At 34.6% G+C, this 129,592-nt stretch overlaps 3 protein-coding genes across 3 annotated transcripts in view; 2 read left to right on the top strand and 1 right to left on the bottom strand.

Moving 5' to 3' along the window:
• Positions 1-33,319: 33,319 nt before the first annotated feature.
• Positions 33,320-49,967, top strand: LOC142354244 (uncharacterized). The gene is made up of 7 exons (XM_075406499.1): positions 33,320-33,486; positions 38,026-38,152; positions 38,817-38,923; positions 47,126-47,446; positions 48,238-48,591; positions 48,943-49,036; positions 49,694-49,967. The coding sequence occupies exons 1-7, from the start codon at positions 33,411-33,413 to the stop codon at positions 49,917-49,919; spliced, it is 1,305 nt and encodes a 434-aa protein (XP_075262614.1). The 5' UTR covers positions 33,320-33,410; the 3' UTR covers positions 49,920-49,967.
• Positions 49,968-63,063: 13,096 nt separating this feature from the next.
• LOC142354758 (peptidylglycine alpha-amidating monooxygenase-like) lies at positions 63,064-103,490 on the top strand. Its single transcript, XM_075407140.1, has 4 exons — positions 63,064-63,192; positions 69,690-69,925; positions 93,162-93,363; positions 102,762-103,490. Exons 1-4 carry the CDS (start codon positions 63,103-63,105, stop codon positions 103,365-103,367), a joined length of 1,134 nt encoding a protein of 377 aa, XP_075263255.1. The 5' UTR covers positions 63,064-63,102; the 3' UTR covers positions 103,368-103,490.
• A 15,006-nt stretch (positions 103,491-118,496) lies between these two features.
• Positions 118,497-129,592, bottom strand: part of LOC142354026 (uncharacterized) — a 15,066-nt gene continuing 3,970 nt past the window's right edge. The window contains exon 3 of the mRNA XM_075406290.1: positions 118,497-118,865. Coding sequence (XP_075262405.1) covers positions 118,508-118,865 — 358 coding nt within the window. The 3' untranslated portion in view covers positions 118,497-118,507. The remainder of the gene's footprint in view (positions 118,866-129,592) is intronic.

Genomic DNA, 129,592 nt, shown 5'->3' with positions numbered 1-129,592 from the left:
AACCACGAGTAATGATTCCCGAAGGCAAAAAAGATTCATTGGCTCTCATCTGATTGTAAGTGGAGCCTGTCGCTAATGGCACCTTGATAGGATTATTGACTTGTTTTTGAGAACGAGAAAAACGAAAAACGAGAAAAACGAAAAAGAAAATGTTAAAAGAGTTGAAAGAAACCATTCGCCAATAGGATTCGATTTCTTTAGATTGCTAACATCATCCAAATGAGAACAGAATTAGCCCTTTTATTGCTATTTTTCCTTTAAGAAAATCAAATTGACCCATTTTTTATTCTAAAAAAAATTGAGTAAACTTTTTGGAAAAAAAAGGTTTCATATTCGAGCAGAAATGAAGCTAAAAGTGGTCAAAATAACATCCAAATATAAAATATTCAAAGATTTTAAACCTCATTTAATCCCGAAAAAAACGAACTTTTAAAACCTTTCAAATTTAATTTCCAAGCTTGAAGAGCTTTTCAGTTTGACCACTCTCAACTCTATACGATGAATATATCAATCGGTAAAAAATGCCTGAACAAAAAAATCGTTTAAGTTTGTAGTTCCTCCCCCATTAAGTGGGGTCGGAACAAGGATTTTATTCAGAATCAGGTTTAAAGTGAATTTCTGGAAAAAACAATTATTGAAAAAGTGATTCACCTACATAAAAATTGTTGGAACAGTTTGGATTGTTTATGATATTTATGCTGCCCATTCGTCATCCAAAAATAACTAGACATAGAATTCGATTACCATGCTGCTTCTGGTTTGGTTTGCCTATTCTTTCTCAGCAGTTTTATTTGTCTTAACAGAAGATAATGGTAATTGCGGCAGCTGATCACAGCTTTTAGGTCCAAATGAGGTAAGTTGCTCTGGAAAAATTGACGTTTCCAACTCTTTACAACCATCTATTTAGTAACACTCTAAAAACTTCACGTGTAAAATCACATGATTCTTTCTCGTGTGATCGAACTTTAAACGATTGTTTCGTGTGAAAAATACGTCTCGTGTGATATAACACGAGGATATTCTCCTCGTGAAATGGTGAATAAAAAATCACACGATTTCTCGTATGAATGAGCGTATAATGGAATTTAGCATTTTTAAAGAAACGTTTATTCACAGGCTATTTTTCTAGTTGTTATTGCATCAAAAAGTCTTAAAATGAACACAAAAGTATCATTTTTATGAACGCTTATTTAGGTTTAACTGTTGAAAACTAGATAAAATCATCCTAGTTTAGACTTGACTGGTTTCCTGAATTTTATCTTTTGTTAACTAGCCTTTGAGGATAGACACCAGTTTTTTTCATTTGGAAGTTTATGGCTTGGCCGATATTCACTCAAAAGGGGATCAATTGAAAGCGGTTTTAAAATTGTACTGTTAATGTGGGCGCAAATTGCTTTGTCAATATTTCAATCTCTATTGGTTTTCTTCTCGATCCAATTTGTTTTAGAAGCTAAGACTGTTCTGCCAATGGCAATTTTTTTGCTATATTGGGCCTTTTTCAGCGATTAAAAATTGTCATACGATAAATACTGTTTAAAACATGAGAAATCATGTGAGTTTTTTGCGAATTATTGCGTGTTTTCACGTGAGAATTTTGTGTAAATTTGCGCGAAAAATCGTATTTTTCACACGAAAAATTGACTTGTTTTCACACCGTTTTTGGTGTAAACCACAGGAAAAACCATGAGGTTGAGATCGAGAGAATTATGTTAAAATACACGATTTATCATGATACTGTGAAACTTCTCGAGTGTCACTTTTTTCCCAAAAAATTATGCGACAAAAAACAACTTTTTTGTTTTGATTCACACGAGAAAAAAATCTTGTCTGAACTTGAAAGTTTTTATCGCTCTTATATATATTAATGATCAAAATGAAGATCAAATAGTTCATTTCAATCCAACAGAAATTGAGTTATTTATAGAACAGTTATAGCGAATATCCCGCTACCGTTTTGGCCGGCAACAGGCTCAAGTTTCATAAAATATGTGCTATCTAACCTAAATTTGTGCATCATCAAGATGCTTCAGAGCAAATAACATTTAAATTTAGAAATGAAACAAGGATGCTCGTTAATTTGCGTTCGCAAATGACGTTCCGACCAGAGCTTTTGACGTAATTGTCAACCACATGAAGACATAATAAAAAAAGATGTTTGAGTTTAAAAAACGTATAAAAACCTAACTAATTACTGAATTACACAATGTCATGCCTAATTACAGCGCTGACGAGATCTTTCTTTGAAAAAACTACGAAAAAAAACAAACAACAAAAGAAGCAAAAACAAAAAATTCACGGCAGAAACTAAGTATCTAAATTTGAATGCACCTAATAACAACGCTAAAATGCAATCGTATACAACCTTAATTGCACAAATTTACTTTGTCCATACTATAATGCAGATGGCAATTTTCCGTAATGAGACAAGGTAACAAAAGGAAATAAAAAGGCGAAATTGGAAAATCAGTCAACTTTTTTTAAACCAAAAAATTTCTTAAGTGTTAAAAATCATTAGCTTTTAACAAAATAATTCTTAATAAACTTACTGAACATTCATCATGAAAACAATAGGACCTGTCGTTGGTTAGATTAAGCCATGGTAACGGACTACACAAGGAGAAAAAATAAAAAAAAAACAATTTGCGAAAACAGAAATTATTGAAGCCATTAAAATCATTAGCTATTATCTGAAAACTATGTAAAACTGTGTATGTAAAGTCTATGTAAAATCTAAAAAAAACTATGTAAACTCTGAAAATGGTTGGGATCTGTTATCATCAGAATGTGCTAAAGAAAAGAAAAAGAAACACAGTACACCTCTAAAACTTTTATTTAAACGCATATTGTCCACAAGAAAACATCAGATACGACATGATATCACTGGACATTTAAATTTTTTGAATACAAAAAGTTGAATTAGACCTCTCAAAGAGGACAAAAAGCTACAAGTTGACAAAAAAAACAACAAATCTGAAAAGGTTTAAAAATCATTTAATATATATAATTTCATAAACTTTGAGACTAATCGTTATCGAATGCCTGCCTCGGGTATCATCAATCCTTCAAAACTCAATTACAAGCTTTTGAGACCGATCAAAATTTTGCGGCGACCTAAAGATATAAAAAAAAACCCACTAATTCAAAAAATAAGTTGAGCGAGAAAAGTGTCGAAGCCATTAAAACATAACGTTTCGGTAATGGTTTCTATCATCCAGAATTTTTTTTTAAAAACATGGGATTTTTTTCAATATGACTTCAAAATATCCGTAAATGCGAGCAAATACATTAAAACCACGAAAATTCTGAGAAAACCGGTAGTATCAAGGTCACTAAACTCAATTGCTTTCAGCGAAAGGCAATTAAAGCGCTGGATGGGAGCATAAGAGTTATGCCTCCTTGAGACGAGAAGAACATTCGTCATTGACAAGTCGCCGATACGATTAGACAATACAGTAAATCATTGACTGAGAAAACAACAACAAATACAGGCAAAAACCAAAAAATCAACAGAAAAGTGCGAGAAGAAAGTGTCGAAGCCATTTAAACCATAAGCTTTTCTTTGAAAACTTTATCTATGATCTTCAAACCATAAGCTTTATTTCTGAAAACTTTATCTATGATCCACTGAATGTCTTCACTAAACCAACATGAGCTTTCCAATTTAGAATAAAATAATAAATTTTCAAAAGGATTACAAAATACAAAATTATCCAAAAATTTTAAAGTTGTTTTTGAAATCTTGTGGCACCGAAATCATATAACCAATAGTTAGAAGATAAAACAGCTAAGCAGATTAGTTTTGGTTAAAGTAGAAAGGAAGGGGATCCTGTCAGTAATGAGACTGACTTACAGTTTACAAAAACAAGTTTAAGATTGGTTAACGTTTAAAAAAAAATTCGAAAAATTTTACATCAAGTCTTAACAGTCATTTGCTGTCCAATCAAAGCACTGAATAGCTTCACTAATGCTCATTACGTAATTCATTGCACTTTTAGTCAACGATTATATGCCAAAATTCAGTAAATCCTCAAAAAGAAACTCAATCGAGTCGAAGCCATAAAAAAAATGTGCGATTCCTTGAAAACGTGTTTTTTGTTCAATAGGCGTCACTTTACTGTAAATCATTTCATTATTGACTAAAATTCGTTATGAAAAGTGACCAGTCTCTAGTTGACCTAAAAATTTTGAAGTTTTCTGAACATAACTGCTATCGAATAGAATTCGATTTTTTTATGGTAAACTTCCCTGTGAGACCAGAACTAGTCTTTTTATCACCTTTTGTGTATCAGGAATACGAAAGAAAATATCATAAGTAGTGGATAAAACAAGGGATTCAACCACCAACAAAATTTGTCCCTTTCTCCAAACGCTAATCGCGCATGTCGAATCAGGCCAAATTTTACTGTTTGTTGAATCCCTTGTTTTATCCACTACTATATTCACCACTATAAATACATACTACACGCACAATTTTGTGTACAAAAATGTACTTAGCTAGTATAATTTATGCAAATCATACACTAATATCCAAAAGTTCTCAAACTAGATTTAAGCCTAATTTCATATCTAATATGCCAAACTATACTGAAATAAATCAGGTTAATCATCTCACAAAGTTTTTTTCAATTGAATTGGATGGACTGAAAACAACTCAAAATTGCTTAGAACTGGATAATAAGAAACAAGTTTCTTTAAAATTTTGACTTTAACCGGGAGACGATTGATCTATGATGTTTAACTGAGTGATTCTATGTACCTGGTTCCATTTTTGAGCCGAGTCTTGGGAGGTCTTGTTAAAAAGTTGGCTCGCCTTTACCACGCTACGGCAGTACTGCTCGACCTTTCTTAATGGCAACTGTGGGGGAGGGTGCAACTACAGAATGCTTGAACACTTTTAATTTTAATTATTAGGCTGACTGAAGTCTAATATTAAGATGACTGAACAATATTATTGTATCATTTGTAAGGATATCAATATTAATATTAATATTAAAAATATTTCTGAATAATCAATCACTCATTTATCATTTATGAAAATTGTAATTCTGTCATGCACCTAGATTGTAGCTGGCTATCCTTATGAACTTCTGCCAAAAACATAATAACGAACTTGTTCCATTCTGAGTAGTAGTCTGTTGAGACTAGGATCCTGGGATAGCTTTCACACGCTTGAGAGAAGTTGATATAACTCTGGATAGTAGAGTAGTAATATCCTTTATCGTTCAGTAGTTTTTTCCAGAGGATATCCTTATTGTTTTCTTGATGGTCTTGTTTCACTTTCCCCCAAATGTATCCTCTGTCAGAAATTGTCAGTAGTATAAACGATTCAGCTTTCCCTCCATGTTATTGACTGTGGTGAGATAAGACTCAAATTCACCAATATTGAATGAACTCCTGAGTTTATTGTGGAAAGATAAATATTCCGGCACATTCACTTCAAACTTTTCCATTGTTTCCTGATGCTCGTAACTTAGTAAGTCCTTCTTGAACTTGGAGAGGAACAACTGGAAGAGTTCTGTTTTAGTTCGTTTTCCAGTCTCACTTTCATGTTCGGCGGTGTTGTCGGGTATGCATTTGTTCTCCTTACAAAATGTAATCATTTGATTTGTTAAATTAGTCAGATCGTTTATATTCTCTTCAGACAAAGAAGTGGATGATAAAGCTCCAGTTATTAAAATCTCGTCAAATGACGAAAATTGTTTAAAATTTTTCGCTAGTTTTTGTAATGAAGTGAAACTCGTGATGAATAGCCAAAAAATTCCGTGGAGAATAAAGGTCCCCACGTGGAGAATTATTCTAGAACATTTTTTTTTCTAGAATATTCTCAAATGATTTTTAACTTAAAATTAGTTATCATTTCCCAAGTAATTACATGTTTTAAAGTAAAATAATAATTAAATCCTTCTATTAAATTGAATGATTTGTATAATCTATTAAAAATTAAATAAAGATTTTAATAAATACTGACTTTACTAGCTAATTTTTAAGGGTATCTTATATTCGAAATTTTCACTTGTTTTCATTCTGTTAGTGGTGGCGGCTTTCTTTGTCAATGGCGGCGCCCATTTTAGCATGACATGCACTTTTCATTCGATCTGCTAAGCAGTGTAATGGGATGTTAAACCAAGCTTGTTGACTTCTTATACTATTAGCGGTTGCTAAATATGAAAGAAAGCGAACAATAATAGCACAGTCAAAAACACTGAGATCGGTGTGTGATTAATGCTTTTCTATGTCTTCTTGAATATTATACTTATAAACATGCTCTCTGAATTGATTTCTAGTGTGACCATATCTATATCTATGATGATAAATAAATAGTCTACATTTCCTATTTCTAAATCTATATAATAATATATGTTTATAAACATTACACATACTACACGTTAGATATTGATCGGGATCAGAATAATGATATCTCAAAAGTTCTATATAATCTTTATATTAACCATATTTTTACATACATAACAAGAATATTCTAATTCTTTACATTTATTACAACATTCTTTCCAAGGTTTATTTATACACTTATCGCATTTCATTTTCATTTTTCGAAAAATTAATTTTTGATTATTTCCCTAAAAAAATACATCATGTCTCAATCAACTAATGCTAGTGTCATAAACTTCTGCGATGTCTGTAATCTATCCTTTGAATCAAAGAAGGCTTTATACAGGTATCAATCATACGATCTCAAACATAAGGAACCATTGGAGAAAATGTTTGAGTCTGAAGAAGAGGAAATCTCGGAGAGGGTGTATAATTTGGATGAAGATGATTATATTATTAAAAATAGGCCTAAAACTAAAACAGAAACTAAATCAGAAACTGAAACTGAAAACAATATCTATTCTAAAATTAGGTTTATATGTAAAGAGTGTCATGAAGAATTTAGAAGTAAAGTAGCTCTAACTACTCATTCATATAGTCACAATCGCATGTATCTAGAAAACACAGAAGACTTCGATATAAACTCAAGTCAGAACATGAGAGAATTTTATATTACTGATAAAGGTGGGAATTACATTGAAGATATAGATTAAGCCACTAATTACTCTTTAGAGGAAATTAAAAACTGTTACCAGTTTCGTAAAGTTAAGAGTTTTAAATATAAGATCACGGCTGAATGTGATTATAAGAAGAGAACCAAAGAAGAAGTTAAAACTACTAAAATATTTTTCAATACTGATTATGTTAATAATAATGCAATCTGCGAAGCGGTTTCACCGCTATATGAATATGGTGACTTCAATCGGTGGCTAGATTTCGAAAAGGAAATATATGAAGGTTATGGTTATGATTTCGAGTTTCTTGGAAAAAGAAGTATTCAGTTAAACATTGAACCAACTAAAGCATCTATTGGTAGTTATATAGATTTACCTCCTGATCTCAAAAACTCTAAATCGATATTAAATATACGTAGTTATAAATACAATTGCTTACAACTAACTATAACTGCTTGGCTATATCCCGCCCCACACCATGCAACTCGAGAAAATAAATATGTAGATAAACTAATTGAACCAAGACAACAACATGAAGATGATTTTGCTTATATAATAAGAATACAGAAATATTTGGGTATACACACCTTGTGGTAAAGGTAAAATAGAATTGTTTAAACAAGTGGATGATTTTAATAAAGATAGAAAAGATTTAAGAATACTAGTTTGGAGTAATGGTCAAATAGAACACCGTGCCCTAATGAAAAATATAGAAACCCTGTTAGAACGACCAAATAAAAATAACATAAAATATTTTTATTGTGATAGGTGTAACTATTGGTTTAACTCGCAAATTAAATATGATAAACACGAAGGCAACAACTCATTCAAACCAGAGATTGTTTGTCCTAAGAAAAAACATATTACTTTCATAAATGAACACAAACGTCAGAATATAAAAAATATTATAACTGCCGATATAGAATGTTGCATTGTTGAAGTCTCAACTAATGATTTAAAATATGTAATAGCTGAACATATTCCAATAGCTGTGGGTTACACCTGGAAGGTAACCAGGCAAACACTACTTTGGTCTAGGCTGCATCAAAAGATTTGCTAGAGATCTGTTAGAAATAGAAACTGAGAATAATTTCAAACATAATGAAAAGATGATATTCACAGAAGAAGATAAATTATATCATGAAACTAATAACACTTGTCATATCTGCAGCAAAACATGTATTAATAAAGTAAGAGATCATTGTCATGAAACTGGTAAATATAGAGGACCAGCATGTAAAATATGTAATCTAAGATACAAACAACAAAACTTCATTCCAGTAATATTCCATGGCTCTGGCTATGACTTCAACCTACTATACAGTGAACTCTTCAAACAGAATAATGATAAAAGAAAAGTAGATAACATACCACTAGCTGCTAATAAATCTAAGATGTTTAGCATTGGTTGTCTCAAATTCTTATATAGTTATAACTTCTTAGCTATGCCCCTAGATCAAATGGCAAAGATATATGGATGTAAAACTAAAACATTATATCCATATGAATACTTTGGTTTTGACTCCTTGGGAACCACGACAAAGTCGTATAATAATCTTATAGGTAATCTAAAAACAGAAGACTTCAAATCTTCTCTACATTATAAATTACCAACACAAGAAGAAGTAGATAACTTTAATAATGAAAACAGTCGTAAAACTGGAAAAGATCTAACTATAAAGTATTTACAGAATGATGTGGAAATATTAGACTATTGCTTGAATGAATATGTTAAACTAAGTATGAAAGAATTCAAGCTCAATCCACTACACTACGTTAGTCTCCCGGGTTATAGTTTTGATTGTTGGTTAATGTCAAGTGGTGTAACATTAGATACATTGCAAGATAAACAAATGCTAGATGATTTTGTTCAAGCAAAGAGAGGTGGTATATGTGGAATAATGGGAGATAGATATATAGATAACAGTGATAGTAAGACCATATGGTACATAGACGCAAACAACCTATATGGTTATGCAATGATGCAAAAGTTACCTTATAAGGATTTTGAGTTTATTACTACTACTACTCTAGATCCGCAAAGCGGGTTCCTCGATGTAATATTGAATACTCCAGATGATAGTGATCATGGTTACTATATAGTTTGTGATATTGATTCTACTAATGAATGTAAAGAGAAAACAGAACAGTGAGCACTAATGCCTAATAAGAGAAAGATAAATGATAATGAATTGGGATACCGACAAAGAGAGAAAAGTAAAGCAAGATCCGAGAAATTAACCTTAGAACAAAACAACCAAACAGAATATATGGTTCATTATAGGATGTTAAAAATCTATGTTAAGATGGGAGTAAAAGTAACAAAAATACATAGAGTATTTAAATTTAAACAAGACTACATATGTAGAGATTATATAGAAAACAATACAAATAAAAGAGCAACAGCTAAAACTGAAGCAGAAAAGGATGTAAGGAAATTAATGAATAACTCATTATATGGAAGAATGTGCATGAATCCTCTACACTTCTTTCAAAGTAAGTTCTTGCATGATGAAGAAAAGATAATGAAAAGTGTAAGTAAACCAACATTCAAGAATATAACTAGATATAGAGATTATAGCCAAATAGAATATATAAAGAAAAAATAGAATATGATTCTCCAGTATATGTAGGTGTTACTATCTTAGAATTAAGTAAATTACACATGTATGATGTATTCTTTAATATTCTACAGCCATCCCTCAAAGATCTGACACTTCACTATATGGTGCGGACAGTTTCGTATTAAGTTATAGTGAAGATAAAGTTAGTGATAAGCATATGGACTTAAGTAATCTAGACATACCTATAAAAACTAATAATAAAGTTCCCGGCAAGTTTAAGCACGAGCTGGGAAGTAGGATTATTGAGGAATTTATAGTATTGTCCCCCAAAACATTTAGCTTCAAAAATTATCCTAAAAACACTAAAGAAAAAGGAATAAAGAAGCATAATAAGGCTAGGCACATAGATTATTATGATGCATTAATGAATAATACACAGCGAACAGTAGATGAATGTAGAATACAAAAAGTTGGTGATAACATGACAACAACAAAAACAAGTAAGATTAGTCTAAACACATTTGATGGTAAAAGATTTTATTTAAATAATATTAAAAGCTATCCTCATAATGAGAATCTATATCTATTCAAAAGAGATTTAGTAAAAATGATCCACCAAGCATCAGTGAACGAGCAAAGCTCGTGGTTTACCAAACTGCTTCGCAGATCATTAGATGGAGACAAAGACCTACTGGTTAATAATATTCTAGAACTAACCATTAATGATGATAGAAAGTTAATTGAAGTTGCTATTATATTATATAATGAGCTTTGCTAATTTTTATAACGAATAATTATAGACCTAATTCATTCATTACATCCATAGGGTTGGTAGTTAGTATATTATAAATCATTATCTGAGCCATATATTTTTCCATAGTGTCTCCCATGATTGTATTCTTATGTAGTGCAGCTCCAGCTATTATATTTTTATTATATTCTAGAAACTTTATTATCTTCCCAGCCCCATCTTCATATTTAGAATAAGTTGAAATTATTAAATCATCATGATTTGGTTCCTTAATATGACCAATAAACTCATCTATAGTATTACAACGTCTTTTACAAGCTAAACATCTTTTTAGATTAAGAGAGAAGCTGTTTTCATTATCCATTTTTTACTCTTATTATAATTTTTTAATACATATAAAATGACTAAACTAGATAAACTTATAGAATTAAACAATCTAGAAAAACAAAACAGAAGAAAAATATTAGAAGATAAATTAAAACAACAAGAATATTATGGTGAAATAGAAGAGTTTAACTCTTGATTCTTTAACTTTGATTCTTTAACTAAATCTATCAGTGAAACTGCTTCGCAGATAAATGCAAACAATGAACGCAATCTAGCATTAAGTGAACAAACATTAAGAGCAATAGATTGGCAAAATCAAGAGTTAGATAAACAAACTAAGATGATAGAGCAAACTAGAAACGGGGCATTAATGAAGCCCAATTTGTCCAATGAAGCCGTGGAGGAAACTCAAGATATGGCACCAGTTTATGTTGATACAAAAACAGCCAAACTTCTTCATGACATGGGGGCTCAAACTAATCCACAATTAAAATTAGAACTCGTAGATTTACCTAGTAGGAGATATAAAATGAATGGTGTTGATATAACTCTAGAGCAGGGTGCATTTTTAGTTAGGGATAATGTATATGAGTTTTCAGAAGGATTTTCTGATTTTCTTACTAAATCAAATGTAACATATGATGATAAGATTGAGGAATATGAAAACAAAATTAAAAGGTTTTTAAAGAATATTAGATATGATTTAGGAAAAGGGGATAAGAAAAGCGCTAGATATAGAACAATAAAACGTATAATGGAGGTAAGAGATGATATATTTGGCAGGGGATTAAATGACAACCCAAATAATTTAATCTACGAATCAGGTTCCCTGATTGAAAGACTAGAATTATTAATAATAGAAACAAAAGCTGGTCATGATGGATTATATGATGAAATGCTAGATATATCTAAGCAACTATTATCTATGAATATTATTAATCAAGACCAACTAGATAATTTTGTTTTTAACTATGGTAAATAAATAATGATAGAAAAACAACAACAACTAGCTAAAGAAGTATTCAGTCCTCAAATAACAAAGTTTAGAAGACAAAGAATAATATCATTATATAAAGATGAAACATGGTCAGCTGATTTAATTGATAAGTCATCTCTAGGTAAATACAATAATAATTATAAGTTTATATTAACAGTTATAGATATATTCACAAAATTTGCATGGGCTATTCCTTTAAAGAATAAACCTGGTTTATCTATAACGAATGGCTTTGAAATAGTATTAGGTGAACATCCACAGGGTGGCTCTGAAAGTAGAAAACCAGAAAAATTATGGGTAGATAGAGGTAGTGAGTTTTGTAAAAAACATTTAACTCTTTACTTAAAGAATATGGAACCGGCAAAGCCGCTTCAGGGATAGAGCTATATTCTACTTATAGTTATTTAAAGGTTGTGTTTATAGAGAGATTCAATAGAACATTATTACACATAATAAATAAACCAATGTTCATCAATGGCGATGGTAATTGGGTAAATATATTAAATGATGCTGCTGTAACATATAACAATAACATTCACTCAACAATTAATATGACACCAGTTGACGCTTCTAATAATCCTGATAAAGTTAAATACACTTTTAGTTTTAAGAATATTAAACCTAAACTTAACGTTGGTGATTATGTTAGAAATGTAGATAAACGTAATATCTTCTCTAAAGGTTACACTTCTAATTGGAATAGAGAATTGTTTAAAGTTAATGAAGTTCTAAAAACACAACCACCAGCTTATAAAATAGGAGTTATTAATGGTGAGATAATAGAAGGTAAATATTACGAACAGGAATTATTAAAATCTGAGTTTGATTTTGAATCTAATAATAAAGTTTTAGAATCATTAAATATATTTCATAAAATAAATAATAACAAGAAATAGATTCAATCAAGCTAAACATATATCAACATTAACATCAACAAACAACTTAACACTAAGTAAGGCTCGTGGGTTATTCCTAGAAGATAATGAAAATATTGATATGAAGGATACCTATAAAATTACAAATGTTCATCCTCCAATAGATGAAAAAGATGTTGTTAATAAAGAGTATTGTGACAATAACTTATTATCCTCTTCTAATAAAATAGACATTTTAAGTAAAAACATAACTGAACTAAGAAAAGATGACTTTCATAAAGTTACAACTAAAACATTACAACTAAATGAAACACAAGTTAATGAAGAACTAATTAATGAGTTTATTGAATCAACAAATGAAGTCAGAAATACTGTTAAATTTTGTAATAAAGTTGCTGCAGATACTATCTCTAAATATAATCAATTAAAACAAAAATTTGATAACAATAAGTTTAATCAGAATATCACTAACATACAACTAGATGAAATGTTTACTAACGGTCTGAGAGAAATGAAAGAATACAATAAATCTCTTAGAGGTGTTATAGTACAATATATAATTGCTATACTTTTACAAAGTAAGTTACTTGATAATAAAGAGAAAGACAGACTTGAGATGCATTATAGTTTTAATCAAGAAGATATAATGAAAGAAATAGAAAGAATTTTTACTAATGAAAATAAACAAAGCAATGACCAATCCAACAGCACCGAGTGAGAGATTAATATATCCAGATTTATCATCAGTATCAGAAAAATTGATAAACGAAAAGATTCAGGCTAATAATAAATTTAACAACAATATTAATATTATAAAAGATATTAGAAATTATTATGAAACTGAAACTAATAACTATAATAAGAAATTAAGTAGATATAAGAATCATATTAACATAGCTGAGATAACAGAAATAGTATTATCATCAATAGCAACAACTGCAACAACAAAATCAGTTTCATTAACAGGTATAGGATTAGCTTATTCTATACCAACAGCTTTTGCTACAGCAACTGTTTGTGGTTCATTATCAAAAACAATTAATACTAAAATTAGAAATAAAATCATAAAGTATTCACAAATGTATATTTTAAGTAAACAGTTTAGTGATAAGTTTAATAAACTATATACTAAATCAATGAATGATAATAAAATAGATAATGATGAGTATAATGAATTTGTTAAGTTATATGAGGATTATAAGAAGAACAAGAAGAACAAGTTCAGTATTTTTTTAGATTAAAGATATTAGCGCTTAGTAATAACAATGTTTTTAGTAATAATAATATTGGTATTAATATTTATCAATAATCATAATTATACACATAATTATAATATAATCATAATCATAAATATAATCATAAATATAATATAATCATAATCATAATCATAATCATAAACATAATATAATCATAATTATAATCAAATAATTATCTTTTCTTTGTACCTAAGTATAACCCTCTTCCTTTTTGTACTACTTTTATACCTTCACCAGTAGTTGCAAATTTAATTAAATCAGGTGTAGCCGCTAGAGCTGCTTTAGGGTTTCTAGATGCAGCTGCACTTCCTATTTTACTTGCTATTTCTAATGCTCTTACTGGATTATTAGCAACTTTCTTTCCAAAGTTAACTGTAGCTCTACCAACCCTTTTAAAGAAATCTTTAAGTCCTTCTGCTTCTATTGTTGCATCAGATACTGTCATTGATTTATTCCTTCTACATAAAACACAATTACCTTTTAACATTTTAGTACCTTTTGAAGTATTAGCTCCTCTTATATTAACAGTACCACTATAATGTCTACCTCCGACACAATATGAATTAGTTTTGAACTTATTTAAAAGACTCATTTCTATATATAAAAAATAATGGAAGTTAAAAAGTATAATCCTTTTGTTGTTATTAAACCCAAGCCCAAGCCCAAGCCCAAGCCCAAGGTTAAGCTTGAAGCTAGATGCTTGGCTCTAGAGAATAAAAAGAAATTAGACATTATTTATGCTAAAGGTTTTTTTAATACTAATAAGAAACAGTTGGGTGTTAACAAGAGTAACAAGAGTAACAAGAGTAACAATTAGAGCTGACTAGCTATAAATATAAGTATAAGTATATGGTTATGTATAAGTATAAGTATATAATTATAACAATAACTATATTATACTATAATTATAAATTATCGCTAGATTTATATCTAAAATTATAATTATCTCTAGAGTTATATCTATGACTTAAATTATATCTATGACTTAAATTATATCTATGATATTATGTCTACCATCTTTTTACCATCACTATTCACACTAATAACCTTTCTAGTTAATACTAATGCATGACATATAACACCTGCAACTGCAGCACTAAATTTAAAATTAAGTTGTATTGGTTGTGGACCTGTATGATCCCTTTGATATCTAGTATCGAATACATATATTCTATAATTACTTTTTTATGTTCTATGATTTATATATGGTTCTATATTATGTGGTAGCCCATTATAATCTTTATTAAAGCTAACAATCTCTTTAAAAGCTTCATTATAATTATTGGTTCCATAATTAATATTCATTCTATCCTCGGGATAAAACTCACTACCAATCTTACAATAACATTCAGTAACATTCATTACATCAAATGTACTTGCATCATGAGTTTGCTCATTAACATTATTATTTTCAAAACCAACTATAATGTATTGTGGTCTTTCCATACCACTTTCCATACCTAGATCAAACAAGAAGTTAGTAGCATTGGGTACATTCTTATAAAATGTCTTTCTTTCATAATAACTAAAGTCTACATTATTCTTTTTACTTAAACCCTTTTGCACAATATTTCAATTATCATTACTAGGATCAATACTAGGTACACACCATGATATATCTCTAATTTCTATATTACCATCATTAGCAACTGCACCAGGATTAGCATTAACTCTATATAGAGCTCTATCATTATTATTCCTTTTTAATAATAAATTAAATCCTAAACCATATATAATCTTTTCTAAATCAATTACGAAACCAAATAGATCACTCATCTTAATCATCATATACATATGACCTCGTTGTGCAGCAATATGGTCACCTTTAAGTTGACTATCTCTATTGCCCTGATTTCTAAAAAAACCACTCTCATATTCATCACCAGTACTAGTTAATAATTTATACATTAATAGATTAGGATGACAATGATCTATATATTCAATAGTCCTACCACCACTAGTTTCAAGCTTAATTGAACTGAACAAAGCCATCATACCATAATTAACTAATCTGATATTAGCATCAGTAGCAAATACACCACCAGCATCATCTGATAGAACAAACTCTATCTCTAGATATGAATCACGCAAATTTAAGTGATTCTCTTCTCTATTGAGTTTGATGTTAATATTGGTATTAACCGTATTCATTGTTGCCAGATTATTTGGTTTATATTTTATAATCTTACTTTTATGTATATCATTATTATAACCATAAGTTGTATCCAAATTAAAATCCATTTTTATTAGATAAAAATTGACAGACAACTTGATATTATATGAACTACAAAATATACACGAAGCTTTAACTAAAACTAAGGAAGAGCATACACTTAACTTTAGAATGATAAAACCAACAGAAAAGTTTAACTTTAGTGAAGCTATACTTAATACAACAAAATTAGGTTTAATTAGATTATCTGTTTAAAATTTGGTGTTTAATGTGAATAGGAGAAATAATCAATTCTTATTTGCTAGTACTGTTATAGAAGATGATGAAGCTTTACCTCAGGCTCTTAGCTCTGACCCTAACCTTAACCCTATCTCTACCTCAAGCCCAAACATTTCATCTATACTTAATCATAATTATAAAGGAATCCCGTTGCTATATTCAACTATTACACCGGGAGCATATGAGTTAACTGATATAGCAGAATTAATATAAGAAGAAACTGATGGTAATGTTATAATAGAACCTGATAAGAATACGATGAAATGTTTAATGGAAATAAAACAAGGAGCACTCAGCTTTGATATAGAAAACTCACTAGCCTCATTACTAGGATCTAGAAAAATAATTTATAAAAAGGTAGATATAAATCTCAGAAAATTATTGATATTATGGGTTTTAGTACTATTAACATTCATTGCAAAATTATATCTGGAGCTAAAGATAATGGTATAGATACAGACATACTGTATACTTTTAATCTAACTGAACCACCAGGTTACTTGATAAATATTATACCAACTAATATCTTGTATCAAAATGTAACTAAAGATAGAATAGAATATATAGAATTTCATATTAAAGATGAGCATGGAAGACCTATAGATTTTATTGGTAATGTATTAAGTTCTACGTTACACCTGTGTTAACACAGCAACTTCGTTGATCTAATTTAGTCTTTATCTTTATGACTTAACTTAAACTAAACTACAAAATTTTCCTATCCCAATTAATTCTTAGTTTACCATTAATATTTTTATTTTTAGATATATCAATGACAATATAATTATAAGGCTCTTTCCATACCTTATTACATATATTGGCAAAATCATTATAACTAAGTTCAACATTATTAAAGAAATCTTGATATATAGATATTAGGACTTTACCTCTCTGTTCAAATAAAATTAATAGATTACAGTTCCCTCTAACACTCTGCCTATCCAGAGAGAACAGGTTTTGATTAAGATATATCATATTACAGTTATTATGTCTACCTCTACAAAAGTATTCATTAATAACTGGTTCTTTGGCACTAACATCATCGAATATCATTAGTTTCTTTAAGTCTTTGGGTAGTTTATCAGGAGATGGTAAATCTTTTATATCTTTAATAAATTCAACATCTGCTTTTGGGTTTATTCTTTCTATACCATGGTACTGATCACCAGTAGGTCCAATGATGTATAGCTTATCAAAGTATATACTAGCTAGAATTAGTTTTTTCAATAAGAATGTCTTACCACATTCTTTAAGACCAGCTATTATACATCTAAAGTTATCTGGGAATGCGGCTTCAGTAATTATATCATCATCATTTAACCATGAATATAGATTAACTAATCTGATATTAGCATCAGTAGCAAATACACCAACAGCATCATCTGATAGAACAAACTCTATCTCTAGATATGAATCACGCAAATTTAAGTGATTCTCTTCTCTATTGAGTTTGATGTTAATATTGGTATTAACCGTATTCATTGTTGCCAGATTATTTGGTTTATATTTTATAATCTTACTTTTATGTATATCATTATTATAACCATAAGTTGTATCCAAATTAAAATCCATTTTTATTAGATAAAAATTGACAGACAACTTGATATTATATGAACTACAAAATATACACGAAGCTTTAACTAAAACTAAGGAAGAGCATACACTTAACTTTAGAATGATAAAACCAACAGAAAAGTTTAACTTTAGTGAAGCTATGCTTAATACAACAAAATTAGGTTTAATTAGATTATCTGTTTAAAATTTGGTGTTTAATGTGAATAGGAGAAATAATCAATTCTTATTTGCTAGTACTGTTATAGAAGATGATGAAGCTTTACCTCAGGCTCTTAGCTCTGACCCTAACCTTAACCCTATCTCTACCTCAAGCCCAAACATTTCATCTATACTTAATCATAATTATAAAGGAATCCCGTTGCTATATTCAACTATTACACCGGGAGCATATGAGTTAACTGATATAGCAGAATTAATATAAGAAGAAACTGATGGTAATGTTATAATAGAACCTGATAAGAATACGATGAAATGTTTAATGGAAATAAAACAAGGAGCACTCAGCTTTGATATAGAAAACTCACTAGCCTCATTACTAGGATCTAGAAAAATAATTTATAAAAAGGTAGATATAAATCTCAGAAAATTATTGATATTATGGGTTTTAGTACTATTAACATTCATTGCAAAATTATATCTGGAGCTAAAGATAATGGTATAGATACAGACATACTGTATACTTTTAATCTAACTGAACCACCAGGTTACTTGATAAATATTATACCAACTAATATCTTGTATCAAAATGTAACTAAAGATAGAATAGAATATATAGAATTTCATATTAAAGATGAGCATGGAAGACCTATAGATTTTATTGGTAATGTATTAAGTTCTACGTTACACCTGTGTTAACACAGCAACTTCGTTGATCTAATTTAGTCTTTATCTTTATGACTTAACTTAAACTAAACTACAAAATTTTCCTATCCCAATTAATTCTTAGTTTACCATTAATATTTTTATTTTTAGATATATCAATGACAATATAATTATAAGGCTCTTTCCATACCTTATTACATATATTGGCAAAATCATTATAACTAAGTTCAACATTATTAAAGAAATCTTGATATATAGATATTAGGACTTTACCTCTCTGTTCAAATAAAATTAATAGATTACAGTTCCCTCTAACACTCTGCCTATCCAGAGAGAACAGGTTTTGATTAAGATATATCATATTACAGTTATTATGTCTACCTCTACAAAAGTATTCATTAATAACTGGTTCTTTGGCACTAACATCATCGAATATCATTAGTTTCTTTAAGTCTTTGGGTAGTTTATCAGGAGATGGTAAATCTTTTATATCTTTAATAAATTCAACATCTGCTTTTGGGTTTATTCTTTCTATACCATGGTACTGATCACCAGTAGGTCCAATGATGTATAGCTTATCAAAGTATATACTAGCTAGAATTAGTTTTTTCAATTAGAATGTCTTACCACATTCTTTAAGACCAGCTATTATACATCTAAAGTTATCTGGGAATGCGGCTTCAGTAATTATATCATCATCATTTAACCATGAATATAGATCATCATTTATGTTTACAGATATCGGTGAATTTGCAAAACAACTCTGTTGAACCGCTTCACGGATATTATTAGTGGGACTATGGGACTTCGTCCATGTTTCACCATTACTAATGCTATTACTATTGCTAATCCTATTAGATTTACTCTTTTGATATTTTTCATCAAATAGATATATAAAATTATCTCTATCATTATCATTATCATTATCATTATCATTATAATTATCATTATCATCATCATTATCATTATCATTATCATTATCATTATCATTATCATTATCATTATCATTATCATTATCATTATCATTATCATTATCATTATCATTATCATTATCATTATCATTATCATTATCATTATTAGCAAAGCTACTTCGTAGATCTCTATCAATGACAATATCACTATCATTATCATTATCATTATCATTATCATTATCATTATCATTATCATTAACATTATCATTAACATTATTAGCAGAGCTACTTCGTAGATCATTATCATTATCATTAACATTAACATTATCGTTAACATCACCTCTACTACAACTTAAACAAAAACACTCATTATATATTCCTGGATATTTACATTGATTAACTAGAATATTCAAAGCACTTTTAATTCTAAATCCTCTATCAATAAGATAGATTATATATAAACAATAAGCCCCACAATAGGATTCATCATATTGTTGTATTCTCTCATTAGAGCCTAGATCAACATATTCTTCTAAAAATAAAGGTGGAGTTTCTACACCAAAACTATCAAAGTAATACACAGGACCATCGGTGGAAGGACCTTCGGTCTTGGTTGCCCAACCGCTTCGCGTATCTTCTCTTCTTATAACTAAAACTCAATGTGTACCTTCAGTTGGATGTAGATTTACAATAATGTTGAAGTTAGGATCCCTGATACTATCTGGAGTTTGATCTCTCATTACAATCTCAATTGGTGTTAGACTTATATCTTTACCTATATCTTTTATTCTGATATCAATCATAGCATTATTATCAATATTAAATTTATTATTGAATTCCTCAAAAGTTAGGATGAGCATTTTTATATAATATATTTATTAAATCTAAGTCTAATTATCAGGGAACCTGCTTCATAGATAAGTCTAAATCTAAATCTAAATCAAATCTATATTTATTATATAAAAATAGCAACAGGTAGTGCAGTTTTTTTTTATTATTATAATTGGAATTTCTTATATAATATATGATTCACGACCAAGTAAATATACAAAACTAGAAGAAAACTTTGGTGGGTTTATGAATAGGAGTCTAGTTAGATTTGAATATGAAAAGTCACCATTACATACTATTGTTTATGGTGGAACTGCTACAGGCAAAACATATTTTATTAGACAATATTTAAAATATAACTCAGTCCAAAATCAAGATCAAGATCAAGATCAAAACCAAAACCAAGATCGAGATCAAATTCAAGATCAAGCTAAAATTATAGTTATATTTTGTAAAGATGACAGAGACTGGATAGATCCTGAGTCTAATAAGTTTTATACTGGGTTTAATAAATGTGATATAAATATGATCACAAAAAATAATATGCATAAATTTCAAAATTGTGTAATAGTACTTGATGATATGGGTGATAGGTTAAATAAGGATATAGGTTATTATTTTACTGAAGGTAGACATTATAATATTCAAATGATTGTAATGTGTCATAAACCAGCTCAAATAATTAATACAGCAAGAATGAGTTGTGATACTATTTATTTAACAACTTATAATGGACCTGATCTATTTAAAAACTTTAATGAGATATATTAATGTGAACATGACTTCAATAAAATAATTAGTGAATTAAATAGTAACTATTATAATTATACAGATGGAATGTCAGATGAACTTCTTTATGGTATAATTAAATATAATAAAAAGGAAAATAATTTTATTATTAGTAGTAGTAATAGAACAATGATATATGATTCAAGAGTTGGTTTCCTTGATTTAAAAGCTCTTAGTTTAAAAGATGATTTAGAAAGAAAAGATATAAATAAATTTATAGCATATATGAAACCACTAATGATTAATGCAACAGATAGAAATGTTACTAATCATGATAATTAGCAGTTTTATTTTAATAAACTTCTTACTTTAAATAATATTAAATTTCATTATGGGAAAGGGTACGAAAATTTTATCAAATTTTGGTGGGATTATAGGTACAGGTTTAATTATATTTAGTTATATTTATCCTGATCCAATATCAAGAAATGCTGGGAGTGTAGCAATGGGAGCAAGCACAATGTTGAGTAGAGTAAATGCATTAGTTAATGTTGGATATGGAGAAGAGCTGGATAATGATTCTTCACGAAATACAATCTGTGAAGCAGGTTCCATGATCCAAGAGGAAAATATAAACAAGTGTAACTGTGACTTTGTCAATGAAGAGATGGGAATTTTGAATAGAAAGGGAGGAAGGTTTTTAAACAAACCATATATAAATAACGAAGAATTTAGAGAAGAGATTATAAATTTAGTTAAAGATGAGAAAGAATTAGACCTTAATTTGATCTTAGATAAGAGATGTAAAACTAATACACTCAATACTTCAGGAAATGAATATTTAACAGAGTGTATCACATCTAAAGATAATACTAAATATTTAATTGAAATTATGGCTAAATATTATCAGAGACATTAAAGTTTACCTATTATAAATGCTTTTACAATGTTTTAGAGTGTAACTATAAATGTGGAAACATTGATGTCTTAAAATATCACTATGAATCATTTCATAAAGATAAAATTGATAAATGTATGTGTGGTAATATAATATGAAGTGGCATTTGTGCTAATGATTTTTCCCCATGGGGTTGTTCTTTAAAAAATGAATCTAATTCTAGTTCTAATTCTAATTCTAATTCTAATTCTAATTCTAATTCTAATTCTAATTCTAATTCTAATTCTAATTCTAATTCTAATTCTAATTCTAATTCTAATTCAAATTCTAATTCTAATTCTAATTCTTATTCTATTTCGAGTTCTAACTCTAGTTCTAATTCTAGTTCTAAGCCTAGTTCTAGTTCTGGTTCTGGATCTATCTATGACTATAACTCTAACTCAGATCTTAACCTTATCCCTAACCCTAACCCTAGCTCAGAAGTATTAACCAGATGTTGTAATAAGTGTAATTATATAAAACCACTAAATAATTTTGATGAGGGTAAGTATACACGTAGAAGTTGTACTTCAGCTAAAGTTAATTGTCCATATTGTACTTCTGTTGTGAGATATGATGGGATACGGGCTCTTGTAAAGAAACAACATCCAGATATAGAATTGGCTAGAGGATTTAGTAGAAATCTGCAAAGCAGGTTCCCTGATATAACTGATCGGTGTAACCGCTTCGCGGATAAAACAATTAATCCTAGTTGGCAAAGTCCTAGAGCTGTAAATCCTTTAGTTATTAACCAAACAGATGATCTGCGAATTTGCAAAACAACTCCGTTGAGCAGTGTCATTGATAGTTGTTCATGTAAATACTATAATTTTGTATCATTTCTTATTAATAATGGAATAAATATAGAAAAAATAAAAGAAAATATAAATTTATTGAAAAGTATAGATAATTTGAAATAAAAAGTATAAAAAAATAAAAAAATATCAAAAAAGAGGGATGCACTCTTTAAGAGCGAAAAAGAGCGATCTTTTCTACTGGGGATCACTCCGAATAAGAGTGAATCACTCTTAAAGAGTGAAATGTAAATTTTGCTTTGATTTTTTGATTTTTTATTTTTTTTTTATTTTAATTAATTTTTTTATGAATTTAGAGCTAATATATAGTAGTGGATAAAACAAGGGATTCAACAAACAGTAAAATTTGGCCTGATTCGACATGCGCGATTAGCGTTAGGAGAAAGGGACAAATTTTGCTGGTGGTTGAATCCCTTGTTTTATCCACTACTATCATAATTTGAAGAAAAATTACACTAAAAGTGAACAAAATCATACCAAATATGACGTAATCACACAAAACGTCAATCCTCGATAACTCCTCGAAAAATACAAAATTCAAAAAAAAATCTTTTTAATTTCAAATTCTAGGCTCGACGAGCTTTTCAATGATACCACTGACATTCCTCTACGATGAATATATCGATCGGCAAAAATTGACTGAACAAAAAAAACCCTTTCCCCCACAAGTGGGGTCGGAACAAATAGCTCTAATTTAGCTCTATATTTCTGTTTCGAGAAACCAGGATGCAATTTATTCTATTTTGCCCCTCTCCCCATTTCTGGGAATATTCAACTTTTAATTTGTGAATGGGTCTCAAACACTTGGGGGCGAAACAGAAAAACCCAAAAGATGATCAAAGGCGCTTCGAGACAGTCATAACTTATGAGAGACAGTTAACATGTCAAACGCACACACTATAGGCTGGCCATTTAAATCCCGAAAAACATGTACATCGGCCTCAACTCACTTCGTCGTATCAACGATGCCTCTCAAAGGCCATATCCCGGTGGGCGTCATAACCCAGTATCACCGGGAGGAGTGACGTTTATAGATTTCAGATAAGGTTTTTGCTCTGTTGCATTTGCCGCTCTTCATCAGCAAGGATAATTTCTCGTCAAAAAACCGCCACAGGTGCGAATCATTACGTTTTGAAATTTTTCCATTATTTATCTGGAAGACTTGGATGTTGCTGTCTTGGATCATGCGAAGACTGCTGGATTGATCTTTAGTATTTTTTTGTAAAAAAAATAAGCTGATCAAAATTAGTTGGGTTTTCTTTTCTGGTTCTCGTATGTATGTGTGCCAATGTTTGAATATGTTTAGCGTTTTTCGTCTCGGCTTTCATTCTGTTGGAGACATCTGAAGGTAGCTAACTGGACCACAAATTGAATATTCAATTTTAATTGGTAATTGTCAAAAATATTTTTTATAGGAATAAAATTACACTGACCTTAATTATGAAGAATTATTAGGCAATTCAAATCAATTACTGATTGGATTTTTTTAGTAAATTTTAATCTATTACAATCAATGAAAATTTTAAGCAATTAAACTTAATAGATTTTGCACACGTTTTAACCAATTTCATTCTCCCATACCAATTTTGTCGTCTAATTTCCCCAGTCTTCGGAATGAACCGAGATGGTTAACAGTCAGGTCATCCTTAAGCCGAACTTCACGCCATAAAAGAACCGAAGCCTTTTAACCTCATGTCGTCCTTGATCCATACCCGTCGAAAATCAGGCCATCTTTGAGCTGAGCCCGCTGAACTTTACGCCATATTAGAGCCGAACCCGTTGAAACTCAAGCAGTCACAGAGCCCAGCCCGTTGAATTGCACGCCCTCCAGGAGTTGAACCAGTTCAGCATCACATCATCTAAATAAAACCTAAACCCTTCCGATGGTTTCTGCATCTAAAACAATCTGATATATTAAAAAATGTAACGTTTTAAAAGCGCTTTTGAGATTCATTTGGGAAGTTAGCTTTATAAAAACTGCTGCAAAAAAATGGAAATACAACTCTTAAACTATTCTAGATAGACTATAGATAATTCCTCTGTAAATTTCATTGTAGAGCATTTTTTTTGAAAGTTTAAGTTTAATTACATGATGTTTTTATCAAATTTTATACGTTTTCGATGTGAAGAGGATACGTTTATACGTTCCTCTTCACATCGTAGAGCCAAATAGAATGCTTTTATTTAAGGATGTTTAAGTTTAATATCAAAAACAACTTAATTTGGGTGGAGGTTATCGTTCGAATGTGCTGTTAAAAAATAAATTTGTTTGTTATTTTGATTTAGATTAAATATATTAGTTTCCTTTGATTGCGAGTGTTTTGTATGATTGTATTTTGTGTTCTGAGGCTCTTGTCGAAAGTCACTTCCGTTCGTTTTCGACAAAAGAAGTCATGTCAGCGACATCTTCGGCCCCAATTGTAGGATTGCGAACTGTCCTGTATAATATCGGGGTAAAATCAGCAAGATAAGAACAAAAGATAAGATAATCAATCGCAAATATAATAATCGGAAAAGGAAGTTTGGGAGGAACCAAAAGTAGGGAGGACTGAAAAGGGGACAAACGAAAATGACCAAAAGAATGTCCCAAATAAATTGGCGCGCAAAAGCGACGGCAAATAATGTAACGGTGCTTGACTATTGATCGCAGAACTTAGACATTTGATGTGAAGTTTTGCAAAAATGTGACTGCTGGCATCAACTTTTAGAGGCGACTTGACTTATGATTCTATACTTTTTCCTATTGAAAACTAGCGTATGCATCTGCACGTGAGAATGAGAACACTTATATAAGTCATTTGTTTATTAAAAATTTGCTTAGCTTGATGACTGGTCTTACTTTCTCACCATGTGGAGTTCTCAGTTTCACGGAGAGTACTACACCACCTGAACCGAGACAAATTTCTATAATTTTGGCAAGAGGCCAGAGACCTCGCGGCGTTGAGTCTTCATGTAGCCAAACCAAATCATTTACCTTCACGCTTTCAGAAGTTTTGTTCCACTTCGACATAGTCTGTTGATTAGGGATGTATTCGACAAGAAATATATTCCAAAAGTGCGAAGCTAGTTTTAGAGCAGTTTTCCAAGACCTGGACACGATTACCTTATGCGTTTCGAAAAGACGAGGAGGGTAGTTAATTGACGCTCTTCCTAGTAGAAAATGATTAGGCGTGAGAGGCAGAGGATCGTTAATTTCACTCAGAGCATTTGTTAGAGCTCTAGAATTCAAATTGGATTCATTCTCACGTACCAGTGCCATTAAAAACTTATCTGAAAGTGTTCCAGACCCAATTACTTAGTACAGAGATAACTTAAATATCTGCACTAAGCGTTCGCAACTTCCACCGAAGTGTGGCGCCGCAGGACGGTTAAACACCCACTCAATTTCAACCTGCATCAGATGCAAATTACTTGCAAAATGATGGCAATTTCTAAGACTTGCAATACTGGATTGCAAAGAGTTATTTGATTCAACAAAAGGTTTTCCACAACCAAAAAATTTTTTTTGGTTTTCCTCTACGGCTTATAAAGCGACAGATGCAATTTATTGTTGAATCTGTTGTCAAGTCGATGGCAACTTCTAGATGGACAGCTTGTAATACTAAGCATGTAAAGAAGTGTATATATCTTGGCCTGTTTCTTCCAATTTTTGTAACTGGAAAGGGTCCTACGAAGCCTAAGCATGTGGTTTGAAAAACGTTATGATTTCCTTTTGGTAATCTGAACTTTGGGTGGTCAGCCATTTGGGGGGCAGTTATTTCTTGGATCATACGTCTGCATGGAATACATGGTCTAACTGTTTGCTTGACTACCTTCCTGCACCTAAGAATCCAATAGAGTTCAATTAAAAAACTTCTAGTTTGTACTGGAGCACAATGCATGTTTGTTTGATGGATATGTTTTATCATTAGTCTAACACTTTGTTTGTTTCCGTCTAGAATTAACAGGAAACGCGGAGTTTCTAGTCTCACTGCTTTGGAAACTCGTCCTTGAGCACGCAACTGCTGATTATGATCAACGAATGGTGATAAAGAGACAATTCTACCGGTTGATGATTCTCCAATACTTTTCTTAAGTTCAAAGTTTCCGAATTAAAATCTTTAGGTTGGGCACTTTTTATCAAGTAATTGTAAGCCTTTGTATAATGTGCTAGTAACAACTTGGATTTCTTTTTTTCTGCATTTATCTTCAAACAAGAACCAAAGCGCTGCAACTCTAGTTAAACGATTCCAGTTGCTGATACGCGATAATTCAATTTAGGATTTCAGTTCTTTTTATTGGACCTGCCATTATATTTTTTACATGTTAAGCAGAAATTAAATTTTGTTTGGTCACGTGTTTTTATTTTGGCACAAAAAGGACGGGCCTAATAGCCAACGTGAGTTGATATTCATATGGTGAACGTTGCAGCCTCGGGTACCATCATCAGCGGGTTTTCTGGCAGACGAAATGTAGAACCAATCTTGGGCAGAGGAAACGTCTCAAATTTAAGCTAGTCTGATCGCAATGAAGATCTGATGACGAATCTCTGGTGTCTGTAGCCTGTAAAAAACGGTCGTACTATCACACCAAAAACATTGTTTAAGGATTTCAATATCCATCTCATCTTTGACAAATTGAGGTAGCTGATCACCGTATACCGCATCCTGTATTTCAAAATTAGGGATCGTCATCCGTTTTATTGGCGCAACTCTTGCCTTAACAATCACAAATGCGACTGAGAGGGATTCGTCAAGGTGTTCAATTCGTAGAAGACTGCTGATAATGCTAACTCAAATTCATCTGTGAGCGTTTGTAATTCAATCGATCAAATCGGTATCTCGTTTAACATTTTGCGAGAAAAATGTTCATCCTGAAATGACAAAAATTCTTTTTTCAGGTTCCTGAAATCAGAATTCTCATCGAGCTGTAATGGCCTGTCCCATTTTGGACCGTGACTCCGTGCTGCTTGGAGAACCTTGCGGTATCCTATTGTAAAGGATGCAATAATTCCTAAGCGATCACAGATGGAAGCAACAAAGTGAAGAACTAGTTTACGCTGACTCATTTTTTCGTCGAAATTGATCTTATGGAGCAGTTTTTGCTCTATAGCAAATGTATTTGTTTCTGGAAGCCAGGGTAGACCAAGAAACTTTTGAATTTAGGGTGTGAATATTTCTGGATTAAATCGGATATCCGGAGAGTCAAGAACTTGCTGACTGTTTGAATTCCACTTCGTCAGTATGAAACCACCAGTAGCAAGACTCTTGCAAGTCTCATCGACAGTTTTTGTCGCTTAATTTGAACTCGATACGGCAACATACAAATAATCCATATAAATAATCCGCTCTCTGATATTTTGAACACCTGGATAAGTTTTTGCATTGTCCTGAGCAGATCTTTTGAGCGCGTAGGATGCTATTCAGTTTAAATCTGTCGCACCAAAAGTATGACTGCTGTATTCATAAGTTTCTATGTGCCCATTGTTCTTCCAGAGGAAGCGTAAGCAGGGTCAGTCTTCAGGGTAAACTTGCACTTGCATGAACATTTGTTCTATGTCTGCGCACAGCGCAATTTGATTCTCACGAAACCTCATTGTGACACCAGTTAAGTTGCTGAGCAGATCTGGCCCTTTCAGTAAATTAGAGTTGAGGGGACTGACCCTGGAAAATCCTGGAAGCGTATGCAACTCTTCGAACCCTACCAGGTTTATTGTCATTGGTTAATGGGTGATGGGGCAAAAAGGCTACATTATCTGTTTTAGAGTTGGCATCGAGAACTTTAACAACGTATCTTTTTCCAAATCTGCGTCCTGAGCGGCCTGGTACTTTTCCCTTAGAAGCTGATTTTTTGAAAATTTTTGGTCTGATTGATCAAGTTGTTTTAATGCTAACCATCTGTTGTTGGGACGAAATGCACCTTGCTTCCAGAGGAGACCTATCTGATAATGACCGTCAATGATCTTTGTTGTGGATTCTAAAACTTCAATCGCTCTTTTTATCATTTTCGGACAAAGATTTTTGGGGCGACGCAATGCACAAGTTTTCAACTTTTATACAATCTTGGACCAATTTGAAAAAGTCATCCATATTAGAGCAGTTTTGCATTTTAGTATAATAAAAAGTTGTAGACTCATTCAAAACTAAATTCATTTTAACGACGCACGTCCAGCGTAATGGAGTTTAACCGCCCCATGTGGTTTTTTTTGGTCCTTCACTAATTTGTTTATAGTGAATCAACTCTAAGTTGTCAATGCCTATTATAATTGAGACATGGTTCCGCTCAGTTCAAGAAAATTTATATGACTGAGATGATCATAATCTTTGCTCAAAGCGTTTGGTTGAGAATCTAGTACTGTCATAACATCCTTGACAGGTTCAACCGCCATAACGTCTGACAGGTTCAACTGAGCTATCTATTGGCTTTATGTCAAAGCAAATTCTGGAGCAATCAATTTCCTTAGTCGTTTGATAACCATTTATAGGCATTCTACCTGTTTTATCGAGGTTAAGACCAAGTTCTTTAGCTGTTGATTTCAGAAGAAGACTTTTACAGCTTTCGTTGTCTAGATATGCGTATGTCTTCACAGACTTATTTCCCCTTACCAGTTGAACTGCCACAAAAGTTACCTGGCCTGTTCCGACAAATTGCACTGGTTTAACGTTTCAGTTGCTTTTTTCACAAAACTATTGAGAAGGAGTGTATTGTGTCTTTTGCCGCAGCCTTTTGAGCGGCAGACATTTTTTGAATTGCATTGGTCTACATGATGATGACCGAAACAATTGAAACAAAGCTTTTGCTTCATTACATGATCTCTTTTTTGATATTAAAACAATATTGAACGGGGTTAGAACATTGACAGTTAGAGTTGTCCGGCGGACAGTTAGGTCTTTTGGGGGCACCAACCTTGAGACTGGAGACCTTTTTAGTATTTATTTTTGACTTTCCTTTGACGTATTTTTTGAAATTATCGATACATCTTTAACTTCTATCTTAAGGCGAATATAAGTCGCGAGAACAGCTGCTCGGTTCTGATGGATAAATCAGAATGATTAGTTGTGACACTACGGCTTCAAGTTTTTGGTGCTTATCTTTTATCTCTTCGACTGTTTTTTGTTGTTTGTCAACATCTTCTTATCCATCTATCGAGGAGTTTAGGTAGTCAAGGTGAAAATGTCTATCATCCGTTATCATCATTTTGGAGGATTCAAACATCTTATGTTCTTGAAATGTTTCTGGCTTTTCTTCTGAGGGGCTCTCTGTTGGAGCGCTGGAACACTGGTGAAAATTTTACAAGATAGTTTTCTCCCTCTGGTTGGTCTCAGAGTTGGCGGTTGACCGAGTGTCTACCATGACTATAATGTAAACTGTCTTCTTTACCTTGCTGGAGAGTAGTTTTCTGGTTTTTGGCTTATCTAACTCCCACCAGTTAAGGAACGCCTAATTTAACGCAATAACTGCAATTATCTGGTAAAAACATTTCTAAGGGGTACTTACAAGCGCTATCTAGATGTTTCTACAAATAATAGTTACCTACTTGTTAGATGCCTACCTGTTACCTGCTACCTATCTGCTAAAACTTTGACGATGTATATCTATTTACAGGTTTTGTTAATAATCCAACTATCTAACACTTGCTAACTAAATCCAAAATTATACCAGACATAACTACCTACAAGCTCCCAAATTTCACCTACATTATACCTTCTACCTACCTGTAGCAACTTTTACCTACTTATACCTACTTATACCTACGTTGTATTTAACGGTTACTCTGCTGCCCGGTACCGGCAATCTACCTGGAACAGCTTTTACTAATAGGTCGAAATCTATAAGTGAAATGCAGAAAGGTTGAGATAGTAATCAAGCTTGAGAATTTGCGGTGTTTAAGGTACCAAAAAGAAACGAAAGGCAAAGATAGCGTGAGTGGTTTGGAAGGCAACCAATCGGGGAGTTTTGGGAGATTAAACCCCAAAATGAAAAGCAAGGAAAAAGCGGGGAGTTGGAAAGGCAACCAACCTGGGAGATTTGGGGCGGGTAAAACCCCAAAAACCGAAAGCAAAGAAAACGCGGGGGTTTAGGAGGGCAACCAACCTGGGTAAATTTGAGGCAGGTAAAACCCCAAAAACCAAAAGCAAAGAAAGCGCGGGGGGTTGGGAAGGCAACCAGCCGGGGGGAATTTGGGGCGGGTAAAACCCAAAAACCAAAAGCAAAGAAAAGGCGGGGGATTGGGAGGGCAAACAACCGGGGAAATTTGGGGCGGGTAAGACCCCAAAAACCGAAAGCCAAGAAAGCGGGGGGTTTGAGGGCAACCAACCGGGGGAATTTGGGGCGGGTAAAACCACAAAAACCGAAACGAAAAAAAAACGCAGGGGATTGTGAGGGCAACCGACCGCGGAGAATTTGGGGCGGGTAAAACCCCAAAAACCGAAAGCGAAGAAGGAGCGGGGGGTTGGGAGGGCAACCAACCGGGGGAATTTGGGGCGCTAAAACCGCAAAAACCGAAAGCAAAAAAAAACGCATGAGGTTGGGAGGGCAACCAACCGGGGGGAATTTGGGGCGGGTAAAACCGCAAAAACCGAAAGCAAAGCGCGTGTGTAAATAATAAGATAAATTTTTAAAGACTTTCTTTTGATCTTTTGATTCTGTTTTCAATCTTTTTTGATAATTTGCGAAACCTCTTGCTGTTGCATTTGAACTATTTTTGCAAAATTTCTAGTCTTTGGATCGTGAAACAACAAAAAAACTCATGGTGCAGATCAATTGTTTTCTATTTTAATCAATTTTTAGAGCAATACTTGGCGTTGTCAGGGGCTGAATTCGTTGTCTCACGTGGTTGGGCGTCAAAATGTCTTATCAAAAACAACTTAATTTGGGTGGGGATAATCGTTTGAATGTGCTATTAAAAATGTTGTTTGTTATTTTGATTTAGATCAAATATATCAGTTTCCTTTGATTGTGAGTGTTTTGTATGATTGTGTTTTGTGTTCTGAGGCTCTTGTCGAAGGTCACTTCCGTTCGTTTTTGACAAAAGAAGTCATGTCAGTGCCAAAGTTAATAGTACATATTAGCTTGTACCTTGTATCCAAAACGTTCGAGATGCTCCAGTCAAATCAGAACCAATGTGACAGAAATTTTCTTCGTGGGAATGGAATAACGCTCTGATTGGCTCAGGTGAAGGTAATCTGTTTCGGCTGACTAGCACAGTGGCGAATGCTGCAAATGACTCAGGTCCAAGTTGAAATAAAACTGAATAGGCTGATAAGACAAATAGATTGAGACTGAATTATCGTGAATTCCAATTCAAGTCTTTTTCTAGACGAAACTGTATAGGAAATGAGAGATATGCTTTATGCTGAGATATGCTTTATGCTTGATAGTGGAGTTGAGTAGTTGTTATCGCTTTAATGATCTCTAAATATTCATAATCGTTAATATTTCTTGTCAGATAATGGAATCTTCTGGAAAACCATGACAATTAGAGAAGCTCAAAACCATGTCAAGAAATAAGAAAAGTTGAATATAATTAACCAGGCTCGACGTTTGGCGGTGAATTTTCGGAAGAAATGCGGTAATTTTGAACGCGTATTTCTTACATCTTTTTCCGTTGAATGCGCTGATTTGCGGTGAATTATTTATTTTCACCGCGTTATCAGTATTCTTACAAAAAAGAACCTCCCTACACGAGCTCGAACCTCCTGCAATCCTTCAAGTGCTTATTCCACTGCGCCAACTAACACTTCCTACTTTGATATTTTTTTGAATTTATATCAGATTGAGTATACATTGAAAAGCAAATGGTGCGAATTTTTGTAAGAAATGCGGTGAATTTTGCGGTGAACTTTTGAAGGAAATTCGGTGAATGCGGTGAAATATTGATTTTCAACGCAATCAACGCATTTCTTACAAAACTTCACCGCATTCACCGCATTTCTTACAAAAATTTACCCAAAAACCTCGACCCGGGAAATGATTAACATCGAACTCAAGTACGGGTTTCTGCTACCCCTATCCTATCAGTATCAAAGTTATTGTTTGTATTTCCCCCATTAAACTTCTTCTTATTTTTTTAACTTCAAAAGGCTGTTTTCCCTCAGTCTTATTTAGTGGAGAATCACTGTTTTATACAATAATGAAAGTCAATTTCCATTTTTGGTAGCTTCTTTTTCGTACAAAACTGGCTGCCGGCCGTTTTGAATTGACGCGTCATCAACAGCTTTTAGTGTTAACGTAAAGCGCATGCTTGGTTTTGTTTGCCATTCTTTTAACACTATTATTGCTTTTTGCCTTTTTTCGCGAATAATTGGTATTTTACTTATTACCGCGAAAACGATACGCGTACCTCTGTGCCTGTGTAATTTTAAGTATATGTTGGCAAAAAAACAAATTTTGGCGAATTATAATTAATGACAAATTTCATCATTGCCAATTACGCATTCATTTAGCCTCATTTTGTCACCCCAAACAAGGATATTCCATGTTTTGTAGTTTTGCGTTGGAAGATGACATATTGGGTGAGAGCAGAGTTGAGGATCCGCTGACTTTATTGGAAGAATTGAATGAAAAGTACAAGCGACAGAAGAATATGTACAGAGATACGAGGGATTTCTACTTCAGACTGAATCTCTTCGTGTTCTACCTTCCTTTACTCATTGTACAAGGTAATATCTCTTATAATAAGATTAGTACATTCTAATAAGGGGTTGGTTTAAAAATACACGACATATGCCTTCCCGGGTCGAATTTCAATGGTTAACTTGCCAGAACTTGTAAGTTTCTTGCAAGTTCCTATAAAGTGATGCATAGCCTTGAAAGTTCTTCTTCCAAAAACTTGCCAGATCGTACAAAGTGATGCATCGCTTCGAAAGTTTTTCTTCCAATAACTTTGAAGTTCTTACAAGATAACCTTTCGACTTACAAGTTCTATCAAGATAACCATCCGACCTACATGTTTCTTGAAAGCTAACCATCGAACTCACAGGGTTGTTACAGGTTAAAAATTCGACTTGAAACATCTGTTTTTACATAAGTTCTTAATCTCTGTTGATATTGTAGCCAAAACATCGCAAAAAATGAAACAGATCTTTGAAATAGTAAAAATAAAATCTGGAACTGTGTCTGAGGTACACATGTACCAATGTACCTTCCATTCGTTGCTATTTGTACCCTTCATTTTTGTTGCTAACTACAATTTATCATTAATTTCCTTTTTTGGTTAGAGTTCTTCAGCTCCATTTCCTCCATCTTGGTGGTGGTTCTGATGACGGTTTCTCCCAGAAAGGGTTGATTGCCAGTGGCGTCTTTCTCGATCCTGCTGACTGCGCCATGTCGTACTGACTGACAGTACGTGTGAAAAATTATTTGTATTCGCGCTTATTTTCAGGCTTATTTAGAAAAGCGAGCGTTCGATTTAATTTGGCAGTGCTGATTCGCAGAGCAAATCAGGCTTTTTTAATCATCTGCAGTGTGCTAATCGCTGGGCGATTAGGCTATGGCGTTAGAGAATTGAATTCGTTTGGCGCATCACAACATATTCTCTAAGATTGAATTACAACCGGTTGGAACTAGAGAGTTTTGAGAACTGAATAGCTTAGCAGCAGATAATAGTAAGTGAACAAATATATATGTTTATAACGCAGCAAGAACAGAATTATGGACAGACTTTAAAAGGAAGTTACAGCAGCTGAACAAGTATCTAAACGGGAACGTCGCAGACGTGAGCAAATCCAAAATTGTGTCCTCATCTCTGAACAGCTTCCAAATAATTTCCAAATGATATCCGGGATATTTTATACAGTTCAGATACTTATTAAAACGAACATTCTTGCACAAGTAATCAAAATTTGATAGAAAATATTTTTAGGCTATGACTTTTTGAACAAAATAACAATAAAAACTTTTGTTACGCCACCTTCAAGAAGTGTGGTTTGGTTATCTGTTTTGTAAAAGAAACCAACAAAATCTTGCATTGTATCAAGTATAATGATGAGATTACGCGACTGTTTTCATATTCGTTCGAATAATAACCAAAACAAATCATAGATTAACCACTAAAAATTTTTTTGTGGATTTTTGGCAAATGAGACCACAAGAAAAAAATGGAAAAAATGGCTTCTATGTATGGTTTTCCATGAACTAACTTGATGATCTTGTTGTTTGTGTCAAAAAGCTATGCCTTCCAAAAAACGAAAGAGAAAAAATGTAATGCAACTGTGTGCAGCAATAGTATTGCAAAGTTTCTCTATGTGGGATGCCAATTGTTTTTGTACCCTTGGGGTACATTTCTAGAGCTATAACTGTAGGTGATGTAAAAGTCTCTTAAATTTCATATTTTCCAGTGATGCCAAGAAAAAATTGTCATGTTAAAGCTTTGTCTTTCATAATGCCAAATAAAAGTTTATTTTTTCCGCAAAATCAAATAAAACAACTCGAGGGTTTTATGGAATCTCAAGTCTAACCTCCTTAAAATCAATCTAATTTGACAACCCCAATTTTATCTTTAACAATTTGTGTTCTCTTATGTTTACCATGGAAAGCAGATTTTTATATATAAGTTTGTTTATAACAAAAGTTGGTTTTTGTCCTGGGATACGTTCAAAAAACATTCAATTTGTCGATCAAAATGTTACTTTTGATATTGAACTCGGAGAATTCAAGCATATTTTTTCCTGTTTTTGTTGCAAAACAATATCTACAGCAAATGGTAATTTTCAGTAAATTAGAAACAATCTATGATGCTGAGCATAGTTATAAGGTTGACTTTAAGACAACAACAAAAAATTTTTATCACATTCATATTAAAAGTCGTTCAGGTCTGTTCAGTTCAGAGACCTTGGCAAAGTTGTCAACTGCTTGATTATAATGGCTTGCTATTATCCTATTTTTAATTATGATATTCACCAGTAATGCTGAATGTTAAACGGAGAAAGAAGCTAAAATACTGCATGTTAAATTAGAGCACAGTTTGTCCGAATCATATTTCTCAAAAAAATCATTAATTTGTTAATTTTTAACATATGTGATTTCATTGCACGTCATGCGTTCATAATTAATTTTAAAAAGCTAGCAATTTGTTCATTTCTCTTCCAAGTTCCTAGATTTCGGGAAAAATGCTACAAAGATAGCACTGCAGTTTTTAAAAAATATATGTTTTTTCATGATTTAGCAGCGTTGTGCTTCATTGGATTATGTTTTAACCGCAATAGAATCATCAGCAAAATATTAACAATTTGCCCATAGATAGAGTTAACTCTTAGCCAAACATATCTGATTTTCGTCTGCTATTTTTGACTTAAAAAACCAGTACAGGTGCCAAGCTAAAACAATGCTGGCTTACAAAATTTTGCTGAAATTGATAGCTTTTAAGTACCCTGCTATTTCTAAACACTATTAAAAACAGTAAAACTCTCAGCTTGATGAGACAATTTAGATAACAAAAGGCAAAATTTGGACAGCAAATTCCATGTCTTTTTGCAAATACAAATAAGCAAAAGCCATTGAATTTTGCAATTGATCGAAAATGTAAGTTTAACTTTCTTTTTTTTCAATCAGGTAAAAGGAACAAAATAGAAAACAATTGAAACCTTTATCATTATGATCTCATACTTTAACATAATTTTAACTGTTCCTGGAGAAGTTGAGAAAATATTTATAACATTGATGGTTTTTAAGCAAAGCACTTACTACGTGGCACAAAAATTTTGCATTTCTGCTCTTTGCATTTAGCCAGTTCTTACGAGTTTATGGTATTTTTCGTCTCAGAGAGTTAGCGAATTTTGACTAAATAAATGCTTTCAAACTGAATTCATTAATGAGCAATATTGCTTTAAGGATATTCACAAAAGTTTAATTGAGCCACCAGAGATAAATAGCAAATCTAAATTCATTCAGTTCTCTCAACTGAAAATTGAACACAAGAAAAAAAAATAGCCAAAAAGCAAATCAGACTCCAAAACGGTCATATCTTTTTTTAAAAAAAGGGACAGTTAATGATGGGATCCGTTATAATTTCGAACCAAGCAACTCCGATCGTAGGTTGTTTGACGAGAACAGAACCATTTCATTTTTTGTGAGGGGTTGGGGGGACGGGATGGAAGTTAGTGTAAATGATGTGGGTTTGAACTTGGTTGTATTATAATCTTAGTTACTTTTTTCATACACGAAAGTATGATCAGAGGTATTTTTGAACGCAAAGTGAGCGTTGTAAACGCTTTCGGGGTTACAGATTTTTTTAAGAGTCGAGCTGAATTCAAAAGCAAACGATTTCCAATACGTTTTGCACTGGAATGGTCTGATCAGAAAATGACACGATCTAGGACTGCATCTGAATGATTATATAGCACCGATTAAAGTTTGAAATCTTAAAAAATTGTGTATCTATTCATTATATCTCATTCAGTTTTTTGAATTAATTCAGTCAATGTTTTGAAGCATTCGATGCGACTCTTCGAAAAATTAATTGAAAAATAGATTACATATTGACCCTGCCTGCACAGTGCGATCCTTCCCGGGTCGAGGTTTTGTCAAAAAATAATGTAAGATTAGCGGTGAATAGCGGTGAAAAAAAAATTTTTTTCACCGCAAAGCGCCCTCATCTTTTAGCGTTGAATGCGCTGAAAGAGGTGAATTTTTGTAAGAGTTTCGTTGAATTTTGCGGTGAAATTTTTTTTTACCGCATTCCCCGGAATTCTTACAAAAAAGAAACTGCCGTACAAGGGTTCGAACCTCTACCTCATGCGTGTCACCAACTTTGTAATCCACTGCGCGATCACTTACTTCAATAATATTTCCCGTGAATATAAGATAAGCGTTGAAATTAGCGCGGTGAATATTTGTAAGATTTGCGATTTTAGCGGTGAAAAATTTTTTTTCACCGCATTCTGCTGGTAGCGGCGAAAAAATTTTTTTCACTACATTCTGCTGGTAGCGGTGAAAATTTTTTTTTCTTCGCATCCTGCTTGTAGCGGTGACAAATTTTCTTTCACCGCTTAAGGGCTGAAAAAAAATTCACCGCTTAAAAGTTTTTTTTCACCGCATTCATCGCATTGAACGCAAATCTTACACTTTTACTCAAATTCACCGCAAATCTTACATCTTTTAGCGATTTTTAGCGGTGACACCTCGACCCGGGTTTTAGTCTTGGTAGCGTGCAGTTCTGATAGAGGAAAAATTGTGGACTACTTTGTTGCTGACTTTTCTAGGACTGACGACTGTTTTGACTCACAGTACGGCCACGCCTGGTAAAGATCACGCGACTCAGTTGAAGTTATTGGTGGCTACTCTGAACGGAATTCTATCAGTCTGGACAGGAGCGCAAATGAAACTGGGGTGAGCAAAAGTATCTCAGATACCAGTTTTCAAAAATTTTTGGGTCTTCGAGGTTTTCAATACTCAACACATGTCCTCTGTTGTTGGGTACTTCCCTAGTACTATTTATCCCAGTGATCGGAGAATTGACAAATTTGTAAAAAGAATCTTTCAAGTTTTCTTGCATGAGAATGCATACGGCTTCCATCTCCTCGTCAAATTCCTGAAAGTATTTTTTAGGATCGCTTGTCATTTGCAAGAATATTGCAAGAATTAAAATTCTCTTGCAAGTTTTTGCGAATTTGAGATATCTATTCACTCGTGCAAAATTAATTATAGCTTTGAACGAATTTAATGGGCATGTAAATTTATCATTGCAATTCGATAAATAAATACTAGAACGGTAACTAGGCGAGAGTTCAAGGTTTAGTTTGTATATTTGGTGTTTTAGTTTTTCTGTTAAATTCAATTTTGCGAAAATGTTTCGCTCTGATTGGACCAATGAGCGAAGATTGCCAAATCTTTAAAACTTCAACTTCGACCCTCATAAAATCTGTTTTCTGGGCTGAGAATGCTCCTGTGAAATAAACTGATAGGAGACCAAATCACGTCCATAAAATTTTGTAGAAGACTAAGACTTCTGGAAAACCACCATTAGACCCAGAACTAACTTTCTTTTTTTCAGTTGGAACCAGAAGACACAATCCGCCAATTCCACCCTGATCAAGTACAGAGACATGAGTGGAATGGTCGCCACATACTGTCTCATCCTCGGTTGTCAAAAAGAGAAAGGTATGTTGTTAACCTTACATGGCAAGATTTCAAAGTGCTATTTCACTATCGAAAATGGTTAATGAAATCACCGAAATAAAGTGGCGGAAAATATTGGCTTTCGTCACTCGATTCATTTCAGACACTTACATGTTCTTGTGATCAGTGATAAGTGATCAGTGATTTGATGCTGAGCTGCTAATAGTCTTCCTAATTCACAATAAGCACTGCTTGGGATTTATCTTGGCTAATTGACAAGTTGTTCACTATCGCGGTTAACAGCCGCTGGCAACAGCTGTTGTGGGAAATATTGACAAAGAGCTTGGATTTTTAAAAATGGTTAATGAAAATTAGTGACAATTTTGAGTACATTTACTCGAGAAATCAAACATTTGGCACGTATTGGAGTAAATTTTTTTCTTTGAAAACAAATTTTGCATACTTGTTTAAAATGTTAGCGCCCTTTTTGCGCACTGTTGCGAAAGAAGAGCGCTGAATTCACAGGAATTATCCTTAAAACCCACAGATCCCGCTAATATACTCAAAAAATCTTGAACTTTTTAAAATTTAGCTCATTTCATAAGAAACTGGGAGCAACAATTTCAGCGCAACTTTTGGATAATTTTCAGAACAAACTCAGTCAAAAAAATTCGTTGCGCTTCCTTGCCGCGCATTTTTTAAAAATAATTTTCAGCCGTTGCATATGCTATTTCTGTTTAATCTTCATCAGAATTATTTAACGTGATTTAGCAAATATTTAGTGTCATTCGTTTAACAAATTTAATGTCTCGCGGAGCAAAATATTTTTATCGGTTCCTTGAGCTGAGATTTTCTTCCTTCCTGACATTTTCGAAGCAGTCCATTGCACATTTTATATAGATTCATAGCTATTTCAGCATTTGTCCCACAGAATTTTGCACACAGTTTTAAAATTAAGAACACATCTTCAGCAAATACTCAGTACATCCTTTGCGAAAATCAATTTATCGCATGTTGACGCAATATCAGACTTTTGAATGAGCTTTTTGAGCGTTCAGCGCAGATCAGCACTTTTCTCTTAAATATTTGAAAAAAATCCTTGACCTGTGATACAAGATCGATACAATTCGCTATTTTATCGGTTCAGTGTCAAAGTTTGCGATAAGACCGTTGGAATACCAAAAATACCGACTAGAATCTTGCGTTATTATAAGCATGGCAAAAACGTCAATATGTGTAATCTTATAACAATTTCTGCAGTTCCTGTTTGGAATTTTCAACCTGTTATTTTTGAGTTCTAGGAAAATACAGATTGTTAACGCAGTAGCCAACAAAAAAATCCGATGTAGTGACATTTCAGCCATTTTCAAATTCATCAAATACTGGAGCCTTACCGCATACTGAATCAATGCGTCTGTCCTTGTTTATATACAAAAACTCTTGGAGGACAATGTCGAATATATGGAATAAGCAATATCAATTATATCATAAATTTTTTAATTTTTTAGCAAGAAAAAAGTTATGTGAAACTAAACTTAAAGAAATAGATAATGGGACTACAACGCGCCATTTAAGTCCCTTTGTCATTTAAAAAGATAAATTTTCACGAATTAAATCAAAGGGTTAAGTTATTATAATTTAAACGTCTTAAGTTGATGAACTTAGTGCCATCCGTAAAATGATAAAGACATTTACTCGTATATGATTGCTGGTTTTTAAACACAAAATCTACAAGTTGGAAGAATAAAAAGAAGTCAGTGAAATATGTCATTTATTGAGCAAACGTCTTGTTCTCAGATTCAGAATTATTTGTTCCAACGTCGAAAATTCTTTTGCACAGGGTTGGTCAAAGACTCGTGACATTAAAAAATTTTATGCTACATATTGACTTTTGAAATAAAAGCAAAACTAAAATAAAGACAAATTTTTTCTTCCGAGTTAAATTTTTAGCGAATGGTTGGAAGCTAGGGCATTAAAAAGCTTTTCAATGCCGCTTAAGATTTAAAGAAGCTTCTAGAAAATATAGAAATTGAACGAAATGTTGAAAAAATGGACAAAATAATGAAATGGGCATAAAAGATTGTCATCAGCTCTTCTAAAAGTACCCAATACTTCCTTAATTTAAATTTGAGTTACACTGTGAACAAATGAATGAAAATATCGTCGGGTCTCATTAATTTTGTTTGGAATTTATTATTCACGCAGCCGTAAGCAATGTTTTTAGTTGATTAAATGGGTTCGTGAGATTGCTATCTGAATTTACCAGAATATTTCAGGTAGGTTTGTCTCAACTGAACCATACCTGAACACGCCTGGAGAAATACTTAAAATTTACCTGATAAAAGCGCTTTAACTGTTCAGGTAATTTTTACAGTTGATGTGGTTTTAGCTAAATTTTATATGAACGCTTGTTTCAACCGTTATTTTGAAATTTTTGTGTTTGCTGCTGAAATGTTTGAGTGAAAAGTCATTCGTGAGCTAGATAACAACGAAGTTGAAAGTGAAAATTTTCATTGAAAAATATTATCTTTGCCAAGCTTATAAAACGGCTGGACATTGCTCGATAGATCTGCTGTTGTGCCCCTAGAATTCATTTTTAGTTTAGTTTTGGTTGAAGGTTTTTTTTGTTGTTGTTTCTTTGCTGAATGCGAAAAAAATTTCTTTCAGGTAAATCCCACTGAACTCGTTCAAGTAAAAAATTACCTGAGTTATAGTTCAGGTGTGTTTCAGGTGCCTGTTCACCTGAACTTCCAGCTACCTAAACACGGTTCATGTTTCTTAAACTTTTTTAGAGTGCATACTGAACGGCTACCGGGATATCAGAGCAGGTCCAGGCAAAGTGACTGTGCATTTTTCAAGACCTTTATTGAATAGAAAAGAATAAAATGTCCTCAATTTGTTTTAATCTCAGTTTCCTTGCTGAATTGACTTCTTTAACCAATGGTTTTCTGGTGGAATTTCATTTATGCTCCAAATGGTATTCCTAAAGACACAGATGGTTTTATTGAGACTAAAACAATGAGAACCAAAAATGGAAGATGCGATGTTGTTTTGTTATCCATAATGTACTTCAATTACTGCAAATAGATGATTTTTGTATAAGTGAATGAACATGTGGACACTTAAGGAGTTTTAATTCGCCGGTGCACAATTTTCAATGCATACTTTCTCCCATTCTCTGGTTGTAAATTGAAGACAATGAACCATATTCTGCAAGCATACACAGAGAAGCTATGAAATAAGACATTTTACCATATGAAATAAATATAGTTTTCAATGAATTACAAGAAACCAACAAATAAATTAATTACATTGCCAGTAGTATCATTGTTTTGTTGATTAAATCTTGTTATTCTTGATCTGATTGACCAGGATTACTTCCGCAACTCATGACTTAGGTATTGGCCAGACCAATTTAGGTCGCCGACATGGGCTTTTGGTGCGACCCATCTCAATTGTCTTGAAATAAACTTCGGTCGCACCTTGTCTCTAATAGCTGTTTTCGGACTGTTAGGTCTGACCAAAACCTTTTTCTTCTGTTCGGTCTTTCCAATACCCACATTTCGATGTGTTCGATCTGGCCAATACCCACATTTCAGTCTGTTTGATCTGGCCACTACCAATATATCGGTCTGCTCAACAAAGCCGAGTTTGAAAAGTTATCTTAACAGAAGGCCAAATATGCATATTTTTAATAGCCGCCCTCATCTTCTCAGCCGGCTATTATAGCGCTCCTATTTTTTACAATCCAAGAATTGGATTGTATTGGTGCTCTGTCTTTTTTTTTATTTTTGTAAGATGTTTTCACACCTTTTCATGACTTTCAAAACGGGATAAACAGGTAAAGCTCAGCGGGCATCAAGTTTCATTTGAGGCCCTTAACCGCGTTTAGTAGTCTTTCAAGTGCTTAGAGTGGTGAAGCTACTGGAAAGGCCGTAATTCAAGGTTAAAAAGTCATTATTAGGAGTTTTTGGGCCCAAAATGTTGCATTTTTGCATTTTTTTCGCATTTTTTGCATTTTTTCGTCATCTTTCCGAATTTTTTTGGACCAGTCTGAAAGTGAGCTTTGTGATGTTTGATAAATGTTTTTGACATGAGGTTATTACGTTTTATGGCCATTATAAGAGCTAGATGTTTTGGTACTCCAAACATAAGCACGCAATATTATACAAATTTTTCAAGGTTTTTGAAAATGTTTGTCATTTTTTGAGGTTTTTCAGCCCCTGGTGTCAAGAAGCCTCCTCTTGGGTTTCATAATAGGTTATTGCATATTTGCTAGTGGCAATGGAATGGTTTCATCTTTTTAACATCATAAATTTTATCAATTTTGTGATAAAACTTGCAATTTTTTTCAAATTTGAAAAGTTTTTGTCAATTTTTAGGTTTCTCTAACCTCAAGGGCCAAAGAATCTCCTCTAAGTTTCGATAATAGTTTACTGCATATTTGTATTGGTAATGGGGAACGTGTTTCAAGATTTTAATATTTCGAATTTAACAATTCTTTAAAAGAAAAGTTGCATTTTTTTTAATTTCTGTAAATTTAGAATTTTACTGACCAGGGAACCTCCTATACGATTTGCAAGTATATTACTGCATAGTTTCTATTGGCAATCAAGTGGTTGCCATTTTTTTTTGATATCACAAATTTTTGCAGGTTTTTTAAATAAAACCTGAAATTTTTCAAGTTTTTTTAAAACGTTTTGAAAGAGTACCACGGGCCAAGGAGCCTCCTCCAGAGTTTGATTATAAGTTACTGCATGGTTTTTAGAGGTAATGGAATGGTTATCAATACATTAACAGCATGAATTTCAGCAATATCTTGATAAAATTTAAAATTTGTCTAATTTTTCTGAAAATTATTATCATGTTAAAAGTTTGTGGATCTTTGTGAGCCAGTGAAACTATTCAAGTCTTGCAATCGGGATAATGGATGGTCTCTGGAAACAATGAAAGGGTTCTGAAGATAATAATATCACAATTTTAGCAAGTTTTTATAATTTTTTATTGTTTTCAAATGTTTTGAATTCTTTTCAATTTTCTGAGTTTAACGACCTGACTGGCCCACGAAGCTTTTCTAAGTCTTACAGATGGGGCACATGACAGAAATCCAGAGATCAAAAATTGGTTCCAGCGATTTTTAGAAACTTTCCTTCAAATTTGCTTTTCTCAGTTTTTTTGAAGCCTTTGTCATCTCTCGAGTCTAACTACCTTTAGTGGCAAAATAATCTCTCTCAAAGCTTGTGCGTGAACATATCATCATTTTGAATTGTGTCATTTATGGCCTTCAGGTTAAAAGCCTCAAGAGTTTTAGCACTGATTTTATTTGTTCGTTTGTTTGATTCTTTAAGGTTCCCAACTTCTGAGATTTTGTCTTTTTGGCTGGGATTGGTCAATTGATCTGCTGGTCAGGTAAAGTAGGCCTGTTTTTCATTCAATTCTTTGGATTGTATTTCAGGACTTGTCCTGCTATGTTTTTTTTTACTTCGTCGAATAAAAAAATGTTTCGCTTTACCTCATTTTGCCGCCTTTTCAACATTTTGCGTGAAATCTTTTTGACTTCTCTAGGCTAGTTTCTCTCTTCTCTCATTCTGCTAAAAGTGAATTTGAACATCAGCTGCTCAGCAAAACAATTCAAAATGAACAGAGTCAGTATAAAAATTGAAGTCAGAAATAGAAACGGGATAAACCCATAAAGCCCAATTTTAGATGCCCGCTATTTGAACGTCGTTCCTATAAGTCTTATTTACCATCTCTAATGCTTATTGTTATTGATAGTAGCCCCTGTAGCCTCTCTCTAAGAAACAGAAGTATGTTCAACTACGAAATGCCATCAAAATAAATCGGACTTAAAAAACATGTTTTTGTACAAAATTCTTTTTTTTTCAATATCTTCTGTTATTTCAATCCCAATCATGCTTATTGGAATCAACGGTGGCTATTTTCCGGCAATCTGCCGGGTATGTTTACTGAATAAAGTTAAGTTTGGTAAAATTTGCAAAACTTTTTTTAACTTCGTTCCGGTCGGGCACTGCTTGAATTGTAGACGCTGTTCATTCCCTTAATCATTGATTGGAGAGACGTTGCTTATTTTTATTTTAAAATTCATAAACTACAACATGTAAGAGATTTACTTATAAGATTTTAGCGTAGATGACAAAGTTTCAATAAAACTGTGCTTTAAAAACGAAAGTTGTTTGCAAAAATTTGTAGAGGGAAAAATTATTTTCATTATTTGAGAATATTTGGCAATTTTGTTTCTAATTAATTGCAAGAATGACAAGTAGTTTAAACTAGGGTTTTTGGCGCACTTAAACTAAAAGATTTTTCTGCGTTTGAGCAACAAAAACGTTTCGTGCGCACAGAGACAACGAATTGGCTCAAAATTACGCGTAGCTGGGGCCAAAGAAATCTCCAAAATTGTCAAAATGATACTTGTGTCAGTGTTAACAGACAATTTCAACAAAAAATTACATTAGATCATTGGGTTTCTTTAAATACGAACTTGAGTTCAAGCAGCTAAGCATATATTGTATCCGTTTCGTTCATCACTAAACAAACGCGTTTTTTAAAAATATTTGCTTTAGTTTTTCTGGGTTATGCGTAATTGCAATCTAAACTTTTCAATCTGAACTTTAGAAATTTTTTCTCTCAGAAAAATTTTAATAGTTTGCTACGTCAATCGCTTATTTGTTATCTCGTTCATGTTTCTTTTTCTTTAAATCCTTTAATGATTTTAAGCAGAAGCTTCAAGTTTGTTGCTGTTTTGTTTGTAAATTTTTGCAATATAGAAAAGGAACAATGTAGCTGTCGCATACTGGGACTGCTCGTGCATGTTGAATTTATTTGCAAGCTAGAAAGATAGGTGGAAATCTTCCAAAACTCTTGTAACTCAAATGGTTATCTTGCAAAATATTATACTATTTTGAGAGACAATCCTACAAGACAGACGATCTATCGTGTTGCAAGATTCTTCCAAGATACCAAAAAAAATCTCAAGATACTAATTCAAAGCCGACGGGGGCTACCAGCTGTTCGCATATGTCACTTAGGCCGTTTCGTGCAAAATGCACTATTTTGTCAGTTTTTCTCTAGTAGTTCGGTTTGTTAATTCCTCTTTGTCGGCCCAAAATTATGATCAACACTTTATGACGGATCGAACTCATTTGACTATGTGTTCTATATATATATATATATTTGAGGCTGTGATGAGATTTGATAAATTTCTGAAGCCCAAACCTGCTATTTCGCTATGAATGGCGCGTAAAATGTTAGGCAAAAGCTTTAATACGCGAAACTAATTCTAGTAGCCGTAAGGCACAAATTTTCATTGAACTTTTGTGGAAACTAGGTGAAAACAATTTAAAACACTTACAGATAGTACTTTCAAGTACACTTGACGCCATTTAATAATAATTTTGAGCAACTGTAATTTTTTTGTAAGTCTATATGCCATTTGAGCCATTTTTTTATTTGTTGCAAGCGCCATAGCTCTAAAATAAAAAGAATAAATTAAAATTTTGTCATATCCTCTTTTTCCCCTAAGTTTCCTCTGATATTTCCAAGGGTTGTAGGAGTTTAATGTCTGAAAAATGGTGTAATATATAGGCAAAATTTAGCGACTCATTTTCATTGAAAAACATTTATCAGGGACTCGAGTACTCAATAGCAATAAGTGGCTTTTGATGAACCGACTCTACAAGTTCTAAATTGTTTCCGACTAATTTTCAAAAAACAACATAGTTAAAAATTTTTAACTAATGACCACCCAGAAGCTTTGCCTAATCAGATTTTCTCCTAATATCCCATCCCCCGATGTAATTATTTCCAGTAAATAATTTCTTACAAAAATTCACCGCAATTCTTAAAAACATTCACCGCATATGTTTTCCAACGTTTACTGAATCTGATTTAAATCACAAGAAGTAGCATCGAAGTACGTGACAGTGGGCGCAGTGTAATAAGAAGTTGAAGTTATTCAGGAGGTGAGAGGTTCAAACGCATGTATGAAAATTTCTTTTTTTTTCAAGAATAACGAACACTCTGTGAAAATAAATAATTCACTTCATAAAGATGTAAAAAATAAGCGGTGAAAATTATTTTTTTAACCCCATTTCATCGCTGTTCTTACGAAAATTCACCGCTAAACCTCGACCGGTTGAAAGTGAAACCTTTTGTGAACATTTTTGCGTCAATTCATAGCAGCAAAATTTTCAGTGCCAATTTGCAATCTAAAGTGCTTTTCAGATTCCGAAGGAGTGATTGAATTTGTGAACAACTGCTATGAGAATGAGAAGAACATAATGGCAACTCAGATCCCAGTTCCCACTTTCATAGCTAAGAGATATCTCAACCCAAAAACCAACCCAGAGTCAAAACCAAATGCAGACAAAACCAGACCTCCCTTCTCGGCTGCATCTGGTAAGGTGTCGGTGGATGGGTCATGGTCAAAACTGACAAACAATCCTGACCCAGAGTTGGGTTTGAAGCCAGAAACTCCAGACGTTGCCATTACTATTCACGATGGCTCTGCTGAGAAGTCTGATGGGGAGAAAAATTCAAACGAAGGTGTTGCAACTAAAGCTAGAAATAAAAATCGGGAAATTATCGTTTTTATGAATCTCATTTACTTGGAATTTGATATTTGGTGTATTTATGACTTCAATTAGGATAGTTTTCCAGCAAAAACAACTGAATCGTTTGTCTAACATTTATCGCAGTTCCCTAGATCAGAACTGATGACAATTTTAATTACAAGATGCTCTTGTAAGATCATACTTAATCATACTAAGTTTTTTGCAAGTTCCCAGCAAGATAACCTCCTCTGTTAATTGTGACGAAAATGTAGGTAGCTTAAATGTTGATTTCTTTTAAGAGTACCTCCTCTGTTAATTTGTGACGAAGGGTGATTTCTTTAAGAGAGAGAGAGAGAGAGGAGAGAGAGAGAGAGAGAGAGAGAGAGAGAGAGAGAGAGAGAGAGAGAGAGAGAGAGAGAGAGAGAGAGAGAGAGAGAAGATATCGGATCATCAACTTTTAACATCATGTGTATCACAAAGCAGCACTTCTAAATTGAACTTTTTCTAAACAGTTATCTACCCCACCCACCCACCCACCCACCCACCACCCACCCCCATAAATTTTGGTAAGAGAAATTAAGAGTGCGTTTGTTTTTAGTCAGTTATCTTCCATCTTCTGCGGAGACGTTCAATAAAGGCATCATTACCAAACCTGGAAAGATTGGCGTGATTCATTAGAAGACATTTTCATTTTTTCGGTTTTTTCAATGTAACTAAAAAGGTGACGAATATTTAAAATTTTTTTTTTCAATTGGAAAAAAACGAATACAAGTGTGACTCTAGGTAAACATCAGCTTGCAAAAATTGGCGCAAGCCTGAATGAAATGACACATAGCTTGTCTCGAACCCTTTCCCAACTATCAGTGGAAAAGTTTCTCCGTGAGAACGACAATAACGTGAAAACACAAGTACTCCTCAACGCTCTTTTGATGCGATATCGCAACCTTAAATGGCTCTACGGGAGAACTGCTAAATACTACTACACGTTGAATCTGGCTTGGTTCTATTCTCCTCTGTTGATACTGGGAACTCTCAACACCATTTTGACCTCTGTCATAATTGGTAACGATGGTGATACGCAAAGCCAGATGTCACTGCTGGTCATCAAGGTGTCCACTGTCGTGTCTATCTTGACAGGTATTGTATGACGATGTCTTTTGTAAAAAGAGGATAATATTGAGAAATGGAAACCTCTAAATTTTGTTTCAAATTGTAGTTCCCTGGGTTTCCCGAACTTAGAATGGTTGGTAATGACGTAGTAAGGCACTGTTTATGATTAAGAAGAACACCACACCAAGTTTTTGTCGAGTTTATTACGGCGCCTTTCGTTTTTCTTAAGTTTTCTACTCTATTTTGTATGTGTTCGTAAGTTTTGAAAGTTTCGTCTCAAGTGGGCAACCTAAGTATACACCGTAAAAGTTATTTCCCATTAATGGAGTAGTAGCACAATGAGCTTGAATATCTAACTTGTGGTCGTGTGACTTGCAGGACTTCAGTTGACTCTGCAATGGGAAAGTGAGAGCTCCAAATGCTACGAGGCACACCAGCTGTACCGCAAACTGGGCTCTGAAACCAGCTACAGGTACAAAAATTTGTTTACACCCTTGTTCAGGAATCATCGCTTGTAAATTTACGAATGTCATTGGTATGTTCGGCTTTTGTCTCCGAGAGGTAAGTTTGAAATATTATAATAATTAATTAATTAATTGCTATTATAATATTTCAAACTTAGCCAAAATAGCTAAATTTAGCCAAACCTGGTTTGACATTAGCTTATTGTACATGCTTATGGGCGGAGAAAACAAAATTTTAATTGCACTCCAATAGTCAACGCAAATTACTGGTTCGGATCTTTTCAAATGAACTGGAATAATGTTGAGTGATTTAGTATACCAAAAACCAAATCTACAATAAGAAAGTGAAAAGGTGGCGAAGTGGGAATAAACTGAAATACATTAGGCTACAGGTGCAGACGCTGGTGACGGAGACCATTTCCATATAATTTTCAGGGAAAGCGGTGGAAGAAAAAACATTTCACTGCTTAAAACCCTAATTCTCATTAAAAATTTCGCCGCATTGATAAAAATTTGGGCCGAAAAAAATATTCACAGCAAATCTACCCTATTTATCTGCAAAACTCGTACTGAGAGACGACTGATGAGCTCAGCAGGCTCGCTACCCAAATTTCCGTCTGTAATTTTTGTAGAAATTATTTTAATGATTTGTTACATTTTATTAGACTGATGCTCTCAAAGCAAGGAGTGAGCATGAAAAACACGGCAGAGTTTGCCTGGAAGTGCAGAGAAGTAGAAGAACAGACAGTAGATACTGCTCCGGCTGTTCCCAAGTATATCCAGAAAAAGATACGGAAGATGCAGAAGTCACACGATGGCATAGAAGAGGAGGACCCTTGTGAGTTCAACATTGTTGCAATCAAGAAACAACAAGAGGACATGGCGGTTTGAATACCTTTTTGGTGTAACTGATTATGGTGGAAGGAATTTTCATTAAAATCTCTCTTCAAGTTACAAGTTTCCATGTTACAAGTTTCAAGTTACAAGTTTTTAATGTTATTGCCAACTAAGGCAAGTACCATAAATTTTTGCGCGGGAACCGATTTGAGTTTGAGCGGACTCCTTTTCAGAAAGAAATCTGTTACTATCTAGCAGACTGATATTGTAAGATTTCCGGGCCCAACCCTAAAAATTAGAAGATTGGCTGTGAATGCGGTGAATGTAGTGAGTTTGGTGCAAATAAAAATTTCACAGCTGAAAACCGCAAATCTTAGAAAAAAAAAACTTTCACTGCATTCTCGCAAAAGGATGCCAGCGGTTTGCCGGTGGGAAATACTTTTGGCGCCATACACCGCAGTTAACTCGTTATTATTTTAAAAAATCTCGACCCGGGTTTGTTATTTTTTCTAAAGAAAGAGTTTTGTGGGATATGCTCTAGCTTGCTAACTTATGATAAAAAAAAGTTCTTAAACTCTTTGCTACATTTCTGAATTGCTGCTAACCACCTGATAAATAACACCATCTCTAAAAAGTTTTGTTGCCTAGTCAATAATTAATTTTTCCCAACATGTTGACTTTCTAGATGAACAAAAACCTTAAAAGATCCCTCAGAATTCTTTGCGGCGTCTTGAAAACCTCAATTTAACGCAATCTTTACAATCCAACTCCAAAAATTAACGTCGCACCATTTTTCCTCTCCGTGACAATTGATTAAAAACCTCTGCGAAATCATTTGCCGTTGGGTTTTTAGAGGACGCTATTTTTTTATTTATGAAGGAAAAGAATCTTTAAATTATATTTACTCTCTGTTAAATCCAGATTTGCAATCAAATAAAATTTCATCATTAGATGTCAAGTAAATGCAAGGCAACTTTTAGATGACTGAATGAGAGCAGAAGCTATAGTAGCATTCGATATCTTGAGAACACTTTTTAGAAGTATTAAAAAAATAGAATAAATAAGAAACCAAATAGCAAAAAATTTTTAAAATTAAAAAAAAAAACAGTGCAGTCTGGTTACAAGTAAATGCAGTCCGCAACAAAACATATTAAGATATTTTCAAGTGAGGCCTCAAATTATAATTCGTTTTCCGATGGAACATTTTGTGAAATATAAGGATCTGAAGCAGAAGCAAACACAATTTGGCAAGTACCTTGAAAGTGAGCAATGTGTCTGTTACCTAAATAAGATATCCTAATGTAACTGCCGTAGTCTGACTTCATTTATAGTTCACTTAGTTCATTTTGTCTTTTTGTTTCATTTTACCCTTCGTTCAAAAGTTACGTTACGCACAGTGTCAAAGTTTGATTTACAGGCGTCTACTTGTCTAAAATTGTTGAGTAAATTTACCCATTTTTAGTACCAGATTTTATTTTTCCGATATTAGTACAATGTGCGTGTGAAGCATGCTTTGGAATATTGCCGATGAAAAGCCGATGCCCTATATGGAAACTCCGGTCTTTTTTAATGTTTAAACTGGAAGTTGAAAAATGAAAACTGTTTTCCACCGCAAAATATGTTTGACGGAAGCGCCATCCACGTAATTTTGCGTAATCTAAAATATTTTATTCTATTTTGCAAAAAATAACCTCAATAAAAAATAACCTCAATTATGGTAGGCTAATCTTACTGATTTCGTATTCGGTTCTTCAAATTGAATTAATAGTTAGACGCTCGTAATGCATTCAATTTGTTCTTTTTTATCTAGGACTTTTACTCCTTAGCCTCATCGCTCATTTTCGTGGTAAATTTGAGTACTTCAAGTTTTTTTCTCGGTGTCAAGCTACTCAATTACTACATAAATTTTGCTAAGTGTTTCTCCGAGAAACCGAACATAAACAGACTTTGATCAGTTTTTCCGCTTTGTGAATTCATCTGAGTAAACTTAGTATGAATTGGCAACACCAATACAATCTCCCAAAAACAATCCTTCATAAAAAGTCACTGCCAGTTGTGCATTATTTTGATGGATCGCCTGTAAAAATAACACTTTTTAGAGGTCAACACTGAAACCATTCTTAGATGAAAAATAGATAAATATTAGCAGCCTAAACGTTAGAAAAATTTTCGACATAATACCGAGGTTGAGATGCCAGGCGCAAGCCAGTATGTCTAGACCGTTCCAAACGGAAAGGGCCTATGTACAGACTTTCATGCGTTCATGTTCAGACTTTTGTGCGTCTTTTGATGTTTCCAGACTACGTAATTTTGAAACCCCCATTGTGCGTTCTTTTTCAATCTGGACATACTCGCTTCCATCTGGGACGTCAACCTGAGACTCAACCTAAATCAAACAAAAGTGGGAATACAAAGCGAATCCGTATATAAAGAAGAGAACACTACTCAACAGCACATAAAAGACAACTCTGTCATCCGCTGTTGAAAACCTCCTAAACAATTTTATGCCAAAAAAAATCCCATTGCAACATTTAAAAGTTCTTTTTCAAGTGAGCACGCACCCAATTTTTGAATGATAATTTGCTTTCTGCCTGCAAATAATTTGTATCATCTACAGTAATATTTGCGCAGCAAATCAATATAAAAGATTAAAAATCTAATAGGACCGATCTGAATGCCATTACGAAAACACAAAGGCAACACGGAATACATCTCAATCTACGTCATCGTCGTCGGCAACCGCCAAGAAAATCACAGTAATATTGGTCCGTCTTGATCTTCAGATATCGAATTATCTCGTTAAGTCATATTCAAAAATATGTTAAATAAAATCTTTGCAAAGATTTTCCTGACATCAGAAAATCTGTGATGTTTAAAGAGATCAGTGACGAAGTAATCAACAGTGATCAAAACCAGAGCGGGACAATTAATTACTAGTTCCACAATGTCCTGTGCGCTTGCAACTGACATCCAAATGTTGTTGCGTTGACAAATGTTTTGCAATGTCACACGCCCTAATTTGGACAGTACTTGAGTTGATGATCGACAAAACAAGTGATGAGTATCCTTAAGATGCAGCTTCATATTTTGCAGTTGTTCATCAGAATTGGGCATTATACTCACTTCAATTACAGCTACATGGTTAGCGAAATTGAGCAAAAACACCTGGTATTGAATGCAGAAAATAAGATATGCTCATCATAGATCAGTGATTGAACCTGCGAATTACGATCGTATTGCAAAGCAATTTAATCTAAAAATATAATTAGATTTGAAGACTAAAGAGTTTTAGTAATGACCTTCAGAATAAAATTACGTGGCTTGCTTCACGTGGATAGAGTGCTTGTCTATCTTCTAGAATACATTTTTAGGCCAGCACGTACATTTTCCCTACACTGGTGGTCACCATATCCACCTGCATGTCAAAAAATATATTGTTGAATTTAATTAATAGAGAAGAAACATTTCCTTGATGCGCAGTCAGGAACATGAAAGTGGAGTTGAAGTGGAGCTCAAAAACGAGTTGATCTAAAGTGGGTTGTTCACGCGGGTGTTTTCGGCTTGCTGTAATTGAAATTGAGGAGCTCCTCACCGCAGTGCCAATAGGACTGCTAAAGGCGGTAGTAGCTTTCGATTTGACTTGTGTCATAGAGGCCTCATCCAGACTACGTTACAGAAGCCAAAATTTTATGCTGAAAAACAATGCTGATAAGTTTTAAACGTGACATGATCATAGAATTCATCAGATTAAATTGAAGACATGGAAATCAAAGATTCAGTACTAATTTTAAGAAGATCTTGTTATAAAGGATCAGAGTTGATGACTTCCATATTAGTTATATATGCTTCTTAAACTAGTTTTTAGATGAGAGTTTTTAGATGCCAAAGTTTAGATGCCGGTTCAACGATCATACAGCTTTCTTTGATTTCGTACTAGGTCATGTATGATTCCCAGTAATCATACTAGGTCATAATGATTTGTATGAATTCTTGGTAGTCCAACAAGGACCAAATATGATTTCCTAGAAATCATACAGGGATCATACTGAAAAATTCAAAGACTAAAAGCTGTATAACTTTGATTTGCTATTGAAGTTGAAACAATTTCTCGGAAATCATACAAGGTCATATACGACACATAAAACATTGACTGGGGCCACAATTTCTCGTATAATGCAGTCAGAGGGCTCTTTAAATTATTATATCGCATTTGCAATCCACATTTGATCCTTTGTGTAGGCTAAAATAATAAGTTTGCTGTTGTATGCAATTTTTTTTCTCAATTTTTTTTATAAATGAGCATTTCTAAGTATAAACTGGCTTCAGAGTATGTCAAAAACTTTGTTATCTATTTGGACTTACTCTTTCATTTAGTGCCCAACTTTGCAAATGATATTGGACGTTAGGGTCTTATGGCGTATCACAATATCAAGCCGTGGTATCATATAGGTGATGCCCTACCGAATAAAAACAAAAAAAAACATATATGGTAAGATTTTCGAAAAATAGATGTATGATTCTTGATATTCGTACTAGGATCATATATGATTTCTTGGTAATCACACAAGGATCATAAATGATTTCTTTGGTTCCATACACGAATCGTACTCAGAAATCAAATATGGAGAGCATGAAATCATATATGATCCTTGCATGAAATCAAAGAAACTTCAACTGGAGTGCGCAGTCCGGAAGATGAAAGTGGAATTGAAGTGGGGCTCATAAACGAGTTGATCTAAAGTACGTTGTTTACGCGGGTTTTTTCGGCCTGCTGTAATTAAAATTGAGGGGCTTTTCACCGCAGTTCCAATAGGACTGCTAATGGCGGTAGTAGCTTTCAATTCGACTTGAGTCATAGAGGCCTCATCCATACTACGTTACAGAAGCCAAAATTTTATGCTGAAAAACAATGCTGATAAGTTTTAAATGTGACATGATCATTGAATTCATCAGATTAAATTGAAGAAGTGGATTTTTAAGAAGGACTTGTTATGAAGGATCCGAGTTGATGACTTCCATATTGGTTATACATGCTTCTTAAACTAATTTATAGATGCCTAAGTTTTTTCAATTTGTTCATATAATTCAAGTTCTTTTAAATCACTACTTTTTTGCTTCTATGTTATTAGTTGCTTATTTTACTTCCTGAGTATTCTTCTGACGCTTTTAGCCAAATGTTTTGCCATTCAATCCAACCTAGCTACACTGTGATGAGTGGATCCGCAAATCTAATCAAGAAAAATTCTTCCGCACCTCAAAAACACTCCATTTCCCTCTCACACCACTATGTTTGATGGTTTCAGGTACATCTAGTTGTTCTAGTGACTCTTAGTGTCGGCAATGTCTCTCAAAGCATGCATTCAGGTACATCTAGACAACCAATTGACTCTTGTGCCGATAATTTTTTCCAAGCATCCGTAGGAACATTTCTATGTCAAGCTCAAACGATTCAGACTCCCAGAATATTAGGAACAGAAAAACTCTCCATATTTGAGTGTTAACTTGTTCGCAAGATCTGAGTGTTTTTTTTTCAGAAAAAAAGAATGATTTTTGAAAAAATCTTTTTGCCCAAAAAAGACAAACAGCAACTTCTCTGAGACCAAAAGCCAACACAGTGAATCACGTTTAAATGATGAAGATTATTGGAAACATCTCTGTAAAAGTCATGTTTTTTCTACATACTGATAGTGCTCTGTGGAGACATTGCGCTAGGGTTCTGGTGTGTCCAATAAAAAACCCAGCGATAGTTGGATGAAAAAGGTGCAAATCGCTTTAAATTTTTCCTGCCTATTGTCGCAGTTTTAGAACAATTTTCTGGAGGTAGAGTCCATGTTAACTTTTTCAATGAGAATTCTTTAAGTTCTCTAATTTAATCAATGAGAATTCTTTAAGTTCTCTAATTTAATCAATGAGAATTCTTTAAGTTCTCTAATTTAATCAATGAGAATTCTTTAAGTCCTCTAATTTGAACTTGGCTGGTCAAGTTCCCAAAAGGGACGCACAAAATTTTTTGTATAGAACAAGGACTAAAAAAATTCAATGGAGACGGATAAAACTCAACTTGCGCAAAAAACTGAGATTGTGTGAAACCAGACCTTTTTCAGGGGGGGGGGGATGGCTTCAATTTAATAAGTCTGCAGGAAAAGGCTGAAGGCCGATAGTAGTAAGTCTTGCCTATAGCCCGCATAACTGAATTGAAACAGTTTATGATATCCTCGAAAGGGGTTAGGCTACCTCGAACGGCCAAAAAATACCCGGCATTTCCAATATTAATTACAAAGCCAGCAAAGAAAGAAAATTAAATATAATGTTTTGCGACCACACCTGTTCGCAGCACCTAAAAAACACTAAAATGTAGCCACCGTCGGATAAACCAGGCCACTCTTTGATTACTATATACTCAACAAATAAATTTAAGTAAGAGCAATGGTTTTGGATACTTTTTTTCACACCTACTATGCTCTGCCTCTTTAGGAAAATCGAAAGAATCGAAACCCCGGCCAAAAGAGTTAAATATTAAACGTTTACGGTTAAATTCACTTTAAATCGAGATTTGAAAGATCTGATGTACAATGCATTTGCGATTGAAAGCCTTCAGCAAAATTGAGCATTTGCTGTCTAACTGCCTTAATCACAGGCATTGATGGAAGTAAGGCATTCAGACATGTATGAAATTACGGTGCTGGGTAATTAAAACGTACTAAAGCAGCTTTTGTTAAAAAAAGAAGCAAATGATATAACTTAATATTTTGGAAACAGTTGAAAACTAAATCTACTAGAATCTAGCGTCAGCTCCACGCTCAACCTTAGCAATGAAAATTTATTAAAACCCTAATTATCAGCATTAGAAGAGCGGTAGGTATAACCAGCATACGGAATGCTTCCAAACAAATCCTTACGAGTCGAAAAGGTACCCTAAGTCTAATAAACAATTGTTTTATTTTGAATTTGAATTTGAAATTGAATTTCTCCTGTTAATTTATAAAGCACGCAGAAGTTGTGGACACAGCAGAATCCACTATTAAAATTCCATAAATCCAAAGTTTCATCAGGAGTGGACGCTTGCAAATACTAACGTATCTTAATTAAGCGCCCAGACTTTATTTAAAGACAAGTTTTTTTAACGTATCGTTTTGAAAAAACTTGTATTTGTTATTACACTTGGTAAATAAACTGCTAAAGAAGACTGAGACAAAAACCAAGACACAGAAAATTTTTGGAATTAGGTTTGCCAATTCTTTTGAAGATGAATTATGTGGGCGAGGACTAAGCAAAAAAACCTCAATGTTGTGGAAAAAAAATGAGTTCATATAAGTTTTGTTCCAAACTTCGGTATCACAAACGACAATTCTATTTTTTTTCCAAACATGTAAATTAATAATATAACCGAAATGTTAAAGTTTACATGCCTTTAGAATAATCACGAATATTTATTGAAATAATCAAAATTATACATAAAATTTCTGGTTATCAATTGATGTTACCCATTAAGCTGTTCGTTCTACTATATAAAAAAATAAGACACGAATGATCCTAACTGTCTATCAATTTGAAAAATTTTCATGCTGACGTTGCAAAAACTCTGTTAAATTTCTTTTGAAAAGAATTTTGTTCTCCGTAGCTCCTACGTTAGAGGGTAACTTATCACATTTTTGTATGCTCTTCAAAATCAAAGATCTTTTACTCTGCATAGTGTAGTTTTGCGTTCTTATTATCAGCTGTTTTGTCCGTTTGTTCTGTTTTAACTGTGGGCGGTTTGCACATTTTTAAATGTTTCTGATACTATCTTCTGAATCAAGTCTGTGTGGAGGTTCAATATACTAAACTTTGAAATATTTAATTCAGCTGGTAGGACATGCGATTTGAGAAGGATATCACAACAATGATCGAATTTACGAAGCAGATAACACATTTTATGCCCCAATTAATCTGTCGTTTTTTACGCTGTACATTTTTAGCTGACATAGTTTGTAAATAAACTCCACTGAATGACAAATGAGACAGGACTAAAGATTTGAAAACTTGCAACCTTACTTCCAAATGTATATGGTTTCTTACAAGATATGGTGAGCGAATGGCGGCCGCCATTTTCTTTAAAACTACAATTAGATGTGCTTCAAAAGTCAATTTTGAGTCAAGGTGTATTCCTAGATAACGACAACTCTTAGCAGATTTTATTAATTTCCGTTAGAAGTAACTTTTGGTTCTACTTCGTCCGAAGTTACACACTTGTGTTGTTGATCCTTTTTTGTGAATTGGTGTGACATTTGCATGTTTTAGAACAGTTGGAAAGACACTGTTCTGAATGCATTCATTAAAAATAAATAGATGAGTACCAATTGCGTACTTCGCCGCCTTTAAAGCCCATGCATGGACAAATCCTGGACCCGGTGATTTACTGTTTTCTAAACTATCAATGGTTTTGTAGATTTCTTTTGAAGTCAATACTCTAAAATTGAATTTTTCAGAACAGTGGTCCAACCTTTGGATATTGAGAGGAACAAAATCACCAGAATATTTGCCCATTTCCGCAAAAGATTTATTAAATGCACTGCAGATTGCTTTTTTGTCAACGGTCTTAGCTCGCTCTATTTCAATTTCAGACACTTTAATACCTTGTTTGTGGTTTCCTAATTTTTTATTGATGAAATTCCATTTCTGCTTCGATGTTTCATGTTGCTTAAAAAAATTAACAGAATATTTGTGATGTGCATTTCGTAGCTTTCGGTTCACTAGGTTACGGCATTTTTTGAACTCGTCGAAAACATCGTAGTTTTGAGACAATTTGTATTGATTGTACAAATGATGTTTTTCTGCTATTAATTTTTTGAGTTCCTTGAATATTCATGGTTTTTCACTTTTTTTGTTTTGTTTTAGTGAAGAATCACAGATCTGTATAGGTGCATGTTGATCAAGTATACTTTGAAAAATTTCATTAAATTTTGTAAAAATTTCATCACAATTTTCCTCTTGATACAAAGGTCGCCAGTCCTCAAAAACCAAGTCCCTGTTGAATTTCTCCCCCGAAAAAAAAGTTCCTTCTAAAGAAATATGTATCTTCGTCGCTCCCTATCATTTCTAAATTACTCTGATAAAATATGATATTGTGGTCAACCTCAATGGGTGGCAAACAAACTTTCCATTCTACAATTTGGTTTTTTGTGATGAAGCAGTGATCGATAAGGGACTGATTAGTTTTTTTGATGCAAGTGGGAGTGTCCACATTTCTTGGATTAAGTGCCAGACCAGATGTAAAGTTATCAATTATTTCTTTCTCTTTTGTATTGAATTGGTCAATGTTGTAGTCCCCAAATAGAAGAAGATTGTCTGTTAAGAAATATGCGTTAGATACTTCAGCACTCAACTCTTTCAAGGAAAAATCGGAAAGATTTTACTCGGATTGTACGAAATATTCACCAAACATTTATCTTTCAGAGGTTCATTATTTTCGAGCCACATTGATTCAAAAAAATTTGCATTAGCCAACTCAAATTCTTTCTTACGTTTAACATTGAAGTGTCTGGGGATCCAAACTCCAACACCCCCACCTCGCTGGACTCCCGTTTGTTTTGATCGAGCTTTTTGTAAGAAAAGATGTTCATTACTAATATTGAAATTAGTGTCCTGTTGCTCGGAAACCCATGTTTCGGTTACTATAAGTATAGTTTGCGAATCTAGTTGTTCAAGCAAGTTCGAAAAGTCTGCATACTTATTTTGTATGCTACGCAATTTTATGAGAAAAAATTTCAAACACTTTTGGGATGGAACTAGCACTTTATCAAAAGTCGACAAGTTCGATGTATCAAAGGGACCAGGATTTTTTTCAACATCTCCACAAAGGAGTAATGCTTTTCTCAAAAACAAGTTTCAAAGAAAACGAACAGCTTTGAGGTGCAAATTTTTTTCAATCCAGCTGACCATCAATATGTACACAATATTGTATAACGAATGTTTTGCTTGAGTTAAACTGCTCCTACTAACTATGAAGTGATTTTTACTAATATTAAAAAACAAATTCTCATTTCTTTCAGATTAATCAACTCAAGCAAAATTTCGATAATTTGGAATTTTTCGAGATTGGATAACATTCTGTGCTGCAGGTAGATTGTTCAAGACATTATAGTGACGAATATTATTCACAAGGTTTTTGATTCCATTTATATTTGGGTGAACACCGTCATAGGAAATATCATTATCTGTCAGAGCATTGTCAAGACATTCAACTTTTGACCACGGATACATACCATCCAGTTCCAGACATATCATTTCAAGTTGCTCATTGAACTTTGTAATTTTCTCATTATTACTATTTCGAGCATAACAGCCGTCCTTGACAGGTGAAACTTTGCAGAGAGCTACACGGTGTAGTTTCAACTTTTTCATGCACTTATCAACTGTATCTTTCATTTGCATTGCAGCATCTTGCCCAGATAAACCTTTATCAATTGAATTATGTCCAGCGTGTAGTACTAAAGTCTCCGCGTTAGCCCCAGGAGAATATATTTCAACAACATTTCCAATATCTTTAATTGTTGCTGAAGAATATGAATGCATTGCCGTTTGCTGCCAGATGTCTCATTGATTGACTTTGCGGTATGTGCTATCTGATATTAAGAGCTGCTTTGCAAAGCGCGGTATCACTTGCGGATAGTATTTTTTATTTGGTGTTTCAATATTTTTTAGTAAACGCGAATTTTCCTGCTTTTCTAGCAAATTATCAATGACGTTGGATGTTTGTTCTTTGAAGTATTCAACATCTTTCTCAACGCAATTTATTGTCTCTTTCTGGTAAGTAACTTTCTGTTTCTGCAATGCGTACTGTGCCAAATTGTTTTCTAGAGATTTTATGATTCTATCCTTCTCATTTATTAATAGAATTAAAGATTATGTGATGTAAATGGTTTGGTGTCACCCGATGACGAGATGGAATACAGCCCAATTTGTGTGTATAGAATACCCAAATTCAGATAATTTGACGTTCAAAAAAATTCCGATACAGTTATACAAAAAAAAACAAAACTGTCTCGGGGGGAACGTAACGGTGACACCAGTAATTGGATAGAGACAGCACCCATACACTGATAACTGGAAAACCCAATAGTAATATACTGTAGCTTGACAAAAAAAACAAAAAAATGTTCTTCACTCCGTATATTTAATGTTGAGTACGGCTTGTCGTTCAGTATTTTTTACTGTTCAGAAGGGAGCAGACAAAATTTATCAATTGAGCATCAAAGTTTCCACGCAGCTCACTTCTGACTTCTGACTTCTTAATTTCATTAGAGAAGACCCAAATGATGGAATAGATTATAAACCCATCTCTATTATTGTGATCAAATTTGTATGAAATTGGTTTATCATATCAAATTAGAATCTATTTGACAAGAAAAGTTTAGTCACACCTAACAAATTTATTTTTAGATTAGCGTTATCCAAGAGGTGATCCAATTCAGTTAAGTACTTAAACAACTTGAACAAAGATAATAGAACACCCGGGTTGAGTTCGCGGAATTATGACTCGACAAAACGTCTTCTGGGGTGTCATTCCGGGTCGTTAAAGACACTGTCCCGGAAGAAATTAATGGCCCGGTAATTCGATTCATAGATCTGACATTTCGGAACAGTGACCCGTTAACTCGATTCATAATTTTGGTATTTCAGAACTATGATTCGGTCGTCCGATTCATAATAGTTTGTCCAGTCACTATCGCACAATTACTGATTCATCAGAACATCTTTGCGCTGCTTCCCATAATCCATAATTTCGACGTTCGGTATATTGAACATCGAAATTATGGGAAATAGCGCGAATATATAAATGCAGAAATGACAATAAATTTCAGCTTCATTATGACACCACAAATGATATTCCTCTCTCGCCATGAAGGCTATGATGCTTTGTATGGTTTGACAAAAACCGACACTCGTAAAGATTTAGTGAAATCGACAAAAATGTCTGGCCGATGTTCTGGACAACGGTCTGGCCAAAAGCCTGTTCGGTCTAGCCAAATGTATGTACAAGGGTCTGGCCGACGGTCTGGACAACGGTCTGGCCATGGTTCTTTTCGGTCTGGCCAATGGTCTGGAGAAAGTATGTTCAGTCTGGCCAATGGTGGTCAAAGTCTGTTTGGTCTGGCCAAGGGTGGCCAAAGTCTGTTCGGTCTGGCCAATACTTATCTTTGGGTATGGTCGGTCTGGCCAATGCCTGTCTTGGGTATGGTCGGTCTGGCCAATGCCTGTCTTGGGTATGGTCGGTCTGGCCAATGCCTGTCTTGGGTATGGTCGGTCTGGCCAATGCCTGTCTTGGGTATGGTCGGTCTGGCCAATGCCTGTCTTGGGTATGGTCGGTCTGGCCAATGCCTGTCTTGGGTATGGTCGGTCTGGCCAATGCCTGTCTTGGGTCGCGGACTTCATCCTGGCTGTTGTCTATGTTAGAAAGGCAAGTTAACTAATTGAGGCCTTTGTCCACAAGTCATAAGCAATTATCACAATCGGATCAATGTAGTATTGTATTCTCATAGTGAATAAAAAGCAGTCAGTTTTTTTTCGGTTTCGAAATTACATGCTTTTGATTGCGGAACAAGCAAAAAAAACAATTTTGTTCCTATCGCCTGCAAAACAAGAAACACCTTACTTAGGCGCTCTCTTACGCTAAAATCAACGATAAAATTGACAAACATTATCATCAGTCTTCAGCATCAAAGTTTTCAATAATAGAGCTATAGCTCAAAAATTTTCGAATAATAAAGTTTTTAATGTGACCATATTAAAATTAATATCATACGGATGAATAAGCTTTTTCACGTTAATTGGATGCGAATTGGTATGACGAGTTCAGTGTTACTTTTTTAAATTTGGTTTTAGACCTGTCGTGCCATTAACAGTTGCTAACTGAAATTGAACGCGGCATTTTTTCCTAAATTATTATTACCTATCTCTGATCGTTAATGGTCTGATCAAATATAAATCAAAATATCTTTGATTATTTTTCACAACAAAACAAGTTCAAAACAAATAATGTATAATATATGCCTAAGATGCGTTTGTGTGTATTCTTAGTAAAAATGCAACTAATTAAGTTCGAGTTTTGAAAAATAAGTAAAGTTTATCTGCTTTTGCTTCATATAAACTCATTTGTCATTATACTTTAATGAATCAAACATGAAAAAGCAGTTCTTTTAGTTGTGAGTCGTTGACTCGTTATCAGTTGTAATTTGGTTTGATCTGAACGTAGAAAATGCAGTTCTTTTCTCCGTTCTGCTTGATTCTGCTCCATTTTGAGGTCAATGGGGACAATCTGTTCGTCAGTGATTCTTTTCGGAGAGAGGTGAGTGAAATAATTTCTCCTAACTGCCGCGACCCAAGACATATATTGTTCAGACCGCCATGGGTTGCCCTTGGCCAGAACAAGCAGACTTTGGCACCATTGACCTAACTGAACTGGCTTTGCCCAGACTTTCAGACAGGCCAAACAGACCTAAGGCCAGACTTCAGGCCATTCCAAATCTATGGTCAGATTTTAGGTCAGGCTGTTGCGCCAGACCATTGGCCAGGCAATTGACCAGACCAAACAGTCCCTAGGCCAGGCCATTGGCTAGACTCACTGAAACATGTAGAATCAATCAATAGAAATGATAATTTATTCGTTTCACTTTTTTGTACGAGAATGAAAAATGATTTTTTTTTCAAATTTTTTGATCAAAAACGGTCAGTTTCAAGAGCATTGCGAAATTCAGAAACTAAATTGAAGTAGTCTAATCATCTAGATATAGGTGTTTGGTACATATGATTGGCTGTTATTTTCAAAAACAGTCAATTCAGCACACATTTGTACATTATGTGGAATACACGCTCCTTTTCGGCTTAACCTTTGGGTTTTCCATATGGGTATTGGCTAGAATGACAAAACTAAAATTGGGTATTGACCAGACAAAAATAGAGCAATGTGCGGGAACTGAGCAGACCGAGCAGACAAAAATGTGGGTATTCACGAGACCGACCGGAGCGGAGAGAAATTTGGGTATTAAACAGATCCAAAAAACCAAAAACCAGACGGAAGGCGCAACCAAAAATTTGCCGATGCCTGTTTTGGGTTGCGGACCTTATCCAGGGAAAATAGCTCATATTTCAGATGTTGATAGTATTTTTGTGCCAGGGATTTGCAAAAATATGACTTTCGCAATTACACTTAAAAGAGGTCCTTTAGAATAATGCATAAGAGTTTCATTTGCAACCAAACTTTAGAAAAGTCAATTAAAAGCCAACGACCATTTTCGAGCGTAAAACATCTGAGACTGCAAATATTCCACATCTTTATAGAAATCTAAGATTATATAAGTTACTAAAAGGTACTCGAGAAAAAAGATCAATGATTATTTTTCAAAAGTTGTTTTTAGCGATGTTTGAATCCATGAACATTAAACATTCCTTTGTCTGAAGAAATTTGAAAGGAAAAATACTGAAAATAAAGTAAGTTTTTAATTGTTCATAATTGCTATTTTTAACCAAAAAAATTAATGTGTACGAGAAACTGAAATCCTTTTTTGCCTATAAAACCAAAAATTTCCAACTGATGGTTGGTCACTAAAAATTTGACGATGTTAAAGCATCGAATCCAAAAAGCGATGAAACCTTTAGCATTTTTAATAGGTCTCAATCAAAAGTTTTGTCATATACCCATTGCAGAAAAGAGTTATTAATTTAAATGGATCTTATTTTTATCTTTTGGGAAAGCATTGAGCTCGTGGTTAAATTGTTTTAGAATTATTGCCTTTTTACGTTTTGACAAGAAAAACTTTCAAAAAATGTTCTCGATTTTTTTCATCTGGCTCCATTTTTATCGATTGGCCGACCTCACAAAACACCGACCGGTTCAAAAACACTGAAAAAAACAGGGATTTAGTTGGGGTTAGCTATCAATGATGAGGATAAAAATAGAGTTACAGTGTGCTAGAGAACAACAAAATTAATATAAAAATATTTCATTAAAAAACTCAAAAAAATAAGCGAATTCTAACCTAGCAATAGCAAAAATTTCTCAATTTCAAACTTCGGAATTCGTTTTCAGAATTTGCAAGTGTTACTCCTCGGAACATTATTGTTTAATTTTCAAAAATTGTGTTTTCTCAACTCAAATTTTCAATAATTAGCGGAATGATTATCTAAATTTTTCATAACTTGCCATTTTGTTTTCAAATTACAATTTTATATAATAACATTATATTATAATTATATTATATTATATTATATAATTTTTTTAAATGATCTTTTGGATATCAATATTTCAATATATCGCTCTATTCAACTTTACTTTATTGTTTTAACTAAAAAAATTTCAAGCTATCTGAAAAACAAATAATATCCTGAACAGTTTTTGAAAACCGAATTTAAGTTGGGTTTCAGTTTCAGTATTTTTGTTTCAATCTTTTTTACTTACTTCATGTGAGCAGTAACCTTAAGCGGTCCTACGGGGGGTGGGGGTGGATTGGGAGTTGGATGAGGTGGGAGTTTGGGTAGACCTCCTGGAATCTGACATTCTGACATGCACCAAACAGCGGCTTACCGACCATTAAAAATTTGCAGCATCAAATCGCACTAGAGCAACACTTGATGTCGGACTTGTCTGATAAAGAGCGTTGACTGCACAACCTGAGACAAAATTTGTTGATGAGAATTCTCGCTAAAAAAGGTCTTAGTCGACAAGAAATTGAGTGTTTTATGACGATTGCTTCGCATTGATGCTGGTAACGAGTAGAAAAGAGGATTTAATCCGACGAAGAATTTTTATTCTATAAATAAACAACTTTCGTAAAGTTTTATTATAATGCGATTTCTTAGCTAAAATGAACCCCAATAAGATGTGAAATTGTAGACGTGAACTTAAAATACCCTCAAAATGATTTAAAACTTTTACATAGTTGCAGAGAAATTTTCAATGTGTAACTTTTACATGCATTTTTAGCTATGTTTTTTTTTAATTAGTCATGGTCGTTCGTGTAATTTTAATTCTTCAATTCATGGTTACATTTGGTTTTGTGGCTTTTTGGTAACCTGTCAAATTATTGAAGATCTCAGTATTCGTGCCACTTCGCTACGTTTTTGTTATCGCGCAGTCTAGCTTAGCCGAGCCGATCGGCCACTTTCAATTCAACCCGGGTCGAGATGTCACCGCTAAAAATCGCTAAAAGATGTAAGATTTGAGGTGAATTTGAGTAAAAATGTAAGATTTGCGCTCAATGCGATGAATGCGGTGCCAAAGAATATTTAAGCGGTGAAAAATGTTTTTTTCACCGCTTAAGTGGTGAAAGAAAATTTTTCACCACCACCAGCAGAATGCGGTGAAAAAAAAGTTTTCAGCGCTATCAGCAGAATGCGGTAAAAAATAATTTTTACCGCTACCAGCAGAATGCGGCGAAAAAAAAATTTCAGCGCTATCACCAGAAATCGGTAAAAAATAATTTTTAACCGCTACCAGCAGAATGCGGTGAAAAAAAATTTTTCATCGCTAAAATCGCAAACCTTACAAATGTTCACCGCTAATTTCAAACGCTTATCTTAAATTCACAAGTAAGTGACAGATGGCGGAGTGGAATGAGAAGTTGGTGACACGCATGAGGTGAGTGGTTCGAACCCGTGTACAGCAGATTCTTTCTTGTAAGAAGTCCGGTGAATGCAGTGCAAAAAAATGTTTCACCGCTAAAAACCGCAAATCTTACAAATCTTACAAAGGATGCGGGCGCTTTGCGGTGAAAATTTTTTTCACCGCTATTCACCGCTAATCTTACAATATTTTTTGACAAAACCTCGACCCAGGAATGAGGTGTTGTTTATTTTAGATTCAAGATTTTGATATCTTAACAAAAAACTTTTGCTGATGGCTCAGAATTCGCCTCAGCTCATAACTTAAATTCCGCTGGCGTGAATTGCAGGCTTTACTTACTTTCTCAGAAAAATTGGAAAAAAAACTACTAAACTAAACAATTTTATTCACTTCTTAAATGTGTCAATTCGACCTTTTTGTGTTTATGCTACGAAAGAAAAAAATCATTATGAAGCGTGAAACGTGTTTTTCAATTTTAAATTTTTTTCTAATGAGAGTGTCAGCATAGCCCTGAAATATCAGGTCCCGCACTGAACTCACATTTTTTAAAGCTAAATCATACTAAATCTTGTTCTGTAATTTAATCTGTCAAGTATCTTGATCACGTCAGAAATTATTTTGATCAGAGTAAAAAATCAGTATAACCTAGATTCTCTGATTTATTTTCTGAACTACAGATCAAAACAATACACTGCGGCTTAACTTCTTAATAGAAAAATATACCAGAAAAAGTGCTCAGAATAAAGCTGAACACTCGGAATTTAATATGATAATTACAATAAACAATAAAAAATATTTAGTCCATAAAAAGTTTTCAGTCCAACTATTCAATTTTTTCGCTCAATTTATCCTACTTTTACGTCTTTCATAATGACTATATCTCACTTGGAAGCGAAACAACGGAAATTGTGACAAAACTAGATGATTTCTTTAATCAGGAATCATCCAGACTCCAAAAAAACACCATTCAGTTTTGAACCCCATCCCAGGGATCTATTCAGTTTGTAATAGTATATTATGCAAAATGCGCTCCGGATTGGGGGTGCGAAACACTAGAACCAGATATTCTGGTACACACAACCGATCGTCCACACAATTCTGATAACGTCCTTACATCTTGGGACGCGAGTTTTCATGCAATTTTTCCATACTCAGTCTCTTTTGGTACGATCAAAAGTTTCAACTGCACACAAATTTTGTCTGATCATGGTACAAATCAAGTTTTAATCCCTCAAGTACAAAAAGTGATATGAAAAGATTTTCTGAATTTGTCTTCTCCTAAATGCGTACAAATGGACTTCATATGTACTGATTCAGAACTCAGTTCTCTAGTTATTATGTGAAAGTAAAAATTCAGCTCAGTAATAAAAACATAGAATTATGAAGAAAAGGAAAAGAGTCCTTTTTGAAACGACCACGAGTTATTACGCCAGAACTTGCATGATTTCGTAGAAACACTCAGGATGATATCTTAAAATTTTTGTTAAGCCTAAAACTTATTCCAACTTTATCGAACAGGTCTTTGCGTTATTTTTCAAAATACCACAAAATACGCCACAAAATAAAATCTGTTGTGGTTTCACTGGGCCTCCTGTAAGAGTACAATTTTACTTCTAAGTTGAGTCAAAAGGGGTTCAATTTTGGAGGCAATGTCCAGTTTATAATAGCGCCGGTTAAAAACTCTCGAGTCTGAGGTGCCAGACGGAAGCGACCTCTGATCGGTCTCATTTCCAACGGACACGGTGTTTTTCCAGACCAAATTACAGGGTCTGAGATTTTGTTCGAGCGCACAATAGTGTGACCAGAGTTCACTTTGTTCTGGGGATTGTCTGATCAAAGGTCACTTCCGGATGATAATGGTCTGATCAGAGGTCATTTCCCTCTGGGTAAGTCTTATCTGGGGCGGATTCAAGCGCATATTGGGCTGATCAGAAAAGACTTTGAGCGCAATTGGGTCTAATGAGTGATTAGAGAACATTCCGAGTGCATTTTTGTCTTTCGAGTTTTTGTATTTTTTACTGTGAGATGTTGGTTCTGCCAAGAGGTGACAAAAATCTTTATTCAGATCAGAGACACATCTGGAGTTTGACGGCTATGATCAGAACCAAAGGGGTCCAGCTGACAGCAAATGACGGTCTCCTAAAAAGGAAGTTTTGATTAACTGTAGACCTCGACTTTTCTTGTAGAAAGCTGCCTAAATTCGTCCATTGAGTCAGACAAATGAACTAATGTTAGCCTAAATAAATTTTTTCCTTAGCAAACACCAATTTAGTTTGTTTTTAATATTGCAAACACCAATTATTATGAAATGAAAACCATTCACTGATCAGACTATTTCGAACACAATTGAGTCTGATCAGAGGCACAATAGTCTGATCAGAATTAATTTTGAGCGCAACATCGTCTGGACAATGATCAGGTTTTGGTCGGGGCCATTTTTGATCAATGGTCTGGACAATAGTCTAATTTGGGTCTAATCAGGGTTCATTTTGGTCTGGCAAGGTCTGGTCAGAAACAAATGCGAGTGCTTTTCGAGCGCAAACGGTGTTTCAAGCGCACTTCAGTCGGACCAGCGGACAATTTGGTCTGGGATGGTCTAATCAGAGGTTGTCTGGCACCGTTTGATCAGAGGTAACTTCCGGATGGCACCTCAACCTAGGACTAGAACTTTGGTTGAATTCCTAGTATTGGGCAAATTCAAATCGTGCAAGTAGCATATTCCCGCGCACGACTGCAAAAATTTATCCTAGATTTTAAACTCATCTGTAACTATGGATGATTTTGGGCCTGGTCATGAACTTTTTACTGGAAATGATTTGGTTTTTTTTTCTCGGGATAAAACTGCATATCATACAATTTATATTTAAAAAATAATCCTGGTTGGCAAACCAATAGAACTCAATAATTTATCATGCGCAAATTGGCAACTTTCGGGATATGGCCAATTGTAACGAGTTTTAGTAAGGAAAATCGTTTTGAAATACATCTTAACTCTCTTAATCCGTGCATCACTCGAGTTGATCACACTGATCAGTTTCTTCTTTTACAATACATGAGAGCAACATTCTCATTATCTTTATATTGCCATAATTTATCACTAGAGAAAAAAAAACTCAAATTCAGTTTGAAATGCTCTCGCCTCTGTTTTATGAACGGATTTCAACCGGAAAATTTACTCGCCGCTTATTTTGAAAAACTGCCAGTATTTTTTTTATCTTTTCTAGACAAACATAGAGACAACTTGGGAAAAGTGGTTGCGAAGCATTCTGTCACAATCTTATGGCTCTTCTGCGTCTAAGTCAGCGTACAAGAGAGCAGACACTACTAGTTGGAAGCCAATGCCATCAGTTGTTAGAGATGAAGATTTTCAAATTGACTGGACTGGTGGGGTGATAGGACAACCAGCCAGTGTAGCTGTCTATGACCAAGACTACTTCTACATATTTCACAGAGCCGATAGGTATGACCACTTACCAAAAAAATGAGTCCATATGTCCAGACCGTCCCAGACAAAACATGTCTATGTTTAGACTCAGACCGAACTTACCTATGTCCAGAGTTCCCTGTGCTCAAAATTAAATATAACGAGACTTTCGTGTGTTCCAAACACCTATGTCCAGACTTTCGTGCGTTTATGTCCAGACTTATCGCCATTATTATTCAAATAAAAAATAGAAAACATTTTGATAATGCATCATTTCAAGTACAGATATCTTAGGGTGATGGTTGCGACGAAGTGCCCAATCAGCTTGTATATTTTAAATTAATAAAAGGTGCTCGATGAAAATATTCATTCAAGGGGGTGCCAGCCAACCAGTAATTAAATATTGATTTTGTTTTGCTACTTCAGAAATGATCTATAAATCTAGATGTAAATTTTTCCATTGCAAATCAAATTGTTGATCTCAAAGGAGTTAGTTTTTCCTCGTAGAAAGTTTCCATTTGAGTGAGCACTCAATTAAGAGTGTGTTTAGTCAAACACGGGCTCATCAGTTTTTGGCATTCTTGTTTCAAGAAAGTTTTGTGCGCTCCAGAGTTAATTTGTTCAGACTTTCGTTCGTTCAAAGACTTTCGTGCATAGGTCCAAACTTTCGTGCGTTCAAGTTAGCCGATGTCCAGTCTATGATGCATTCAAAGTTACCTATGTCCAGACTGTCGTGCATTCAAAGTTGCGTATGTCCAGATTATCGAGCGTTCATTCGTGTTTCCAGATCGTGCTTTTTTGAATGCACGACACCTCTCTTGTGCGTTCATTTTGATCCCGACATATCAACTTTTGGTCTGGGACCTCAGTCATGAGAGCTCTCATGGCTGACTCACAAAGGCAGACAAAAAAGTGTTACACTTGCGATTGCAAAGCATAAACTTTACTCTCACTTGCTAAAATTCTTTGACATAACGCCTCATGGATATCAAAAACAATTAATAAAGATAAACGCTAGCTTTAACTAACACGAGATAGCGATGCATCTGTAACACAAATCTTAGTTGATCGGTTAAATTGAGGTGTTTAATGGTATCGAAAGTGTAGGTATGCAAAGTGCTGTAACGTGTTCTGTAAGTGCGGTTACTTTACAGCCCACCCCATCTCTTACAATATTTTGGGCTGAAAAATTTATCTGGATCCACCTAAAAAAAGAAAGCCTAGCTGAATAAAAGCGAAAAAGTTGCAGTAGTTGTTCTACGTTCCAGTTAAATTGGATGCAAAAACTGTTTTCGCTCGAACTGAAAAGGAATTATAGGACAAAGGAATTTTCGCTAGGAAAAATATGCACTTCTCAGAATCTCATAACCATTCATTTCAACCTGCCAAAAGTAATAATTTCAAAAAATAATTATAACAAAAATCAATCAGCCTTTGCCACAAATTAAATGGTAAATCAACAATTCTATCAAAATTTAAATCTTGCTGCTGAAATTTAATTCGACAATTTTGATCAATCTAGAATTACGAATTGCTTGAAATTTTGTTAATTCAAGGGCGCAAATTCAATTGAAGTCGAATATGCATATATTAAAATTTTCCAGCGTGTGACGATTATCTCCAATATGACAATCACCTCAACTTTTAACTCAAAAATCTTTGACTATAATTTTTTTTATAACACCGGTGCTTAATCACAAGAAATTTTGGGATCTTTTTCGTTTGTGCACTACCCCGTACCTTATGCGCCCCTGTTACGGAGCACGAACAATTATAGCACAAAAATATAGCACATGCGTCTGGGGGTTGCAAATAATATGCACCCACTAAGCTGGGGGGAGGGGAGGGCACAAACGGAAGAGATCCAAAGTTTGATCTTTCAAGGTGATAATTCTGATAAGACGTGACCCTTATTATACTCAAGTCACACTTTAGGATGAATAGATTGCGATAAAGAAGAGAGCATTATCAATCCATCTGCCTTTTTTCGGGCACTAATTTAGAGCAAATGGCTCTATGCCATGCAGAGTCATCTACCCGCTGCCCTCCATCTGAACAAGACTAATTAATTAATGTCCTCCATCTGAGCATGAGTTAATATCGAAGGCCCTCCATCTGAGCAAGGTTAATTACTTAATATATCCCCACCTGAGCAGGTATATTTATTGAATGACCCTGATCATGGCTGATTTTTGAGTTTTCTCCATCAAGCAAGGCTAATTAACGAAAGCATTCCATTCGAGCAAGACTATTTATCGAATGCTCTCCATCTGAGCAGGGCTAATTATTGAAGAACCTCCATCTGAGGATGGCTAATTTTTGAATGCCCTCTATGTGAGCCACCCTAGTGATTGAATACCCTGAATCTGCCTTTTATCTGAGCTCTAATTGGGAACAAGTTGGCGCTCTGGCATGCAGAGCCATCTACTCAATACCCTCAATCTGAGCCAGGCTAATTATTTAATGCCCTCCATATGAGCATGACTTATTATTGAATGCACTTCATCTGTGGAGGGCTAATTACTTAATACTCATCTGAGCATGGATAATTAATGAATGCCGTCCATTTTAGCATGGCTGATTATTGAGCGTTCTCCATCAAGCAAGGCTAAATAACGAAAGCATTTCGTTCGAGCAAGACTAGTTATCGAATGCTCTCCATCTGAGCAGGGCTAATTATTGAAAAACCTCCTACTGAGGAAGACTTATTATTGAACGTCCTCCAAGTGAGCCAGCGCAGTTAATGAATGCCCTGCATCTGAGTAGGGCTAATTTTCGAATGCCCTCCATCTGAGTAGAATGCCCTCAATAATGCAAGGCTAATTGTCAAAAACACTCCATCCGAGCTGGTCTAAATGTTTGATGACCTCCACCTGTGAAGGGCTGTTTATTGAATGCCCGGACCGAACTCCAGGTCTATATCAGTACTGTTCAAGCCTAATTCCAAGTCCTATTTCGTTTCCCAGTACTGGACAAGTCTAAATACAAGTCTTACAAGTCTGGCATGTCTTAACCAAGACTTGGATAACACTTGGGAATTGATTCCCAAATAACAACCAACTTTTCAAAAAGTTTTGAGTGCAATTTTCGAATTTCGAAAATTTTCGTCACGTGCCACGTTTTCTGATTTAATTTTTAGCCACTTTCCCGGGCTGCTTTGAGACCACCCGAAACCCATTCAGTACTATCAATTAGCAACCCGGGGGTTCAGAGTAGGCTGTATTAATGAGTTTTCAGGTAGTTATGGGCCGTTTTCAGCCATTTTTCAGCCATTTTAAGCCGAATATTTGCCCTCCATCTGAGGGGCATTAGTTATCAAATCCCTTCAGTAGAACTAAATGTCGCCCACATTAATTGAATTATTTGATGCGAGCGTGCCGTTAGCAGTATGTTGTTGTCTTTTCAACTAAACGTATATTGTCGCGGCAATGAAAAGCACGCAAATTGGGATCAAAGGAGTCCTTTAATGAAGAGTATAGTTGAATCTTTTATTTGTTTAGCTGCAACCTGCGCTGAGCAGACCACAACTAAACAATTAAAATATTCAACTTGATTACTATTCTCAATCCGATAAATGGGACAGCTTTAATCACAATTTTTGTGCTTTCGTTAGCGTGACACTGTACGTTGAGTTCAAAATACAACGGCATTCTACTAGCCTGAATTATTTCAAAAAGGAAACTGTCAATCAAAACTTAATATCAAAAGCATCTGAAACAAACGCGAGAGAAACATAATTTTGTAATCTTTGCATATTTAAACTAGTCATCAAACTGCACCAAACATCAGCGAAGATAGTTCCTTGGATATAGCATTCATCTCTGATACATTTCAGAGAAGATAAACAATATTTTTTTTTCAAACGGTAATATTGAGACTGGGAGCCAGGAGGAAAACAATTAAACGAGATATATGTCGACAGTTTTCAATCATCTGGTTAAGTTTTTGATCCCGAAGAAATCCTGGCTGCTTAACCCAGCAACGGGAGACCATCAATTCTCGATTCCACCAAGTAGCTTCAGGTGTAATGTCTCAGGATACATTGTGTAATCCGCAATTACCTCAGAAGGTGGAATAATAAATTTGTTTTTTTTATAGATTATGTACTTTTATATGTGCCAGCTAGTATCCAAGACAGATTACACACCGCGTAAATTGATGTAGGGGAGACGGGAAACGTTTTTAGATGACACTGGCAAGTTGTGATCTTGATTTAATTTATTAAATTGGTTTTCAGAAGCTAAGGACATGTGATCCACACACATCACTCGGTTCCAACAGGTCATCAATAGAATTCAAAGAAGCCTAGTCTTGTGATGCCTTGAAGCAGTTTAAAGGCACTTGGCCAGAAACTGTTCTAAAAATTTAGCAAAATTCCCCTGTTTGACAAACAGTGGAATTAAAAAACAACAAAAAGCTTAAAGAAATAAAGATCAATAATTGAATGTAACATTAGACACACATAGAGATAAACTGAGATAAATTTTTCTAGTTTGTTTATGTTTTTTGCTTTTATACATTTTGCAAAGTTGGGATTCTACTTAAGATGACGTTGAGTAAAATATTTACCTTTACGCCAATAGATTTAGAACTACAGCCGGTTGCGTTATTAGATGGTTTGCTGGTTCCCTATTTACTTCTCGATTTTGATAGCTTCTCAAGTTCAACACCAGTTATTATTGATTAAATTTCCTCAATCGGGCTCTCATTTCTCAAAACAATAACTAATAAATTCACGTTTTGTTTCAAAAGCAGTTCTTTTATGGTTTGATTCTGATTGCGTTCTCTCACAGTACGAGTTGAATCGAGTATTCTCAAACTGCATATAACTAACCAAATGATTCCGTTAAGATTCCAGGGACTCCAGGGCTGTTATTCACGCTGTGCCATGAAAAAGACATCATATCGAACAATCGGTATTACATAAATCTTACATCAAAACAATAACTGTGAAAAGGGCAGCAATTTATTCACGAACATAAAACGAACATTAAAAGCGCCATAAAATTTTTCAACTTTTCAATTATGTTTTGAACATGCTTGATAACTTTCAAATAGTTGTCAATAAAAACTACAAGGTACTTTACAATAAGGTTTTCGTTCAAAAGTTTCATCATATATATTGTAGGTGGAATGGTAGCTTCATTACTACTGTTACTTATACTAAAAATAAATTCAACTTTTTTTCTTACAATTGCTTGTCAGGGATTCGTGATTCAACCAACCGACAACGTCGTTTACGCGTTCCTGATAATGTTTATTTTTGTTCATTTCATTCTGCAGAAGAACTGTGTGAATCGGAAAACATTTTAATGTCAAGACCATTGAAAAATTGAGTGATCTCAATTATACATAAAATGGAAAGTAGAGGCTTCAGAACTGATCTCTGTGGATCTCCAACTTCAGTTTATCATGATGATAGTTGATTACCTATTATAACTCCTGTCTTCCTGACTTCTGTTTGATAGTTAGGAAGACATCAGTTCTTGTACCAGTCCTCTGAAGCCCAGATCACAGGTGCTTATGATTCACAGTATCAAAAGCTTTTCGTAAATCCAAAATTGTTGCTTTATCAAAAGCTTTTCGTAAATCCAAAAATGTTCCATGTCAAATGCTTTTCGTAAATCCAAAAATGTTGCTGTTTTCGCTGGATTTCAATTCCCAGGACCTTTGTAGTGTATACGTTTATTCCCATGACTAGCAATCTACCAATGACTAGAAATCTAAAAAGTTTTTTTTCTATAATATAATAAATTACAATATATTATGCTATATTCTATTATATATTAAATAATAATATAAGATAATATATTAAAAATTGAAATATTAGGTGTAATCTAGAGTTATTTTAAATTGTCCTTCTTACTCTGCTGACAATTAATCAATCAGCCCTCATAGGAGGCATATGATAATCAGCCCTGATGAGGTCAGTTGTTAATTGGCACAAACTAGACGGAGGGCAGTTATTAACCAACCTAACGCAGATGGAAAGCGGGTATATATCAGCCCTGCCCAGATAAAGGGTAGTCCATAATCATCTCAACTCAGAGAAAAGGAGAATTGTATTTTTTAGCACAAGACATGAAAACCGCCAAACACTGTATGGCTTTCATTTTCCTTGAAAGAGCAATGAAATGCTCTCGAACTAAACTCCGGGTTAGTTCTAGATGTAAAAAAAGCTTCGAAGGTTTCCTGTTCGCATAAACAGTTAAAAAACTGTTAATGGCAGGAGAAAATGAAAAACTCCATTTTTTCCTGTTTTTTGCACTTTTTGGCCAAAGTAAATTCCGTTTCCATTTTTGTTCTATGTCAAAAGTGTTTATACAGCAATTTTTTTATATTAACGTCTGTAAAATCTATTGAGGTATAATGAATTAAAATATAACAACATAAAAGTAAAATGTAAAAGAAAGATATTTAAAAAAAAAACAAAAAAGTCTGTCCTTGAGTTTTTTTATTGGATGCTTGCAATCAAGATGAAACGCCGTCTATACGCCATTTTGATTTATATACTACCTACTAATTCTCCTAAATGTTGTTTTGATATTGTTCGCACTCGGTAATCTCTATTGCTTAGGAAAAGAGGAGATTTTCAAAAAGTGTTAACGTGTAAATTACATTTAGCTTGGTACAAAGATATCCAAACCTCAATTTGATTAAATCAGTTTTGGGCATCATTTGTGATTTCTGGTTCTATTCAGGTAAATTTTCTCCGAAATTGGAGAATAATTCAGACCTATAACTAAAATTGCTGTAAAAAACCGTCAAACATAGCATACATTTGTTAAAATACATTGCAGATCAATAAATTTTCAAATTGACTTGCTTTGCGCTCGCACGAATCTATAAAATTTCAACGGTTTTCGCGCACGATTGGTGTGTCACACCCATTATCCCGTTTGCACTGATTTCATGGGCAATTAAAATAACATGATCAAAAATTTTTACCATGTGAAATCTTTCAGGGTCCAATTTTATAGTGTATAAACTAGTAAAGATTGTATCATGCCTTTTGAAGTTGGCAGAGCGTCGAATCGACATCTTAGACTGCAATAAAAATCCGGGAAACCTTTCTCTTATCGCAACTAACCACATTTTTTCCAGGCTCCGGATGCGAATTAAGAAAACAAACTGGGAAAAAATCGATCATTTTATTTTTAAAAAGGAAGCGTTCGTTGTTTCCTGTTGTTGTCGTGTATTATAACAAATAGGGAAAAGAGCAGAGATAAAGCATTTCATGCCCGGGTCGAGAAAAAAATAGGAAAAACATGTAAGATAAGCGTTGAAATGTTGGTTTTTTCACCGCAAATTTCGTGCATAATTTTGCGATGAAATGGTGTGAGTGCGGTGAAATTATGTAAGTTCACCGCTAGAGTAAGCGGCGAACTTTCAAAAATTACATTTCACCGGTTACTACAATTTATCGTCCTTGCATGGATTCGAACCTCTCACCCCCTAAAGTGTATCCTAACTTCGTTGAAAAATAGATAAATCGTAGCGTTTTCTAAGCGGTGAATTTATGTTATTTCACCACTAAGTTAAGCGATGAATTTGTGTAATTTCATCGCATTGACTGCTGATCTCACACAATTTTAACACTTTTTTAAGTGTTTAGTTTATGTAATTTCACCACTAAGGTAAGAGGTGTTTTTATGTAATTTTGTCGCATTATCCGCATAATTTGGACAATGTAATTTCACCACTAAGGTAAGAGGTGTTTTTATGTAATTTCGTCGCGTTATCCGCTTATCTTACATAATTGGGACAATTTTTTTCAAAGCGGTGAATTTATGTAATTTTACCGCTAAATTCAGCGGTGAAATTCAGTAATTTCACCGCTACCAGGCGACAAAATGTTTTTCACCACATTCACCGCCTGATTTATGTAATTCACCGCTTATCTTACAAAATTTTCCGCATTCACCGCTTATCTTACATAATTTTGCGTTGAATGGCGTTGACACCTCAACCCTGGTGGCAATTGCACCTTTCTTTTCCTTTAGAGGAAACCACTGCTTATTGTAAAGCCTTAAATTACGTCCTTCCAAAATACCGGATTACCTTCGTCTGAGAAGTCCATTGAGAGAAATTATTTCTTCGACGAGTTTTAGAAGATGCATTAGTTATGTGGATACGCGAATATTTCGTATTATATCTAAAGCATTTCCTTCTCTCAGTTGATAAGAAACGTAAAATATTTATTAGGGATTATAATCCGGGTCGGGGTGTCACCGCAAATTTATTTAAGATAGGCGGTGAATGCGGTGAAATTACATAAATCAGCGGTGAATGCGATGCGAAATCCTTTATCGCTTGGTAGTGGTTAAATTACATAATTTTAACACTGAATTTATTGTTGAAATTACATAAATGCACCGCTTTGAAAAAGAAGTGTCCAAGCTATGTAAGATAGGCGGTGAATGCGGTGAAATTACATAAATCAGCGGTGAATGCGATGCGAAATCCTTTATCGCTTGGTAGCGGTTAAATTACATAATTTTAACACTGAATTTATTGTTGAAATTACATAAATGCACCGCTTTGAAAAAGAAGTGTCCAAGCTATGTAAGATAGGCGGTGAATGCGGTGAAATTACATAAATCAGCGGTGAATGCGATGCGAAATCCTTTATCGCTTGGTAGCGGTTAAATTACATAATTTTAACACTGAATTTATTGTTGAAATTACATAAATGCACCGCTTTGAAAAAGAAGTGTCCAAGCTATGTAAGATAGGCGGTGAATGCGATGAAATTACATATTTTCTCCTCTTAACATAGTGGTGAACTTAAATTTATTCAACACTCAGATAAAAAGGTTAAAATTGTGTGAGAACTCAAGAATCTCAATTGAAACGAAGTTAGGCCTTCTCTACCGGTCTTTGTGAGGCTTTGAGCGAAAAATTAGCAAGAAATTTCTTTTATTACGGAAAATGGAAGCTTATTGATGCTTCCCATTCAGGCTTTTACCAGAGTATTTGCACTCAAAGAATTGCCACATATCACATATTTGCACTTTTCAGATGCTCGCCTGAAAATTGAATTCCTGCCTATAATTATTTAAATTTTATCAAAATTCACAATGAAACCAGCAAAACCCTAATACTCCTGAAAATCTTTTCATATTCCCAGACCAGACATTTTTAAATTTTTTTTATTGTTAGAAGATTTTTATTGCAAATATCAGATAAGTTATCAGATTTTTATTACTCAGATGATTTTTTAAAGAGTCAAATTACTTTTCAGACAGCCCATGGATCTTGTGTTTTGACCTTACATACGATTGATTTCACGCCAAATTATTAGTTCACAATTGTTATATCTATCTACTGTTTTTGGTTTTTGTCTGTTTTGTTTTCCTTCATTGTTCAGTTTTTACATTAACATTAGGTGACAAAAAGTTTATGTAAAAGGTGTGAATATCTCTGCAATGGATAAAAAAAACCCATCTATTTGGGCGAATAAAAATTGTCATTATTCCTACATTGGATCAAGCGATCTCCACTCTGATGGGCCAATTTTTTAAAGATGAGAATACTCAACAAGGAAGCCTGTACTGAAATATTGTTGCTGATCTCCGAAGAGCGGTGAATGATAAAAATTGTATGAGTTACTGAATGCTAAAGACAAACCCTGCGCTGGGAAAGAACGACTATCAGTAAACACATCCAACTGCTTGGTGTTTTTTGAAAGTAGCAGATACGTCTCCAAGTACTTCGATTTCTTGAGGAAGAAATATGAATCCCTTTTTGTGCAGTTCTCTTGGAGGCAAAATTTTTGTTTGTTCATCTGCTGCATCAGGTGCGTTTCTTTTTAGTCGCAAAAGTGAGAGAGATGTATTGCAGCGACGAAGTAACAATTACATCAAAAACAGCAAGTGATTGGCTTTCTGGTTTGTAGGTTGTGATTGGAGGCTGTTGATATCAACTACTTTTATGAGGCTCGCGGAAGAGCAAGCAGACATTTTTTTTCTCGAATTCTGTCATGACCTGCAATTTCTGTTTTACCCAACTGGCACCAACTGTCTGCATTGTAGACAGGAACATCCAACTTGTAAAATGCTGTAACCTCAAACACATTTGGTGCAAAATTTAGCCCAGGGGCTAGAAAAAGTGGAGCAGACAACCATGCTCCTGAATGCCGAACAGACAATGAGAGATGTCGGAAGGGAGAGTTTCTTTTTCAGAAGCTAGATTTTCTTTGAGACCTTGAATTTTGTTCTTACCCAAAGCATGTTGGATTGTCTTCTCCGAAACGCTTGTAATGTCCAGTTGTGCTATACTGGAGTGAATTCCTGAAAATTATTGCAGTTTTTTGGGTTTCCACCGCTTATTTTTGGAACAAGATCTTCAGAGGACAAAACAAAACCAACTCATGATGCCTTTTTCTTGTCATGACATTGGTCAACACACAACCCTGATAGGGATGAGGGTAGGGATATTTGAATCGAAGACTTTTCTGAAAGAACAACTCCAATCATATTTTCATTTTTTGCGCTGTTGGGCATCAAATTCTTTTCAGGATTTAATAAAGGATCTGACGAGAGTTTGGCAACGCAAGAAAATCAAAGTTTTTTGAGGGTCAATGCAGTGGCGTACGATACTTAAGGCGCACAGAGGGTCATCAAAGTACTCCAAACGTTCAGAAAATTTCTTTGTTTTCTCTATTTTTTCGTTAAAATTCATACAGACAAAATTCTGTTATCCTAACAAAGCTTTGAGGACCTCAATACCCGATATATCATTTCGCTTTGGTCTTATATCAAGTCTGTCTAAGTCTACCATGGACCACAGTTCAACACTGTCGTGGAGGCCTCGATCAAGTCCCAGCTTGCATAGAAGGTTTGGTATCCCTGGATGAATTCGAATGGTTAACTTATATGAACCTACAAGTTTAGGCGATGCATCCTCTTGCGTGTTTTTCTTCAAAATTTGCAAGCGCCTACAAGTTAATCATTCGACTAACAAGCTCTTTTAGTAAACCATTTGACTTACATGTTCTTATAAATTAACAATTAGACTTCAAGGCTCCTGAAAGTTAACCATTTGACTCAGTAACTTGTTACCATTTAATTATTCGACTATACTTTTTTGTTATTATTTAAGTTCTTACAGGATATATTGAAGCAAAAAATTTTAAAAAAAAACGCCGCAAGATATGAAAATAAACAGAAGTTTAAACAAAAAAATATAAAATGGTAAAACGTGTATTGAAATTATGAAATATTAGAAAGGTATAAAAACGAAACGTAGCTAAATTTTTTCGATAAAAATGCTGACATATGGAATCGAAACTTCAATCAAAATCGTAAGGGATATAATATATTGGAACATTTTTTAAAAAACAATCACATAGAAGCGAACGGAGATCTACTATTTATTAATTGAATTGGAGTAGGAGCTCATGAGTTGATAAAATTGAAAAGTAAACGTTTTGTCAACTTAGTTTACATTATTTTATGTTATCAGCAGCTAACTCCCATGCGTTTTCTACAGTTAATGCCTGAAATTTAAACTAATTTAACCAAGAAGAGGTGAGCTCAACGAGACAGAAATCGCAAGACAACTGCAAGTTAGCCATTCCACTAGCAAGGTATTCTTTTTTATACATAGAATTGCAAGTTTTAACAATTTAATCATTCGACTTGCAAAATCTTACAAGTTAACCATCATTTGCGAGAAACTTGTAATTTCTTACAACCTAACCATCCGTTGCAAAAACTTTAAGGTTTTTACACGTTAAGCACTCGGTCTCAACCCAGGATGGCAGTTTTTTTTTAGTAGAGTTGAAAAACTCAAAGCAAAATATGATGTCACTCCATAGGATTCCAATTGGTCTTTTTATAAGTGAGACTAAGTCAAAACTCTGCAATAAACAATAAACACGGACATTTTTAACACCGTATTGAAACCAATAAAATTAGTAGCTTTTAAAGACTCTTAAAAACTATGGAATACTCAAGTTTTTCAATTGTTAGCTTTGGTCTCATTTAATCTCTTTGAAAAAGGTCCATTTAACGCTCCTATTTCGGGCCTCAAATTTTCTTGAGATGTTTTCTTTATATCCGTATATGATAGTCTTAAATGCTGCAATTAAGAAGTTTAAAGGCCATGTTGGGCCCTTATTTCCATTTAGGATTTTATTGTATCTTCTTATTCAATTTTTAGTGAAGACGAATTTGTATAATTGGAAAATACTACAAGAAAAATTATAGACTTGGTGAAGTAATTATGCTGATAAAAGATAGTAAATATGCTGATATGCCAAGGTCGCCTACAGATAGAGGAAAAACTGCGGAATTATCGACCATCAGAACTAATGAGGGCAAGCCAGTGACCAGTTGAGAATACTCTCGATTAACTAAAACAAAGAAACTTTCTCAATTTCTTAAATATATTTCTCACTTGGGCTAATTTTATTGGACTCAAAAAGATTGAATTGGATCTTTTGCGTATTTTCCCAAACTATAAAATAATGAAGATAATGATAAAAATTGGCTTTTGTACACATTAAAAAATTGAAGGCATTAAAAAATTGCATCCAAAAACGCTCAAATAATAGCCCGATAATAACTAATTATATTGTAACGAAAATATAATTGTCACAAAATCTATTCTAAATCCTAGTGAGATGGCAATTATACATCAGAGCAACTCTGAAAATTATTATAAAAAGTCATTATAAAAGTAAGTGTGTATCAGGCTAAAAGAAAAAAATACAAAAATCAGGTATTATTGACCAGTATTGAAAACTCAGAAAATTTCTTATGAGAGCTTAAGTCCTAAAGATAAATCAGGTATTATTGACCAGTATTGAAAACTCAGAAAATTTCTTATGAGAGCTTAAGTCCTAAAGATATTAGTCAAAATACATAACCAACGAAAAGGTATGATCAGTTCAGCGAAAAATGACAATATTTATAAGAAATGAGACTAAGTTAGATAATTGCCCAATCAGACACAAAAACAGAGTTGCAACAATAGTTTTAAATTTTGGAAATGGTTCATCTGATCGTTAACTGTATTCGGAAAATTTTGAACTGAATGATTTATACATCCAATGGAAGCAATGAGATCTTTCATTATCTGGCATGTTTTAAACAACTGCAAAAAGAACACAAAAAGAACAAGATACGCAGGCAGTGATTAAAAGATTCCAATAAATTTTGCGAACGTTGTTCCATCCGTCAAAACAATAATGTGTTTACCATGAATATTCAATAAATTCCATTGCACGTTCTTTGAACGTCATTTGGAACTGTCATTATTGTGATATTTTGCCAGGAAGCAAAAAGTAGCCTCAAATATTGGCAAATTAAAAAAATATAAGTTATTTAAAAACTTGCGTTAAAAAGGCCAAGAAGACATTCGTTGCAAAAATTAAACCATCGCCATGGTGCTCTTTCCTCACGGTTCAGGATTCGCTCTATCTGAAAAAATTCTAGATAGACTTCCAACCGAGCCTGCGGTTATTATAGCACAAATGTGCATACCGTATCTCAATAAACTTCATACGTACGTCTTAAACATAGCCCTGTGCGACGTAGGTCCTGCTCTGTAAAAAGCTTGTCTTTGTCCATTGGGATTCTTGCTTTGACTTCATTAACGTCAGTGAGATTTGTGCAAAAGTCTACTCCTACGTTGTGGATGCACGAGACTTTTTCAGCGGATTTTCTGCCAACTCGTTTCTCAAGCTTATCTTTACTGAATTCCGGGAATTTTAAAATATTTGATTAACCACTTGATCAACCGTTTTGTTGAAGTCGATATATAACAAGAATTTTCACGTTTCTTAAGGTAGTTTATCATTATTGTCTTAAAGCTGTAATAGCTTCCCCTGTACCATGTCTTGGAGGAAAACCTTTGCTGCATTCAAAAAAATTAGCAGTTACTTATTTAAAAATGGAAAAATGGAGATTTTTGTTCGCTGAAACTGAGCTACAGGTTACAAACTATGATATAAGAGATGCATTATTGAGAAATTCCATGATATTTTGAAACAAACACAAAAGTTATCAGAGCCACTAGATATCAAAGTACTTTAAGGTATTGCTTTAATTGTTCCAATTAAGGAAGCCAACTAGATTTTTGGTTTTTGATCATAAGTTTTGAGACTGCAAAAAGGATAAAAAGCGCAGGCAGAAGACAAGAACTTTCTTTAAATTTTAAAAACAGTTTTACAAAGCATTGATAACCATTTGATCATACTCAAAGCTAATTTGAGAGGTTCATTGCAGCTCATTGCGATGTATATGGGATTTGCCTATATTGAACCTTGATTTTAATTCTTTCTCGTTATTATTTGACATTAAAAAATAGAGTTAAAAAATTGAAAACAAGATCGAGCCTCAATACAATTTGGACAACTAATGATTAAAACTGTTTCACGTAGAGACTAAATTAAACCCTGATGTAGATGCGCGTCAAACAGAACTGCTATTTTTTCAGCTAATTGCAAATAGGCAATTTGGCGAATTAAACTTTTTGATATTTAATTATTAGTTTTGGATAGATATTGGGTTAAGTAAGATAACGGGCAAAATTTCATTTCAAAAGTAGAATTTTTTCCGTTTGCCCCCTCCCCCACACCAGATGCACGTGCAAAATGTTTAGATGATGATTTAATTTGTGACAGCACCTGCTCTGTATTTCGAGGATGCATAACGTAATAGGGGTCAAAAATTTTAATAAAATCACAAAGTTACTCTTATAAGATGAAGAAGCATCACTGGCTCCCCATCGGAATTTCAAAAAGATTGTGGTAGCAGTTTTCTGGTCTCTACTTCTTTTATAGTTAAATTAAAAAATTAATATAAAAATCATTCAGCAACTGTCCTATAACCTTAGAGCAAAAACCAACAACACTATCCATAATAGTTTTTTATCAAAGTTAACAACAATTTGGGATGAAATTCTGAATAATCGGATGAAAATTAAATGAAGATGCTTTTCTATTCAGAAAAATTTTAACATTGATATATCACGGAAACAACAAACTTCAAAAAATATCTTCATGCATCATGTCTTTAATGATGCAGCTCACGATTCTTTACGACGAAAATATCGGTCGGTCAAAACTGACTACACACAAAATAGCAAGACAATGCCTGGAAAACAATCCAACGAATTGAATAAAAACATACAACTTCTGTATTTGACCAGTGGATGAACTGAACAATGACAGCCAAAGTGACCAGAAACCTCATAAGTTGAGAAAATAAAAAAATAAAATAAGCTGAAAAAATTTAAACACTGCTGAAATGCTTTCATTTTTTTAATCGTGAAGGCCCTACTTTAGCCGTTTAAATCAATCTATTAATCCACACAAAAGCATTCAGAACGGTTTGTTAAGATAAAAAATTGCTGGCCATTAAAGAAAAACTATGACAAAATCATTGACACTAAATTTGAAGTTCGTAATATCTAGAGAATGTTTGTAAATTCTGCTATGCAAATATGTTCAGAGCCTTTTTAATCGTTCTAGTTACCCAGTTTCATTGAACTTTCTAAATCGATGGTTAAAGAAAAAAATACGTTTTTGAAGAATCAATTGTAAATTTTGTTTGCATGTTGTTACAATTCGCTAAGCTTAAAATCATTACTTTCTCTCTAGAAATTATACCTTGATCAATGATCAAGCCTTGGAAAACCTAACTGGCCCTTTGACATAGATAAATTCGGAATATGGTAATTTTTTTTTGGAAAATGGAAAAATGTCAATTCGAGGAGAAATTCCTTTTTGAAATCTTGAAAACCATTTCATTACACGATAACTATGCAGAAACCTATTGCAATACGCTATAATAGGTTTTACGGCCCCCTTGGGCTGAATAAACCCTAAAACGCACAAACGCACCAAAAATTTTAAAATAATTGAAAAAATAATTGCAAAACTTCGTTACAGTAAACTTTTAAAAGCCAATAAAAAAAACTTGAAAGAAAACAAAAAAGATCACGAATAAATAATCAGATTGACGAAAAAATTGTCAGATTTTCTGCTATATCAAGGAAAAAAGGACCTATATTGCAATTTAATCCACGCAGAGCTTTATCTGTTTTCCTGTTTCAAACCTCAAAGTCATGGAAAACTGTGTAAAATTATCTTACAGAAGGACAGTAGAGCACCATTACAATCCAAAATCTTTCAAGTCTCCGATGTCTCACCAACTTTCATTATATTCTGAACTATAATTGAAATTGTTTTTTTTCTTTGCTTTTCATTGTCCCATAAAGCAAATTTTTATCAGTTATGAAAACTAAGTTATGTTTCAATTGTCGAAGAAGAGCAGTTTTTTGCTTTTAGATGTAAGAATTGCTCAGAGAAAAAAAATTTTCAATTAAAATTTAAATTGTTAAAAAAATGAATGGTTTTGAACAATGCGTTCATCGTCAGGTTTGGCAGTCAAGTAAAATGATTTACAAAGTAAATGAAGTTGTCTTTGACTCTATCTATTGAATTCTCAGAGAAGTATTAAAACGATGACGAATTTTTGAAAATTTTTACAGTTAAACTCATATTTACAACAGTTTATTAACATTTTTCACCCAAAAACTATTTCAATCTTTATTGGGGAGTTTTCTGAATTCCCGGGTGTACTGTTTTCTATTCAAGAAAAGGAGTTTTTACAATCATTCTTATCTGTTGTTACTCTTTATTTGTTGGGTTTGACAAAAATTTCACTTAACATGTACAAGAATGATTTTTGAATTTAAAATGTCAAGATGTTTGCATTTGAACTATAATTCGACGTCATTTCCCGTCCGCGGTGCTCATGGCGCATATTTAGTTGCTGTATCAGATTTTTGAAGTTGATCGGTTCAATATTCATCTGTTTTTCAACCACCTGGCATTTCTCCTATTCAATGATATGCGAGCCACCACAACATTCATCGATGGGTTGTCTCACAGGGGAAATTTTCTTTTCATGCTCCAGAATTCTAGTAATAAAATTTCTTGTATTTTTATCATATCAAAACTCTGTTCAGTAGTTTTCACGGCTCAATTTCTTGTATTTTTAATCATATCAAAATTCTGTTCAGTAGTTATCACGGCTCAATTTCTTGTATTTTTAATCATATCAAAATTCTGTTCAGTAGTTATCACGGTTCATGTTCTTGTATTTATTATCATATCAAAAACCGGAAGTTTATTTAAATGAGATTTAATTTCTCGATTTTTATTATCATATCAAAACTCAGAGATTTATTTGAGACTCAATGCCGAAAGAGGAAATATTCATTTTATTGAAATTTTCGGAAACAATGAGGAACAGTTAGTAAACTTTTTTTTGTTAAAACAATTGAATTGAAAATATAACACAGGGTTTATATATATATTACAAGTTTAAAAATATGTATACAAAATTACCACAATGTTGAAAATCAAAATTAGTGGTTCCGTTTTTTAAAGGTATTTTGTCAATAATTTTGTCAAAAAATCCTCAATCGACTTATATAAAACACTTATTAACTGGATTTATATATATATATATATATATATATATATATATATATATATATATATATATATATATATATATATATATATATATATATATATATATATATCTTACACTTATATATACAAAATTACTACAATGTTAAAAGTCAAAATTAGTGGTTCCGTTTTTTAAAGGTAAAAAAATTACTTTGGAAGCCACCAACGTTCCTTTCCAACAGTACAAGTTTGAATTGTTCGAGCAGATGCTGTTTTAACCTGCGTATAAACTTTGAGCGTGATCTTATAGTCAGGACTTCACACGGAAGTTTGTTCCATTTTTGGATGCTTCTTTTTTTTAATGATCGACTGTTCGACCTTAGGAGAATTAGCTGTTCAGTTCTGTTGTTTTTCCTTACTAAGACATTACCACTTAGAAAAAAAAACACTCAGTGCCGTCTGACTTCAATAATGAAATATCATTCCTAAGTTTTGAAACACTCATCTGGCTTAAGAAAAGTTCAGCAGGCAAAATGTCAGATTTTACTAAGAGATTTGTAGATCACTCAAACTTTCTTCTCATATGGCAAACTTTAATTGCCCAATTGATTTGTCGATTAATTAGCTGCATTGAAGAGAAATTCAAGTTCTGAAAAAAATAGAGCACTGAATGTTAAATGAGAAAGGACTTGCGGTTTGAATAGTATCAATCGTGCTTTCAGAGGTAACTGATAACGTAAAAGGTAAATGGATCTAATGGCTGTGGCCATATTTCATAGGACATTGTTGAGTTGTACATGAAAATTTAATTTAGAATCAATCATTATACCCAATTATCTGGAAAGACTTTGTGGTTTAATTTCTTGTCCCCCCCGAAAAAAACAATGTTTAATAATTTCAAATTTGGTCGTGTTTGTTCGCCAAATTGGCCCCTTAAGATAAATAAGTTCGCAATATGGTATTTTTTTGGAGATTGGAAAAATCTCAATTCGAGGAAAAGTGGCAGAAATTCCTTTTTGAAATCTTGAAAACCATTCCAATACCCGAAAACTATGCAGAAACCTATTGCAAAACACTATATTAGGTTTTACAGCCCCCTTGGGCTGGATAAACCCTAAAACGCCCAAACGCACCAAACATTTTGAATTAATTGAAAAAATATTTGCAAAATTTCGTTACAGTAAACTTTTAAAACCAATCAAAAATTGAAAAAAAAATAAAAAAGACTGACAAGTAAATAATCAGATTGACGAAAAAATGTCAGATTTTCTGCTATATCTAGGAAAAAAGGACCTATATTGCAATTTAATCCACGCAGAGCTTTATCTGTTTTTCCTGTTTCAAAACTCAAAGTAATGGAAAACTGTGTAAAATTATCTTACAGAAGGAAAGTAGAGCACCATTACAATCCAAAATCTTTCAAGTCTCCGATGTCTCGCCAACTTTCATTTTATTCTGAAATTTTACCACAACCATAATTGAAATTGTTTTTTTCTTTGCTTTTCGTTTTCCTATAAAGCAAATTTTTGTCAGCTATGAAAACTAAGTTATGTTTCAATTGTCGAAAAAGAGTAGTTTTTTGTTTTTAGATGTAGGAATTGTTCAGAGAAAAAAATTTCATTTAAAATTTAACTTGTTAAAAAAATGAATGCTTTCGAAGTATGCGTTCATCGTCAGCTTTGGCAGTCAAGTAAAATGAAATAAAAAGTTAATGAAATTGTCTTTGACTCTGATGAAATTTTTGCAGTTAAGCTCATATTTACAACAGTTTATTGACAATTTTTACTCAAAAATTATTTCAATCATTATTCGGGAGTTTTCTGAATTTCCGGGTGTACTGTTTTCTATTGAAGAAAAGGAGTTTTTACTATCATTCTTATCTGTTATTACTCTTTATTTGTTGGGTTTGACAAAAATTTCAATTAACATGTACAAGAATGATTTTTGAATTTCAAATGTCAAGTTGTTTGCATTTGAACTATAATTCGATGTCATTTCCCGTCCGCGGTGCTCATGGCGCATATTTAGTTGATGTATCAGCTTTTTGATGTTGATCGGTTCTATTTTCCTCTGTTTTTCAACCACGCGGCATTTCTACCATTCAATTATATGCGAGCTACCACAACGTTCACCGGGGGAACTTTTCACCGGGGGAACTTTTCACTTGTCTCACAGGGGAAATTTTCTTTTCAAGCTCCAGAATTCTAGTGATAAAATTTCGGCTGGTTTGGCCAACATAGAAGCAAATACAACTATTACATTAAAAAATATTTACCATATTTGATTTCATATTTTTATTAAAAGAGGATTTCAGGGGGGCAAGCAGAGTCTTAATTATTTGTTTTGAAAATGATTTGGATATCACGCAATTTTTTCAGTTTACTTTCAGAAATTTGAATGATGTTTCCTCTGTATTGAAAAACAAACTTCTGTTTAAGCTTATTTTTGTTGAGACTTATTATTGTGTTAAATGTTGTTTTTTGGGAGCTTTGGTGTAACCTTGTCATTCGTGACTAAGTGATCGTGTCTCATTAACAATAATGGAAGACCACTCAGTTGGATGCTGTATTTCAGTCCAGATATTTTGATTTTTCTTATGATTTACGTCAGAGGATTTACAGTCAATTGTTGCATTGAAACCTTATGTAGCGTCCTCTGATTTACATTTTTTTTTATGTTGTATTGGTGCACAGCTACGCCAAATTGTATTATGCCGGTATCAGTCAATTTTTGGACAAAATTGACATTTAACTTTTTTCGTCGGTTACGTTTACGTTCTGTTGCAAGAATGTCAGGTCTTCATCACATTGGGTGTCTCAAGAATGAATGGTAGGTTTTTGTCAAGAGAATTTGCATACTCAAGGTAATTTAGAGAGTTCCCCTTGACAGTTCACACCGTGTCATCCACAAATCTCTTGAATAATTTTTATTTAAATGTGTCCTCTGTTGTACCTTCTATATCACAATAGGAACAGATCCGTACAATTTTCTGCATGTTTATATGCTCTTGCTGAAGGGATAAGCAGGTAGCGCCCAGTGGGCATTAAGTTTTTCAGCTGACTAGTCTCCAAGTATGCAATTCACAGAAACTGTTTTGGAGACGTTTAGTTAAAACACCCACGTGCACATTTTGAAATGCCGAAAGTCTGCAGTTCCAGAGGTTGCTACTTAGCCAGAAGTTGAATTTTGTTGACTTTCGTCATTTTAAAACGTGCGCATTTCGTGTTTCAAGCATGGTTAAATGACTCTGCAAAAGTCACTTCGAAATTCTACTTTAAGATCTCGAACCGCTTAGCGTTTCTCGATAAACGCCAGAAGTTCTCAGTGACTTCAAGCAGAGGCACTTAACCATTACTTAAGATGAGAACGGCGGTTCTTGAGGGTTGAAGAACCCCCCACCCCACCGTTGCCCCCTCCCAATCATTAGTCCCCGGTGCACCGTGGCTAGCTACTGGTGAAGCCAACCACTTGACGGTCGTTTGAGAGCATTTCGCCCGATGTTCTTCGGTTATGTTCACGTTTCATTTACTTGTATTTTCATCATATCAAAACTCTGATCAGTAGTTTTCACGGTTCAATTTCTTGTATTTTTAATCATATCAAAATTCTGTTCAGTAGTTATCATGGTTCATGTTCTTGTATTTATTATCATATCAAAACCCGGAAGTTTATTTAAATGAGATTTAACTTATATTATCATATCAAAACTCAGAGATTTATTTAATGAGCTGCTCTCTTCCATTTCGAACGAGGAAATATTCGTTTTATTGAAATTTTCGGAAACAATGAGGAACAATTAGTATTCTTTTCTTTTGTTTAAACAAGTAAATTGAAAATATAACCCAGGGGTTAAATATTACAAGTTTAAAATTATTACGAAATTTTTCAAATGTCAAGAGTGTTGAAACCGAGCAAAGTTTGAATTGAAATGTCCATAATTAACAATAGTTTATTTTTGCCTTGAGCTCGCCACGAACAACAGGCGTTAGCTTTAATTCAAAACTTCGTTAGTAAATTTTTCTTTCTCTCAGTTGCAGCAAATGAAGTTGCGCAACAAGCCGAAGATTAAATAATTTTAACTGCGAGTGTTTTTATATATATTAAAAAATTAATGAAAGAACCATTTTGTCAAAAAATCCTCAATCGACTTATATAAAACACTTATTAACTGGATTTATAAATATATATATATATATATATATATATATATATATATATGTATATATATTTATACATACATATATATATTTTTATATATATATATATATTTATATATATATATATATATATATATATATAATATATAATATATATATATACATATATATATATATATATATATATATATATATACATATATATATCTTACACTTATATATACAAAATTACTACAATGTTAAAAGTCAAAATTAGTGGTTCCGTTTTTTAAAGTTAAAAATAACTTTGGAAGCCGCCAACGTTCCTTTTCAACGGTACAAGTTTGAATTGTTAGAGCAGATGCTGTTTTAACCTGCGTTTAAACTTTGGGCGTGATCTTATAGTCAGGACTTCACACGGAAGTTTGTTCCATTTTTGGATGCTTCTTTTTTGTAATGATCGACTGTTCGACCTTAGGAGAATTAGCTGTTCATTTCTGTTGTTTTTTCTTACTAAGACAATACCACTTAGAAAAAACTCTCGGCGCCGTCTGATTTCAATAATGAAATATCATTCCTAAGTTTTGAAACACTCATATGGCATGGCTTATTGAAAGTTCTGCAGGCAAAATGTCAGATTTTACTAAGAGATCTGTAGACCTCTCAAACTTTTTTCTCATATAGCAAACTTTAATTCCCCAATTGATTCGTCGATTAATTCGCTGCATTGCAGAGAAATTCAAGTTCTGAAAAAAATAAAGCTCTGAATGTTAAATGAGAAAAAACTAGGGATTTGAATAGTATCAATCGTGCTTTCAGAGGTAACTGATAACGTAAAAGGTATATGGATCTAGGTGGCCGCCGTATTGGCCGACAGGGCGTTTAGCGGACAACCGAAAAATGAAAATTTAACCGACAATTTAAGTAAAATGAGCAATTAAACTTATTCTGAAGCTGTGATTGGCCAATTTAAAACACTATTTCGTAAGCGGACAAATATACCGCAGTTATTTCATCAACTAGAGTAACGAAGGTCTATCCGTGGTCGGACCGTATTTTAACGCATCTGGCCATGCCTCGCGGGCCATGGCCATGCCTCAGCGGCCCGTGGGACTTGATATGAATCTATCACAACCGAACGCCCTTTCGGCCAATTTTCCTAGCACCATGGATCTAATCGCTGTGGCCATATTTCATAGGACTTTGTTGAGTTGTACATGAAAATTTAATTGAGAATCAATCATTATACCCAAGCATCTGCAGTGACTTTGTGGTTTAATTTCTTGTCCCCGAAAGAGCAATGTTTAACAATTTCTTAGTTGGTCGTGTTTGTTCGCCTAGTTTGTCAAAACTAAAAACAGTTTTTGTCTATATGCAGATTCATTTGAAAGAATATCAGCAAGGAGTAGAATACGTTTGAAACCCGTGTGAATAGATTGTGAAACGGGCGATTTCAAACGTTTGAATCCAAGCATACCCACCACTTCCTACGTTGTTAACCTGACAAATCGATGATTTTCGTTTTTTTTTTAAAAACAAACACTCCATTTCGCAGCAATATTAAGTTCATAAGCTAGCTCACCGAACATTTCAAATATTTTTGTGGATATTCTTCGGTCTTTGGGACGATTAAGATCTAGTGTTTGGTCGTGGCTTCTCCTCCAGGAGAGTTTTTCAGAACGAACTGCTGCTACTATTTCAGAGAAAACACAAATGCCACTTTTCACAACAACTATATACGGAACACTGAAACGATAGCAGTCGACACCATTGTCAGATGCACCGTGGTCACCGGTAAATGCGACCAGTCTCTGGGCAAGGACCTATTCCTGCTGCCACATGCAATCAGTGTATCACCTGTCAATAAAAACCAACTCCTCCTCACAGACGTCGGGAGACATCAGGTAGTATTTCAGATGTTTTTTTTTTTCAACTTTGAAACTTGTAAACTAAATTAACTGCGTGGTTATGATACAATTTCACATCAGGGCTCGAGGAAATTGCAGCGAAGAATTGTTAAGAGTGGGCACAATTGAAATCTGCTTTTATTACACGGTTATTTGACCCTAAATGAACCTTCATCTTGTGAGTATGTGACAACAATATGTCATATGTGAGTAAGTATTGCGATGCATAGCGGTATGGTTTCTAAGAACCTTAAATGGCTTTGTTAATGGTTTGCAAATGCTTTGTTAGTGGAGTCCATACACGATCGATAGGAAACGAGTGGCAAACAGATGGAACCAATAATTTCATTTATGGTCTTTCTTATGGTTTACAAGAACCATTTACTGTATTATATATGGTTTCCAAGAACCATTTATTGTTGGGTTTATAGTTTCTAGGAACCATTTATGGCCGGTAAGATGGTTCTCAAGAACAATTTAGGTTTCAGTCTTTAATTGGTGGCACGTTATGAACAAAGCCAGCAAAAGCCAATTTTTTGAGTAATAAGAACCGTTGATGGTCAGACATATAAATGGTTTACAAAAACCATTTTTGGTAGGGTTTATCGTTTCTGAGAAACATTTATGGCCGGTAACATGGTTCTCAAGGACATTCGTTCGTTCGTTTAATCGGCGGTGCGATATTCACTCTGCCAAAAAATCCACGCCTTTGAAAAACTAAGAACCGTTCATGGTCAGGCATTTGTTATCCAAGAACCAAATTTGGTCGAATGTTTTCCGAAAACTATTTATGGTAGGTTTAATGAATTCGAAGAACCATTTATTGCCGATAAGATGGTTTTCTGGAACCAGATGAAAACCGAAACCACGCATTCAAAATAAACCTCACTTCTAGGGAGCATAGAAAATGATGCCATGCACACAACTGCAACTGAAAAGCTTCATCAAGAAGTCAATAAAAGTCTCGTCTTTCATTTTTACGGCGAAAAAAAAAAGAAAAATGAGCATCGTACGACAAAACACAAACCGAGGCAACAGAATTATAGCTACACTCATTGGGGAGCTTCCGAGCTAAAAAAATAATCACAGCTAAAAACGAAAGTCACCAATTGGTTGAACTTTGGGCATATCACAACTGAGGTATAAGGATTTGCTACAACCAACAAATCGAGCAATACCTTGCATTTTGAACAATTTTTATTAGAAGAAAACGGAACAGTTTAACCGAAACGAAAAAATGAAACTAACATCTGCAACATATCTTGAACAAAGTATTCCAACAGAAGAAACAATAGTGTCTTTCAAAGCAAAGATTCAGTCGTGTTCGTTCATAGGAAGCAATATCACTGAGAAAGATTTGTTTGATGTGTTTATTGCCAAGTAATTGTTTTTCACAGAGTCCATTTTCGACCAAGTGCATTGTATCATGCGAACAATTTACTGAGTATTTTTGAATGTTAAGATCACAAACTTGAACTGAGAACACCATGAAGTGCTAATATCACGCAATCTTGAGAATAACAATAACTTTGAAACCACTGTCGATTGCTAAACTAATAACGCTTGTTGGTCCTCAAAAACTTCAGATTTAAAACTTACTCCCGTATCGTTCCCTTTTGCTAAAAATTTATAACTAATTATCTATTATCTATTAGTCTATACCTAAGTCAAAAAAGTTTTTCATAATGATTTTACTTGTACTATTTAAACCTTGTTCAGCTGGCTCATTGGAATAAATCTACCCCCTTATGCTCGGTTATTATTTGATGCTATTTGACCTAATCTTATTAACATAAGCTCATCTTTTATTATTTATTTTATTTAGCTTAAACTCTTCTGACTTATTTATAAGCTTCTCATTTTCTCTCACAGTTTATATCAGTTTAAGCTTAACATCTTATAAATATTTCTAATTTTTTCTATTCTAATTTCAACTAGCTCTTGTGCCAAGGCTACTCCTGCTCCCACTCCCCCACCTGCAACCTGCATAATACATTGCAACCTTTCAATTGTGTCTTTCTCTTGCGACGATCCAAATCAGGATACCATTTACTTGGAACTGTAGTGAATAGAACTCTTTTTTATTAGGAACTAATCCTATAGCGGCCGCCGCACAAATTGTATGAAAAACGTTAGTCACTATTCGGCTCATTCTTATCTGAGACAGCACTATAATGGTTTCAGAATGGAAATCCAGCAAAGGCAAAGCAGTCAAGTGCTTCGACCTTGCTATAAGAGGACTAAATCCTCATCGTTTACAGCGTAAGGCTTACCAAAAGTTAATTGAAGACCTCAGTAAAGATTGGAAAAAAATTAATGATTGCATAATTACAAACGCTCGTACTTTTGCTATAGCCACTGAGCTTACCAGATCTTCAGGGTTGAATAAACTTAAGTTAATTAAGAACAAAATCAACGTTCTTACTAAAGCTTTCAGGCTTTCGAAGGCAATGAAGTGAACGCAATTATTACCAAAAGACAAAGACAGGCCGACCTAATAGTAAGGGATTTTGTGATGATTGTTGTAAATGGTCATTCAATCTGTAGGTGAACAAAGAAACAAATAGATGATAGTGTTAATAAATTGACAAAAAATCAGTTGAACCAAGAAGACAAAATATGACATTCTCTAATAATTCTAAAAAGAATAATCCAAGCAACACGTGATATAATGGTTCTAGAACCTAGAACTGTCAACCAAGAGGTGATTACTCCTACTTAAAATAAGCCAAATTATCAACCACAACAAAGCACATCTTTCGGAAATTACGGCAGTAGATTCACTCAACCAAGAGAACAAACAGTCCCTCAACACAATACATAGAAATTATGAGCCAAATTATGAACAAATACAACCACAAGAAAATCAACAAGGAGCTAGCTTCTATAAACCATTTAGAGATAACAATCTTCAACAAGAGAATCAAGGCCTAACAACAATTGAGACAATTAAGTTTCGTTGAAGGACACGATGATTACGTAAGTGCCATAACTGGTTTCCGTCCATTAAACTATTAAAGTCTCCGATTTAAAGTAAGTAGTACTAAATCAAGAGTTTCTCTCCACTTGCATCAGTTTGCCACCGGAGACGCAAAAACAACAGTGGTTTAAAAGTAGAATTCATGGTTGACCCAGGATCAACTAGAACTATCATCAATCACCCTACATACCTTGCCCTCGCTATGGTAAACCCTGGACAAAACTTGCATCTACAAAGTGGAAATCTTGTTTCGAACCGACGGTAAATATACAGTCCCACAAGTAAAGCTTTGAGCGGTCATTTTTTCTACAACAGAAAAGTACCCACTTGCAGAAACAAAAGCCTACCAGCAACATTGTTTCCCCCACAATGTTATTTCATGGTGCATGATAAGCTTCAAAATGTGAATAAGTCTTTCTGAACATTCTTTGCCAAAATCTGAAGAGTTTTTACCATTGTTTACGGAGAATGAACAGTCATCCAATGCAATTAAACAGAGTAGTCATAGGATATGCTGTGTGATATCTGATAAACTTCTAAAAAGTTACATCAAAAATTGTGCTGAGTTTACAAATGAAATACTATATGACAGCCAAGATTATATCAATTGCTGCATATTAGGGAAAGCCGATTTGACATGGTACTTGTATTCGTTACCTAGAGTTTCATATGCAATCTATATATGAGTAATCCATGCCTATAGAGCCTACAGTATCAACTTATTCAGAATTGAGAAAGGGGTTTTTGAAACATCGTATCTAAATGAATTCCTTCATTGAAGGACTATTAAAGTATGAACAGCAAGACTAGCAAAATAATCTTTTATGGACAAGATAAAAAATTGGTATGTAATCTGATCACTCAAGCTAAACATTTGAAGAAACCAACGGATACAAGTAACAGATTCAAGTAACTCTAGTTGGCCACTTGAACCACTCAACATCTTAATGACTAGAATAATTGGAATTTTTTTCAAAAGTAGTGATTTATCATCTGCTTACAATCAAGTCTAGAAAACTGAGGATAACCTATAAGTTTTTCTTTTAGATAGACAATACACCTATCAAGTAGGTTTTCGTTCTCAAACTAATTTTTTATGGTAATATTTATGGTCTCAAACTTCAGAAACTGATTCGATTTGCGTTCAACCACCTTAACAAACGTAAATAAGCAATCACTTACATAGATGATACTTTATTACACGCATGGATGTTTACAATAGTAAGAGAGTATCGCTCATTGCCTAGAAAAGCAAACCTTCAAGGAGCCCTGAGACTCTGTCATGTTATATCTAAAGTCAGATTATCTCCTATTGCTTTGCGCTTTAATGATCAAAAACAATTTTTAAGTTAAGGATTGATGGGTATCTATCATACCTATGTTTCAAGCTTTTTCGTGAAAAACCCTCTTACCTGAGTAAGGATATTGTACTATTCAAGTGGATACCAAAACACGAAAAGATGTTCACAGACCTTAAGAAAAGATTGTTACGATAATTCAATCGCATTTCCCTCAATTTACTACTCTTTGTGTTCTTATACCAGATTTTCCTGATAGCACACTTATGATTTCAACAGATTCATGAGTCTTTGATAAAACTGATTGAAGTGTGTCCCCCAACATAGAGAACTATGCGGAATAATATATGCTCTACAAACATAGGAATTTAATGTCATGAACTCTTTTCCAATCTATGTCTATTTTGACCATAGACCAATCCTATTTCTTTGGTCACGACACAAAAAAATGCCTGATCGTTTTGTTAAGTATCAAGTAGTGGTAACTAAGTTGCACCAGACTACATAAATAAACACCTTTGTGCTATACACATTTTGTCTGATTGTTTTCGCTAAAGTATTCAAATCAATAGAGTAGAAAATAACGTCAGAGATATCTAGTGATCGTGGTAGCCAATATTAATCAGAAATAGTGGGAATAACTGAAATAAGTGATTATAATGATGACCAAGATTGGTTAGATCTTGTAGAAGGAAATTTTAATTATTCTTTATATGAACAGTTAGAATCAGCTTAAGATTATTTTGTAATTACAAATTTAACAAAATTATCGATCCAAAAGCTTTCCAACAAATCCTAAAGATTCTCATACAGATACACTACTTTTAATAGCTGAGGTTACAGAATTTGCAAAAAAATGCGATTTTTGATAGACTTTATTCTTGTGAGGAACAAGTCAATGGCTGTGTGATGAAGAAATTGGAAATTTGCTGAAACTAGGCAAAGCTCCTGAAAAGTACTGACATTTTAGCAATCCCAAGCTCTACATGCTATTAGAAATAATTTCAACTCGCTATTCTTAGAGACTCAATGATTTACTTTTAAATCAACCTTGTGAAGACTGGTCATACAATTTCGAATATCTGCAAATACTATACTTATAATACTTAGAGGACGAATCGTTCAAGCTCCTCTTCACGAGGAGAATAGAAAACAAGAAATTTAAATTCTTAGCAACGAGCTCAATCATTGAAATCATTATAGGAATAATTCCTCTATCTTGTCCTCAAACAATAGGATGCATACATAAGAAAACTGACTTCATTATTAGCAATGGCTCAATTTAGAATATTAAAAAATAAGGCGACTAATTGCGAAGTACCCTCAAAAAAATACACGTGGATTTGAATAAGGGTAGATAATACTTGATTATTGGGAACTGTTTTCTTTCCCTAACAAACTGACACCAGTCGTTCAGAAGGAACCTTCAAGTGGTTGGCCTAGTTAACTTACACTACACAACTTCTAAACCACAATCCGGAGTAAAAACAACTCAATCGACTAACATCTTCAGTACTACCCTTAACTCATTTGACTCTCTCTCTCTCTCTCTCTCTCTCTCTCTCTCTCTCTCTACAACTTTTGTTTCATTATTCAAGGTTGCAGCCATACAAAATCAAGAAAGTACAGGTCAGTTCTGGCCCAGCAACAGTGATTACATTATCTAGAAGTAAATATAACCAGGACAAGCAATACTATACTCAAAACAGTTAGACGCCCAAACTCATACTCAAACACTACAACCCCTCAATCAAATAATAATCTTTGAAATCTGCAAACTACACAACTACCCCCATCAATCCCGCCTGCAAAAGAACATGACGTTGAAATTTAAGCAAAAAACCCCGGCCTTAGTGGACATCCAAATAATTAGTTTTCATCTACCAGTTGCAACCAACATCAATAGATTCAACCAATTTGGTTAGTTCACACTAAAAAAGTATTATCTACTTACTAAGCATAAATTGAATGGACTAACAATAAAATTCCCGTTTGATAATTTTACAGCTAAAATTGTTCCTCAGCTTGGTACATTTACTTATTAAGTACAACAAAATGTTCTATCAGAAAGACAACGCTCTCAATAACTAGAGCAACGAATCACCGAATTCAACTGCAGGTATTAAATCTGAGGCATCAACTGCACACCCTCCGCTCATCACGTTGAGGACTCAGTGCATAGAACAAATAAACTTGTAGTTGTTAATGCTCAGTATATTCTTGATTCCTTCTTCTTCGCCGTCGGTGAAGAAAGTTGTTCCTTTGACTTACTTGTTGTCTTAAAATTTCAAAACTCTTATCCTCGAAATACGAATTTAGTTGATTCACTATTTGCGTCATCAGAAACTATCCCTGACATAAACTGTGAAACAAATCTGTATTTTTATTTCATTTGAACCCTCAGGAGATACAATAGTTATTAATTTCATTATTCACAATTTTGTTATTCTTTGCATCTCGACTAGATGTCTGATCTATCTGTTAATCTTAAATATATGGAAACTTGTGGGCTTGCTCATTTTCTTCAATCACCAACTTACACCTTCGAAAGCGTTCCTAGTTGGAAACAAGTTTTGTTCTCCAACTTCAGTCCACAGGACATTGGAATTGAAAGAAATTATTCTATTTCTACAGGCAGTAACGGTAATGAAGGTGTATTTTGTTTCCACTAGACCAACCACCAGGTTAAAGATTACGACTTGTATTTAAACTCATCCATGCTGAATGCATTTCTCATCTCACTACCTTAGAATTTTGACCGTTCACCGTTATAGAATAATTTTCTTCAATCACAATCTATTACACCTTCAAAAGCGTTCCTAGTTGGAAACAAGTTTTGTTCTCCAACTTCAATCCACAGGACATTCGAATTGAAAGAAATTATTCTTTTTCTACAGGCAGTAACGGTAATAAAGGTGTAGTTTGTTTCCACTAGACCAACCACCAGGTTAAAGAATTTGACTTGTATTTAAACTCATCCATGCGGAATGCATTTCTCATCTCACTACCTTAGAATTTTGACCGTTCACCTATATAGAATAATTTTCTTTCAATCACAATCTATTACACCTTCAAAAGCGTTCCTAGTTGGAAACAAGTTTTGTTCTCCAACTTCAGTCCACAGGACATTGGAATTGAAAGAAATTATTCTATTTCTACAGGCAGTAACGGTAATGAAGGTGTATTTTGTTTCCACTAGACCAACCACCAGGTTAAAGAATACGACTTGTATTTAAACTCATCCATGCTGAATGCATTTCTCATCTCACTACCTTAGAATTTTGACCGTTCACCGTTATAGAATAATTTTCTTCAATCACAATCTATTACACCTTCAAAAGCGTTCCTAGTTGGAAACAAGTTTTGTTCTCCAACTTCAATCCACAGGACATTCGAATTGAAAGAAATTATTCTTTTTCTACAGGCAGTAACGGTAATAAAGGTGTAGTTTGTTTCCACTAGACCAACCACCAGGTTAAAGAATTTGACTTGTATTTAAACTCATCCATGCGGAATGCATTTCTCATCTCACTACCTTAGAATTTTGACCGTTCACCTATATAGAATAATTTTCTTCAATCACAATCTATTACACCTTCAAAAGCGTTCCTAGTTGGAAACAAGTTTTGTTCTCCAACTTCAATCCACAGGACATTCGAATAGAAAGAAATTATTCTTTTTCTACAGGCAGTAACGGTAATAAAGGTGTAGTTTGTTTCCACTAGACCAACCACCAGGTTAAAGAATACGACTTGTATTTAAACTCATCCATGCTGAATGCATTTCTTATCTCACTACATTAGAATTTTGACCGTTCACCTATATAGATTAATTTTTGCCATTACAAAATTGCAAATTTTGTTTTTCGTGACACCACGATTTCCATCCCGGTTGATATTTAGAAAACTTTATCTCTTTCACTCGCCATATGTTTTGTATGGTAGTCATTATCATTATTCCAAACGTTAAATTAAAAACGTTATGCAAATTTTGTAAAAACGACTTATGATTAAGAGTTCTGATCTCCTTCAAATGATTAAGAGTTCTGATCTCCTTCAACCGCCATATACGGCTAATTGTATCCATCTTGCCAATTGTTATTAACACAAACTCTCAAACATATTGATTTTGCTTGGATAATTACCTCCAAACAATTTCTTTTTATAATAATTTTTCTTATTAAGTCTAACTTATGTTATTCTGAATTTCAATGCAAAGTTTTTGAATTCATGAAGATTTTAAGCTGAATGAAATTATTATTTACTTTGAAATGATTATTGAAACCAGAATCTCTAATCCCTTACTGCGTAATCAGAAAGGCGAAGAAACATTGATTATTACTCCGTTGATCTATAGCTTTGAAACTTTTTACGAATAGATTATTTCTGACAGCTAACCTGAATAAAGATTTGAAGTCATAATACTTCAGCTTGTGCTATATTAACCTTAGTTAGTCATTAGAGTAAATCGAACCCTTCACGCTCGGTTCACAGTTCATGCTATTTATAAACCTATTAATTCATATTTGCATTTAACTTTCTTCAACAATTAACTATACACCAAGAGTAGAACTAGGGGTTAAACTCTCAAGTTATACATGTGGTCCAGCAAGTAACTCCGGCGTTTAAGTATCTATAGTACGGACCAGCAGTATAAAAACGAACTGGGCAAGTTCAATGTTCTCATTTCTTAGCAACCATATATATGAACAAAAACTATTATGGTTCGAACTTGTCAGTCCAAGTAGTTATGATCTTTGATATTGTTGCAATTCAATCTATAAATTCCGGTATCCATTTTATCTATAAACTCTATTATATCTACAAACTCTTAGAACTCTTAATCGCTGGTTAATTTTATCAAATAAGGGGGGCTCTGTAATGTAAGTGATTCACGCGAGGTTGATAAAAACATCCAGCAACTATATATGGCACCACGTAGCCAAAAATTGCTTGAACGCTTGGATATGGCTCCAACTAAGTTGGGTCAACCCGTAGAATTAGGGAGCCATCTATATTAATTTTTAAGTAATTATATCATCCAATTAATCCTCATTTCCTTCATTCTTTCCTCGAGAGATGAACTAAGGAGAAACTTATCGATGTTAAATTTTTTAGGTGAGCGCAATTAACATCAAAACGGGTGTCGAAGAATTTACTCTGGGAACATACGGGATTCCAATTCAAGGCGATGAGCCACACCATTTTTGCAAACCCACAAATGCCAAAATAGATCCTGTAACTGGTCAAATATTCGTTTCGGATGGCTACTGCAATGCTCGAGTTGCAGTTTTTGACAAGAATCGAAATTATAGAACTTCGATTAAAGGTTGCGGGGGATCAGATTTGCGCGTACCTCACGATTTAGCGACCGACGCAACAAATAGGATTTTATACGTTGCAGATCGTGAAAACAACAGAATATGCGTTTACAGTATAAATGCGAACTTATTTGGCATTGAAGTAGACGTAATCAAACGAAGCGGTGCTGAATTTGCCCTCAATTTCAACCCGGGATTTATTTACACTGCCGAACGGGTTGCTCCTCCAAATTCTAGAAATTATGGCTCCGTTATAAATCTGAGATCAGAAAAAGAAGAAGTTCTTGAATTTGAGGATCCAGACTTGACAGCACCTCACGGCATTTCAGTTTGGGGGAACCGAGTCATTTTGATAGCCGATTTGAATTACCCGGGAAAAATACTCAAATTTCTTAGGTTGTAGTCTTTAGGATGTAGATAAAAACAGAACCAATTAGATTTATAATGAAATGAGTGTTTTAAAAAGCTGTTTTCATCTTCAACGGCAGATTTGATATGAACAATAAAGAAACTCTGTTACCTATAATCTCCATTTTTATCAAAAGATCAGTTTGAACATTTGATTTTGAGGGCCTAGACTACGCATAACAACCCAGTTCGAGGTGTGCGCTCGAAATCGCCCTGGTCCAGACCATTTCGAGTGCACGCCCGTCCATTGTGCGCTCGAAATTGCAGGGCCGTTCAAGCGCACTTGAGTTTTATCATCAAGCGCACTTAAGTTGAGCGCACATCTCGACCTGGGAATATTGCTCAACAACTCAAAAAATATTAACATTAATGAGAATTGTTCCAAAAAGTTTCCAAAAGATTGAAACAATTCTTGTTTAATCTAATATACAACAATTTCTGAAATCCAAAATTTTCTTATCACTGAAACGTGTTGTTTGAAAAGATGGGGGCAATTAACTAACAGCCAGCCAACCTTTATGCTCTAGGTCTCCTGGACCGAAATTCAAGTCTATATCAGTAAGAGTCAAGTCTAAATACAAGATCTATTTGGTCTTTGAGTACTGGGCAAGTATAATTTCAAGTCTGACACGTCTTGGCGAAGACTAGGATAACTTTTGCTAGTTGATTTATTTTAAACCAGTTTCACGGGGTGCTCGCACAGCGATCCGAAACGATAAATTGATTTTCCCGGGTGTCATGGGAGGTCTCATTAATGGGTTTTGAGCAATTTTGAGTCGCTTTACAGCCGTCTCAGCCAGTTTGTGGCGCGAATTTCTCCAAAATTGACTGAATTTGTCGCATATCTCTGATTTTTATTCTATGTCTCACATTTCCAACCAACGAATGATCAAGAAGCAAACCGCTGTGAAGGTTCCATTGTTGTCAAGGGGCCACAATTAGACTCGCCAAGTTTGAAAACTGATTTGGTCATACCTGTGAATCAGTAAGAAATTGAGACATGTAATCAAGACTTGCCCAGTATTGAAATTAACTTGCGACTAAGTGTGTGTGTGTGTGTGTGTGTGTGTGTGTGTGTGTGTGTGTGTGTGTGTGTGTGTGTGTGATCCCCGTCATTGATTGGGGGGCTGTTGAGCCGCGACAGCTACAAATTCGGTGACTTTCTCGGGTTCGTTTTGGATTACTGTGGGGTCTTGTGATATGCCCATCTTCTTTCGTTGATTCTTCCAGTTAGGACAGCGTAGCAGCCAGTGTTCTGTGTCCTCATCTTCTAGTCCGCAGTGTGTACAAGTCGCAGTTTCGGCTCTTCCATGTCTAGCTCTTGTAGCTTGCAGAAAAGGCGCTCGGTTCAGTCGTAGGCAATGCAGATCAACTTCTTGTGCTCTGGTTCTGTTTTCCTTGACCTTCAGCGGCTGTCCAGCGGTTAGGCGTCTATGAGGGTGGTCTGGCGGGACACGCTTGTTATAGTCGTCCAGTCTTCTTTCTTCTCTTTGCATGTTGATGTCTTCCCGTATCTCTCTTCCTGGTTTGCAAATGCTTAGGCGATCCATGGCTCGCGATCTCCAGTCTGTCCGCCACCGTGCGTCGCCCCTGGCGCGAAGCCTTCTGGGCACTTCCTTGTCCGCAACCTGTTTGAGGGGGTGATCGTCGGGAGCTTTTTGACACTTGTCGAGGAGTTTTGCTGCCTTGTCCTCTCCGTCCTGTGTCAGACTGTTTTAGCTCGGCTTCTGCACATGTTTGAACTGATGGGGATCCTCTTGGGGCACCGACTATTACTCTTGCTGCTTGGTTGTTGCACGTTTCCAGTTTTTCGGTTTGCGCAGCCGATAGAAACATTCTCCATACTTCGAAGGCGTAGGCTCCTCCGGGTCTTATGTAACTTCTGTAGAGGCGTCTCAGATCGGTTGCCTTTAGACCCCAGTCTCTCCCAGTCAGTGCTCTGAGTATCTGAATCCTCCTCGTCAGATTCTTTTTGGCAGCGCTCGCGTGGTCCGTGAAACGTAGTTGGCTGTCGATTTCCACTCCGAGAATCTCCGTCTTCTTTTCGTATGGGACGCTTTCGTTGATTCGTTGAGCATCTTCAGATCTGGAGTTACTTTGCCAGCTGTCTCTCTGGGGTCCACGCTAATAACCATTGCGGCCGTTTTGTCCACTGCTATTTCTACATAGTTCTTTCTCGACCACTCCGTTACCGAATCCAGTGCTTTCTGCATCCCAGTCGCTGCATCTTCGGGCTTCCTTCCAGTGACTTGCAGGGTCAGGTCGTCTGCAAACTGGTTGACCATGACTTCCGGAGCTGAAGATTTTATAGCTTCGGGGAGATTCGAAGTGGACAAGCAATAGAGAAGAGACGAAAGGGGGCTCCCCTGAGGCATGCCCTGCGCGAACAGCTTTGGCTTGCTCTTCTCTTCGTTCCATCGAACTGCCGCTCGTCTGTCAGACAACCACGCTCTGAGCCATCTCAGACATCTGCCTCTCAAACCCAAGAGCGCGAGATCAAGCAGAAGTCCGTTTCTCCATACTCGGTCGAAAGCTGCTCGGAAGTCAACAGCTACTAGCAGGGTTCGTTTCTTTTCTTGTAGTGCATCCATGGCGCTTTGCACTATATTGGCAATGACATCAGTGGTTGATCTCTTTGGTTGGAAGCCGGCCTGTTCGTTGGGAACTATCTTGTTTCGCCAGGCCCAGTCGCTGATTCTCCACTGTACCATTGTCTCCATGCATTTGCTCACACAGGATAGGAGGGACACTGGTCTGTATGACTTGATCCTATCGGAAGGTTTCTTCTTCTTGAGAATTGGGACGATGAGTGCTGTCCTCCACGTGGAGCAGACTCGGCTCTCCTCCCAGCTACGGTTTATAAGATAGAGTAGGAATTGCTGACCGGCTTCTCCGAGGTGCTTCAGCATTAGGGGGTGTATCTCGTCTGGTCCTGCTGCTTTTGGTTTCATGTCACGTAGGACCTGTTTCAGCTCCGGAAGACTAAAAGGGGCGTTAACTCTGTCCTCGTTATCCTTTACGGCATCTCTGATAACCTCGTACGCCCTCTTTGTGTCTTCTCTGCGAACGAGATAACGACTTGTTGCAGCATAGCTTCTGCATGCAAAACTTGCTTTCTCCATATCTGAGCTGAGGTTCTTGCCATCTTCGTATATTGGTGTGTTGGGGAGCCTCTGTTTTCCTCGCCCATCCATCTCTCGTATCACATTCCAAACTCTTGAAGTGGGGTCCCTCGGGCTCAGTTCTGCGGCAAAATCTCTCCATGATTGCCTTTTGCTGTTCTCTACAACTTTTCGGAAGGCTATCACAGCTTCTTTTGCTCTTTCCTGTAGTTGAACATCTCCGGGGTGTTTGTGGACCTCGTTTTCGCAGCGGTTCATTTTTCTCTTTGCTGTCTCGCATTCGGGAGTCCACCACGGTTTGATGTTGCCTCTGGTTGTAACTGGAACGGATCCTTTGGCTGCGTCGAGGACTGCCGCCACGAAGTCCTTCTCCGCCTTTTCCAGGGACTCGCTAGGGGTTTGTCTGAGACTACTGCTTTCCTCTAGAATCCTGGTGAATTCGCCCCAGTCTGCTTTCTTGAAATTAAATTTCGGCCTGTTCCGCTGGACACTCGCTCTCTCAGTAGTCGCTATCAGAATTGGATAGTGGTCTGATCCAATTGATTCCAGGGTTGTCCAGTTGAAACAGTGCGCTCGGCTGGCGTGGACCACTGTTATGTCTGGTGCCGAGCCTCGTCCGACCTTGCTCATCCTTGTTGGTGCTCCGCTGTTAAGCAAACACATGCCTTTTGCTAGCATCCATTCGTCCACTTGGTCCCCTATTTCGTCTTCCTGATGGGACCGGTCCCAGCTCCCATGGGCGTTGATATCTGAGCAAATGACACAGTTTTTGTTGGTCGGCCACTTGTCTAGATAAGGGCTGGCATCTCTGTTGTCGGTAGCTCCAGTTTTTGCTGGTGGTCTGTAGACATTTGTTATCTCCATCCATCCTGTCTGGGTCCTTATCTTTACTGCTACTGACTCCAGGGCCGAGCCTGTTGGTGCCTTGATCGTCTCGATTTTCATACAGTCTATGCCGGGTCTGACAGCGATTGCTACTCCTCCTTGGGCTCTCTCGCCATCCGTGCTCTTCCGATGGATTTTTCTGTCTTCCCTGAACACGGTCCAATCTTTGTCTACTGGTACTTTCGCTGATTCGGTCAACTTAGTCTCCTGAAGTACCAGGACATCTGCGGCCGTGTCGTGCGTCAGTTTCTTTAGCGCTTTCTCCTTGCTCCTCCAACCATCGACGTTTAACTGCAGTATACGTATCCTCTTCGTGGTCCGTGGTTCGGGCCTTGGGAGGGGCGCTGGTTCGGGTGTGCATCCGCAATGCCACCTGTATTTGTCGTGTGCCTTCATCGTTTCTACGTCCCAGCCTAGGCATTTGCGGTGTATGTACCGCGTGCAGTCGACACACCGAATCGAGTAGTCTCTGTTGTTGATGTTGGCACCGCAGTAACCGCATGGCCATCTAGGTCCGGGGTTTTGCTCCACGTCTCCTGCAAGAAGAATCAGGCGTCTTGGATCAGCAGGTCCTCCAGGACGCCCAGCCAAAAACCCCGATTGGTCGCCGGATTTGCAGGCTGTCGCATCTGAATTGTGTAGAATTGGCGATATCCTTTCGGGTATCGGTATCGACCGCGACGTACACGCTCCACACTTGGTCGACTTGCGACTAAGTCCGGGTCCTGATAACATTAAGCTTTACTGTTTTCTTTTGTCTTAGATTTTTCTCTTATATTTTGCTAAATGATCATACCGAGATAATGAAAATTTTTCTGCGGTCTCAGTCTAACGAGCACCATCTTATTACAAAAGGGATTAATATAAGGCACAAATTAAAAGGGATAACTCAAATTCTGAAAACCAGAAAATTAGCGAATTGACTGAATTTTTCCAGCATAGTATGCATGAATTTACACCTGATAATACTCAGTTTATACATCAACAACAAGAGTCTGGTCCTTAAAAAAATTGTCATTTTGATTTTGTTCAATCTTTTGGTCACTTTCAAACACAAAACTTTAAAGCTTTTGGGTACTTATAACCATTTTAAGTGTTGTGTTTGAAAGATACCGAAAGATTGTGTTGCATGTTTCAGTAGCAACAAAAATTATCAAAATCAATCAAACCACTTAATTTAAATGAAATTTATTTTTCCTAGGTTAATCTATCGGACTTCAATGGCAAAGATTTCAATTTGAAGCCACCTTAGTTTCCAATGTGCATAATACGTTTTAGGAAAAGTGAGTATTTCGTGTAAAAAAATTATTTGTGGGTAGGAACTTTAAGTCCTTGGTATGTCGTTCAAAAGGTTTAGATATAACTGAGACAGAAAAATGGAGTGAAAATAAACAAACAGAAAACGCTAACCTTCAAACGGAAAAAGAAAATAATTTCTTGTCTTTTTTCCTTAAAACTCATATCCAAATATTTGAAAAAAATAGTACGATGTAGTTGTTTTGCTTAGAACTGGTTTGCCAAATCCAATTGAGTCCAATTGAACAACTGTAAAAATTCCTGTACACAAAATATAGGAAATAAATTTTCTGTAGAACGGACTAATCAAAATTGAATATCTTCTTTCACCTGAAAATTGTATATTGTGATTTTTATTGCCTTGGTTAGAAAGCAGGGCATCTATTTTGTAGGCTAGTCTTTTCAACAGAAGAAGCAATTGACAACCAATATAATTTACCCGATTAAAAAGAACGGTGAAAGAATTTTCTCTACAAGTTTAACTTTTCTAAATTTTGTCATTTATGCTTTCAACTGGGATACAAATGACTTTTTGTTCCGACACCCACTTAAGTGGGGAGGAGGAACTATATACTCAACTGGGTTTTTTTTCAGTCAATTTTGGCCGATCGATATATTCGGCGTAGAGAATTATGAGTGGTATCATTGAAAAGCCCGTCCAGCGTAGAATACAGAATTAAAAAGATTTTTCCGGTTTTCGTATTTTACAGGGAGTTATCGAGGTTTAAAGTTTTGTAAACATTTGACTGTTTTTGTTCACATTTTCAGTAAATTTTGCTAAACTTTGAAACAATTTCGCTAATATAGTTCCAAATAAGTTATAATTTTTAACGGCAGAGTGTTGCTGTTTTCAGAGAACCAAAGTGTTTTTATGGCTTTGAGGAAGAGTTTTATTAAAATTTAACTGAATTGTTGTCTTTTGCCTTCAATTGTCATTCTTTTGGCAGTCTGATTTTGAAGTTTAACCACTCAGAGATCTAAATTTCAACATTAAGAGGTGCAAGTGAACCTTTTCTATCCATGCGGTTTTTAATGTCTCTTTTGTTATTGAATGTATTTGTTTTAAGGAAATTTCTGTGATTTTTTGAACTTGTCATTCTTTTATATTATTTTAGTCAACATTTTGTTTATTCTCACTAAGTACAGGTCAATCTTTCCTCCGTATATAATACAAACTAATTTTGAGGCCGATTGTTTTAACAGAAGGTTTTCTTGCTTTTGGTACTACGAATTTTCATACAAAATTTTCTGATTTTTGTGTATAATTTCCAATTTTTGTTGTTGTTTTTGTTTCTTTTGTAAATTGTTACATTATTTAACAACCTAACTGAAAGAAGCTTTACAACTTTTGAAACTGAACATATTTTTGGCTTTCATAACATTTGGTTTGAAGGGCTGCGACACCGTTCTCTGGCAGAAATTGGTAGTTTTTTTATTTTTGCCCCTTATTTGTTGTTAATTTTTGTTGTCATGCGGCAAATTTTGTGTAATTAAAGGTCTCAGTGGCCAACTATAGATAAAAAAAATGAACTTAATAACTGATTTCGTTAAAAGCTATTGGATGTTTTGACTTTCGATTGAAATTTCTAAAAAAAAAGTGTAATAGTATTCTTCAACTTATCGCTTTTTGTTCTGGTTTGCGTTTTTTTTTGTATTATACAATGTTGTATCATTTTCATAAATTCGCCTCAATATTTACAGCTCTTTTTAGTGTTTTGTTGAATCAAACAATATTTTTCTTTTTTTGTTTAAACGTTTTAAATAATCTAAATCCACTCAAAGATCTAATTTTCAACATTAAGAGGTGCAAGTGAACCTTTTCTATCCATGCGGTTTTTAATGTCTCTTATGTTATTGAATGTATTTGTTTTAAGGAAATTTCTGTGATTTTTTGAACTGGTCAATTTTTTATATTATTTTAGTCAACATTTTGTTTATTCTCACTAAGTACAGGTCAATCTGTCCTCCGTATATAATACAAACTAATTTTTAGGCCGATTGTTTTAACAGAAGGTTTTCTTGCTTTTGGTACTACGAATTTTCATACAAAATTTTCTGATTTTTGTGTATAATTTCCAATTTTTGTTGTTGTTTTTGTTTCTTTTGTAAATTGTTACATTATTTAACCACTAACTGAAAGAAGCTTTACAACTTTTGAAACTGAACATATTTTTGGCTTTCATAACATTTGGTTTGAAGGGCTGCGACACCGTTCTCTGGCAGAAATTGTTAGTTTTTTTATTTTTGCCCCTTATTTGTTGTTAATTTTTGTTGTCATGCGGCAAATTTTGTGTAATTAAAGGTCTCAGTGGCCAACTATAGATAAAAAAAATGAACTTAATAACTGATTTCGTTAAAAGCTATTGGATGTTTTGACTTTCGATTGAAATTTCTAAAAAAAAAGTAATAGTATTCTTCAACTTATCGCTTTTTGTTCTGGTTTGCGTTTTTTTTTTGTATTATACAATGTTGTATCATTTTCATAAATTCGCCTCAATATTTACAGCTCTTTTTAGTGTTTTGTTGAATCAAACAATATTTTTCTTTTTTTGTTTAAACGGTTTAAATAATCTAAATCCACTCAAAGATCTAATTTTCAACATTAAGAGGTGCAAGTGAACCTTTTCTATCCATGCGGTTTTTAATGTCTCTTATGTTATTGAATGTATTTGTTTTAAGGAAATTTCTGTGATTTTTTGAACTGGTCAATTTTTTATATTATTTTAGTCAACATTTTGTTTATTCTCACTAAGTACAGGTCAATCTGTCCTCCGTATATAATACAAACTATTTTTGAGGCCGATTGTTTTAACAGAAGGTTTTCTTGCTTTTGGTACTACGAATTTTCATACAAAATTTTCTGATTTTTGTGTATAATTTCCAATTTTTGTTGTTGTTTTTGTTTCTTTTGTAAATTGTTACATTATTTAACCACTAACTGAAAGAAGCTTTACAACTTTTGAAACTGAACATATTTTTGGCTTTCATAACATTTGGTTTGAAGGGCTGCGACACCGTTCTCTGGCAGAAATTGTTAGTTTTTTTATTTTTGCCCCTTATTTGTTGTTAATTTTTGTTGTCATGCGGCAAATTTTGTGTAATTAAAGGTCTCAGTGGCCAACTATAGATAAAAAAAATGAACTCAATAAATGATTTCGTTAAAAGCTATTGGATGTTTTGACTTTCGATTGAAATTTCTAAAAAAAGTGTAATAGTATTCTTCAACTTATCGCTTTTTGTTCTGGTTTGCGTTTTTTTTTGTATTATACAATGTTGTATCATTTTCATAAACTCGCCTCAATATTTACAGCTCTTTTTAGTGTTTTGTGGAATCAAACAATATTTTTCTTTTTTTGTTTAAACGTTTTAAATGATCAAAATCCACTCAAAGATCTAATTTTCAACATTAAGAGGTGCAAGTGAACCTTTTCTATCCATGCGGTTTTTAATGTCTCTTATATTATTGAATGTATTTGTTTTAAGGAAATTTCTGTGATTTTTTGAACTTGTCAATTTTTTATATTATTTTAGTCAACATTTTGTTTATTTCACTAAGTACAGTTCAATCTTTCCTCCGTATATAATACAAACTAATTTTGAGGCCGATTGTTTTAACAGAAGGTTTTCTTGCTTTTGGTACTACGAATTTTCATACAAAATTTTCTGATTTTTGTGTATAATTTCCAATTTTTGTTGTTTTTGTTTCTTTTGTAAATTGTTACATTATTTAACAACCTAACTGAAAGAAGCTAAAACTTTTGAAACTGAACATATTTTTTGGCTTTCATAACATTTGGTTTGAAGGGCTGCGACACCGTTCTCTGGCAGAAATTGGTAGTTTTTTATTTTTGCCCCTTATTTGTTGTTAACTTTTGTTGTCATGCGCCAAATATTGTGTAATTAAAGGTCTCAGCGGCCAACTATAGATGAAAAAAATGAATTTAATAACTGATTTCGTTAAAAGCTATTGGATGTTTTGACTTTCGATTGAAATTTCTAAAAAAAAGTAATATTATTCTTCAACTGATCGCTTTGTTCTGGTTTGCGTTTTTTTTGTATTATACAATGTTGTATCATTTTCATAAATTCGTCTCAATATTTACAGCTCTTTTTAGTGTTTTGTTGAATCAAACAATATTTTTCTGTTGTTTAAACGTTTTAAATGATGTCTGCAGGACTTAGACAATTAGTTTCAGAAGAATTTTGTGAAGTTTAGATACATTTCAGATTTATGATTCTTTTTGTTGTCATTCTGTGATAGTCGTTTTACAAAAAGACATTGTGATGGTCAAAGGAGACGCAAATGAAGGTTTTATATTCTCGCGGTTAATATCTTATAAATTTAATGGCTTCAAAACTGGTTTCGTAAAGTTGTTTGTGAAACTTATTAGTTCAGCTTGTATTTAATGATATTTTATAGTCTTATGATTTAGTCTCATTGATAGCAGTCGCAATTAATTTTCCGAGTAGTTGCGAGACAAACTCTCTACTCTTTTAGTCGAAAGCTTTTGTTGGTTATGAATTTTGAAAATATTTGTTTTTAATAAAAAAAAGCGATAGTTTTTTGAGATCTGCCAATTTTCTTTCTGTTAAATTATAGCTAAGCATCTCTATATACAATTCACATCATTTATCTATTGAAATACAATTTGCTCATCATAACGGTTTTATTTTCCTCAAATGGTCTTTCTTCTTGGAACAACCAGTTTTCATAAAAGCAATTTTCGTGATTTGTTTATTTGCCCCTTTTTTGTAGGTTTTTGTTCTCTTTTGACAGTATCACAATAATGGGCGTCATTTAATTTACAAATTTTGTTACCTTCAAAAAATGCAAACGAAGATCTTAACTGTTTTTGGTGATCAGCTTAATATTTAATTGATGGGGGACATCGTTTTCGTGCATAATTTTTCGGGCAAATTTTTAGTTTTGGCCTGTACTTGTGGTTTTTTTTGTAGTCGTATGACATATCCTGGATAATGAAAGGCCTCAGTCGCTCTCTATTCAGGTATAAAAGACTCTCTCAATGATTTCATTTGAAGAGTAATGCTTCTAATCATTTCGAATTTAATTCTTTTTTAAAAAAAGCAGTGTTTTAATAAACTTTGCCTCTTTTTGCCAAGTGGCATTGAGGAAAAGTCCCGTATTTTGCTCCAAAAGTGCCGGTTATTCTTCTGAGTATAAATTTTATCTGAAGCCATTTGATTTGGTTATTAAAGGTTTTTCAAAAAAATGTACAAGGAGTTTTGGTCGTAATTAATATTTGTAACTACTTGATTTTTTTCGTCGTTTTTTATGGTAGTCATATTATGTTAGCCACAGGTCTCATAGGCCCTCTAGAGTAGATTGTTTTTTTCTTTTAGTAGATTGCTGAACGATATGTTGATATGTTAATTTTTTTTTATCACTTCCTCATTTCGTAGGCAATTAATTGAAAAATGTAGATGAGAGAACGCACATTTCCGAGCCTCCCTGTTAGAATAAATATTCGGGGAAAGAAAGAAAAAAAATTCTTACATATTCTTTGACCGTTGGGACATGAAGCTTGTTGGATCCTTGCGTTTTCTATTTGAACCAGAACCATGTACTCCAGGTTATTAAAGTATATTTTTGACTGATAGTTGAATTAGTTTCACATGGAAATTTTGAATCAACATCGGAATATTTCGGTTAAGAGAAAACGAAGAAAAAATTAAATTTTAAAAACTGTTTGGTTCTTCTCATCTGATAATTTGTTGGCGTTTGAAAATATATTTTCGAAATATCAAGCTTAAAGTTCAAACATGAATTCAACATACAGCGGAATCCACCAGCTTGAGTTTAATGATATACAAAAACGTCAGTGTATCAACTAAAAAACAAACTATTTTTTGTTTTGTAACGTAAACCTGGAGAAGTAGATCGTTGTCTTTGGTTCGCTTTAATTTTTAACATTCAAAATTGTGCGAATATGGGACACTTGCATCAAACATAGCTTGAAATTATCTTCTTAACAAGAGTTCTGAAATTTTTGATTATGGAGAGGTACTAAGCGTTGCTTTAGAAAATGCTTTAATTTGAGCTTCGAAAAATTGACAGTCATTACCCAGGTTATAGTCCAGACCCAAATTGATCTATGCTCAGACTATCCAGACTGAAATGACCTCTGATCAGACCTTCCAGACCAAAATGATCTCTCATCAGACTTTCCAGACCAAAAAATCCTCTGAGCAGACCGAACCCAGACCTTTGTCCAGACTATAGTGCGCTTATGATCAGACCCAAATTCAGACCATTGTCCAGACTATAAACAGACTATGATCAGACTTTCCAGACTAAAGTGACCGCTTTTCAGACCAAACCCAGACCTTTGTCCAGACTATAGTGCGTCTATGATCAGACCCAAATTCAGACCATTGTCCAGACTATAAACAGACTATGATCAGACTTTCCAGACCAAAGTGACCGCTTTTCAGACCAAACCCAGACCTTTGTCCAGACTATAGTGCGCCTATGATCAGACCCAAATTCAGACCACTGTCCAGACAATAAAAAGACTATAATGAGTCTATAGATCTGTTCAAACTAGAATAGCGAGAAACTTTTGACTACCCTGGACGTTTGTTGTAAAACTTCGTGCTACGCGCAGTCTTACGGGCTAACAAGAGTAGCCTTGTCAGTAGTTTATTGCCAGTTGATAAAAAAATCAGATTCCCTTGGGTATCTGACCACAGCCATAATGTTCTGTTCTTTTAATGTTATTATAAACAATGGAGCTCCAATGTTTATAAGAACACCATACGAACAAAACATATTATGTCTGTCTCGTTGTTATTTCATATCAGCTGCTCCTACTGCAAGAAGTGTGGCACTCGATGGCACTTAATGAGCAACAGGTTGCGAGATTTGTTACTGTACTGCTTCGAAGCACAATGTGATTATTATAAACAGTTTGAATTTCCAGTTTGATAAAAAGCAATACATGCAAACGAAGATTCTCAATATTAAATTTCAATTGTTTTGTGATCCAGATAGTTTGATAAAAAATATGATATGAAATTATTCGCATGGTGAATAGCTAAGTTCACAGGGTCCAGGGAAAATCCAGAGGAGCTTCTCCGGTTTTTCTCAGCTCACTGGAAAACGGAAACATGGTATCATTTATCGATCGATTCCAGCAAATTACAGGTGTTTATCTGTACCAGTGAGATCCATCAGGACATTAACTCTAATTTACTCAGAGGGTGCCCTCCCAGACAAAGCAGCTGGATATTGGTTATATGGACTCGGGGTCACGTAATAAATACCTGGAAAATTGAGGGGACTCGGAATTTTTACCTTATCAACTTGCCTAACTAACTTTAAAATAAACTTAATTTTTAATCTTTATTTTCAAGTTAAATTTTTGAGCATTTAAGTTCAACCTTGAAAACTTTTCAAAGTTGACCTTAAATGCTCATAATTTTACCTTAAAGGTAAAAATAACGGTATTGTTAATCTAAAAATCAAATACTTCTATAGTTAATTCAGGTAAAAGTTAAAATGAGCCCCCCAGTTTTTCAAGTATTGCCGAGGTAAAGTTGAGGTGAGTTAAAATTCGTTGAAGTAAGGCAAAATTACCTTGAAATTTCTTAGGTTTGTTAACATTTTGCCGGTATATATTTTATTTAGTGCCATCTATTTTTTTTTAAATTAACGGCCATCTATTTCGTTGGAGGACAGAAAATAGGTGGAATTATATTCTCTAGTCTTTAAGGAAGCTAAAGAGAGGCTGCAGCTAAAGCGCATTTCCGGAACTTCTTGAATTCGGTTATTTTGCAAGAGTGTTACAAAATGAACGGTTATCTTGCAAGACCTTGCAAGATTCTCTCAAATAAAGTTTATCTCGCAACACTCTGGCAGATGACGTTCATGTTGCACGACGCGGACCCGTATCTTGCAAGAAAACCATCTTAAATATTTCTCATGAAAAGTATGCAGTTTATAACATGCAATCATTTAGAAAAGTGGGTCTTACGTTTTGCTTAGCGATGAAACGAAGTTCTTTCCTGATTATATGTGTACATGGCAAAAATCGTTAATGGTCCTCTTTTTAGCCTTCCATCTTTTTTAATGAGCGTTTAATAGCAGAATGGTACTCCTACTGAGACTAGCACACTTAAATTGATAATTTATGGTCTTTTTTGCTTGAAATCAATTTTCTCGAGCCTTTGCATTTTGATGGTGTTCCTGTTTATATGTGTTATCCTTAGAAAATAACGGCTATCTATTTTTTTCCTTTGGAGGCTAGAAAAGAGGTGGAATTCTATTCTCTAGTCTTTAAGGAAGCTAAAGAGAGGCAGCAGCTAAAGCGCATTTCCGGAACTTCTTGAATTCGGTTATTTTGCAAGAGTGTTACAAAATGAACGGTTATCTTGCAAGACCTTGCAAGATTCTCTCAAATAAAGTTTATCTCGCAACACTCTGGCAGATGACGTTCATACTGCACGACGCGGACCCGTATCATGCAAGATAACCATCTTAAATATTTCTCATGAAAAGTATGCAGTTTATAACATGCAATCATTTAGAAAAGTTGGTCTTACGTTTCGCTTAGCGATGAAACAAAGTTCTTTACTGATTATATGTTTACATGGCAAAAATCGTTAATGGTCCTCTTTTTAGCCTTCCATCTTTTTAATGAGCGTTTAATAGCAGAATGGTACTCCTACTGAGACTAGCACACTTAAAATTGATAATTTATGGTCTTTTTGCTTGAAATCAATTTTCTCGAGCCTGCGCGTTTTGATGGTGTTCATATTTATGTGTTATCCTTAGAAATTAACGGCCATCTATTTTTTTTCTTTAGAGGCTAGAAATTAGGTGGAATTCTGTTCTCTAGTCTTTAAGGAAGCTAAAAAGACGCAGCAGCTAAAGCGCATTTCCGGAGCTTATTGAATTCGGCGAGTCTTGCAAAATGAACGGTTATCTTGCAAGAGTCTTGCAAATCGGGATTTTGCTAGCAAGATCTTGCAAGATTGTGTAAGATGATTCGTACTTTTTCAAGATCGTGCCAGATAATTTTCCGATTTTGACAGCGGCTGTCGATTCTGTCTATTTAGTCTATAAAGTATATTTAGCCCTTATACGAGTCGGCAGGAGCAGTTAGAGCTTTTTAGTACTCTCTTCTCTATCCCCCCACCCTCCCTCTCCTCCCACCTGTCCGCAAGCTTACTAAGCCTGACCATTGGATATCTTGGGTGGCGGTCCTCATCCTGTGAAACAAGGTCGTTATTTTGATAACTAAATGTTACAAAAATATGAAAACTGCATTTTACAGTTCTCCGTGAGGCAATGATCAGTGTTTTATGCATCAATTTAATCGAAATTCTGAAACTGTAATTTTTTAAAACTTTTCTCAAAAGCTCTTTCGCATTTCTTTGACTCCGAAAAAATTATTTGCCATCTGAGCCCTGTATAACTATAAGATCATCATTTATAATTTTTCCCTGACAACCGGAAGGTTATTCAAATCATATAGTAATAATTCCTTATAGCATTTCTAGTATTTCTTCACTCCGGCTTACTCTGAAAACCTGTGAGACAAAAACTAAGGTATCTCAAAAATATTCAAATTTGGCAACATTTTTACTAATCAGCAATTATTTTTTATAAATTTCATATCAAAAATATATTTCAGCTTCAAAATTTGCTTTTCATTCCCAAATTAATGTGAGTTTTGGTTTTCTAACTCCAAATATGTGATATTTTAGGATAATCACCCTTGAATAACATCTTAATTACTGAAATCAAAAATTCATTTCCATTCGAATTGGGAATGAAAAGAAATTGTTCCAATTTTTCATTTTTGTTAACTCATTTGAAGACAAAGCCAGAGTCTTCCGAGCTAGAAACGCTTTCGGTTGAACTCAATGACCTTGAAAAATTTCTAGACGGAGACTTTGAACTTCCGCTTTTGTGATAATTTGAATAGCTTGAGGACGAAGAGGTCGCCGAGTTACTGGGCAGTTTTGGCAAGGAAAACGTGAAGAAGTCGTCTTCGTTTGGAGGTGACCTTGACATGACATTGTTTGAGGTCAAGGTCAAGGTCGAGGCAAGGTCAGAGAGGTCTTTTGTGGAGGGTGGCGCCCGTTTTCCAAAATCGACGCCGTTTAATGTTGGCTTTGATGGCAGTACTGAGTTTTCTCCAAACGGGGATTTGAGTTTGCGACACCTGAAATTAGTTCAAAGCATGATTCTGAAAGTTGAAAGACCAATGTTAATTTAACCAAACCACAGCCAAGGGTGCTTGGCTTGAACCTGTTTTTGGACACCAGGTGTTGATCCATAGTCTGTACAGGGCTTCGGTCACGCCTGGGGAGGGGTGGTCTTACCAGAGCCGTTTTCAAGTATGAACAGTCTGATCAGCGCCGATTTTTGTCTCTTTGATAAACTGGAAGTCCCGGTTTCAGAACACCAGTAGCTCCGATCAGAGAGATTTTCTTCTGACGTAGACCTCAAATTGGGAGCCAAAAAGTGAAGAGCAATCCTATTAATCTAGGTTTATATGTTCAGATTGATAATTAGATATATTAATGATCAGATCACCATCAGTACAAAATTGTAGGAGGAGGGGTGGGTCATTATTCACACCGATGAAAGCCCCCAGCAAATAACTGCATGTTGGTTGATACTACAAGAAATTCAAGTGTGATGTTGCTGAATTGAAAGCTAAAATTATCGGAGCTCAAATGGGTTCCAGAATTTTATTAATATCGTTTTGAGTAACATGGCCGAATGCATAAAAGCAGATATCAAAATTTGAAGATTGGAAGACTAGAAAATTAAAGGTAGCAGTTGTTTGATATGATCAAAGTTGCATTTTGACTAGGTTTCCGCCTGTAGAGGTAACGTATTCGTAACAGATCAGATAAAACTATGAAGAACAGAAATTTTAAACACAATGCATGAAAAACTTATTCGATGTGAAAGTTTTTTGCCTTCTAATTTAGTTAATTTGTGATATCAGGGTTGATATCTGATATTTACCAATTAATAACTTGGATTTGATGGCTGTTTTTGGTGCAATCGAAAGTGATGACTTTGTTTCTACTTTAAAGCTAAAAGCTTTCTCAAATACAAAGTGTTCAATGCTTTGAATTTGGGGGTTAGCTTAAGAACTCAAATCGCCAAAAATGTGAAGAAATTTTAGTGAAAGCAATACGTTGATACCTAAAAGTTCACTGACAAGATTTACGAATGTTGTAAGTTTAATCCATTTTTCATGTGTTCATGTGTATAAATAAGCCCATCTTTTCTACAATGATTACGGCACGCTTTGCTAAATTTGCAGGTAAAACACAAGTCTCTGTCACGAAAATAGCATTTCATATTTTAATACAAGGGATATTACTCTATTTGAAAGTGAATTCCGAAAAATGATAATTTTTTTGCTTAGCTTTGGGTAATTTAAATTCACATATGTTGACCAATCGAATATGGCAAAAAACTGTTTATCTGCCTATTAGTGGAGGCATTGTTTTTCAATGTGAGAATCATGCCAAACTTTCACATTTCTTGCGGAAATGGAAGTCTACGTTTATTTTTGAATTTTACCAGAAATTGTGTTTTTCCGATTTTTCCGGTTTTCTTCAATAGTATTTTTAGATAACAACTTTAATTACTTTCTCAGGAAGACAGCTTTTGTGAGCGATATTTTTGGATAAAGACTTTTTCTCATTACTTCACGGGCATGACTGCTTTTGACCACTTCTTATTCTTGACTAGTTTCAGTTGAATTAGAAAAAGATTTCGGCTTGTTTAAAGTTCTTTTTCAGAAGTTATCGCCACCAACATTTTGTAATGCATGAAAAGTGCTCAAAACTATGCCTCATTTTTTGCAATAAATTGCTGACACATATTAGTTTAAATTGGTGTTTCATGTAGGTGTTCCGAAAAGTTATTCAATTGTTCAATATTTTTAACATGGAGCAGAAACTTTATAATTAGCGCTTGGTACTTTTTGAGTTTACTTTTTTTACTAAAAAATGACCAATTTTTGATTTAAGATACGCGGTTACAAAAGCAAATCTAGTCTAAAAGATTGATTCATGATGATATCCAGAAAACTGTTAAAATGTTTATTTTTAAAACTACTCGTCACACAAGATCTTTAAAAAATCGTCAAACCTGTCACTTTTGTCATTGTCGGTCAAACTTAATATTTTTCAAATATAACTGTCAAGAGTGGTTACCCGGAGTTTGGTGGCAGAGTAAATCAGTGCCAAATCAATCTAGAGACATTCTGTTTTTTTAGGATGGCCAGTACTCTGTATATGTCACAATTAAGATTGGCCAAGAGCAAAGTTTACTACATGGAAACAAATATGTTTAGCTTAACTCCCGTCACTAAGATTTGCTTTATATGCGAATTGAACTTCCGCACTATCCTGTATATAAATTGTGTGTATGCTACTATAGTAATTACCAGTTATCAGCAACAAAAGTATGTCTCCGATCAGCGGAGACTGAGTTTTGAGGTATGAGTAATTTTCAGAATGTTCAGGATAATTTTAGCCTGGGCGAATTCCATGACATCAATATAATCATAATGAGGAAAAATTGCAGATAGAGAAACTAAAAAAATTCCGGAGATGCAAGGTTTCGGAACTGAATTAAGTGTCGTGGTCGATAACACGGGTCAAAGAATTCAATGAGTTGAATTTTAAATTAAATTTTGAACTGAAATTATACAAAAATTAGCTTGTATTTATAGTGGTTATCTATGCGAAAATATACAGAAAAAATTTAGATTAGCTAAAAATATTTTACATGATTGGTATGTGAATAGACCTTAACTCCGAATCCCGGAGGTTATTTTCTATTTTCATCAACATTTCATGAGAATCATATATGGCTTGGGTACAATCGAGTTCATTAGTTGGAGGTCGGTGGATGTTAAAATCAGGTTTCTGTTGGTGGGAGAATTTGCTTCTGTTGGTGGGTTTCTGTTGGTGGGAGAATTTGCTTCTGACATATGATTGATAGGTCAATAAGATAATTATAGCGCCAAAACAAAATTAGAATTGAGTTTAGTTTTGTGGCCATTACTTATCGACACAGCAATAAAGTTCGTCAGGTAAGTTCTTCTTTCGTTTTTTGAAACTTTAATAAGGAAAACTTCTAAGTTTCTTGATGTTTCTTGGAAAACATCACATCCTTCCTCCTTTTTTAACAAGTTTGTGGGTGTAGGTTCTCCAAATCTGTCGGGTTGTTTTCTGTTTCTTGTTGATGTTCGTGAAGGCTCTGAGGTTTCGGGTTGTTGGTGCTCTGCAGATGATGTGGCTGCAGAAGCTTCATCTTGAAGTGAAGGTCCCACATCTGTACTCTGAAGTTGTTGTTTTGATTGAGATATGGTCTCCTCCACTGGTGGTTCAATTTTCACATTGTCCTCGTCTAGTCTCGCAATTTGGTTGTCGCTCACTAGAATAGTCCGTGCTGAGTTTTCGGGCTGTATGAAAGATGTGTTCAAGCCCTTCCTGATGATGAAGGTAGCAGGAACTGTCTGTGTGTTTTCGTTGGCCTTGAATCGAATGGGTTCGCACAAGTCGAAATCTGCTATTGCTGGTAGTCTCACTCTGCGTCCCAACAAGAGTTCAACTGGAGTTTTGCTACTCGTCTTTGAAGTGTTGCGTTGTGTCATCAGTGCCCTTTGCAGGAATGCTCCAAATGACACATTAAGGTTGGGACTCCACGCTTGAAGTGCCCGCTTCACTGTCTGAACTGCTCTTTCAGCTAGTCCATTAGCTCTTGGATGATAGACGGGTGATTCTATTTTCTTAATTCCCAGTGATTCACACCACTGTTTAAGGTCACCACTTACAAATTCTGGACCATTATCAGAAACTAAAGTTTTTGGTATTCCGAATCTTGCAAAGATTTGACTAAGCTATATTTTAACTGTTTCTGATGTTCTATTTTCCGCGGGTAAGGCTTCTATCCAACCACAACACGCGTCAACAATTACTAAGATATTGCCTTGGTCCTTAACATAACCCCAGTCCATGTGGAGCCTTTCCCAAACCTCGGCTTCTGGCCACGTAGAGACCGTTTTTCCCAGGCTAGGCCTGTTGAATTGACAATTCTTACATTTACTAACAAAGTGTTGAACGTCTTGGGTAATGCCAGGCCACCATGCTATCATTCTGACTGATGCCTCAGTTGCATTCTTTCCGGGATGTGTCTCATGCGCTTTTGCCAAAACCAAGTGTCGTAGTTTGGGTGGAATGAAAGGAACAACACCTCTGAAGATGATCCCATTATGTAAAGTAAGTGCATCTTTCTGTTGTTCGAATCCTTTTTCCGCTTCTGAACATTGTTTCCAATTGCCGCTTTTGATTCGTTTCATTATGTCCTGGAAGAGTCTTTTGTTCCAAGTTCAGTTTTGATTTCTGCTTGGGTCACCAAGTCACTGTGGGCGAAATAGATGTTATTGATTGCGAAGCACACTCGATCGTTGTCCGATTCATCTTCGCCAAAATCCATTCTGCTCAAAACATCTGCATGGGGTATCTGCTCTCCTGGTGTGTACGTCAACTCATAGTCGAATTCCATTAGAGCTATTGCCCATCTTGTGATTCTCGCTGATGCTGTCTTCGGGATCTCCTCGTGTAGTCGACTCTTGACTGCAAGCATTCTCCTGTCGAACTGCTCCTTGGTAGTTCCATACACCAATACATCGTCTTGAAAGATCACAACACCTTTAATTCCTTTGAGTGTTGATTCGATGCAATTCTGGAAGATTGAAAAAGAGTTTTTCAATCCCTGAGGTAGTCGGTACATCTTGAACAGTCCCTGAGATGTGTTGATTGTGCATATATCTTTAGCTTCTTCGTCAAGTTCAATTTGATAGTAGGCATCTGAGAGGTCATATTTGCCAAAGTATGAGGCCCCATATAGGTTGTGGAGGATCGTCTCCATGTCCGGTATTGGGTAGTCCTCATCCATGACCTTGCCATTGATGTGCACTTTCAAGTCCACGCAAAGTCTCAGTTCTCCACTCTTCTCTCTCTCTGCCACACCACTGGAGATGCATTAGTGACTCCTCCTGGCTGTACCGGTTCAAGGATGCCTTGTCTGACCATTTGTACCAGCTTCTCTATGACCTTGTCTTGAAGAGGTAGAAGTATTTTTCTGGCTTTGCAGAACATTGGCTGTGTTCCTGGTATCAACTTCACATGAGCTTTGTAACCCTTCACAGCAGGTAGGTGCTCGGCTGTGATGTTGTTCACGCCGTGCTTGGGTAGAAGGTCTCTACCAAGTAGTCTAAATTCTTTATCAGACTGCACAACTGCAAGTTGTTTTTGGGTGAGCCTGCTTCCGTTCCACTCAACGTCACAGGTAAGCGATCCCAGAAGCGTTAATTGATGACCATCATAAGCTTCAAGATGTCTTATCTTACCATCCAACTGACATTTACCAAGCTCAGTCCATATTTTTGATGATATCACTGTGCTATCTGCAACTGTGTCTACCTGCATTTTTACTTTGCAGTTATTTATTGAGATATATTGCCATGTCACAGACATGCTAAAGATTTGTTCTTTAGTATAAAACATTCCCATCTCCGATGCTGGAGATGCTTGCTCTGAAGAAACATTTTCTCTTCTTCGCAAAAGTTATTCTGTTTATTGTACTTACCTGAAATTGGTTGGGGTCTGCTTCTACACATTTTTGAGAAGTGTCCCACCTTTTCACAGGTGTTGCATTTTTTACTTAGCGCTGGACAGGGTCTACTAGAGTGTGGCTTACCTCCACACCTAGTGCACATGCTGTTGTTTTTATTAGCCGTAATTTTTTCATTTGGTTTTCGAAAGGTCTTTTTGAAGTTAAACCCAACTTCTTCTTTCACATTAAAGGGCTTATTACCTGATGAAGAACTTGCAAAAGCCATTGCTTGACTTCTGAACTGTAAGTTCTCGGTCATTTCAGTACCCGACATTGCTGGTTTTGCTTTAATACCGTCTAGTAGTCTAAACTTTGCTTCAGGGTCCCTCAAACCTGAGATAAACTTTATTTTTACCAGCTCCTCTTCGGGGTTGGCCGCTGTTTTCAGTTTTTCGAAGTCACAATAGCGTGCTTCTTCTCTAAGACGTGCTAGGAAGTCGTCGTTTGACTCCCCAACACCTTGTATAACGGACAGAAATTTAGCCCTTTCTGCCGTTACTACTCTCTCTTTAGGAGAAATTTAGTTTTGAATCGCCAATCTGATGTCTTTATACGGAGTGTCTGTCAAATTCCTAGGACTCATTAGGCTCCTAAGTTTAATAATTGCATCTTGCCCGCACATACTAAGGAAGAGATTGGTTACTTGTAGGTCCTGTACAGTACCGTCGTTGTTGACTTTGTCCTCTTTCTTCTCTGCGCGACATTTATTGTAGGACTGTCAAATTCCTAGGACTCATTAGGCTCCTAAGTTTAATAATTGCATCTTGCCCGCACATACTAAGGAAGAGATTGGTTACCTGTAGGTCCTGTACAGTACCGTCGTTGTTGACTTTGTCCTCTTTCTTCTCTGCGCGACATTTCGCCACAAAAGACATAATCCACGCAGTATCTGATTCTGCCTTCTGTAGATCCAAAATTTGTCTGTCTGTAGCTGGTCTGGACACCATTGTCGTGGTCGATAACACGGGTCAAAGAATTCAATGAGTTGAATTTTAAATTAAATTTTGAACTGAAATTATACAAAAATTAGCTTGTATTTATAGTGGTTATCTATGCGAAAATATACAGAAAAAATTTAGATTAGCTAAAAATATTTTACATGATTGGTATGTGAATAGACCTTAACTCCGAATCCCGGAGGTTATTTTCTATTTTCATCAACATTTCATGAGAATCATATATGGCTTGGGTACAATCGAGTTCATTAGTTGGAGGTCGGTGGATGTTAAAATCAGGTTTCTGTTGGTGGGAGAATTTGCTTCTGACATATGATTGATAGGTCAATAAGATAATGATAGCGCCAAAACAAAATTAAAAATGAGTTTAGTTTTGTGGCCATTACTTATCGACACAGCAATAAAGTTCGTCAGGTAAGTTCTTCTTTCGTTCTCTGAAACTTTAATAAAGAAAACTTCTAAGTTTCTTGATGTTTCTTGGAAACCATCACATTAAGTATTTACACTGAAATGTGCTGGTTTTGCACTGAAATGCTCTGTGACTTAATTCCGGGTGACTTCTAGCAAAATTTAAAAATTCTAAACTTCTTAGAACACATAGCAAACATAAATTTTAGTTATGGTTATGATTCATGCCTAAAGGCAAGTCAAAAACCGTCATTAAAAAAAACTCCGTCAAAGAATGATCTTTTCTGAGGTTTACAAAAACAGCCAAAAGTGTCATACTGTAAAACGAATATTCAAATGCAATCATTTGCGGAGTTTGAAAGCATTCAAAAACGGCAATTTCCTAACAATAGAATATAAACAATCAATTCATATGGAGATAAAATTGTCTGATATTGTCATACCGGTAAAAAGAAAACGGAATTTTTCTGAGCGTTTTCTGAGCGTCAAAAACTATAATTTTCAGTGTTTTGGTTCAAAAAGTCAACTATGGTCAAACTGTTATCTACATTGCCAGAGGTCAGAAACAAGGGTGTGCTAGCTTAAAAACCAATGGAATGAAGTGTAATATACACGTTCCCATAGTGTTAAATCGAGAAAACTTTTTGCTCTTTGCATAATTTTGGTGCGGTGACAATTATTTCTGACTCAGAAATGAGTGCACCAAAAGAACCAGCACTTTACTGCTGAAAACAGCGATTAAAGTTTATTGTAGTCACATACCGATTGACTTGATTGTTGCTTACGCACGTTCACCTATAATCTTTACGCATTTGTTTTTGTACCTTTTACAGTTTTTATGTATATGGCGTGTCTTTTAATCAATAGATCGTATTACAATGAGTTGAAAACCGTTATGTACTCACGTTTATTATACTCATTATCGAATATTATTCACAATTTGTTACGCATGTTATTACACATATTTTTCGGGTAGTTTGAGCTGCTTACGCAATAACAATTATTCGCTGTAGTTTGTATGACAGCGCTATGAGCCGTTTTCACTTTTGAAAGGCTAGTTACTTCAAATTGACCTCGCGTAATTTGATATGACTCATATAAAAAATGATTTTAAGCTATGTCACTTTCGGAAAAAAAATTGACTGAATATGACTTACTATTGTCACCAGTCGGTTTTGGATGTTATCTTGCAAGATTAACATCCGTCTAGCAAGAACATGACAACTGATTCTTGCGAAAGTATTTGCATGGTTAGCATTTGATGAACATTTTTGAGAAGCCATGAAACTGCAAACAAAAAACTCAAACGCCAAATAATGGCATGCTAAGCATATGAAGCGAAAGGCTGTTATCATTTTTTTTTCAAAAGAACATATGTTTCTCCTCAATGAGAGAAAGTAAGTGCAGAACAATGACATGAGCTGTAGGAAAATCTGAGGGCGTAATTGCCCGGGTTGAATTTTTCCGCCCAAAACGATGTAAGAGTGAGGCTGCAATGGGAGAATTTTTTTAGGAGAATGCAGCTCAAAACTCTTACATCTTTTTGGGCTGCATTGGGCTTCCAACGGGGGTAAAATGGTGTAAGAGTGAGGGTAAAAATCAAATTAACCCCCACTCTTACATCTTTTTGGTCTGTCAGGGAGGGTAAAACGATGTAAGAGTTCGGGGTATTTTCTCCATTACCCCCGAACTCTTAAATTGATTTACCCCCCTTGACAGACCAAAAATATGTAAGAGTGGGGGTTATTTCGTCTTTCACCCCTCACTCTTGCACCATTTTACCCCTGTTGAAGCCCAATGTAGCCCAAAAAGACGTAAGAGTTTTGAGCTGCCTTTTTTTAAAAAAATCCTCCCATTGCAGCCCCGCTCTTACATCATTTTACCCCCTCAACTTTACATTGTTTTAGCGCTCAAACCTGAAGACTGCAAGTCTTGAACCCACAACCTCTGTACCCTCGGCTGCGTCGCCTTAAACTCCAGATCATCAATGCTTTTCCAACCCTTTTCAGTCTATATATATGAATAAAACTTGTTAGAATTGCCCCCTCTCAACAAAATACCCCTCATTCTTACATCATTTTACCCCCTCAAAACAAATTACCTGCTCACTCTTACACCATTTTTCCCCTTTGGCAGCCCAACTCTTAAATCATTTTACACCCTCTCAACAAATTACCCCCTCACTCTCACACCAATTTACCCCCCCCCCCCTTGGCAGCCCAACACTTACCTCATTTTACCGCCTCTGAAGAAATTACCCCCTCGCTCTTGCACCAATTTACCCCCCCCCCCTCTTGGCAGCCCCACTCTAACATCATTTTACCACCTCTGAACAAATTGCCCCCTCACTCTTACACCATTTTACTCATTGCAGCCTACTCTTACATGACAATTTCAGTCAGGGGGTAATTTCTCAAAAGTCCTCCGATTGCAGATTGCAGCCCATTGCAGCCCACTCCTATTTGGCAATTTCAGTCAGGGGTGGGGGGTGGGGTAATTCCTGAAAAGTCCTCCCATTGCGGCCCACTCTGACATGGCAATTTTAGTCAGGTGGGGTCTTTCCTCAAAAGTCCTCCCATTGCAGCCCATTGCAGCGCACTCTTAGATGGCAATTTCAGTCAGGGGGTAATTCATGAAAAGTCCTCCCATTGCAGCCCATTGCAGCACACTCTTACATGGCAATTTCAATCAGGGGGTTAATTCTTCAAAAGTCCTCCCATTGCAGCCCAACTCATACATCATTTTACCCCCTCTGAACAAATTACCACCACACTTTTACATCAATTTAACCCCCCATAGACGAATTACCCCCCACTCTTACAACAAAATGGGAGGATTTTAGGGCGGACATTCAACCGGGTGGTATTAATAATTAAGACAATAATTTTAACAGAAATAAAATTTAAACGTGTAACTGTTCAAATAAATCGGAAAAACCAACAGAAAATTTCTAAATTTCTAAGTGGGTGGAGCGTGTACTGTTTAATGCTACAGTAACAACTTATCCTTTGGTACATGAAATTAAAAAGGTATTTGTTTTATGAACAATTTAAAAATTGTCGCAAGACACGCTCAACAATAACTGAAATTATTTTGAAGGAAAATGAAAAATTATGCGCCAAAATGAAATATTAACAAATAAGAAAAGAGCTCAACCGGAACGAGTTTGTGAGAATCTTCTAAGATAAACTTCGTCTTGCAAGACCTTGCAAGATTGACATCTTTCTGCAAAAATCTTCCAAAATAACTCCAATTTCAATTCACTACATAATTGAAAAATATATGTTACCGAAAAAGGAACAATGTTTTTATTCCTTCAACATTTGAAAATAGCTTATTAATTGAAGCTAAAAACTTAAAACAATATTTTCATGATTTTTCAAAATTTCACGATAAATGCTCCTAATGTATGTCAACAATATTAACGAATCAGTGTACTTTTCGGTAAAATAATTTGAAACATTTTTTCCCAATACCAGCAAATGACAGGACATTTCAAAACGGTGATTATATAACCGTTCTCGAGTTTTATTCTGCATAAATTATATCTCATAAACCCCCCTTCTCTTGCTCTTTTGGTTCCTCAAAACTCCATATCTGTAGCCAAGACGTTTAACTAACAGGGTTTTAATTCAAGTTGTCTATCTAACATACACTCAATCTACCTTTGGCGTTGCCATCAATCTTCGATCAGTTGAAGACAAAGAAATAACATAAAAAGAGAACCTGAAACTGATCAAAAGTTCATGACGGTGTGAGAAGGTGAGAGTGATTCAAGAATTCTTGAATCAATTGTCATACCTGAATTCCCGTGAATCTTTTGTAAGGAATGGTTTTTGATTTGCAGTAAAAGCGGTCTTTTCGTTGAGAT

Source organism: Convolutriloba macropyga, chromosome 15, assembly GCF_964194025.1.
Source record: "Convolutriloba macropyga chromosome 15, txConMacr16.3, whole genome shotgun sequence".
Classification (NCBI taxonomy): Eukaryota; Metazoa; Xenacoelomorpha; order Acoela; family Convolutidae; genus Convolutriloba; species Convolutriloba macropyga.
The sequence above is the reverse complement of the archived record's forward strand: the minus strand, read 5'-3'. Positions and strand labels throughout refer to the sequence as shown.

Excerpts from the sequence above, each read along its gene's own strand:
- LOC142354244 (XM_075406499.1), top strand. The coding sequence starts at position 33,411 with ATGTACAGAGATACGAGGGATTTCTACTTCAGACTGAATCTCTTCGTG. Across the intron at positions 38,924-47,125 it reads CGGTTGTCAAAAAGAGAAAG|ATTCCGAAGGAGTGATTGAA; the intron begins GTATGTTGTTAA and ends AGTGCTTTTCAG. Across the intron at positions 47,447-48,237 it reads GGAGAAAAATTCAAACGAAG|GTAAACATCAGCTTGCAAAA; the intron begins GTGTTGCAACTA and ends GTGTGACTCTAG.
- LOC142354758 (XM_075407140.1), top strand. The coding sequence starts at position 63,103 with ATGCAGTTCTTTTCTCCGTTCTGCTTGATTCTGCTCCATTTTGAGGTC. Across the intron at positions 63,193-69,689 it reads GTGATTCTTTTCGGAGAGAG|ACAAACATAGAGACAACTTG; the intron begins GTGAGTGAAATA and ends TATCTTTTCTAG. Across the intron at positions 93,364-102,761 it reads CAGACGTCGGGAGACATCAG|GTGAGCGCAATTAACATCAA; the intron begins GTAGTATTTCAG and ends TAAATTTTTTAG.